Source organism: Rana temporaria, chromosome 3 (assembly GCF_905171775.1).
Source record: "Rana temporaria chromosome 3, aRanTem1.1, whole genome shotgun sequence".
Lineage (NCBI taxonomy): Eukaryota > Metazoa > Chordata > Amphibia > Anura > Ranidae > Rana > Rana temporaria.
This window is the reverse complement of record NC_053491.1, coordinates 466,333,878-466,451,803: the sequence shown is the minus strand read 5'-3', so window position 1 is coordinate 466,451,803 and position 117,926 is coordinate 466,333,878. Positions and strand designations below refer to the sequence as shown.

At 46.8% G+C, this 117,926-nt stretch overlaps 1 protein-coding gene and 1 non-coding gene across 2 annotated transcripts; both read right to left on the bottom strand.

Moving 5' to 3' along the window:
- Window positions 1–4,881: 4,881 nt before the first annotated feature.
- Window positions 4,882–4,955, bottom strand: TRNAT-AGU. Its single transcript has one exon. It is a non-coding gene; the product is annotated as a tRNA-Thr (tRNA).
- Window positions 4,956–12,526: 7,571 nt separating this feature from the next.
- LOC120933573 (very-long-chain 3-oxoacyl-CoA reductase-like) lies at window positions 12,527–101,915 on the bottom strand. Its single transcript, XM_040346844.1, has 12 exons — window positions 101,834–101,915; window positions 101,469–101,689; window positions 48,746–48,792; window positions 48,592–48,667; window positions 43,246–43,356; window positions 41,872–41,936; window positions 27,258–27,302; window positions 23,977–24,011; window positions 21,971–22,052; window positions 16,651–16,716; window positions 14,443–14,592; window positions 12,527–12,677 (listed from the first exon to the last, which is right to left on the bottom strand). The coding sequence occupies exons 1-12, from the start codon at window positions 101,842–101,844 to the stop codon at window positions 12,567–12,569; spliced, it is 1,020 nt and encodes a 339-aa protein (XP_040202778.1). The 5' UTR covers window positions 101,845–101,915; the 3' UTR covers window positions 12,527–12,566.
- Window positions 101,916–117,926: the final 16,011 nt, after the last annotated feature.

Genomic DNA, 117,926 nt, shown 5'->3' with positions numbered 1-117,926 from the left:
AAAACCTCCCTGCATGACGAGTCCCACCATCTCTGGCTCCCGATACCAGGTTTCCTCCCCCTAATACCAACAATGGGGCAAGATTCCTCCCATTGATACCAGGGCATTTTCTACTCTCACTGGTCACAGTCCGGCCCCCTAAAGTCTGAAGGACAGTAAACTGCCCCGTTTGATTGTCCACTCCTTTCCTTTTTGTTACAAGGGTTCTGGTTTCAAATAAGGTGTTGCGAAACAAATCACTGAAATGTTGCTGCAGTATAGATAACTGAATGAGTTGTCAATTTTGACATTTCGATAAAGTTCTAAAAAATAAATAAATAAAATGGTGACCATTGATGATGGGTCCCTATATTTTCCACTCACAATTTTCATGCAGGGGTGCCGTCACTGAATAGAGATTTACATACTACATGCCTGCCATGTGAGTGGATCACCTTCGGAAGTTCTTTCTGGGGTATTGGAGAACCTGAGCATTCTACCACCATCAGAAGTCACACCATACTCTATGTTCTTATTTAACCACTTGCTTACTGGGCACATAAACCCCCTTCGTTCCCAGGCGAAATCTCAGCGTCCGGCACTGCGTCGCATTAACTGACAATTGCGCGGTCGTGCGACGTGGCTCCCAAACAAAATTGGCGTCCTTTTTTCCCCACAAATAGAGCTTTCTTTTGGTGGTATTTGATCACCTCTGCGGTTTTTATTTTTTGCGCTATAAACAAAAAAAGAGCAACAATTTAAAAAAAATATATATTTTTTTTACTTGTTGCTATAATAAATATCCCAATTTTTTTTTAAAAAACTATTTTTTTTCTCAGTTAAGGCCGATACGTATTTTTCGACGTATTTTTGTAAAAAAAAAAAAAAAAATCACAATAAGCGACTGGTTTGCGCAAAAGTTATAGCGCCTACAAAATGGGGAACAGAATTATGATTTTTTTTATTATTTTTTTTTTTACTAGTAATGGCGGCGATCTGCGATTTTTATTGGGACTGGGATATTGCGGCGGACGTATCGGACACTTTTGACACAAATTTGGCGCCATTCACATTTATACGGCGATCAGTGCTATAAAAATGCACTAATTACTGTATAAATGTGACTGGCAGTGAAGGGGTTAACACTAGGGGGTGAGGAAGGGGTTAACTGTGTAGCCTGGGTGTGTTCTAACTGTGTGGGGGGAGGGGACTGACTGGGGGAGGTGACCGATGCTGTGTCCCTATGTACAAGAGACACAGATCGGTCTCCTCTCCTCTGACAGCACGTGGAGCTCTGTGTTTACACACAGAGCTCCACGTTCCTGCTGTCACCTACCGTGTCACCGACGATCGCGTGTACCCGGCGGACATCGCGGCCGCCAGGTACACGCATTGGGTCTTCGGCGATGCGTCGGGACAGTTTTTACCCGCCGCGCGCCACCCAGTGGCGCGCGCGGGTAATGCACATAAAGGCCGTTTTTAAACGGCCACTTGGCACTTGAGAGCCGCGCTGCGGACGTATTTCGTCTATAGCGCGGATCTCAAGTGGTTAACATCCAGGCTTCCCAAACTTCGCATTTGATGTGCAGTTGATAGGATATTAATTGGCTGTACAAGGTGATTACTTTTACTGCTCCCCCCCGCCTAACTTAGATTTACGCTTGCAGTGCTGCCACTCTGCGATGGATCACGTACCTCGTACGTGATCTGCGTGCCCGTGCAGGCAGGGGCTGTGATTTGTTATAGCACAAGCTGATCAGCAGGTTCCAGCCAGTGATAGACCGCCGGGACCTGCTGATCAGCTCAGTGTTTCAAAAACAGAGCTCTGTTATTATAAACAATACAGGGCTCTGTTCCCTGATGGATCTACACACATTATATATAGTTAGGTACACAACTATATAGGCCTTTGATCGCCCCTAGATGTTAACCCCTTTCCAGCCAGTGTCACAGTGTATAGTATGAGCACTGATTACTGTATCGGTGTCACTATTGATGTCAGTTAGTGTCAGAGCTTTTTTTTCTCAGAAAATAGGTGCAGGAACTCAACCACAACCCTGTTCAGATTTTACAAACAGTAGAAGGGTTTTAAAGGGGCGTTAAATACCAGGATTGCATTACATACAGAGTGCAGAGTTTAGGGGGGTTACACACAGAGTGCAGAGCTGTCACTTGTAAACACAGGGCCAGATCCAGAGAGAATTGGATCCGTGCAGCGTATCAGAGATACGCTACGCCGCCGTACCTTACCTGGCGGAATTTCGAATCCTCAACGATTTCGCGCCTTAAAGGGTCACTAAAGGAATTTTTTTTTTTAGCTAAATAGCTTCCTTTACCTTACTGCAGTCCTGGTTTCATGTCCTCATTGTTTGTTTTTGCTTTGAAGTAGCTGTAATTCTGCTGTGATCTCCACACTTCCTGGTTGCCTGGCTCCTTATAACCATGGTACTGGGAGATTTTCACGGTGGTCTAAGCTGTCATTACTGTGTGTCTAAAACTCCTCAGAACCAATCAGATTCATTTTAAAAACAAAACACTGCCCTGGATTTGTTGTTTTTGTTCTGCGAGTCTTCCCGACTCACCTCTCACCCGGAACTTCATGTATGTACCTTCAAAACCGAACGTGAAACTAGAGGCACATTATATGATAGATTAAATTCAATTTTTAATCATTTTTAAAAGGAATCAGTTAACTTTTATGTCTCTATACCCAATAAACAGTAATTTCATCAAATTTTTTTTTTCCTTTAGTGACCCTTTAACCACTTCCTTACTGGGCACGTATACCCCTTCCTGACCAGGTGAAATTTCAGCTTCTGGCACTGCGTCGCTTTAACTGACAATTGCGCGGTCGTGCGACGTGGCTCCCAAACAAAATTGGCGTCCTTTTTTCCCCACAAATAGAGCTTTCTTTTGGTGGTATTTGATCACCTCTGCGGTTTTTATTTTTTGCGCCATAAACAAAAAAAGAGCGACAATTTTTAAAAAAAGTCAATATTTTTTACTTGTTACTATAATAAATATCCCATTTTTAAAAAAAAAAAAAATATATATTTTTTCTCAGTTTAGGCCGATACGAATTATTCTACATATTTTTGGTAAAAAAAAAAAAATCGCAATAAGCGACTGGTTTGCGCAAAAGTTATAGCGCTTACAAAATAGGGGACAGAATTATTATTCATTTTTATTATACATTTTTTTTACTAGTAATGGCGGCGATCTGCGATTTTTTTATTGGGACTGCGACGTTATGGCGGACACATCGGACACTTTTGACACATTTTTGGCGCCATTCACATTTATACTGCGATCAGTGCTATAAAAATGCACCGATTACTGTATAAATGTGACTGGCAGTGAAGGGGTTAACACTAGGGGGGCATGGAAGGGGTTAAATGTATTCCCTGGGTGTGTTCTTACTGTGTGGGGGGAGGGGGGTGACTGGGGGAGGTGACCGATGCTGTGTCCCTATGTACAAGAGACACAGCATCAGTCACCTCTCTCCCTGACAGGACGTGGAGCTCTGTGTTTACACACAGAGCTCCACGTCTTGTCCCTGTAGCCGCCGATCGCGAGTGCCTGGCGGACATCGCGGCCGCCAGGCACGCGCATCGGCATCTCAGGAATGCGGCGGGCACACGCGCGCCGCCGGCGGCGCTCGCGCGCCCTCTAGTGGCCTGGAAGAGCGGAGGACGCATATATGCGTCCTGTTAGAGATTTAGAACCACCCTGCGGCCGCACATATTCGTACGGCCGTCGGGAAGTGGTTAAGATACGGCGGGGTAGTGTATTTCTGGTGGCGGAATTCAAATCGCCGATCAGGGGGCGGGTTTCATTTAAATGAAGCGCGTCCCCGCGCCAAATGAAATGCGCATGCGTCGTCCAGAAATTTCCCGCCGTGCTTTGCGTGAAATTACATCGCAACAACGTCATTTTTTGAACTTAGACGTGAGTTACGTCCATCCCTATTCACGGACGACTTACGCAAAAAAAAAAAAAATTCAAATTTCGACGCGGGAACGACGGCCATACTTAACATGGCAAGTCTATCTATACACCGAAAAATACGACGTTCGTGGATCGTCGTAAATTGCTAATTTACATACCCGACGCGGAAAACGCCACCCAGCGGACGCCGAAGTATTGCATCTTAGATCCGAAGGCGTACGAAGACGTACACCTGTCGGATCTAACCCAGAAGCCGTCGTATCTTGGTTTGAGGATTCAAAACAAAGATACGACGCGGGAATTTTGAAATTACGCCGCGTATCAATAGATACGCCGGCGTCATTTCTTTGTGGATCTAGTCCTATAACTAAGACATAGCAGAATAAATTTTGGCCTAAATCTATGAAGAAACTCTTTTTTTTTTATTGTTATTATTTTTTTGGGCAGAGAGTAAAAAATATTGTTGTTTTTTTTTTTTTTATATATATTTTTGGTCTTTTTTCATAATATAAATATAAATATATATATATATATATATATAAAAAAGCAGTGGTAATCAAATACTGCCAAAAGAAAGCTCTATTTGTGTGCAAAAGATTTGGGTACAGTGTTGCATGACTGTGCAATTACAAATGAAAGTAGCGCAGTGCAGAATAGCAAAAAATGGCCTGGTCATGAAGGGGGTAAAACATTTCCGGAGGTCAAGTGGTTAATGTTGGCCCTAAATCTGTGCAACTTGTATAATCTCATAGTTAATAGTGTCATATAGATGTGCCGCATATGTGTTCCTCCAACACCCATCAGACTGTCTCTGGCCTCCAACTCCAAATACTGGGTCTGGATTGGGTCCAGCATTCCGAGGAAGGGGGGAGGGGGGCAATGGTTGGAAATTTCCAGCATGGATTCTTTTGTTCTCTTTTAGGGTAGGCTTTTTCTGATGAAGACAAAAGAGCTAGGCACTGCTGAGATTCGAACTCAGGATCTCCTGTTTACTAGACAGGCGCTTTAACCAACTAAGCCACAGCACCACATGTGTATTGAAGGCGGCCTGCGCTCTAATCATGTACATACTGCTGATGTTTACACTCTACCAGTGATGTCTGTACAGTCACTGTATATTTGTCACTCTGTTGGATTTCAGCTCCACCCAACACTTCAGCATCTGATAGAAGACAGCTTAACCACTTCAATCCCTGAGTCATTTTTTGCATCTCTTAAAAAGCACATTTTAGGCCTGAGGATTAGCTAAACCTCCCAACGTTGTGTAGAGAAAAAAGATACCAAACGCGCCAAGCCTTAAAGTGATTGTTATTTTTAATAAAAAAAAAAGAAAAAACACAAGACTTTACAAACATGTTATACTCACCTCCTCTGTTGCACAGAGCAGCCCAGATCCTCCAGCTGCTGATTTTTAATATAAGGACACCTACCTGTCCAGGGAGCCCACGATGTTGGGCCCCCCAGTAAAAATTCAGATTGGCTGTTGGGTGATGCCGCTGCCATTCGTCGTAAGGGAAAAGGCGCTTTCTAATTGGCCCATTGGCGGAGGAAGAAGGAGGGGGGCAAACTTCCAAGGGATGGCATCGTGGCGCAGTCTCCGGGAAGGCAGGAAATGGTACCTGTCAAAAACAAGTACCTGTCCCCCCCCCCTGAAAGGTGCCAAATGTGACATCGGAGGGGGGAGGAAGAAGCAGACAAGCGTAAGTTCCACTTTTTGGGTGGAACTTTGCTTTAAAGCCTTTCTCTGGGAATACTAAGGCCCAGATTCTCAAAGGAGATTACGCCGTTGTATCTATGCGCCTGATTCTTAGAATCAGTTACGCATAGATTTCTATTAGATCTGACCGGCGTAAGTCTCTTACGCCGTCGGATCTTAACTGCATATTTACGCTGGCCGCTAGGGGCGTGTACGCTGATTTACGCCTAGAAATATGTAAATCAGCTAGATACGCGAATTCACGAACGTACGCCCGGCCGACGCAGTACAGATACGCCGTTTACGTTAGGCTTTTCCCGGCGTAAAGTTACCCCTGCTATATGAGGCGTACATGCGGCGTACCAATGTTAAGTATGGACGTCGTTCCCGCGTCGAATTTTGAATATTTTACGCTGTTTGCGTAAGTCGTCCGTGAATGGGGCTGGACGTCATTCACGTTCACATCGAAACCAATACGTCCTTGCGGCGTACTTTATAGCAATGCACACTGGGATAGTCCACGGACAGCGCATGCGCCATTCGTGAAAAACGTCAATCACGTCGGGTCACAAGTTATTTACATAAAACACGCCCCCCTGTTCCAAATTTGAATTAGGCGGGCTTACGCCGGCCTATTTACGCTACGCCACCGCAACTTACGAGCAAGTGCTTTGAGAATACAGTACTTGCCCGTCTAAGTTGCGGAGGCGTGGCGTAAATAGAATACGCTACGCCAGAACAAAGATACGCCGATCTACAAGAATCTGGCGTTATGATTTTAAATAGTTTGTTTGGACCAAGTTGTCAAAACTATTTCCTTTACTAATTCAGAGCTTTTTTTCTCAGTAAATAGGTGCAGGAACTCAACCATGACCCGTTCAGATTTCAGAAACAGTAGAAGGGTCTTAAAGGGGCATTAAATACCAGAATTGCATTACATACAGAGTGCAGAGTTCAGGGGGTTACAAAGCTGTCACTTGTAAACACAGAAACCAGACTTCAGCCAAAGGGTGTGAGCCAAAGGTGGTGGAACTGAGTTCCCCCAAGTTCCCCCTGAAAAAAAGCCCTGTACTAATTAATACAGCAGCTGTCAGAGCGCTGCATGAACTGAATGAAGCACCTGCTACAAGGAGACAAGGTGGCAACATAGGGACAATGTGCTGGCAAGGTACTCCTGCCCGTACCATGTGATCGCTGTGGCCAATCACAGCAGATGACATGACAATTGTACACAATAAAATGCTTTGTTAAGATGCTTTTCATTGTGCACTATTGTGATGAGCTCTGTGATTGGTCACAGTCATCACATGGTACAGACAGGGCCAATCACAGCCCATCTGTTCCATGTGATTAGTTTTGACCAATCAGTAAAAATGATTGCTTATAACTGTAAAATGCACAGTTATAAGCAATCATAGTGTGTAAAAAAAAAAAAGAGGAAAACAAATTCTGATAACTTCCCAAGAGTAGTACTCTGGTAACAACGGTATAGCTCTTGTCACTGTAAGAAAAAAGTAAGAAAAAAGTAAGAAAAAAATATTAAAATAAATGTAAAAAAATTATACTTTTTTTTTTTTTTTTTTTTATACATACTGTCACCATACTGTCGTATGCTGTACTACACTGGTGACAGTATGTAGAAAAATGTGCAAAAAAAATAATACAATTATTTCTTCATTTTCCAAAAAATTGTGACAAAAATTTTAAATGCATTTTTTGCTGTGAAAATGACAATGGTCCCAAAAATGTGTCAAAATTGTGCGAAGTGTCCGCCATAATGTCGCAGTCACGAAAAAAATCGCTGCCATTAGTAGTAAAAAAAAAAATAATAATTAATAAAAATGCAATAAAACTATCCCCTATTTTAAAACTAGGTGAACCTCCTGCGCTGTGTTGGATAGATGGGAAGGGGAGGGAGGTGATGGGGGGCCAGTGGGTGAAAGTGGACACTGCAGCAAACAAAGAAATTCTGTCCAATACAGACAGTGAAAGTGTTTGAAAAGGGTGTATATATGTCTGCGCTGTGAATTACACTAGTGTTGGGGGGGAGGGGAAAGGGTGGGGTATTGTGGACCTGGGAGGTGAAAAACTATACAGACAAAAAATAGAAGGGACCTACGTCGCAGTCTCTAGGTGCAGTCCTAACTGGACTGTGTTAAAAGTCTATAGTGGAAATTCTTCAGTGAAAAGCCAAATATATACATAAAAAAGAAAATGTAAAATAATAGGAAAAGTCCCGGATGAATCCAAGTAGATACAAAACATTTCCAAGTGGAGTAAATGGAATGGGTGGATGATTGAAAGTGAAAATAAAATCCAAATGTAAGTGGGTGGAAATGTGCAGTCTGAACAGATCCACAAAAGCATGCAGCCCACACCACAAGTGATCTGGTCAGCTTACCTCCCAGCTGTCACTTAAAACCAAAGACAGTTACCAATGTTCCAGATTCCTGTTGGGTAGGTATCACTCTGTATAATCTCGGTGATTGGTCATACATAAGGGAGAGAAAATATAAGGTGTAACCTGGTCCTCCTGTCACATATAATAAAAAAGGTTGTAGCCAAGGTGGGTAAGTATACACTTACACTACTTACACAACGTGTAAGAAAAGGAAGCCTATCTCCACGAGCGCCGAGCTCGTCTCTCTAACTTCTCTCCGTCTCAGCCTCTTAGTCCCTCAGTGTCCTCCAAGCCGATTACTCGTGGTGAAATGGAAGAAACCGGGGTAGGGAGAAGTGAGAGAGGGGGGGGCACATCGCGTAAATGGTACAAAAAGGAGTCAATGAAAGCACAAAAAAACGGTAAAAACTCACATGGAGCAGTGAGGAAACGATCGCAAATCCCCGAGCGCCGCGCTCGTCTGCCGTCCGTCTGGTGCTGCTCCTGATTGGTGCTCTGGTGTCCCGACGCGTGTTCGTCACATCACGTGACTTCATCCCCTATTTTGTAAACGCTATAAATTTTGCGCAAACCAACCGATAAACGCTTATTGCGATTTTTTTTTTTTTACCAAAAATATGTAGAAGAATACGTATCGGCCTAAACTGAGGAATTTTTTTTTTTTATATATATATATTTTTGGGGGATATTTATTATAGCAAAAAGTAAAAAATATTGAATTTTTTTCAAAATTGTCGCTCTATTTTTGTTTATAGCACAAAAAATAAAAACCGCAGAGGTGATCAAATACCACCAAAATAAAGCTCTATTTGTGGGAAAAAAAGGACGCCAATTTTGTTTGGGAGCCACATCGCACGACCGCGCAATTGTCAGTTAAAGCGACGCAGTGCCGAATCGCAAAACCTGGCCTGGGCCTTTAGCTGCATTTTGGTCCGGGGCTTAAGTGATTAAAAACCCCTGATAGAAAGCTCTATTTGTGTAAAAGATATATATAAAAATGTAATACCGGTACAGTGTTGCATGACAGCGCAATTGTCATTTAATGCGTGACAGCGCTGAAAATTGTCCTGGGCAGGAAGGGGGTGAAAATGTCCGGTTAAAATCCATACCAGACCCCTATCTAGGATAAGGGTCTGCTATATATATATTCGAGGGGAGGTGCCCATGTCATTGTTATGGTGTACCACAATTCATTAGAGCCTCGGTGAAGGCGGATTCCAGTTTGCGGTAAAATAACCCTCATCGGTGTCGGCCTTTGTTATTTCTTTTTGTGTAAAAAACAAATAAAATAGGAACTGGTTGGGAGTACTGATACGTCCATACTTATAAGTAGAACAACATTTGTAAGTTGATGATCAGATTACAAATTTGCTGCAATGAACCATGAACAGGCTTTATATTTGTTATAATGAATGAAAAGGAAATCTAATACCTGGGACTCAATTTACTAAACTTCACTGATCTATACTTTCCATGAGAAAACACATTTCTATGACCTCGCCTCTTATTTTTCCTACAGTTCAGTAAATAATCCCACATATATATATTCCTAAACAAATAAAATTGGTAATACTCATTTACAGCTTATTTAGGGCTAAATGTGAAATGTAGATCTAAACCCAATCACTACATTTAAAAAAAAAAAAATATTAACATGTAAATGCAATTTTATTTTTTTATTTTCAATCGTTTTTATAGATTTTTTTTAAGCAATAATGATAAGAATATCAAGTCATAAATGGAAAACCAATTACAATGTCTTTGTACATTTCCAACACACAGGGCCGATCCGCCCTATAGGCTCACTATGCAAGCCGCTTAGGGCCCCGCCAAGCTGTGAAGGGCCCCCCAAATTACTAGAGGCCCCGCCTGGTGAGAAGTCATTTTCGCCCCCTCGCCCCGCTTCCTCAACTCGCTGGCTGCATGGGAGAAGAGGTAAGAAGTCAGCTTCTCAATTTAATGTAAGGCCTCGTACACACGGACGGACTGTCCGCTGAAAACGGTCCGCCGGACCATTTTCAGTGGACATGTCCGCCCAGAGATTTCTGTCTGATGGTTGTACACACCATCAGACAGAAATCCGCGCGTACACGATACGCGGTGACGTGGCCGCGCCGTCGACCGCGGCGACGTGCGCGGCCCTGGAAGTTCAATGCTTCCACGCATGCGTCGAATCACTTCGACGCATGCGAGGGATGGCGGCCGATCGGACATGTCCGGTGAGTCTGTACAGACGACCGAACATGTCCGACGGACAGGCTTCCAGCGGACATGTTTCTTAGCATGCTAAGGAGAGAGAAGAGTGACAGAGAGATGAGCTCAAAAGTCTGCTGCTTCTCTTTTCACTGTCCAGTCACTGGCTGGGGGAGGGAAAAGACCTGAAAGGCTTGGTTTACACTTGTGTTTCGGGGGTGGTAAAAATAGGTAGTTGATCAAGCACCACACCCATTGAGCTGCAAAGGCAGTCATATAGAGGCATACACATACCACAATGCTTTGTGTTGTGGCAAAAATGACCCCCCGTGGGCCGTTGCATTTGGTGGGAAGTACACAACTTGTTCATGGGAATGGGGCCGCACCCAAACCACTAGCTTAACCACTTAAGGACCGGAAATATTTTCCCCCTTAATGACCAGGCCATTTTTGCGACACGGCACTGCGTCGCTTTAACTGACAATTGCACGATCATGCGACGCTGTACCCAAACAATGTTTATGTCCCTTTTCCCCCACAAATAGAGCTTTCTTTTGGTGGTATTTGATCACCTCTGTGATTTTTATTTCCTGCGCTATAAACAAAAATAGAGCGACAATTTGGAAAAAAAACACTATATTTTTTACTTTTTGCTATAATGAATATCTAAAAAAAAAAAATCTTCATTAGTTTAGGCCGATATTCTTCTACATATTTTTGGCAAAAAAAAAAATCCCAATAAGCGTATATTGATTGGTTTGCACAAAAGTTATAGGGCCAGATTCACAGAAAAAGTACGCCAGAGTATCTGCTGATACTCCGGCGTACTTTCAAATTTGCCGCGTCGTATCTTTATTTTGAATTCTCAAACAAAGATACGACGGCATTTGGCTAAGATCCGACAGGCTTACGGCTTCGGATCTTAGGATGCAATGCTTTGGCGCCCGCTGGGTGGAGTTTGCGTTGTTTTCCGCGTCGGGTATGCTAATTAGCTGTTTACGGCAATCCACGAAGGTATGCGCGGTCGTCGCATTCTCTTACGTCGTCGCTAGTCGGCTTTTCCCGTCGTAAAGTTGCGAATGCTATTTAGGTGGTGTAAAAATAGACAGGCCATGTTAAGGTATGGCCGTCGTTCGAGCGTCAAATTTTAATTTTTTATGCTTAAGACGTCCGGGAATAGGAAAGGACGTAACGCACGTCGCCGTTCAAAAAATTACGTTGGTGCGACGTCATTTCGCGCAAAGCACGGTGGGAAATTTCAAAACGGCGCATTCGCAGTACGTTCGGCGCGGGAACACGCCTAATTTAAGTAATACATGCCCCATTTGAATTAGGCGGGCTTGCGCCGGACGGCTTTACGCTACGCCGCCGCAAGTTTACAGGCAAGTGTTTTGTGAATCAAGCATTTGCGCTGAAAATTTGCGGCGGTGTAACGTAAATGGGATATGTTACGCCGCCGCAAATGTATGTGAATCTGGCCCATAGCGTCTACAAAATAGGATATAGATTTATACAATTTTTTATTATTTATTTTTTACTAGTAATATCGGCGAAGAGGGATTTTTAGCGGGACTGCGACATTGCGGCGGACAGATCGGACACTTTTTTGGGACCAGTGACATTTATCCAGCGATCAGAGCTAAAAATAGTCACTGATTACTGTATAAATGTCACTGGCAGGGAAGGGGTTAACACCAGGGGGCAATAAAGGGGTTAAGTGTTCCCTAGGGAGGTGTTTCTAACTGTTGGGGGGAGTGTATTGACTAGAGGAGGAGAGAGATCACCGTTCCTGATCACTAGGAACAGCAGATCTCTCTCTACTCCCCTGTCAGAACGGAGGATCTGTGAAGCGATCGCGGGTGGCCGGCGGACACGTGCATCAGCTCTGGCGTCGCGCCGCAGGACTCCTATCGCTCTTAAAGCGGCCGACGTACACCTACGGCGATTTGCGCAGCCGTGCCAACCTTCCGCTGTATAATGACGACGGCTGGTTGGCAAGAGGTTAAAACTAGGCTCATGGTTTTGGCACGCCGATAATTCACATCCGGCTCTGGGAAAAGTGTTCCACTACAAATTGCTTTTCACAGGCAAGGGTAAAAACTAGCCCTATAACAGAGACCAATCAGATCTACGCCCCTCCCAGGAGGGACTTGCTGTGTAAATCTCGGGACTGGATAGACACAAATCTCTCGGCAGGTACAACATCTCTCATAGAAGTATTTCTTCTGTGTATTTGGCGGTTTTCCTGGAGTTCCGTTTTCATTTTTTATTGCAGAACAGCATTTAAAATCTTTAAAAAAAAAATAATGTATATGTAATATTCCACTTTAATAAATGTGTAAATTGTCATCAGTCCGATTTTTTTATTTTCATAACAATGCGAAGGGTGAGACTGGCGATCCAGGCGATGATTGTGGAACTCATGACGGTCTCGGTGAGAAACAGATCCAACAGGAAGCTCTGCAAAGAGAAAGTGGGCGTGTATCAGGGATGAGATGAAGAGCACCTGTCACCTGCACACAGGAAGGACGCTGTATTGGGGCTGAATGGATAATGCAGCACTGCAGCATGGGTATGGCATGAGCAATAATCCCAACCAGTTCAACCCTTTTTTCTTTTTAAAAAACAATACCAAGATCACCACTTGCTGACACAAAATTTCCACTCGCCTGCTCGCATTTGGCGAGTGGAAATTAGCTGAGGGCGAGTGTAAAGCTGCATCGGAGGGGGTGCGGGCACCGGCGGCAGGCGGAGTTGAAAGGGAGACGATTCTCCTCCCAGCGAAGTCAGGAAACTGTGGGGAAGGGAGTGAAGAGGAAGAGGAGAGCTGGCAGAATCACACAGAGAGGGGAACTCCTTCTTTGACACAGCTTGTATCTAAAATGCCGGTCACTTTCAAACAAAGTCCCAGCTCCTATGATAGACAGCACACTGGTCCAATGCCTGGAAATTGAAGTAGTTTGATGTCTATCATAGGAGTCGGTCCCCTCAGCAGCCGGCTTTTCACATACAACCTGTGTCAGAGCGGGAGATCCTTTCTGTGATCCGGCCGGCTCTCCTTCCTGTGATCCCCGTGCAGAGATAGGCTGCATTCATGGGCACTAATGAGGCTGCATTCATGGGCACTAATAGGCTGCATTGCTGGGCACTGATAAGCGGCACTAATGAGGCTTCACTGACGGGCATTGATAGGCTGTACTGGTATGCGGCACTGATAGGCTGTACTGATGGGCACTGATGAGGCAGCATTGATGGGCACTGATAAGCTGCGTTGATGGGCACTGATGAGGCAGCATTGATGGGCACTGATAAGCTGCGTTGATGACCATTGATGGGCACTGATAGGCTGCATTGCTGGGCACTGAAAAGGTGGCACTGATGAGGCTTCACTGACGGGCAGTGATAGGCTGTACTGATGACGCGGCACTGATAGGCTGCATTGATGGGAACTGATAGGCTGCACTGATGGGCACTAATAAAGTTGTTGTTAAAAAAAATGTTTTGAAACTTAATTCTGCATACAACATTTTAACAATGTAATTTCATGAGATAATTTACAGTGGTGGAATTAGGGGCGGGCAGGGCAGGCAGGGCAGGGTAGGGCAACTCCTGGCGAGTAACTCTTAAGGCCTGGCTAATAGCTCAGTACTTAAACTTTTGAGCTGAGTATATATATATATATATTTTACATATGATCAGCAAGTGGATAACATGATGTTTCTGGTACATATTATTGCAAGGTTATTTACAAATTAACAAAAGCTATTTTTCTTTTTTATTGTTTATTTATTTTTTATTGTTTTTATTGTTTATTGACACAAAAAATTTGTGAACAAAATAAATAACTAAAAAAAATGAATGGTTATTAAAAGAAAATAAAAAATAAGGAAAATGAAAGCTAAAGGGAAAAGGGAAAGAAGGAATTAATAAGTGCTAATTAGAGAAAACCAATTGGTAATAAGTGGCCTCCCAATGAGCACCTATGTATGAGGGGGTGTTACTGTGGCTCCATCACTGACCACCTGGGGAGGGGGGAGCATACCCTAAGAATCATTTATTTATTTATTTTTTATATATTTCTATTTTAGTCACAAGAAATGGACATGGAGGAATTACTTTACACTGAATTATTGTATATTTGGTTACAAGCACCTGACTTACTATCAGGTTTCATTTTCCATTTCTTAGTAATATGGGGGAAGATAAAGAAGCCGGTGTGGTGTACCTGGATGGAGTGGGATAGGCAGCCGCTGGTACGACTGGTCAGCCCCACGGTGTTCAGAGCCTCCCGGGCGAAATCGTCAGCCGTCTTCACCAATAGGTTCGTCTTCGGCTTTTGGGTCATGTTGGTGGAGACGAGAAGCGGCATCACACACTGTAGGGACAGACTCCGGTGAGAAAAGAATCCTGATCACGTAATAGGCGGATTTCTACGAGGGAACTTCCAGAACCCTAATGGTGTCCAGAAACAGGGCTGGACTGGGACAGAAATTTGGCCCTGGACTTTATCCAGACTGGCCCACTTTGACAGGTCTCTCCTATGGCGGCCGGACAACTCCCGCACCCCCTGGCAACCCAAGCCCCCTCTCCCCCTTCACCAGCCATTAGCCGATCTACTTTATTAGAGTAGAATGGCTGGTACTGGTACTCTTATAGGCAGTACCAGGGGGGAAGCTAGACATTATTTCACCCGGGGCACAGAATCAGTTCGGTGCTCCCCCTTATGGGACAAGATTAGGCAGATGTGAGAAACTCCCAGGCCATAGCTGTTGAGTCAGCTGTCTGTCCCCTCCCCCATGCTCCTCTGTCATCCCCCCTGCTCCTCTGGTCCTCCCTCTGTTTTTTTGTTCCCCCCAGGTGAGCGCTGCGGGGAGGGAGAGACAGAGGAGCAGAGGGGGGCGGCAGGCCGCTGTCACTGAAGCCAGCCCACTGAGCCATCGGCCCACCGGGAAACCCCATGTAGACCCAATGGCCAGTCCATCCCTGCCCAGGAATGCTGGAAGTTTAACCACTTAACGCCCGCCGCACGCCTATTTACGTCCACAGAATGGCACGTACAGGCAGATGGGCGTATATATACATCCTTGCCTTCTAGCGGGTGGGGGGTCCGATCGGGACCCCCCCCCCGCTGCGTGCGGCGGGCGGCTTACCTCGGGGAGCGATCCGAGACGACGGCGCGGCTATTCGTTTATAGCCGCTCCGTCGCGATCGCTCCCCGGAGCTGAAGAACGGGGAGAGCCGTATGTAAACACGGCTTCCCCGTGCTTCACTGTGGCGGCTGCATCGATCGAGTGATCCCTTTTATAGGGAGACTCGATCGATGACGTCAGTCCTACAGCCACACCCCCCATCAGTTGTAAACACACACTAGGTGAACCCTAACTCCTACAGCGCCCCCTGTGGTTAACTCCCAAACTGCAACTGTCATTTTCACAATAAACAATGCATTTTAAATGCATTTTTTGCTGTGAAAATGACAATGGTCCCAAAAATTGGTCAAAATTGTCCGAAGTGTCCGCCATAATGTCGCAGTCACGAAAAAAATCGCTGATCGCCGCCAATAGTAGTAAAAAAATAAATAATTAATAAAAATGCAATAAAACTATCCCCTATTTTGTAAACGCTATAAATTTTGTGCAAACACTTATTGCGATTTTTTTTACCAAAAATAGGTAGAAGAATACGTATCGGCCTAAACTGAGGAAAAAAAAAATGTTATATATGTTTTTGGGGGATATTTATTATAGCAAAAAGTAAAAAATATTGCATTTTTTTCAAAATTGTCGCTCTATTTTTGTTTATAGCGCAAAAAATAAAAACCGCAGAGGTGATCAAATACCACCAAAAGAAAGCTCTATTTGTGGGGAAAAAAGGACGCCAATTTTGTTTGGGAGCCACGTCGCACAACCGCGCAATTGTCTGTTAAAGCGACGCAGTCCCGAACTGTAAAAACCCCTTGGGTCTTTAGGCAGCAATATGGTCCGGGGCTTAAGTGGTTAAATTTCAAATAGCACAAATTCAAATTTGAAAATAAAATAAAATAATAGAATAGAAAATAAAATAATAGAATAGATTAGAAAAAAATAATAGAATAAAATAGAAAACCTATAGAATATAACCATCTTCCGAAATAGAATAAATTTGAATAGAATAGAAAAGAATAGATTTTTATTAGAAAATAAAAGAATAGCAAAGAAAAGAATACAATAAAAAAAAACAATAGAATAGAAAGAATATATCCATGTTCCAAAATTCAAATAAAAACATTCGAATTCGAATGGAATTTGAAAAATGAAATGAAAGAAATGAAAAGCACCAACATTTGTGCAAACCTGTACAAGGAACACGAGAGTCCAGCTCACACGGGGTTACAGTTATTGTGATAGGCAGACTCTGAATTGGAACCCTCTAGGGGGACATTCTAGCGATTTACCTGCACAGTGACACCTTTTGGTTGGTAGTCGATGTTGAGGCTGCGGGAGAAGAAATCTACAAAGACCTGGTAAGAGACAGACAACAATATTAAACTTAGAAAGATACAATATTAATAAAGAGAATATTCCCCTATAAAACTGCCAATAGCGCGACTTTTTCTTCACTTTCACTGGTGTTCATTCTGCCTAGGCCACCTCGGCCCTTTTCAACATTTATGTCATGGTTAGGGATGAGCTTCGAGTTCGACTCGAACATTGCCTGTTTGGCGAACAACGAACAATTTGGGGTGTTCGCGGCAAATTCGAAAAGCCGCGGAACACCCTGTTAAAGTCTATGGGAGAAATCTAAAGTGCTCATTTTAAAGGCTAATATGCAAGTTATTGTCCGAAAAAGTGTTTGGGGACCCGGGTCCTGCCCCAGGAAACATGTATCAATGCAAAAAAAGGTTTTAAAAACTGCAGTTTTTTCGGGAGCAGTGAATTTAATAATGCTAAAAGTGAAACAATAAAAGTGTAATATTCCTTTAAATTTCATACCTAGGGGAGGGTGTAAAGTATGCCTGTGAAATAGCGCATGTTTTTTTCGTACTTATGCCGCGTACACACGGTCGTTTTTTGTCTTGCAAAAAAACGTAGTTTTTTCTCATGAAAAAACCCGACGTTTTTCAAACTTCATTTTAAAAAACGACGTTGCCTACACACCATCGTTTTTTCAAAGTGCTCTAGCAAAGCGCAGTTACGTTCAGCACGTACGGCGGCACTCTGTTCCATTCAAGCTCGCGTCATAACTTGCTTCTGAGCATGCGTGGGTTTAAGGGTCTGGAATGGATATTTGGGGGAACCCCATGTCACTTTTTTTTTAATTTACGGCGGGGTTCCCCCTTAATATCCATACCAGACCTGAACGGCCTGGTAATTGAATTTGGGGGGACCCCCACGCTTTTTTTTTTTTTATGAATGAATTCTCTCTGAATTGCCGGGAGCCGACAATTAATTATAGCCGCGAGTCATTTTTAAATGACTTTTTTTCCTTCAGAAATTACACTTTGTGCAGAGACAGTTCTAAGTACGGGAAACATGCGCTATTTCACAGGCATACTTTACACCCCCCCCCCAGGTACGAAATGTAAAGGAATATTTTTTTGCATTGATACATGTCCCCTAGGGCAGTACCCGGGTCCCCAAACACTTTTTAGGACAATAACTTGCATATTAGCCTTTAAAATTAGCACTTTAGATTTCAAACGTTCGAGTCCCATAGACTTTAAAGGGGAGTTCCACCCACAATTTCACTTTTTAAATATAAATACCCCTGTAATACACAAGCTTTATGTAGTCTACTAAAGTTAGTCTGTAAACTAAGATCCGTTTTGTTAGGTTGTAAGAGCATTTAGTTAGTTTATAATCTCGAAATAGACCGTGGCCATCTTAAGTGTGGGCATCATGAAGCCAGACTGTATGACTTCCTGGATTTCAGCCTTGCAGATCTCGCACATGCTCAGTGCTGCACAAGCGATGTAATAGGTTTCAGTCAGGTTTCCATAGCAACGGGAGCGTCAGAGGAAGTTGCCGCACCTTCTCTATGCAAATAGGCTATTTGCAAGGACTACTGGGATACATGATGCCTATCCCAGAAACCCTTGCAAATAGCCTTGTGACTTAATAGCCTAGGCTAATAAGGAGGAGGAAGTAATGAAGGACTACAAAATAAAGGTATTTACAAGCAACAAAATAAATTAAAGATTGTCCATTCTGAACACTATTTGGTAGATTCAGGTAGATAGGATTAAACTTGCGGCGGCGTAGCTTAGCCTTTTTAGGCTACGCCGCCGTAAATTAGCTAGGCTAGTAATGATTCTAAATCAACTTACCTGCTAATCTACGGCGGCGTAGCCTAAAACGAGCGGTCGTAAGGGCGCCTAATTCAAATTGGTTGGAGGGGGGCGTGTTGTATGGAAATGAGGCTTGACCTCGCGTTTTTTGACGTTCTTTGCTACTGCGCATGCGCCGGGCGCCTACATTTCCCAGTGCGCATTGCGGCTAAGTACGCCGTACGGGCCTATTGATTTCGACGTGGACGTAAACGACGTAACTCCCGATTCGCGGACGACTTACGCAAACGACGTAAAAAATTCGAACCTCGCGGCGGGAACGGCGGCCATACTTTAACATTGTTATTCCACCTCCCCCCCCCCCCCCCACGTCCTGCTTATCATCTCGCGGCAGTAGAGAGAAGAGATGACACATTCGTTACCACAACTCCCCCCCCTCCCCGCTTATCCTCTCGCAGCAGGAGAGAGGAGGGCCCCCCGGTTCTCTGCTCCAGAGGGGCCCTGCCTAAAGCTGTGTAAGGGGCCCCAAAATTTGTGATGGCTGCCCTGCTGACAGGTATGCTGTTAACACAAGTTTACTACCTTTGGGTGTGGACAGGCTACAGGGCGAATGTGCTCCCCATTACATACCGGTTACGCTCCTGTTGTTGCATTGCAGCATGTTAGTATAAGTCCTGCTGAAATAGAGCACAGTGGATCCCTTGGAACATGGCCGCCATGTCACTAGTCTTGGACTGCGGAAGTATGGCAGGTGAAGTATATGCTGGTTTGAATACTAGAAGGACTGCTCTTTAGTGTTCGGCAACAGAAATTCCTCTGAATATAAGGAAGTGATGTGAGCACCGCTGACCTTTACTGCCTCGCAGAAGAAGTCCCATTGGACGAAACGTACATCAGGCTAGGCACGAAGCAGAGGTGACGTCCGAACTCTTGTGGAGGGTTCTGGACAAATGTATGTTTCCATTTTGAGCCTAATTTTATCGTTTTTGTTGTAAGTACAATTTTAATAAACGTGTGTGTTTTTAAGAGAATGTTGCGCAATGAGTCTATCTTCCTCTTTCATATGATAAATGTGTGACCTGACTCTGAAGTTTCCTTAACTGAGGAATATACACCTGTGGAATCCAATTACAGTGGGGATTGAAAGTTTGGGCACCCCAGGTAAAAAATTGTATTAATGTGCATAACGAAGCCAAGGAAAGATGGAAAAATCTCCAAAAGGCATCAAATTACAGATTAGACATTCTTATAATATGTCAAAAAAGTTAGATTTTATTTCCATAATTTACACTTTCAAAATTACAGAAAACAAAAAAAATGGCATCTGCAAAAGTTTGGGCACCCTGCAGAGTTAATATCTTGTACTGCCCCCTTCGGCAAGTATCACAGCTTGTAAACGCTTTTTGTAGCCAGCCAAGAGTCTTTCAATTCTTGTTTGAGGTATCTTTGCCCATTCTTCCTTACAAAAGTCTTCCAGTTCTTTGAGACTTCTGGGCTGTCTGTCACGCACTGCTCTTTTAAGGTCTATCCATAGATTTTCAATTATGTTGAGGTCAGGAGATTGTGAAGGTCATGGCAAAACCTTCAATTTACGCCTCTTGATGTAATCCCCCGTATATTTTGAGGTGTGTTTAGGATCATTATCCATTTGTAGAAGCCATCCTCTTTTTAACTTCAGATTTTTCACAGATGGCATCAAGTTACCATCCAAAATTTGCTGAAATTTTATTGAATCCATTTTTCCTTCTACTTGTGAAATGTTCCCTGTGCCACTGGCTGCAATATAACCCCAAAGCATGATTGATCCACCCCCATGCTTAACAGTTGGACAGAGGTTCTTTTCATTCAATTCTGTGCCCTTTCTTCTCCAAACGTACCTTTGCTCATTCCGGCCAAAAAGTTCTATTTTAACCCCATCGGTCAACAGAACTTGTTTCCAAAATGCATCAGGCTTGTCTATATGTTCATTTGCAAAGTTCAAGTTTTCTTCTGATTACTCTTCCATGAAGACCATATTTGTACAAGTATCTCTTTATATTGGAATCGTGTACCACAACTCCAGTGTCTGCCAGATCTTTCTGGAGGGATCGTGCAGTCAAACGTGGGTTTTGAATTGCTTTTCTCACAATCCTGCGAGCTGTTCTGTCTGATATTTTTCTTGGTCTTCCAGATCTTGCTTTAACTTCCACTGTTACTGATGACTGCCATTTCTTAATTACATTCCGAACAGAGGATATTGACATCTGAAAACGCTTTGCTATCTTCTTATAGCCTTCTCCAGCTTTGTGAGCGTCAACTATTTTCAGTTTCAGTTTTCTAGACAACTGCTTAGAAGAACCCATGGTGCTGAATGTTGGGGCAAGGTCAGATGAGTCTGGGCATTTAAAACCTTTGAGATTGACATCACCTGGTCTTCCCAGACGATGATTGAGAACAATCCATGACACTGGCAGGTCTCAGCTTTGCAAAGGGGGGCAGTGCATGCTATAAATTCTGCAGGGTGCCCAAACTTTTGCAGACGCCATTTTTTTGTTTTTTCTGTAATCTTGAAAGTGTAAATGATGGAAATAAAATCTAACTTTTCTTGACATATTATAAGAATGTCTAATCTGTAATTCGATGCCTTTTGGAGATTTTTCCATCTTTCCTTGGCTTCGTTATGCATATTAATACAAATTTTTACCTGGGGTGCCCAAACTTTCGATCCCCACTGTAAACAGGCTGGGTAGTGGATGTGGCTGAACCGATAGTGAGGGGTGAAAGCTCACTAATGCGCAGATAGACCCTGGGGGGGTCTTAAAATAGTAAGCAGATATACTTACCTTGTCTATCCTGTGGGGAGCACTGGTTGTTTTCACAAATTGAACATTGGATCAGCACACGTTTTGAGTTCACTTTATGGATGTGGAATTGGGACATTTGGACTATTAATAATAATTTGTGGTTTTCCCTTTTTCACATTTTCATCTTTATTGCATTATATTAGGTGTTTTTGTTGCACTTTAATCATTAAGGTTATGGTTTTTGATTTTCATTACCACCAACGTTGCTGTTCGAGTTGGAGCCTTTAAAGTGAACTCGTGCTTTATTTTCAAATTCTAAAGTAAAGGTCTATGAGCTGACGCCACGAGATACCTGCTTTCACTTTTATCACCCAGGAAAGCATCTTCAATACCCCTCTGTGGCTTGGTTATAGACTTCCTTTGACTTCAAGGTTAACTTCAACCAGCACCCTTTCCTCTATCCAAGAAGGCAGGGCCCTATCAGTGGACATGGGGTGAAAGTTGGTGGAGCTAAGCCACGAAGACAGGTCAAAGTAAAAATGAGACACAAAATAAAGTTAGGCGGGCATCTTGTGGTGCTTTTACTCTTGGACATTCACTTTTGAAAATGTTTAAATTATGTAAGGTTCCGTTTAATTTGAATTTGACATTATGATCTTTCTTTTATATAAGCGTGTTTATCTGCATAAAAGTATTGTCCATACCTTGGTGGAAGAGTAGAGGGTGATTTTTGGAAAGGGACGAGTGCCGGCCTCAGAACTTATGTTTATTATGAGACCTTTCTTTCTAGGAAGAGAAAAACAAGAGTCATATAAAGAGTAGAAAGCAGAGAACAAGGAGATAGAAAGTGGAAAGAATAAAGAGAATAGAGAGAAAAGAGAATAGAGAGAGAGAGATAAGAGCACAGAGGAAAGAGCATTGGCAAAAGAAGAGAGAGAGAGATTGAAGAGAGAAGAAAAAAAGATGGAGTGCAGAGAGAAAGAAATTATAGAAATGATAGAAGAGAGAGGAGAGATGCGAGAGAGATGAAAATAGACAAGAGAGAGACTGAGAGCAGAGAGTGGACAGAAGAGAGAGGAAAAGTAAAGAGAGGAGAGGTGGGGAGAAGGCTAGAGAGACATCATCGCAGAAAGGGAGAGATGAGAGAGAAAAGAAAGATATTGGAGATGAGAGAGAGACAGAGAACAGAGCGTGGAGAGAAAAGAGCAGGGAGGAGAAAGAGGAAGAAAGGTGACCAAGCAAGGAAGAGTGAGAGATTTGAATAAAGAGAGACCAAGAGGGGGTGGATAGTAGTAAAAAGAGAGATGGAGGATTGAGAAAGGAAGAGAGTGGAGGGAGAAGAGGGGACAGAGAGAGGGAGATAGAGAGATAGGAAGAGAGGAGGAGGAGAGATAGATAGGGAGAGAGAGAGAAGGAGATAGAGAGGGGGGGGGGAAGAGTAGAGAGAGAAGAGGAGAGAGAGGAAGGAGGAGAGATTGGAGGAGAAAGAGAGGAAGAGAGAATGAGAAGAAGAGAGAGAGGAAGAGAGAGAAGTGATGGATTAGCTGAGAAGAAAAATACCTGGTGGAGACAAGAGAGATACAAAGAACAGACAAAAACAAAGTGGAGAGAAGAGTGCAAGAGTGTGGAGAGGAGGGGGTTAGAGAGAGAGAGAGAAAGGAGGAGGAGGAGGAGGAGAGAGAGATAGATAGAGAGGAGAGGAGAAGGGTGAGAGAGAGAGAGGAGGAGAAGGGCGAGAGAGAGAGGTGAAGGAAAAGGAGGAGGAGGAGAGAGGGGATGGGAGAGAGAGAAGGGGGAAGAAAGAGAGGGGGATAGAGAGAGAGAGGAGGATGAGAGAGAGGGGGGAGAGGGGAGGAGAGAGAGAGAGAAAGGAGGGGGAGAGAGGAGGAGGGAAGAGAGAGAGCATGAGAGAGGAGGAGAGAGAGAGGTAGGAGGAGGAGGAGGATATGGGGGACAGAGAGGGTGAGGGGAGAGGGAGAGCGAGAAAGAAGGGGGAGAGGGAGGAGAGAGAGGATAACTTGGCTGATACCTATAAATGAGAGAGAGGGGAGGAGAGAGAGGATAGGAGAGACAGAGAGAAGGAAGAGAGTGGGAAAAGAGAGAGAGAAGGGGAGAGGGGGGAAAGAGAAGGAGAGCGAGTGGAGAGGGAGAGAGAGAGAGGGAGGGGGAGAGAGGGAGGGGGGGAGAGAGCACAGGGGGAATAGGGAGAGAAAGAAATAAGAGGGGGAGAGAGGTAAGAGAGAAGGAGGAGAGAGAAGAGGGGAGAGAGAGAGAGAGGGGGAGGGTGAGAGAGAGAGCGCAAGAGGAGGAGAGAGAGGGGGAAGAGAGAGGGAGGAGGAGAAAGAGAGGAGGAGGGTGAGAGAGAGCAAGAGGAGGAGGAAAGAGAGAGAGAGGGAGGGGGAGAGAGAGGGGGAGAGAAAGGGGGCAAGAGAGGGGGCAAGAGAGGGGGAGAGGAGGAGGAGAGATATAGAGAGAAAGAGGAGGAGCGAGAGTGGAGAGAGAGAGATATATAGAGAGAGAAGAAGGAGGAGTAGGAGGAGGAAGAGAGAGAGAGAGAGAGGAGGAGGAGGAGGAGGAGGAGAGAGAGGAGGAGAGAGGATAACTTGGCTGATACCTATACATGACAGTAATACTGGTGTGCGACAATCAAAGGAATATACAGTATATGCAGATTAATAGCATGAGCTGTTAGTATGAAGTTATGCTTTACCTTTCCAGCATTCTTGGAAGTAGAATTCGAGTCATCTGAAAATATAACACATATAGTATTTGTAGCACCCTGCTCCCAATGAGTGGGCGCTATATGTTGAAATTATATTTGCCTGAGCAGTAGTTTGGCCCAGAAGAGAGATTTTGTCCAAATTCATGGCTCTGTTTCAATTTAGCTGGTTGCATGATTTCCCCCCCCCCCTGACAGTAGGTGTTGCTGTCACCGCTGGTCAGGGTTGGAAAGGCATGAATGCATTGGGTACCTCTTTCCCAAAAGCATCCCAGAGGGCATGGTCAACCCGATGTGCATTCTGGGAGAGGGTACTTAAGGGACAGACACCATTTTGTGGGGTTCGTCTCCCGATCCTCAGCGGAGGTTCGTCTTTCGATCCTCACCTGAGGGCCCTCCTGGCCTCAGGGATGTGTTGGCAGTTACCGCCTCGGGGCCACGTTGGCCTGAGGCCTCGCAACTGAAATGTAGGCCCAGGAGCTACTGGGGCCTACTGATCCAGGGATGATCCTGTGTCACCTTGCCTGATGGAAGGGCCCGAGCAATTGAGGACACAATTGGAGGATATATCCGTATCTTAAAGTTTACCTCACAGTGCTGCCAGAACGGCTGAAAGATCCTGGCACTGAGAGCTGAGTTTTCTTCAGAAGGTAACCTAGTCTGTGGCAGAGACTATTGAACAGGTTCTACCTTCACCTAGTCTGTGGCAGAGACTATTGAACAGGTTCTACCTTCACCTAGTCTGTGGCAGAGACTATTGAACAGGTTCTACCTTCACCTAGTCTGTGGTAGAGACTATTGAACAGGTTCTACCTTCACCTAGTCTGTGGCAGAGACTATTGAACAGGTTCTACCTTCACCTAGTCTGTGGCAGAGACTATTGAACAGGTTCTACCTTCACCTAGTCTGTGGCAGAGACTATTGAACAGGTTCTACCTTCACCTAGTCTTTGGCAGAGACTATTGAACAGGTTCCACCTTCACCTAGTCTTTGGCAGAGACTATTGAACAGGTTCTACCTTCACCTAGTCTGTGGTAGAGACTATTGAACAGGTTCTACCTTCACCTAGTCTGTGGCAGAGACTATTGAACAGGTTCTACCTTCACCTAGTCTGTGGCAGAGACTATTGAACAGGTTCTACCTTCACCTAGTCTGTGGTAGAGACTATTGAACAGGTTCTACCTTCACCTAGTCTTTGGCAGAGACTATTGAACAGGTTCTACCTTCACCTAGTCTGTGGTAGAGACTATTGAACAGGTTCTACCTTCACCTAGTCTGTGGCAGAGACTATTGAACAGGTTCTACCTTCACCTAGTCTGTGGTAGAGACTATTGAACAGGTTCTACCTTCACCTAGTCTTTGGCAGAGACTATTGAACAGGTTCTACCTTCACCTAGTCTGTGGTAGAGACTATTGAACAGGTTCTACCTTCACCTAGTCTGTGGCAGAGACTATTGAACAAGTTCTACCTTCACCTAGTCTGTGGCAGAGACTAACTTTGATCGAGCTTCGCATCGGCTGCTAGGCCAGTGAGAGTGGGCCTATCCGGTGGTCGCTGAGTCCAGCGTGGAGAGTTGTTCCTCTGGACCTAACAGAAAATCTGTGATCCGCAAGTCAGATGCCTGAATCCCCCCCTGAACCTTCATTCCTCTTTTCTGAAGTTTACTTTAATAAAAACCCTCTCTGCAGGGGGGAGAAAAAGAGATTTGGTGTTTGGTGCAGACTTTTCTTCCTTTAACCACCTCTTCAAGACCCCTGAGACGAGTACAAGGAACAGTAAGGTAACGGCAGGCCCAAATCTAAACCAGCAGCTCCTACGGGGGTAGTGCTACATAAAACTGATGTAATGAAAACTATTTTTTATAGCTCCCTTCTGTCTGTATCACCCTGCAGGAGGAGAACAGTCGCATAGCCCCTTCTGTCTGTATCACCCTGCAGGATGAGGACAGACTCATAGCTCACTTCTGTCTGTATCACCCTGCAGGAGGAGGACAGACTCATAGCCCCTTCTGTCTGTATCACCCTGCAGGAGGACAGACTCATATCCCTCTTCTGTCTTTATCACCCTGCAGGAGGAGGACAGACTCATATCTCCCTTCTGTCTGTATCACCCTGCAGGAGGAGGACAGACTCATAGCCCCCTTCTGTCTGTATCACCCTGCAGGAGGAGGACAGACTCATAGCTCCCTTCTGTCTGTATCACCCTGCAGGAGGACAGACTCATAGCTCCCTTCTGTCTGTATCACCCTGCAAGAGGACAGACTCATAGCTCCCTTCTGTCTGTATCACCCTGCAGGAGGAGCACAGACTCATAGCTCCCTTTTGCCTGTATCACCCTGCAGGAGGAGCACAGACTTATAGCTCCCTTCTGTCTGTATCACCCTGCAGGAGGACAGACTCATAGCTCCCTTCTGTCTGTATCACCCTGCAGGAGGAGGATAGACTCAAAGCTCCCTTCTGTCTGTATCACCCTGCAGGAGGGGGACATACTCATAGCTCCCTTCTGTCTGTATCACCCTGCAGGAGGACAGACTCATAGCTCCCTTCTGTCTGTATCACCCTGCAGGAGGAGGACAGACTCATAGCTCCCTTCTGTCTGTATCACCCTGCAGGAGGACAGACTCATAGCTCCCTCCTGTCTGTATCACCCTGCAGGAGGAGGACAGACTCATAGCTCCCTTCTGTCTGTATCACCCTGCAGGAGGAGGACAGACTCACAGCTCCCTTCTGTCTGTATCACCCTGCAGGAGGAGGACAGACTCATAGCCCTCTTCTGTCTGTATCACCCTGCAGGAGGAGGATAGACTCATAGCTCCCTTCTGTCTGTATCACCCTGCAGGAGGAGGACAGACTCATAGCTCCCTTCTGTCTGTATCACCCTGCAGGAGGACAGACTCATAGCTCCCTTCTGTCTGTATCACCCTGCAGGAGGAGGACAGACTCACAGCTCCCTTCTGTCTGTATCACCCTGCAGGAGGAGGACAGACTCATAGCCCTCTTCTGTCTGTATCACCCTGCAGGAGGAGGACAGACTCATAGCTCCCTTCTGTCTGTATCACCCTGCAGGAGGAGGACAGACTCATAGCTCCCTTCTGTCTGTATCACCCTGCAGGAGGAGGACAGACTCATAGCTCCCTTCTGTCTGTATCACCCTGCAGGAGGAGGACAGACTCATAACTCCCTTCTGTCTCTGCTACTAACTTTGAGACGTGCACCTATAATGCAAACAACATCATTCATATACATTACATAGAAATAAATGATGGACGTACATGTAGCATTGACATTACATTGCAATTCATCATGTCCGTAATGTCCTGTAGTAGAAAAATAAAAAATAAACGTCACAAGTTTATTTTCAAATTCACAAAATTCCTAAAAAAACATTTATAATTATACCATGATTTTCCAAAATTTCCAAAACTAATTTTTAAAAAAAGAATTATGACTAGGCAAAAATAAGCTGTACGACAGGGCCCTTGTGGTCAGTGTTATATGCTCGGAGTAAGCCAAGCCACCACCTGCCTATGTAGTTTTTCTAAAGCTATCAAAGTAATTTCTACTGCTGACTTACAGATCTGTAAGGCCTCGTACACACGACGGGACATGTCCGATGAAAACGGTCCACGGACCATTTTCATCGGACATGTCCGCTGCCGGATTTTGGTCTGATGGCTGTACACACCATCAGACCAAATTTCCCGCGGACAGCGAACGCGGTGACGTGGCCGCGCCATCGCCGCGACGCATTCACTTCGACGCATGCGAGGGCTTTCGGCCGAGCGGACATGTCCGGTGAGTCGTACAGACGACCAAACATGTCCGACGGACAGGCTTCCAGCGGACATGTTTCTTAGCTGGAAACCTGTCCGATCCGCCGGAAAATTGTCTGGTCGGCCGTACACACGACCGAACATGTCCGCGGACCAGTTTCAGCAGACATGTTCGGTCGTGTGTACGAGGCCTTTAGAGCTCAGAGACCAGTGACTATGACTAAAAGAAACAATAAAAAGGAATGTGTAAAGTAGGCTGCAAAGTAAAACTTGGGTGGTTGATGGGGAAATTGCATATTTCATATTACCTTATTAATAATGTTGCTCGCTAATGCATTTTAAGCCTCCAAATGGCTTGGTAAGGAGGACATATAAGGACATAAGCATTAGGTATGCGTCTGTCTGATTACCTGGCCATGCTGTATGAAAAGCAGGGGGGACGTGTGACGGGCTGGGGTATCACATGAAAGACAAAACAGGCACCCCATAGCCTACATTCATTTATTTTTGTTGTTATTTTTTTGATATCCTGCTATTCTAAAAAACAACCAGTAGATGGCAGAGAGGGTACCCGAACAGAGTCTATATAAGGCCACATGCATCATGTGACTAAGTGAAACTCATTTTAGTCATAAAGAAGCATGGTCATATGTCTTCCTGTTCGTGTATTTTTGTAGGTATGTACTTTAAACCATTCTCATTCTTACTAAACTGTACTAGAAAGATTCCTAAACATCTAGAGCAGATGCAGGAGAAAGTTTAAGTAGATTTTGTGCAATAGTTTTGTTGTAATTAGACTTTCAAAGCAGCATGTGTTGAGAGCAGTGAAAATAGCGAAAAACCCTAGGACTATTGTACTGTTCGGAGCAACTGTTTATTGCAAGCACTAGACTGTTATATATGGGTATATTTCAACCTGATTTATGCAAAGTTATATATATTAGAAGCACATGTTAAAATTATATTAATAGCCACATGGACAGGTTATACACTGCTTGTACATTTATGCAAGATGCGCCATCTAGTGGTCAAAAGAGAGAATTGCTTCAGGATTTATATTTATAGAGCAATGCAGTATAATTCTCATTATGACACAGCTAAAGTGTGCCATAGAGATAAGATAAGTGTCTATAACACGGAATAAAAGGAAAATGTATGTTTATTAAAATATAAATGATGTTCATTGTTGCAGCTATGTTTTAAAGTATTTCAGTCCAATCTGTACTGTTGTTATGTTGGCAATTATGAACATGTAACTATAAAAAACTGTATGTATTGTTATGTAAAAGAAAAACTCATTTTAGTCATAAAGAAGCATGGTCATATGTCTTCCTGTTCGTGTATTTTTGTAGTACCCGCCGAGATGATCACATCACATCAGTACGTCTACAATCATCGGTTCCCTTAATCTATATTTTGGGACCGGTAACATTTTGGGGGCTCGTCCGGGATTCGTTGTGTACCAGTGAGAGGGAAACGCGAGACGAGTGTGAGTCGACTGCAGAGCTACAAGGAGAGTCGCGAGTGTCGTCTGCCGTGTGAGTGCAAGTTGTCAGAGTGCAACAGAGATGGCGTCTCCTCGTCGTGCGCTGATGTGGGATATCCGGAAACAAATTCATCTGCTGAGTAAAGAACAGCTGTATAGCCTCGCTATTACGCTGGATGATGAAAGAGACGTGGACATTCCATCAGTTACTGGTGCAAGCGAAATGGAATTCGTTGAATTTATTGAAGACTACATGAGAAGTGATCAGCTGGCGAAGTTAGAAGATCAAGGCATGTCTTACCTGCTCATCATCCAAGACAAGATCGATGAACTAAAACTCAATAAGGAAAGTACACCAACGGTGAACATTGCAACCACTGCTAAAGAAATGAGTAGTGGGACTGCAAGGACTGAACAGGGATCGGAGGTGGTGAGATTAACTGATGTTGTTGCTTTATTGCCACGTAGGGAATTCAAAATGCATGGTGGTGTAATTTCAGATCATGGTTCGGACATGAGTTACAGTAGCGTGTGCCGTCAGATTGACGAGGGTCTAAGTGAAAAATTCCCTGAATCTGAAATTATACGCACAGTGTTGAGGATAATCAAACCTGGTCATTTTAAAGATATGTTGACTGACAAAGAGGATCTTACTGTTGTTGAATTGAAAAAGTTTTTGAAGTCACATATGAGAGAACGAAGTGGTACTGAGTTATTCCAGGAACTTAGTAATGCTACACAGCAAGAAAAAGAGACAGCACAACAATTTGTTTACAGGCTAGCAGGGTTAAAACAAAAAATTCTGTCTACATCACAACATGATAGGCTAGAGTTTAACTATGACAAAAAACTAGTGCAAGGCGTATTCCTTCATACACTGTATCAGGGACTAAACGAGAAAAATTCTAATGTCAGACGAGATATCAAGCCTTACGTGTCTGATTTGACAGTAACTGATGACTTTGTCATAGAGCAGGTCACCAGATCAGTTGATGAAGAAACAGAAAGGCAGAGACGCTTAAACAGTGCACCTAAGCATAAACATCTTACTGTTCATTCGTCACAGACACCAGGGAATAGTGAAAAAGAAACAGTGCAAAAGAGAGTTGAGGGAGATGCTAGAGCAAATCACACTGCACTAATGGAACTAACAACACAGGTTTCGGCTCTCACGAAGAACCTGGAGAAGATGATGAAGCAAACTCCTGTTGTTGAAAACCGAATGACTAAGCCACTAACCAATGTTCAAGTTCCAGATACAGCTCACTGCAAGCCCAGGTGTGATGATTGCATCAAACGAGAGAGTCAGAACTGCTACCATTGTTTCTACTGTGGTTGGACAGGACACAGAGCAGTTGATTGCTTGAAGAAAAGAAGGCAGTCGGGAAACGATAGACGGTCACTGGGAAAGGGACAACCAGTGACCACCTCAAATAATCTGTCCCATGCTAAGGTAAATAGGGTATTCACCCACCGGTCAACTAGAACACTCCCAAAAGAGAATGGATGCTCCAAACAACGCGTAGCACAATTAATTGGAGGAAAATGCCTATTGTCTTGTCGGATGAATGGTGTTCCGGTTGACATGTTGATGGACACAGGAGCTCAGGTCAGCATTGTCGGGAAGGCATGGTTAGAAAAGTTTCTACCCAGTGTCTCTATTAGACACATACAAGATTTACTTTGTGACGACAACTTATCCATTACAGCTGCAAATGGTTCTATCATTCCATTCATTGGATGGATTGAAGTCCTCCTGGAATTGGAAAGTAGTGGACATGGAAACTCAGCCATCCATGTGCCAATACTGGTGAGCGACTGCTGTAACGACAATCCACTTCTTGGATTTAATGTTATCGAAGAATTGATTAGAGAAAACCGTGACCGATCAAACAGCACCCAAAACCTGACTATCTTGCTAAGTGAAGCCATGAAAGTAAGACAGAGTGTAGCGAATAACATTGTCAATGCTGTCAGTCAAGCAACTGACCCAGGAGAAATATCCGATAGTCGTGTGGTCAAAGTGGGGAAGAAAGGACTCCAGATCAAAGGAGGCGAGCTTGGTGAAGTCAAATGCAGAATTAGAGCATGGCCGAAAGGAGGAATCATGCCATTTGAACCACTTCCAGAATATCCAGTTGAAGAAGGACTTGAACTATTTCCTTCAGTGGTAGATGTACCAAACGGTTTCTCTAAACTAGTGAAGATACCCATACTGAACCGTGCTGAACATGATATCTACCTTCCGCCCAGAACAGTATTGGGTACCATTTCTCCAGCAGCCGAGATTCTACCGTTTCCTTCAAATAAAGACGATGAAAAGGGAATTGACCAGAAAAGAATGTTTCATGTAAACCAGTTGAATCAAGTGGACACTGAAAATCAGCTACCCACTAACGAATTTGTTAAGTGGCACCCACCTGTCAATTTGGATAATCTCTCAGAAGAAGAACAGGAGATAGCGAGACAAATGTTATATGACGAATCAGATGTCTTTGCTCGAGATGAGGGAGACATAGGAAGCATTCCAAACCTGAAACTGAAGATAAATCTAAAAGATGAAACTCCTGTCCAGAAACGCTACAATTCGATAGCGAAACCCCTATATCAGGAAGTGAAAGAATATGTCCAAAACCTTCTTGACCAAGGTTGGGTAACGAAATCTTCTTCCGCATACTCGTCACCAGTTGTCTGTGTTCGGAAGAAGGACAGGAGCCTACGACTATGTGTGGACTTTAGGGAGTTAAACCGGAAGACTATTCCAGATAGACATCCACTACCTAGAATACAAGATCTGCTGGATAGCTTAGGAGGATTTACATGGTTCTCAATCCTGGACCAGGGTAGTGCGTATCATCAAGGCTTTGTGCACGAAGACTCCAGACACCTGACAGCTTTCAGCACCCCCTGGGGACTCCTGGAGTGGAATCGTATTCCGTTCGGATTAACTAATGCCCCAGCAGCTTTTCAGAGATGCATGGAGAATGTACTAGAGGGCATCAGAGACAAATGTTGTTCTCCATACCTGGATGACGTACTTTGCTACTCCAAAACTTTTCAGGAGCATGTCGATGATCTTAGGCAAGTGCTTAGTCGAATGCGCGAGCATGGTATCAAACTTAGACCGAAGAAGTGTGAACTCTTTAAACGACAGATTCGATACCTTGGGCGAATGGTGTCAGAAGAAGGCATAAAAATTGACCCAAATGATCTTGAAGCGGTATTGCAGTTGAAAAGGAAAGAACCAAAAACAGTTGGAGAAGTCAGAACTTTGTTAGGATTCCTGAGCTACTACAGGTCCTTCATTCAAGATTTCTCTCGACTTGCTAAACCACTGTATGAACTTTTGCAGAACACTGAGAAAGAATCTGCTACATCCATCACCAAAAACCGGCGCGGGGAACCTACAAAGAGATACGGGAATAAAACACAAGTGCCATCTAAAACACAGATCCAATGGACACCCAAACATCAAGCTGTGGTAGTCAGATTGGTGGACATGCTAACCAATCCACCAATACTAGCATACCCTGATTTTGACTTACCCTTCATCTTACACACTGATGCTTCCAATGAAGGCCTAGGTGCTGTACTGTACCAACGACAAGGAGAACACCTTCGTGTTATTGGATTTGGCTCCAGAACATTGACCCCAGCGGAACGCAATTACCATCTCCACTCTGGTAAACTTGAGTTTTTAGCTCTTAAGTGGGCAATCTGTGACAAATTCAGAGATTACCTGTATTACGCTCCAACATTCACAGTCTATACAGACAACAACCCATTGACATATGTCTTGAGTACCGCCAAACTGAATGCTGTGGGTCATCGCTGGGTTGGTGAGCTGGCCGATTTCCACTTTGATATCAAGTACAGGCCAGGTAAACAGAATGCTGACGCGGATACACTGTCCCGATTTCCGGTGGAACTCACTGAGAATCTGAGTGAGTATACAGAGCTTGTACCATTCGAGGTTGTGTCAGCTATGTGGCAAGGGAGCAAAGCTGTCAACGAAGAAGAGGCACCATGGGTGGCCTCATTGACTCTTCACTCAGAAAGTCATGTGGCAGAAGAATTTCTGAAAGGACGGACAATCTGCCCAATGACTCAGGAGAATATCAGAGCATTACAAGAAGACGATACCAACATTAGAGAAGTGGTCTGGCTTAAGGAGAACAATTGGACTCCAAACCACAAAGAAAAGGAGAGTATGACCAGTAAAACAAGACGTTTGATACACGAATGGAACAAACTCATAGTGGAGGAAGGAATCCTATATCGACACTCTGGAACCCGAAAACAGCTAATTCTACCAGAAAAGCTAAAACCATTGGTCTTAAGAAGCCTTCACGATGACATGGGTCACATTGGCACTGACAAGGTAATCCACCTAGCACGTGAACGGTTTTACTGGCCATTTATGCAAAGAGACATTGATGAATATGTGCTGAAGACGTGTAACTGCATCAAACAAAAGCGTCCAAATATCCCAGAAAGAGCACCTATGGGTGGGATTACTACCAGTTCACCCTTGGAGCTAGTATCCATTGATTACCTCCACTTGGAGAGAAGCAAAGGAGGATATGAGTATATACTCGTAATGGTAGACCATTTCACACGCTTTGCACAAGCGTATCCAACTAAGAACAATTCTGGAAAAACGGCAGCAGAAAAGATCTTTCAAGATTTCATACCACGTTTTGGATATCCAGAGAAACTCCACCATGATCAAGGAAGAGAATTTGAAAACAACTTGTTTCAGACATTGCAACGATTGGCAGGGATTTCTCATTCAAGAACTACCCCATACCATCCACAGGGTAACCCAGTGGAGAGACTGAACCGTACTTTGTTACAGATGCTTCGTACCTTAGAGGAAGAGAAAAAGTCAGATTGGAAAGAACATCTTCCACACATGGTTCATGCATACAATTGCACCAGGCATGAAGCCACTGGATACTCGCCATTCTTTCTATTGTATGGGAGATCTCCTCGTTTGCCGATTGACCTAATGTTCAATCTAAATTTGGAAAAGGAAATGGAAAGTCAACCAACATTTACTCAGAAATGGGCATCCAGAATGCAAGAAGCTTACAAGATCGCATCCGAGAATAGCCAAAAATCATCTGCCAAAGGGAAGAAGTACTATGACAAGAAGATAAAAGGAGCACCTCTCCAACCGGGTGATCTGGTCCTAGTACGAAATCTCTCTGAAAGAGGAGGACCTGGTAAACTTCGTTCATACTGGGAAGAATCAGTACACAAAGTAGTAGAAAGAATCAAAGATGGGCCTGTGTACAAAATTCAGCCTGAAAGTGGTAAAAAGACTATTCGAGTACTGCACAGAAATCTGTTACTACCAGTAAATGACCTACCCATTGAAAGACACATTCCAAGAGTACCGATGAACAAAAGACAATCAAGTAACAGGAAAGAGACTAGCATGGATCTGAACCAGGAGAAGGAAGGTTCCGATGATGAAAGATGGTATTATTCTTATGTACCGGAGACTACAGAAAGTCATGATCACGTTGTGCCTCAACAAAACTCTCAAAACGTACAGAAACCGCCATTAAGAATTTCTGCTCCAGAGTTCTATCCTACAACTACCACACTCAATCTTGAACAAGAACAAAATGATGGAACAGTAGTTGGCGACCAAGTTTGGGCTTCAGACATGGTGGAACTAGACACTGCAGAGTTACACCCATTAAGTCAAGACTTACCGGTGAGCCAAGATATGCTAATAGAGAATGATGTTGATGGAGAAGACTCAACTCCTGTAAGAAGATCTACCAGGCAAACTAAGTCTAAAGAGATCTTTACATATGATACACTAGGTCAGCCAACCTACAGACCAAGTCAGGTTCACACCGTACAAACTCCTACAATGCTAGCTACTCCCATGACATACCAGGTAGTTAACATAGCTCCGTGGTGGCAGCAAGTACCTATTTGGGTTTCTTAAATCACTCAATAGAGTTCAGAGTACAATTCAGTGTAATGTCAGGAGCCATTAACTAAAGGAGGGGAGAGTGTGACGGGCTGGGGTATCACATGAAAGACAAAACAGGCACCCCATAGCCTACATTCATTTATTTTTGTTGTTATTTTTTTGATATCCTGCTATTCTAAAAAACAACCAGTAGATGGCAGAGAGGGTACCCGAACAGAGTCTATATAAGGCCACATGCATCATGTGACTAAGTGAAACTCATTTTAGTCATAAAGAAGCATGGTCATATGTCTTCCTGTTCGTGTATTTTTGTAGGTATGTACTTTAAACCATTCTCATTCTTACTAAACTGTACTAGAAAGATTCCTAAACATCTAGAGCAGATGCAGGAGAAAGTTTAAGTAGATTTTGTGCAATAGTTTTGTTGTAATTAGACTTTCAAAGCAGCATGTGTTGAGAGCAGTGAAAATAGCGAAAAACCCTAGGACTATTGTACTGTTCGGAGCAACTGTTTATTGCAAGCACTAGACTGTTATATATGGGTATATTTCAACCTGATTTATGCAAAGTTATATATATTAGAAGCACATGTTAAAATTATATTAATAGCCACATGGACAGGTTATACACTGCTTGTACATTTATGCAAGATGCGCCATCTAGTGGTCAAAAGAGAGAATTGCTTCAGGATTTATATTTATAGAGCAATGCAGTATAATTCTCATTATGACACAGCTAAAGTGTGCCATAGAGATAAGATAAGTGTCTATAACACGGAATAAAAGGAAAATGTATGTTTATTAAAATATAAATGATGTTCATTGTTGCAGCTATGTTTTAAAGTATTTCAGTCCAATCTGTACTGTTGTTATGTTGGCAATTATGAACATGTAACTATAAAAAACTGTATGTATTGTTATGTAAAAGAAAAACTCATTTTAGTCATAAAGAAGCATGGTCATATGTCTTCCTGTTCGTGTATTTTTGTAGTACCCGCCGAGATGATCACATCACATCAGTACGTCTACAATCATCGGTTCCCTTAATCTATATTTTGGGACCGGTAACAGACGCAATGGCAAAACAGCATCTTTAGCTAAATATTCTTGTCATATTTTCTTTATTTTTTTCTGTATCTGTCATTATCTTTAATAAATGTTATACTTTTAAGTATTTGTGTGATCTCCTGTTTGCACATATCGAACACAGCCCCAAAATTGTGACAAAACAGTGGTAGGGTAGGTGCTTCAAGGTGTGAGCATTCTGCCTCAGTTTACTTCCTATACCGCCGAAGCTCTAAAACCAAGGATGCACTATCATTTAAATGAAAGGTCAAGCTCTGATCACCACCAAATTTTCCTACTGAGCAACATTGCATTACTTGTCGAAAGGGGGTGCATGAAGGAGCACAGAAGAGATCATCTTCGTTATATTGTGACCAACTAGACACTGGTATTGGAATTTGCATGCTGATCTCCCTTGGTTTTTGGAGCTCTTAAGCCGCGTACACACGATCAGTCCATACGATGAGAACGGTCTGATGGACCGTTTTCATTGGTTAACCGATGAAGCTGACTGATGGTCTGTCGTGCCTACACACCATCGGTTAAAAAAACAATTGTGTCAGAACGCGGTGACGTAAAACACAACGACGTGCTGAAAAAAACGAAGTTCAATGCTTCCAAGCATGCGTCGACTTAATTCTGAGCATGCGTGGATTTTTAACCCATCGGTTAGGAATCCATCGGTTAAATTTAAAACAATTGGCTTTTTTTTAACCGATGGTTATATAACCGATGGCGCCCACACACGATCGGTTTGGACCGATGAAAACGGTCCATCAGACCATTCTCATCGGTTTAACTGATCGTGTGTACGCGGCATTAGAGGCCACTGGAACCTGAATACACATATTGTTAAACCCCATCTGTGGCCTAAATTTTTTTTTAAACCCCTGGATGTAGAAGAGGTATAACAACAAAGCTGATCTTGCTCCAATACTTACCTCCACTCCAGCACTGTCCCTGCAGGGCCTATTGTTCATCACAGAAGATGCCCATTTAACAATTGTCCTTTAGATTTACCAAAAACATATAATGATCAAACCTAAACACTTCCAATTGGTATGCAACCAGGCAGGCCCCTCCACTACACTACATAGTAGAATAAGTTTGAAACAAATCATCCTACATAAGTTTTACTTATTACTTAATACTTTATCTGCTGTCTTCTCCTTTCTACACTCTTTGAAAAGTGCACATTGTGTTAGAAATCTTTCTCTTTCAGCAGTGGGTGGAGAGACTGCACTTGGACTGCCGATTGGAGGAAATGGACACCCCCCTCTTTCACATAGGCAGAGGTAGGAAGAAACATGAAGTTCTCTGCTTATCTCCTTATCAGCTCCCTCTCCAACACAAATTTTCAGCTGCTGTTATCTCATGTGTCTGAGAACTTGTCAGAAGTTATCATGCTGATAACAGAGGAACGAAGCACCAGAGAGACACGGAACTTAGAGCTTTGGAGAGAGATAAGTAAACACTACAGATATGCAGTATGTGTTTAGGTCAAATTTCATAAATGGGGTTTACACAAATCCATTTAGAGGTGAATGTAGAGTCCGTTTGGGTCCGTATTAAAAATGGACAGGTGGACCCAAACGGCCTAAGGCTGCATTCACACTGATGCTCCGTGGCTTATCTGCACCTCATCTGACCTCAATCTTCACTTCTTCCTCAGCATTACTGCAGGTATCGCTGGCAGCTGCTGTTCCTCAGGTGACTATGGCTGGCGGCTGCTGCTGTCTCTAGGGCAGGTATGGCTGGTGGCTGCTGCTGTCCCTAGGGTAGGTATGGCTGGCGGCTGCTGCTGTCCCTAGGGCAGGTATGGCTGGCGGCTGCTGCTGTCCCTAGTGTAGGTATGGCTGCTGCTGTCCCTGGGGCAGGTGTGGCTGCTGCTGTGCCTAGGGCAGGTATGGCTGGCAGCTGCTGCTGGCTGTCCTCCAGGGCAGGTACTGCTGGTGGATACTGCTGACTGGTACTGCTGGCTGGCACTACTGACAGGTACTGCTGGCGGGTATCCATGTGGGTACTACTGGCGAGTATGCCAGGTGGGTATTACTGGTGGGTACTACTGGTGGCTGCTTTCCCAGATCGTTGGTTCCTGGCACGCCATCCCTGAGCATCAGTGTGACAGAATTCAGCACTGGAGGAAGCATGCGGCTGCAGTAGAGAGCAGAGCTGATGCTTCCTCTTTTGCTCCTGTCACAGGCAGAGTACATTTGGTATCATTCCACCTGTCACAGGAGCCAGCGGTATACAGGAAGCATTGGCTCTGCTTCCTCTAGTGCTGGCTCTGTTCTTCACACTAATGCTTGGGTCAGGAACCTGCATTCTGGGCTTGCCGACCCGCCATCCCAGAGCAGGAGGTGGCGGGCCACATCAGAGGGTGCCACAGGCCAGCGGTTGGGCACCCCTGGCTTAGACAAATTGTTACCTTGCTGTAGTCAGGGCAATGTAGTCACCCCTACTTTTTTGACAGGGCGCACAGTGCATCCTGCAGTGCATCCAACTCCATCTGGACTCCCACAACCTCCTGGACCCACTACAATTGGGTTTCCGCCCAGGACACGGGACAGAAATGGCACTTCTCAAAATATGGGATGACGCTCTCGAAGCATCGGACGAACGAGAATCGTGTCTCGTGGTGCTGCTGGACCTAAGTGCAGCTTTCGACACAGTAGACCACAAAATTCTACTCGCTCATCTCACAGAAGTAAGTGGAGTCGCAGACTCAGATCTACTATGGTTTGCATCGTTCCTAGAAAATCGATCCCAGACAGTGAAACTACAATACCTGTCACCGAGAATGTGTTTCCAGCACAACGGCATCGAGCTGATTCTCGGCGACAGGGTGCCGACATCTCGCACTCGCTGGAATAGAAAAAGCACATTCCAGCGAGCGCGTCATAGAAGCGACGGGGATCCGACTTGGATTCCCACCAATTCTAGCCGTTTGGTATGAATCATAAGGGGGAACTCCACGCCAAATTTTAAATAAAAAAAACAGCATGGTTCCCCCCCCAGGGGCATACCAGGCCCTTAGGTCTGGTATGGGTTGTAAGGAAAACCCTTATTAAAGGGGGCTCCCAGATTCCGATAAGCCCCCCGCCTGCAGACCCCGACAACCAATGGCCAGGGTTGTCAGGAAGAGGCCCTGTCCTTATCAATATGGGGACAGGGTGCTTTGGGGTGGGGGGGCCGGAGGGCGCCCCCCTGCCCCAGAGCACTCAACCCCCCCATGTTGAGGGCATGCGGCTTGGTACGGCTCAGGAGGGGGGGCGCTCGCTCGTCCCCACTCCTTTCCCGACCGGACGGGCGGCGTGCTTTGGATACGGGTCTGGTATGGATTGTAGGGGGACCCCCACGACGTTTTTCGGCGTAGGGGGGGTTCTCCTTACAACCCATACCAGACCTAAGGGCCTGGTATGCCCCTGGGGGGGAACCCATGGCGGTTTTTTATTTAAAATTTGGCGTGGAGTTCCCCCCTTAATGATTCATACCAAACGCCGCTGTCACCTACACCACAATATCGCGGTCACCTACAGTAGGAGCCTTCACGTCAGAAGCCTGCACCGTCACATGCAGAGTCCCTCAAGGATCACCCCTGTAGCCCGTGCTCTTCAATATCTACTTCCGCCCACTCCTCACAATCATCAGCAAACAAGACCTGCTCTACCACACCTACGCGGACGATACTCAACTTTATCTTCGCTTTACCAACAAAAAAGATCAATATCACGGGTTAGAAAAATGCCTGACATTAATAGATAATTGGATGACAGAGAGCTCCCTCAAACTCAATGGATCCAAAACAGAACTTCTTTCTCCACGCAAACCGGAAGACAAATTCTAGGACGACTTTGACTTCTCCCACCATCTTTGGACAAACCATCACCCCAAGCACTAAAGTAAAAAGCCTCGGAGTTATCTTTGACTCAGACATGTCTATGGACACACAAATAGGATCGGTGGTCAGCGGATCTCACTATCTTCTCCGCTTGCTGCGTAGACTCATCCCCTTCATCCCAGAAGAAGACAAAGCAGTAGTAGTTGGAACACTAATCAATTCCAGACTCGACTACGCAAATTCCCTTTACCTAGGACTACCGAAATATCAGATTTCTCGTCTACAAGTCGTTCAGAACACTGCTGCCAGACTGGTAACGGGTAAAAAAACTTGGGAACCAATCTCTCGGTCATGAGAACCCTCCACTGGCTAGCCGTAAAGGGTCGGTTGACATTCAAGACCCTCTGCCTCACCCACAAATGCACGCAAGGAAACGCGCCGCAATACTTATGCGAGAAAATAAAAAACTTTACACCCAAAATCGGGCCCTCCGATCAACTAATCAGAACCTCCTCCACATCCCCAAGTCTCGCTACAAATCTAAAGGAGAACGAAGATTCACAGTCCAAGGACCACTGTTATGGAACGCTCTACCTACAGAAATTCGGATGGAAGAAAACCATCGGGCCTTCAGAAAAAAACTTAAGACCTATCTATTGTGAAATGTGGCTGGACGACGACATTGGATACAGAGCCTTGAGGCGATTTAGTTTGCATTTGTAGCACTATACAAGTTACTCACTCACTCATCAACATGCCTCTCTTTCTCAAGTGTTAAAGTTGGCAGGTATGGGTGGAGGTTCCATCACCTTCAGTACTGGTGACAATGGTCAACAAGACAAATAGGGAGCATGAAATTCCCCCGTGGAGACAATTTTCACAATAAAAACCTGACAGGGCTCCAAACCCTTCTCGACTCTATCCAACTCTGAAAGATATGTCATACAGTTAGTAACTCTGGGCTAGATTCAGGTAGATTAGCGGATCTTTAGATCCGCGTAATCTATCTGATTTACGATCCGTCGGCGCAAATTTGAGAGGCTAGTGCAGTATTCAGAAAGCACTTACCTCGAAACTTGCGTCGGCGGATCGTAAATCCCCTGGCGGAATTCAAATTCCGCGGCTAGGGGGGAGTGTAGTATTTAAATCAGGCGCAACCCGGCGCCGATTTAAATGCGCATGCGCCGTCCGTGAATTTTCCCGGCGTGCATTGCCCCCAATGACGGCGCTAGGACGTCATTGGTTTCGGTGTGAACGTAAATTACGTCCATCCGTATTCGCGACCGACTTACGCAAACAACGTAAAAATTCGAAACTCGGCGCGGGAACGACGGCCATACTTAACATTGGATACGCCGCATATAGCAGGGGTAACTATCCGCCGGAAAAAGCCGAACGCAAACGACGTAAAAAAAAAGCAACGGGCGGGCGTTCTGAATCGGCGGATCTCCTCATTTGCATATTCGTTGTGTATACAATTGGAAGCGCCACCTAGCGGCCGGCGGGAGATTGCAGCCTAAGATCCGACGGTGTAAGTCACTTACACCTGTCGGATCTAAGGGAGATCTATGCGGAACCTGATTCTATGAATCAGTCGCATAGATACGACCGTTGGATCTCAGAGATACAACGGCGTATCTCTATCTGAATCTCCCCCACTAACATTAAGAAAAAGTGTTTACTTAAGGTTTTTAATTCTCAAAATTATAACTGTGAAGGCTTTAAAGGCCAACATGTATAAAAAAAAAAAAAAGAATCACGCTCACCTTGCTTAAGTCATCAGAACCGATAAATTCTAATGAATCCTTGTAGGCCATACCAACATTATTTACTGAAACAGAAAAAAAAACATTCAATCTTTATCTGCATTGTAGAGCCCAGCAGTACTTTCTGATCCTGTCCCAATTGTATGCACATCTTTCCACATTAGAGATCACAGACCACTCTGATCCTGTCTTGATAATATCAAATAATAACCAATCACATATCACTACATTTAAGATCACAGATTTCTTGATCCCATGCAGATAATATCCAATCAGATCTCTCCACATTATACAGTAGATCCCAACTCTGTCTGATCCTGTCCTGATATTATCCAATCACATACACTACATTATCAAAAGTATTGGGACGCCTGCCTTTACACGCACAAATTTTAATGGCATCCCAGTCTTAGTCCGTAAGGTTCAATATTGAGTTGGCCCGCCCTTTGCAGCTATAACAGCTTCAACTCTTCTGGGAAGGCTGTCCACAAGGTTTAGGAGTGTGTCTATGGGAATGTTTGACCATTCTTCCAGAAGCGCATTTGTAAGGTCAGACACTGATGTTGGACGAGAAGCCCGCTCTAATTCATCCCAAAAGGTGTTCTATCGGGTTGAGATCAGGACTCTGTGCAGGTCAGTTAAGTTTCTCCAGCCCAAACTCACTCATCCATGTCTTTATGGACCTTGCTTTGATCCAAATCATTTGGTGGAGGGGGGATTATGGTGTGGGGTTGTTTTTCAGGGGTTGGCTTCTTATGTACAGTGAAGGGAACTCTTAAGGCGTCAGCATACCAAGACATTTTGGACAATTTTATGCTCCCAACTTTGTAGGAACAGTTTGGGGATGGCCCCTTCCTGTTTCAACATGACTGCACACCAGTGCACAAAGCAAGGTCCATAAAGACATGGATGAGTGAGTTTGGGGTGGAGGAACTTGACCAGCCTGCACAGAGTCCTGACCTCAACCCGAGAGAACACCTTTGGGATGAATAAGAGCGGAGACTGTCCTTCTCGTCCACATCAGAGGTTGACCTCACAAATGCATTTCTGGAAGTATGGTCAAACATTCCCATAGACACACTCCTAAACCTTGTGGATGGCCTTCTCAGAAGAGTTGAAGCTGGTATAGCTGCAAACAGTGGACCAACACAATATTGAACCTTAGGGAATAAGACTGGGATGCCATTAAAGTTCATGTGCCTGTAAAGGCAGGTGTCCCAATACTTTTGGTAATACAGTTTATATTCACCTTATAGATCCCACCTCTGCCTGATCCTGTTATGATAATATTCAATGACATCTCTCCACATTATAGCTTCCATCTCTGATCCCATCCTTATAGTGATATGCTGTCCTCTCATAGAATGGAATTACCCAGGATTCCAATGTCCAGGTCCTTCAAGCCCTCCTCAATATTTGGATAAATTTCAGCTCCTCCTGTAAAATCCGCCTGGATGATCTTGGTTTTGCGCCCACTCTGTTCCTCTGTGAAAGTAGAATAATAGTAGAATAAACCAGTTGTAGATCTGGGCAATTTAAAGCATAATCTAATGTATAAAATATTTAAAATAAGATATAAAAATGTGTATGCAGATGAGATTAATGAAAACCACACATCAGGCTGATCATTACACCTGTGGACATCAGTTGCTGAAATGTACATTTTTCATCATTTGCCCAGTTTGAAATGGTCACATATTCATCATGAATACACTAGTATAGATCCTTTCTTCTGGACTCTGATTGACAGCAGGCTCTCCACTGGGCAGGAAAGGGTTATATAGAAGATCCTCATATGCGCTACGCTGCCCTAAATCAGAGTGGCTCCTATGGTATCCACAAAGAACTTGCTCCCATATGTGGGCCGGCGTAACGTAAATCTGCCGGCGTAAGCCCGCGTAATTCAAAGTAGGCTTGGAGTGGGCGTGTTGTATGGTAATCTGGTATGACCCCACCTAATTGACGCTTTTTACGAATGGCGCATGCGCCGTCCGTGGACGTATGCCAGTGCGCATGCGAAAAATCACGTCGAAAATAATCAATGCTTTCGACGTGAACGTAACTTACGCAAAGCCCTATTCGCGAACGATTTACGCAAACGACGGAAAATTCGACGCTGTCCCGACGTCCGTACCTAACATTGCGTACACCCCATAGAGGCAGGGGTAACGTTACGCCGAAAAAATCCTTACGTAAACGACGTAAAAAAATGCGCCGGGCAGACGTACGTTTGAGAATCGGCGTATCTAGCTAATTTGCATACTCTACGTGGAAATCAACGGAAGCGCCACCTAGCGGCCAGCGTAAATATGCACCTAAGATCCGACGGCGTACTAAGACGTACGTCAGTCGGATCTAGCCCACATTCAGTCGTATCTTGTTTTGTGGATACAAAACAAAGATACGACGGCGCATCGTAGAACTTAAGCGGCGTATCAATAGATACGCCGCCGTAAGTTCTTTGTGGATCTGGCCCTTAGTGTTTAGGATTAAAGGGGTTAGACTTTTGCTTCTTTTCAGAAATATTAGGAAATCTTTAGAAAATACGCACATTTCTATAAATGGCTGGTTCTTAAACAGGGTTACCAGTGTCCAAGGGGTTACTTCAGCTGAGCCCAGGGGGTACATCTGATGTTTTCAGGGGATACTAGATGGCCCCATAGAGCTACTTCTATTGAACCTAAGAGGTACTGCATGGGTTCAGAAAGTAATTTTGATGACTCCTGAGTTTACTTCTCATGTGTCCAGGAGTCACTTTAGATGGGTCAATGATATACTTCTGATGGGTCCAGGAGGTACTTCTGATGGGTCAAGCAGGTACTTCTGATGGGTCCAGAAGGTACTTCTGTTGGGTCCAGAAGGTACTTCTGTTGGGTCCAGGAAGTACTTCTGAGGGGTCCAGAAGACCCTTCTGATGGTTTCAGAAGATCCTTCTGATGGGTCAAGAATGTACCTCATATAAGCCCAGGGCGTCTGATGAACCTAAGAGATACTGCTGATAGGTTCAGCATGTAATTTTGATGACTCTACTTCAGATGGGTCCAGAAGTCACTTCAGATGGGTCCAGGAGTCACTTCAGATGGGTCCAGGAGTCACTTCAGATGGGTCCAGGAGTCACTTCAGATGGGTCAAGCAGGTACTTCAGATGGGTCAAGCAGGTACTTCTGATGGGTCAAGAAGGTACTTCTGATGGGTCAAGCAGGTACTTCTGATGGAACAAGGATGTACTTCTGATGGAACTAGGATGTATGTCTGATGGGTCCAGGGGGTACTTTTGATAGGCCCAGGATAATTTTCATGGGCCCATGTATACCTCAAATAGGTCCCGAGGGTAATTGTGGGTACTTTGGATATGCCTGAAAGCTAGTCCTTGCTGAGAATTTCTCACGGCAGTGTTTTGTTTTTAGGAAATAACAATTATATAACATATATATCAATAATCGTTCCTACTTTAAAATGTAAAAAGATAATTGTTTAGTTAGGAAACAATTACACACTTATAGTACACATGCATGGGACAATTTTAAGGAACTTAAACCAACCACCATTTTTAACCAACTTTCAATCATAAAAAAAACAAAATATACCTACCACCATCAGTTTCCAACAAAATCTTGAAGCAATCTATTGGCAGATGGTTGTTTTTGGACCTCAAATTTCCTGAATTTCAGAAAAGTACCTAGGTTTATGCAGTTTAAACCACTTTCAACAAGGTTTTGATTGCTAATATGATTGAAAGTGGTTGAACACACCAAGGTGACCTGCCATTAACATATTTAATTGACCAACAAAGGGTTACATATTTAAAGCAAAAACTCTTTGGGCAGATCCACAGTGAGAGTACGCCGGCGTATCTACTGATACGCCGGCGTACTTTCAAATTTCCCGCGTCGTATCGTTAGTTTGAATCCTCAAACCAAGATATGACGGCATCTGGGTTCGATCCGACAGGCGTACGACTTCCGACGCCTTCAGATCGTTGATTCAATACTTCGGCGTCCGCTGGGTGGAGTTTGCGTTGTTTTCCGCGTCGGGTATGCAAATGAGCTTTTTCCGACGATCCACGAACGTACGCGCGGCCATCGCATTCTCTTACGCGGTCTCTAGTCTGCTTTTTCCGGCGTATAGTTAAAGCTGCTATTTTGCGGTGTATAGATAGACTTGCCATGTTAAGTATGGCCGTCGTTCCCGCGTCGAAATTTGAATTTTTTTTTTTTTTGCGTAAGTCGTCCGTGAATAGGGATGGACGTAAGTCACGTCTAAGTTAAAAAAATGACGTTGTTGCAACGTCATTTCGCGCAAAGCACGGCGGGAAATTTCGAAACAGAGCATGCGCAGTTCAATCGGCGCGGGGACGCGCTTCATTTAAATGAATCACGCCCCCTAATCGCCGATTTGAATTCCGCCGCCAGAAATACACTACGCCACCGTAACTTACGGCGCAAAATCTTCCTGGATTCGACTTAAAGCCAGGTAAGATACGGCAACGTAGCACACTACACACCAATACGACCCAAGTATACTATGGACAAAATTGTCTGAAGCCAGGCTGAAACCAATTTCTATCCAATCTATACTCGGGTCTGGTTGGTGTGTGGAGATTGGGGCTTTTTCTTTCCTCTGACTAAATGCATTGAGCCGGGATGAGCTTTTTCCAGGCCAGCCTTTTCCCTTTGTGCGAGCCACCGGAATTAGTGATGGGAACATTGGGTGGCACCTGAAGTTTTCTTAGTTTATGGTCTCTATTGCTTTCTAATTCTAATGCCGCATACACACCATCACTTTATGTGATGAAAAAAAACGACACTTTCTGTGAAGTAAAAAATGACGTTTTTGAAACTTCAATTTTCAAAGACGAAGTTGCCTACACACCATCGTTTTTCTCACAATGTTCTTGCAAAGTGAGGTTACGTTCCACCACGTTTTTTCCATTGAAGCTTGCTTCATAAGTAGCTTCTGGGCATGCGTGGATGAAAAAACGTCTTAGAAAACGACGTTTTTTGCTACACACGGTCAATTTCTGTGAAGTAAAAAGTGCACTTTTGAAAAACGACACATAAAATTGAAGCATGCTTCAATTTTTTTTGGTCGTTTTTTACAAGACATAAAACAACCTTTTCCCCCACACACAGTCAATTAAAGTGACGTTTTTAAAAACGTAATTTTTTTTCATCACATAAAGTGATGGTGTGTACGGGGCATAAGTATTTACTGGAGAGATTTTCCCTCACTTTCTATCCCAGTGACAGTTGCCCACCATGGGCAGCAAGTGGATGAAAATCCTCCTCAAAGAGGACCCAAAAACCCAGAAGAGCTTCTCACTCTTCCTACCGCGTTTCCCCAAAAATAAGACCTACCCTAAAAAGAAGACCTAGTGTTATTTTCCAGGAGAGCTGCAATAAAAGCCTTACTCCGAAAATAAACCCTGGTTTAAAATGCTTGTAAAATCCTATAATCCACTCTATTACAGTAGTATATAATGTACAATGTGTGTGTTTCTGTAATATAATTGCAGGGAAGAGAGCTCCGGTGGGTCACAGAAGCACAGAGCGGCGCTATAACGAAGGTATTTGACACAATTATATTACAGAAACACACACATTGTACATTATATACTACAGTAATAGAGTGGATTATAGGATTTTACAATCATTTTAACTCAGTTCACACTGGGGATTCCTGTAAGACAGGGAGAGAGAGAGGGGGAGAGAAGACAGCACATTACATGGTAAGACCTACCCCAAAAATAAGCCCTATTGTGTCTTTTGTTGCCAAAATTATTATAAGACCCGGGCTTATTTTCGGGGAAACACGGTAGTCAGTAGATTTCTCCAGTGGATTAAAAACAATATTTTAATTGGGGATTTCCTGTAATCATGACAGGACATTGATGAGAAACCTCTAAACAGAAGGGGCTAGATTCAGGTAGGGGCGCGCATAGTTACGGCGGCGCAGCTTATTGTATTTACGATACGCCGACGTAACTTACAGGAGCAAGTGCAGTATTCACAAAGCACTTGCTCCATAAGTTGCGGCGGCGTAGCGTAAATGGGGCCGGCGTAAGCGCGCGTAATTCAAATGTGGAAGGGGGGGCATGTTTTATGTAAATCTATGATGACCTGACGTGATTGACGTTTTGCATGCGCCGTCCGTGTACATATCCCAGTATGCATTGCTCCCAAGTACGGCGCAACGACGTATTGGTTTCGACGTGAACATAAATTACATCCAGCCCTATTCGCGAACGACTTATGCAAACGACGTAAAAAATTTAAATTTCGAAGCGGGAACGACGTCCATACTTAACATTGGCTGCGCCTCCTAATAGCAGGAGCAACGTAACGCCGGAAAAGCCTTACGCAAACGACGTAAAAAACTACTGCCGGGCGCACGTACGTTTGTGAATCTACGTAACTAGGTAATTTGCATATTCTACGCCGAAAACAACGGAAGCGCCCCTAGCAGCCAACGTAATATTGCACACAATTATACGCTGCCGCATTCAAGTTACGTCGGCGGAGGAAGCCTATTTTTTAACGTATCTGCCTTGGAGAATCGGCGTAACGATACGGAGATACGCCGCCGTAAATGCTACATGAATCTAGCCCAATGTGATTAAGATCTTCCCCTATGCTATCCCAAACACCAAATGTTACCTTTTTAATGTATTTAAGAAAACATTACTTTAAACCACAGAGATATTTGACCACTATGTCTTACCAATCTCTGCTGCAACTTTCTGAAGCTTTTCCAGAGTCCGACTAATCAGGACAACGTTGAATCCCATCTTGGCTAACTATTGACAAGAAAACACGTGTGATAGAGATAACGTATGTGAACAGAAGTACCGACTACACCAACATTATACCCGTACCTCCATAGCGTAAGACTTCCCTATTCCATCTGTAGCTCCCGTTACCACTAGGGAAGAAAAGAGAAAGGTTTATCAGTTTTTAGGTCATGTTTAGAAAGCTACAGTATGTTTACAGTCTTCCTAGGATGAACAGGTGGGACCTTTGAACCTCTTAAACAGAAATCAGGTGACCAAATATTAAACCTTTGGTCCCAAGCAGGGCCGTCTTTAAGGCAGGTCAAAAGGGGAAGCTGCCCTGGGCCCTGTCATTGTTGTGGGGCCCAAAGCACCTGCCTCATACTTGCCAACTATACCAGTTTAAATTCCCTTGTTCCTTGAAGTTTTAGTCCTGTGCTGTGTCCTGATATCTCAGTGTGAAATGCTGGTACTAATGCTGCCTAGCTCTGCCCTATTGTTGTGTACAGATAACTCATCTGCAGATCGTGGCCCGGATTCAGAAGGGAGATACGACGGCGTATCTACGGATACGCCGTCGTAACTCTGAGTGTGCGTGGTCGTAACTATGCGACTGATTCGTAGAATCAGTTACGCATAGATTTCCCTAAGATCCGACCGGCGTAAGTGTCTTACACCGTCTTAGGCTGCATATTTACGCTGACCGCTAGGTGGCGTTTCCGTATATTTACGCGAGGAATATGCTAATTAGGTAGATACGCCGATTCAGAAACGTACGTCCGGCCGGCGCATCTTTTTATGTCGTTTACGTTTGGCTTTTTCCGGCGTAAAGTTACCCCTGCTATATGAGGCGTAGCCAATGTTAAGTATGGATGTCGTTCCCGCGTCGAGTTTTGAAAATCGTTTGCGTAAGTCGTTCGTGAATAGGGCTGTACGTAAGTTAAGTTCACGTCTAAGACATTGACGATTTGTGGCGTAATTTCGAGCATGCGCACTGGGATTTTTTCGAGAACGCCGCATTCGCCGTTCGTAAAAAACATCAAATAAGCGGGGTCACCTGTAATTTAAATAAAACACGCCCACATCATCCACATTTGAATTAGGTGGGCTTACGCCGACACACATACGTTACGCCGCCGTAACTAAGGGCTTTCTGAATACGGAACTTGCGCCCTAATTTACGGCGGCGTAACATATCTGAGATACGTTACGCCACCCGGAAAAATACACCAATGTATCTGAATCCATCCCCATGTGTTTACATGTTATCAAGCGGCATTCATATGTAAATAGTGGCGGAATTCATATGTAAATAGCTGCGGCCGGCAGCATTGGTATGTAAATGATGGCAGCATTCATATGTATATCATGTACCCTGCAGTGAGGAGATGATGTGCTGTAACCTCTAGCAACCAATCAATGAGCAGTATTACTGTACAGTAATCTCTAGCAAACAATTAACAGCAGAAATCATGTGCTGTAACCTCTAGCAACTAATCAGTCAGCCGTAATGTGTGCTGTAACCTCTAGCAACCAGTCAGTAAGCAGTAATGGTATGCTGTAACCACTGGCAGCCAATCGCAATTGCTGTCTGATCTGATACAGTAAACTGACTTTAAGTCTAGCTGCTATTTATTGTATGTCTCAGAGCAGGTGGAGATTGCATTTGCATGGGGGGGGGGGGCAAGATTTTTTTTTCCCAGGGTCCAATAAATATTAAAGACAGTCCTGGACATTAACTGGAGGAGCATAGGGCAGAAAACTAAATGGCTAAAAGCCATATCCTGACTATCTAAATATCCTGACTTATTGGCTTACGATTAAAATCCATGGGTATGAATATTGCGCTGCCCACAGGGGCATTGCTAGGTGGCAAAAAGACCAGGGGCATCAGCCCGAAGTCCAGGCTGGAAAGCGTGGGGGGGGGGGGGTGTATGTGATGTACATACAGTGACGTTAGTGACCTACATACACTGACCTACCTACACTGACGGTAGTGACCTGACTTATATACACTGACCTATATACACGGACGGTATTGACCTATATACACTGACCTTTATACATACACATTACACTGTCTCTGACCTACCTCAGCTCAGCAGTGTCACAGCAGGCATTGCAGTCAGTCATTCCGGCGTCAGAGGAGAAGCCGAGGAGGGTAGTGGAGCCGAGGAGAGCAGAAGAGCCTGAGGAGAGGAGAGCCAGCCGCCTGCCTGAGCACCGAGCGAAGATGTGGCGTGGCGGCCACATTGTAATTCCCGCCTTCTGGAGCCTGCAGCGCCTATGATGGACGTCACACGTCCCGCGGCGCGGCATTGGACCAGTGGGACGTCCATCATAGGCGTTGCGCAGGCTCCAGAAGGCAGGACCTTCTGCTATGGCACTCAGCCGCACCCGGCAGGACTCGGCTCGGCGGCGCTCGGGATCAGATCATTCCTGGCGCTCCCTGCTCGGCTCAGGGCTAACAATGGAGAGCCTGCACACCTGAGACTCGGGGCTTTTCAGGGACCCATTCGGGGCTCCAACCACCCAAGCCCAGGCCCCCCGACGCCCCTGGCTGCCCACTCCCTTTCTTAAGCTATAACAACCTCCATTCTTCTGGGAAGGCTTACTACAAGATTTTAGAGTATGTCTGTGGGATTTTTTGCAAATTCAGCCCAAAAAAAAAAGTATTTCTGAGCTCAGGTAATGGAGTTGTATTAACCAATTGCCCTCTGGAAGGTTTCCCCCCTTTATGACCAGGCAATTTTATGCGATACGGAACTGCATTACTTTAACTGACTTTAACAAATAGAGATTTCTTTTGGTGGTATTTGACCGCCCCTGCGGTTTGAATTTTTTTTTTTTTTTATTTGTAACAGGGACAGGCCCCACAAGGCCCGACACGGTACAGATTAATACTGAAGATAAAACAATAGCATCGGTACAATACTTGTTACATAGTATCATATCAAATACAACAACAGGTCTAGCAACCAGACACAATATATAGGGGGGTATAAACATTACAACTTGTCCGTGGGGTGTCACATGCGCCCCTGGTTAATGCCCTGGCATCTCAATTATATCGGAGTTGCAGCGATGACAAGGAGGACCTCCTAGTAGAGGAGGGTGGATGTGTGCTAATTTGTAACGATGCTAGATGTCAGAGCCCATGTGCCCAGGCCCTTCTTTTTCTATTTATCGAGGAAGGAGAGATTGAAAACAGCAAAGAGAAAAATAGTAGTAAAAATAAATAATATAGGAAGCGGTCAGAGAATAGAGGATGAGGAGGGGAGGGGGGGTGTTAAGAGTTCATACTCCCGCATGTGGAATATCGGTGAGGCTCACCTGGGCCGCCGACATAGTAACCTGTACTTTCACCTAGAAAACTCAGGGGGGGAGGGGGAACCCCGTAGAAGAATGTGTCTTCATAAGGCAGTGGAGGGTTCTTTCCATGCTTGGCCCTCAGCGGAGAATATGAAAATGTTCCGAGAGGGCGAAGAGGAGAGGGGACAGTGGGCACCCCTGTCGCGTCCCATTAGTGATCGGGAAAGAGTCCGAAGTCATCCCGTTAGCCCTAACTTTAGCCGAAGGAGCCGCATATGTCGCTGAGATGCAACCCAACATATTACCACCCAAACCTACATGGTGTAATGTAGCAAACATAAAGGCCCAACTGACCCCATCAAACGCTTGTTCAGCGTCAGTGCCTATAAAGACACTGGGGGTGTTAGTGCGGGTGGCTGAATAGAGCAGGTTTAGGACCTTAGTGGTGTTATCCCTCGCCTCCCTCGTGGGGACGAAGCCCACTTGGTCCAAGTGTATCAGGTGTGGCAGGTGAGTTTGTAGTCTAGTGGCTATGATTTTGGTGAACAATTTAGGATCCGTGTTAAGCAGGGATATAGGTCGGTAGCTCCCGTAGTAGGTCGGGTCTTTGTCGTCTTTGGGAATGACCGCAATCTGAGCCTGTAGCGTTGTGGTATGTACTGTTCCCCCCTTGGCGAGGCGTAAAGCAGTCTGACTAAATGGTCGCCCAGTGCTGAGAATAGCGTCTTGTAGTATTGGAGGCATGTAGTCCATCACACGGTCATGCTGCGAAGGTGTCGTGTAGCGGTTGTACAGTGTTTCATAGAAGGCTTTGAATTGAAGTTTTGAGTTATTTATTGGGGCATAGTTACTTTTTGCCCGACGGAGAGTGTATGTACGGTATATAGGATGCCAACCTCTGGGAGCGTAAGGACTGCTCCAGAAGCATACCGCACTTATTGCCTGATTCGTACACCTTTTTACGAGAGATCTGAAGCACCGATTTCTCTTTAACCACTACCCGACGGCCGTACGACTTTATACGGCCGCGGGGTGGTTCTCAATCTCTAACAGGCCGTAAAAACACGGCCTGCGCGCGCATCCAGCGGCGCGCGCGCGCATCCAGCGGCGCGCGCGCGCATGCTCGCCGCATCGCTGAGATGCCGATGCGAGTGCCTGGCGGCCGTGATGTCCGCCAGGGACTCGCGATCGGCAGCTACAGGGACAAGATGTGGAGCTCTGTGTGTAAACACAGAGCTCCACGTCCTGTCAGGGGAGAGAGGAGACCGATCTGTGTCCCTTGTACATAGGGACATAGATCGGTCACCTCCCCCAGTCACCCCCCTCCACCTACAGTTAGAACACAATTTAGGGAAACACATTTAACCCCTTCCTCACCCCCTAGTGTTAACCCCTTCAATGCCAGTCACATTTATAAAGTAATTAGTGCATATTTATAGCACTGATCGCTGTATAAATGTGAATGGCGCCAAAAATGTGTCAAAAGTGTCCGATGTGTCCGCCATAACGTCGCAGTCACGAAAAAAATGCTGATCGCCGCCATTAGTAGTAAAATAAAAAATAATAAAAAATAATAATAATTCTGTCCCCTATTTTGTAAGCGCAATAACTTTTGCGCAAACCAGACGCTTCTTGCGATTTTTTTTATTTTTTTTCCCCAAAAATATGTAGAAGAATACGTATCGGCTAGACTGAGAAAAAAAATGTTTTTTTAAAAAAAATGGGCTATTTATTATAGCAACAAGTAAAAAATATTGTTTTTTTTTTCAAAATTGTCGCTCTATTTTTGTTTATAGCGCAAAAAATAAAAACCGCAGAGGCGATCAAATACCACCAAAAGAAAGCTCTATTTGTGGGGAAAAAAGGACGTCAATTTTGTTTGGGAGCCACGTCGCACGACCGCGCAATTGTCAGTTAAAGTGACGCAGTGCCACAAGCTGAAATTTCACCTGGTCAGGAAGGGGTCTATGTGCCCAGTAAGGAAGTGGTTAAAAGTTAGTAGGTCAGTGACCTGTGTGCGTAGTGTGTCAAGTTCATTTCTAATCAAGCTTATCGGGGGTTTGTTTATGTCTAGATTCCAGGGCCTGGAGTTTGTCAAGAAGGAGAGTCAAATGGGCTGTCCGTTGTTTTTTAAGTCTCGCCCCGTGATTTATGAGTCCCCCCCTGTATGACTGCCTTGTGAGCTTCCCATATAAGGCCCGCATCACTGTCAGTGTCATTGTTGGTTTGAAAGTAGTGAGATATTTCCTTTCGTCACGTCGGCTAGTACCTCAGGGTTCTGTAGAAGGCTCTTATTGAGCCTCCACGGTGTCCTTTGACCCCTATGGAGGTCGGTCAGGGCATACCGCAGTGTAACCGGGGCATGGTCTGACCAAGTGATGGACCCCAGTGAGGAGCCTTTAACTGCCTAGAGTTGGTTGTGGGGGAGCATAAAGTAATCGATACGCGAGTACGTATTATGGGGGCGAGAATAGAAGGTGTAGTCACGCTTGTCGGGGTGAAAAAGGCGCCAGACATCAACTAGCTGTGAGGCGTGAAGGGCCGAATGGACGGCCTTGCGCGTGCCTCGAGTAGTAGAGAAGCGTCCTGTGGAGGTGTCCTCCACAGGAAGCAGGGGGATATTAAGGTCTCCTCCAAGGATTAGCTAACCCTCGGAAAACTTGCGGAGGAGAGTCAGGTGCTTTTTAAGAAAAGCGTCCTACTAGTTGTTCGGGGCGTAGAGGCTCGCAATGGTCACCTTCACGCCACCGATCAGGCTCTTGAGGAATAAGAACCTCCCCATCGGGTCAGTGAGGACTGCACCAAGGGACCACAGTAGTTTAGCCGAGATTAAGTTGAGTCCCTTAGCATTTAAAGTGACAATATTAATCTCATCCATGTTCACGGGAGGTAGGGGGGGAGGCAGGGAAGACGGAGAGGGGGGGAGGGGGAGAGAAAATGACAAAATCAGTGGGAGGAGAAAAGAAATTAAAAGAGAGAAGAATAGAGAAGAGATAAAGAACCCTGGGGGTGACCAGCCCTGCAGGGGTATAAGACGCGTCTGCTGGGCTGGGAATCTAAAAAAATGGGTGATAAGCACTGTCCTAAGTGGGAGTGCGTTTAGCAAGGGCTCTTGGGAATCTCCCGGTCCCTTCCTGACCACAACGGCCTTTACTGATTGTGTGGATGTGGGCCATAAATAAATGGTTGGTGATGCATGGCAAGAAGAAAAAAAAAAAAAACAAGATGTGTGTACGTTAAGGATACTGAACTATACAGGGTGATTGGTTCAAATATGTCTCTAGAAACAACAACAGCAGAACCAAATAAAACAAAGTGCATAAGCTGTCTAACATACAAGATCCCTCTTCCCCTGAGCCCACCACCCCCCACTCCCCCCAAGGGGGCCCCAACTGTGTCCCCCCCAAGAGAAACGACCAGTACAGCCGGTGCCCATGGCTTGCCCCCCGCTTGTTCCCAAAAACCCCCCCACCCCAAACACGGCAGCGAGGCTAGGCGCCCCCCAAGCTCACCCCCCCTGACCCCACCCCCCCCCCCCCCCGGCGGTGCAATCCCTGAGCAGCTGTCTCTTGGCTCCAGTAAGATCCGCGGTGTGCCATGTCCAAGCAGTGACCCACCCCATCGAGTCCAGCAAGTCAACACCCAACATAGCAACTCACATGACCCAGAAGATATGGTTAGGTAGTCTCTGGTATCCCATAGCAGCTGGGGAGTATTCAGTCCCGTGAACCCGTCAGGGTGCGGCACCCAGCGGATCTGCAAAAGCAAAAGAGGTACATAAAGGCAATACAGTGGGCACCAAGCATTGCGGGCTCTAGTGAGTGGGGAGGTGATGCCACCTCTCAACCAACAGCATAGTTTCCCAGTATAACTGCCACAAAGTTCTCTGGGTATATCAGGGCAGTGTTCCAGGCCGGCATGCAGAATCATATCAGTATGGGCGGAGGGAGGGGGGCCGCCACCACGCAACAACACAGGGCCGCGGGCAAGCGGGCCGGGGGGAGAGGGGACAACAGCCCAGCCTCCTCTCAACGTAGCCCCCACGGGGGCAGTTCAAGGCAAAGATAACAACAAGGCCCGGTCTCTGTCACAATGGAGGCTCAAAATAAGGCCATGGGGCGGTATCGTTTCAACTCAAAGGGGGAGGCCGACAGAAACATACATGGCGCGGGGCACAGGAAGGGCAGGCGGATGGAACATATTGGCCATAGGTGGGGGGGGCGGCGGGGGGAGCAGGCCCAGCACGGGGGTCTCGGCAACAATGAGGTAAAACGGTCAGCTCATGCGAAGCCCAGGTGGAAGTCTGCTAATAAACATTTAGGACTCACGTGACCCAGTGGTGGAGGAAGCGTGGGGGCAGCCCGGGACCTCTGGGACCGTGCCGGCTGGTTGAATCTTTTGGCAGTTGGACCCGAGTGGCCGGGTGGTTTCGGTATCCTCATCAGCCAGTTAGGTACTCGGACCAGTTCCGCTCCCAGGAAAGCAAAGGAATCTGGTAGGTCTGCTGGTGTTCTCCAGGTGAAGGATACCTGTGCCGTCCGGAAGATGACCGCCAGAGGGTATCCCCAGTGGTAGGTGCAGCCGTGTCTCCTCGCGGTTTCCAGGATCGGTTTTAGCATTGCCGGCATTGCAGTGTAGCCCTAGAGAGGTCAGGGAGGATCTGTATGCATACCCCATCAAAGTCAATGTCTCCCTGGTCCCAAGTTTTGCTCAGTATGACCTCCTTTTGCGCATAACGATGTAGGCGGTACAGCACATCCAGGAGTCTGTGGAAGATGGCCGTAGCTTCAGGGATTCCCTGCAGCCTCAAGTTGTTGCAGCGGCTACGGTCCTCCATCTCCTCCAGGTGGAGCTTCATCTCCTGGGCCTCTGCCGCATAGGAGTCGCGGGCTCACTCCAGGGCCTGCACCCGGGACTCCAGAGCCATCATCGCAGCCTCAACGGAGGACACCCGGTCGGTGACGTTGTGAATCTCCGTCCGTACCTCCTGGGTGTCCCTGTTGTGCGCCTACTCTATGCGCAGTATCAGGGATTCCATAGCTGCCTTCGTCGGGAGGGCCTGCAACACGGCGCGGAGGGTCGGCGTCTAGTTGGCTCATGGCAGGGTCAGGCATATCTGAGCGAAGTGCCGCTGGCTTCCCCGTGAGGGGTCCAGGTCTGGAGAGTGTCGTTGTGGGCGACTGCAGCATGGTGGAGGTCAGCTCCTGCTACAATGGCACCCAGTGAAGGCCGTCGTGGATCCCCGAAGTAGCGGTGGATGCTGGCTTGGGAGGTTGGGTGTCGGGTCCCCCTGGTCGCTGATCGTGTCCTATATGGATTGGGGGTGTTCATGCCGTGCAGGTAAGGGTAGTCTGGTGGCCACAGTATGTTGGGTCAGGCCAGGAGCTCCTTTCCTGCCCATCTCAACTCACCTATTGCTAAGCCACGCCCCCGCGGTTTTAATTTTTTGCGCTATAAACAAAAAACATTGGGAAAAAAAACGAAATTTCTTACTTTCTGCTATAAAACACATCCAATAAAAAAAAAGGAAAAAATCAAATTTCTTATTAATTTAGGGCAATATGTATTCTGCTACATGTTTTTGGTAAAACAAATATCCCAATAAGTGTAAGCATCTACAAACTATGGGATAGATTTATGGAATTTTATTTTATTTTTTTACTAGTAATGGCGGTGATCAGCGACACTTTTTGAAGATCAGTGACACTAATAAAGTAATTAGTGCTAAAAAATATGTACTAGGAAAGGTGTTAACATCATGGGGCAATCAAAGGGTTAAACTTGTGCATAGGGAGTGCTTGCTAACTGTGTGGGAGGTGCTTTTACTAAAGGAAGGCAGAGTTCCTGCTTTGTAGGAACACAACCTCACAACCTTCCCTTCTCACAGAACGGCGATCTGCCTTGTTTTACCTAGGCAGACCACCGTTCTGCCTGTGTCCTGAATGATCTTCAGGTCCTGGCGGACACTGCATCTGCTGGACCCGAGCCCACCCTTTTTGAAGCCAATTAGAGCCCAGGCACTAATCATGTGCTTCTAGAAAAAAAAAAACTCCTATTGGAATCTGTCCACATGTAAATTAGGGGCCGGACGCATGGATTATGAGGCAGCGGCGCCCTGTATGGACAGGCCGCGCTGCCTATGACCACTTCTGAAAGCCAGAGCCATGCCCACAGCAAGTGAGGTAACACCAGGGCTCAAGTCCTGTGGGAACGCGTGGGAACGGAGTTCCTGCACTTTTTTCACAGCAGGAACTCAGTTCCCTTTGCAGGACTAGAGCAGCTGAGAGCAGCCGAGTCGCCCAAGCCAATCCTTCACTAAGCAGCGATACCCAGCTCGAGTCACTGTCAGGGGCAGGCGAACCTTGGTAATCCTTTATGTTACTGGCCGCTTCCTGTACATGGATTCATCAGGTAGTTTGCGGGTATTCCGTCACTTCCTTGATGCCGCAATGTCTCCTGGGAGCTTTTGTCATTGTTCCCAGGAGACATTGCGGAGGTCTGCCGCGAGTTATCGCGGGATTTAGAAAGAACTTGCAGTTTAGTAATTATGCATATGAGCGTATCATTTTTTTTTTGGTGGGGAGTGGATCTTGGGTGGGAGTTCCCACACTTTTTTCCCCAGGACTTGACCCCTGGGTAACACCTTCAAAAGTGATTGATCAAAGGGGATAAGTCCAGCCAAAATCCAAACCTCTATAAATGGAGCATTTATTTCATACAGAGCCTATTTGGAGGGTGACTTTTATTTCTGTTTTTACAATTTTTTTATTCTAATAGCAAAAAGTATTTTTGTAATTGTTACCTTTGTATACATTCATGCGCTGCCCCCTAGGCATATTTAAAGTGGCTGTAAAGCCACTGATCCCAATACCTGTCAGCCCCTAAGATATACTACAGTGTCTGTTTTTTTAAGCAGCTAAATACCTTTTTGACATCGTCGATGTGTGGTCATGTGACCGCCCTCTGCCCCCCCCCCCCGATTTAAGGATTACAGTGGGAGGGGCTGACGTCATTCGGGCCATCACGTGACCGTACATTTGTAATGTGAAAAAGGTATTTAGCTGCAGATTTTTAAAAAAATACAGAAACTGTGTAGTATATGTTGTTATTACTACAGAGGTTCTGGCAGGAATTTGGGTTTAGTACTTTTTCCTGTGCTTGGAATAGCGGCAGGAGGGGCATTTTTTTTTTATTAGCTCACACACTAGGAAGTGACAAGGAGAGAGGAAGGGCGGGGGAGAGGAGAGCAGCGGGATGACGGAGGCACATAACCTGATCACGGTATTATGGATCAGCAGCCAAGGGGACACAGGAACAGGCAGGATCAACCAGGTTTTTTACAGTGTAAAAAGGGACAAATTACACCGCACAAATACTATTAACATGCTTTAAAGGAACAGGATATATATATAAAAAAAACATTTTTTAGGGTTATAACTTTAATTATAAAATGAATAACTGCCTTCTGAGTACTAAGCTACTAGGATTAGTACTATAGTGTTGTTACTACTTAGAATAGAGTACTAAAAATTCATACTCCTAGAGAGATTGGTACATTGTTTTGTGTTCTGACAGGGGGGGTGGCCCCCTGACAGAACACCCCATTCAGCTCTCTCAGCCAGGCTGATAGCGCAGATCGGGAGCCAGTCGGCTGCTGGTTTTCCAGTATGCTCGTCTGACAGAAGCCTGCCAAACAGCCAGCTTCTGTCGCACCAGCTGCCTTACACAAGGGCATAATGTCGGACAGTTTTTTTTATTGAACTAGCCAATGTCGGCACGTGTGTTATGGCAATTTAGGCATTCCCCGAACATGTTAATCAAGAATTTGTGTATTTTCAAAGTCACATGAATGTGGGTCAAAGTGAAGCAGTATCATAGTTAGGATTCTGAGGAATAACCTTGGACAGCCGCACTTCGAAAAAATCTCTTGGTTGCCTTTATTGGTAAAACAGGATAAAAACACTACAAGCCACAGCAAAAATAGGACACACAGATGACGCGTTTCACACTAAAATCTAGTGCTTAGTCACTATGACTAAGCACTAGATTTTAGTGTGAAACGTGTCAGCTGTGTGTCCTATTTTCACTGTGGCTTGTAGTGTTTTTATCCTGTTTTACCAATAAAGGCAAGCAAGAGATTTTTTCGAAAGTGTGGCTGTCCAAGATTTTTCCTCATTCTTTTGCTATATGCATTGTCAGCACTCGTGGTTTCTAAAAGGAGGCTAATTACCAAGCAGACCCTCCTGGAGCTGTAACTCCCCTTCCCTATAGGAAGGATTCTGCCATTTGGTCTACAACCTCATCTTTGCTCCATCTTTGTTTTAGGTCCTTCACTGAGCAACTTATGTTTTCATCTCAGCTAAATGGTAATTTTTAAGATTTTTCGTTTTTTCATTGGTTGATTTCCCCAGTTGCATACTTATTTCTCAGCGACCCTTTTAATAAACAATAGCTCACCTATTAGCCTTAAAAAAATGTCCAGAAAAAAATAAATAGCTAGTTTTACCTCCCATACATTTAAATGGCGCTCAGCGCTAAGTTTATGGTTTGTAAACTTCCTGCTGAGTTCACCGAAGTTTGATTCATCACTAGTTCTAATCGTTCTCCAAAACTTATAAAACAAGTTTTACCTTTACCTACACTTTAATGAGGTGAAAAAAAAGAACACGTGTTCACCTAATTCAACCTCGTAAATTATGGCAGTTTTGTGGCAAGCAAAAAATACGTCCTTATATAAATCTGGCAGTTAGTAGGATTTATTAGCGTCACACGCTATGTTTTTTTAAAGATCACAATAACTCAGAATGTTGATAAAGACCTGGAATTATTATTTCCGATGAGTGTAGTGTGTTCCTGCAAGTGCACTGTGGAGTTAATGATTCATGAGTAATTCTACACTACCTGGACTTTAACCCATAAGAATCTCCTAAATTCATCTGGGTTGGGTTGTCATTCTAGAAGTGGCATCTCTCGGGTGAATGTGGGTCAAACAGTATAATAGAAAGGATTCTGCAATTTGGTCTACAACCTCACCTTTGCTTCATCTTTGTTTTAAGTCCTTCACTGGGTAACTGTTTTTCATCCATGAGAAGATACAATGAAGAGGGAATATGATCACTTTGTATAAATACATACAAAATATCATAGAGGACATCTGTGTACTCAGTAGACTGGGTGCACGTGCCATGACCTAGCAATGCCCAGATGAATGCTAAAAGGTCTATCAAAAATGTATAAAAGGTCCATTTATGCCCACGTGCCTGGTGTCGCTCCTGGGTGAATGTGGATCACAGTGAAGCAATGTCATAATGCCATGTTATGTGAAATAAGGAGCTGCTCTGCCATTGGCCACTTTCCTCTAATTCCACGTCGCCCTGAATGCCGGGTTCGCTGGTGTGTACTGTCGTAAATCTATTGGAACGCATCGCACTTGCGTTTGGAACGCATTGCGCATGCGCAGTTGGCCGTCACGTGACTTCAGCATTCTTCGATAGGCAGCAGAATGTGACAATACACCGTCCTAGCTCGGTGGGCGGGGCCACGGGCCATTTTGGCGCCACTACCCCGACCACGATTCACGGGTCTATGGACGCATCGGCCCACCCCTCTACCCTGGGATCCACTACGGGGGAGGCTCAGCAAGGGAGACACACCGGCATGGCCGCTGGGACCTCTACATGCAGGGCCAGCGGTTCCACGGGTGGGCATGGCCTATCGGAAAGGCGGAGAGCCAAAATGGCGGTGATCGGGTGGAATGTGGCAGCCACAGTGGCACACCAGGCGGCTCGCATGGTTCGGTGACAAGGGGCGGAGCTTCGGAGGCGGGTCGGCCTGCACAGCAGAGGGAATCCACGGCCTCCAGGTCCTCATCGCCTGGGGGGCTGACGGCACCACCGATCCCGGTCCGGGAGGACAGGTCTAAGGGCGAACTGTCGGAGGAGGAGTCGTTCCAGCATTACAATGACCCAAATCAGACGGTCAAGGCAACAAAGGAGTGGCTCAAGATGAAGCACCTTAACCACTTCTAGCACGGCCTATAGCAAATTTGACGGCCAACAAGTGGTTCTGTTATCCTGACTGGACGTCCAGCAGGATAACATGCCAGTGCGTGTCTGTGGGGGTGCGAGCACGGTGATCCCGAGTGCAGCGCGTCAGTCTGACACGCCGCATCTCCGATCGTGGGTAGGAAGCCTCTGACAGAGGCTTCTTACAACGTGATCAGCTGTGACCAATCATTGCGTGAACCAGGAAGTGCCAGTAAATGGCATTCCTCAGTTTGCGCTGACTAGGAGAGCCGGTCGGCGGCTCTTCCTGTAAGGGGGGGGTCTTTGCTGATAATCAGCACATTGATTATCAGCACAGCCACCTCAGATGTGCCACAACACCTTCTAAAATGTGCCCATAAGCTGCCAGTCAATGCCCCATAAAAACACAGATCACAGTGCCAATTAGTGCCCATATCAGTGTTAATCAGTGCCCAGCAGTAAAACCTGTCAGTACCTCATCATCAGTGTTTCCCATCAGTTCCACCAGTCAGTGCCCATCACAGCCGCCTGTCAGTGCCCATCACAGCCACCTACCAGTACCCATCACAGCCACCTACCAGTACCCATCACAGCCACCTACCAGTGCCCATCACAGCCACCTACCAGTGCTGCATATCAGTGTCGCCTATTGGTGCCCATCAGTGCTGCATATCAGTGTCGCCTATCAGTGCTCATCAATTCTACATATTAGTGCCTCCTCATCAGTGCCACCTTATCAGTGCTGCCTCATCAGTGCCCATCAGTGAAGGAAAAAAACAAATTTTATAACCGAAACGAAGAAAAACTTTAGTTCTTTTTTAGAAAAAAATAAAAACTGCAGCGGTGATCAAATACCACCAAAAGAAAGATCTATTTGTGGGAACAAAATTATAAAAATGTTGCTTGGGTACAGCGTAACATTACCGCACAATTGTCATTCAAAGTGCGAGAGAGCTGAAAGCTGAAAATTGTTCTGGGTGGGAAGTGCCTGGTATTGAAGTGGTTAAGGTCCAGGAGTGGCCTAGCCAGTCTCCAGACCTTAATCCCATAGAAAATATGTGGAGGGAGCTGAAGGTTCGAGTTACCAAACATCAGCCTCGAAACTTTAATGACTTGGAGAAGATCTGCAAAGAGGTGCGGGACAAAATCCCTCCTGAGATGTGCAAACCTGGTGGCCAACTACAAGAAACGTCTGACCTCTGTGATTGCCAACAAGGGTTTTGCCACAAATGTCTTGTGAAGGGGCCAAATTCTTATTTAACCCATTAAAATGCAAATCAATTTATTACTTTTTTGAAATGTGTTTTTCTTGATACTTTTGTTGGTATTCTGTCTCTGATGCCGCGTACACACGGTCGTTTTTCGGCATGAAAAAAACCCGACATTTTTAAAAACGTCATTTAAAATCATCGTGTGTGGGCTTCACATCGTTTTTCGGCTTCTGAATTCGAACATGCTGCATTTTTTTATGTCGTTTTTTTAAAATGTTGTTTTTTGGGGTTGAACAAAAATGATCGTGTGTGGGCCAAAACGACGCTTTAAACCCGCGCATGCCCAGAAGCGTGTTATGAGACGGGAGCGCTCGTTCTGGTAAAACTACCGTTCGTAATGGAGTAAGCACATTCATCACGCTGTAACAGACAGAAAAGCGCAAATCGCCTTTTACTAACACGGAATCAGTTAAAACAGGGGTCCTCAAACTACGGCCCGCGGGCCACATGCGGCCCGCGGAGGACTTTAAACCGGCCCGCCGTCCCTGACAGGCAATGCCGGCCGGTTACACAGCAATCCCGCTGTGTCACGGAGATCTCCGTGACACAGCGTTAACAGTTCCGGCGCGCTGTGTTAAATGTCCCGCCCTCCTCTTCCTAGAAGACTAGCTTGTGTGATAGAGCCAGTGTGCTGTCTGTCACACAAGCTGGTCTAGGAGGAGGAGGAGGGCGGGACATTTAACAGCGTGCCAGAACTGTTACAGTGGGGGAGCATCGTGACAGCCAGACTGACACAGCACAAAACAGTAAGGAGGCTGTGAGGGGCTTACATGGGGGGGGCTGGCTTGCGATTGTGAGGGGAGCTGAAGTTTATTTTTTAATGATGATGATGATGATGGGGGGGGGGGTGGATTGTGAGGGGAGCTCAAGATTATTTTAATGATGATGATGATGATGGGGGGGGGGGTGGATTGTGAGGGGAGCTAAAGATTATTTTAATGATGATGATGATGATGGGGGGGGGGGTGGATGTGATTGTGAGGGGAGCTAAAGATTATTTTAATGATGATGATGATGATGGGGGGGGGGGGGGTGGCTGGATTGTGAGGGGAGCTAAAGATTATTTTAATGATGATGATGATGATGGGGGGGGGGTGGCTGGATTGTGAGGGGAGCTAAAGATTATTTTAATAAGGATGATGATGGTGGGGGGTGGCTGGCTTGCGATTGTGAGGGGAGCTTAAGATTATTTTAATAATGATGATGATGGGGGTGGTGGGGCTGGCTTGCGATGGTGAGGGGAGCTAAAGATTTTTTAATGATGATGGTGGGGCTGGCTTGCGATGGTGAGGGGAGCTGATGGGTTTTTAATGATGATGATGATGACGGTGGGCGGGGCCTGGCTTACGATGGTGAGGGGAGCGGATGATTTTTTAATGATGATGAAGGGGGGGGGCTGGCTTACGATAATGATGGTGGTGGGGGGGGGGGTTAAACCAGGGGTCCTCAAACTACGGCCCGCGTGATTTTTTAATGATGATGGTGGAGCTAATGATTTTGTAATCATGATGATGATGGAGCTAATGATTTTTTAATGATGATGATGATGATGGGGGGGGGGGGTGGATTGTGAGGGGAGCTCAAGATTATTTTAATGATGATGATGATGATGGGGGGGGGGGGGTGGATTGTGAGGGGAGCTCAAGATTATTTTAATGATGATGATGATGATGGGGGGGGGGGGTGGATTGTGAGGGGAGCTAAAGATTATTTTAATGATGATGATGATGATGGGGGGGGGGGGGTGGCTGGATTGTGAGGGGAGCTAAAGATTATTTTAATGATGATGATGATGATGGGGGGGGTGGCTGGATTGTGAGGGGAGCTAAAGATTATTTTAATAAGGATGATGATGGTGGGGGGTGGCTGGCTTGCGATTGTGAGGGGAGCTTAAGATTATTTTAATAATGATGATGATGGGGGTGGTGGGGCTGGCTTGCGATGGTGAGGGGAGCTAAAGATTTTTTAATGATGATGGTGGGGCTGGCTTGCGATGGTGAGGGGAGCTGATGGGTTTTTAATGATGATGATGATGACGGTGGGCGGGGCCTGGCTTACGATGGTGAGGGGAGCGGATGATTTTTTAATGATGATGAAGGGGGGGGGCTATATTGTGAGAGGAGCTAAAGATTATTTTATTGATGATGATGATGATGGTGGGGGGGGGGGGGTGGCTGGATTGTGAGGGGCGCTAAAGATTATTTTAATAAGGATGATGATGGTGGCTGGATTGTGAGGGGAGCTAAAGATTATTTTAATAAGGATGATGATGGTGGGGGGGGGGCTGGCTTGCGATTGTGAGGGGAGCTTAAGATTATTTTAATAATGATGATGATGGGGGTGGTGGGGCTGGCTTGCGATGGTGAGGGGAGCTAAAGATTTTTTAATGATGATGGTGGGGCTGGCTTGCGATGGTGAGGGGAGCTGATGGGTTTTTAATGATGATGATGATGACGGTGGGCGGGGCCTGGCTTACGATGGTGAGGGGAGCGGATGATTTTTTAATGATGATGAAGGGGGGGGGGCTGGCTTACGATAATGATGGTGGTGGGGGGGGGGGTTAAACCAGGGGTCCTCAAACTACGGCCCGCGTGATTTTTTAATGATGATGGTGGAGCTAATGATTTTGTAATCATGATGATGATGGAGCTAATGATTTTTTAATGATGATGATGATGATGGGGGGGGGGGGGTGGATTGTGAGGGGAGCTCAAGATTATTTTAATGATGATGATGATGATGGGGGGGGGGGTGGATTGTGAGGGGAGCTAAAGATTATTTTAATGATGATGATGATGATGGGGGGGGGGGGGGGATTGTGAGGGGAGCTAAAGATTATTTTAATGATGATGATGATGATGGGGGGGGTGGCTGGATTGTGAGGGGAGCTAAAGATTATTTTAATGATGATGATGATGATGGGGGGGGGGTGGCTGGATTGTGAGGGGAGCTAAAGATTATTTTAATGATGATGATGATGATGGGGGGGGGGGTGGATTGTGAGGGGAGCTAAAGATTATTTTAATGATGATGATGATGATGGGGGGGGGTGGCTGGATTGTGAGGGGAGCTAAAGATTATTTTAATGATGATGATGATGATGGGGGGGGGGGTGGCTGGATTGTGAGGGGAGCTAAAGATTATTTTAATGATGATGATGATGATGGGGGGGGGGGGTGGATTGTGAGGGGAGCTAAAGATTATTTTAATGATGATGATGATGATGGGGGGGGGGGGGTGGATTGTGAGGGGAGCTCAAGATTATTTTAATGATGATGATGATGATGGGGGGGGGGTGGATTGTGAGGGGAGCTAAAGATTATTTTAATGATGATGATGATGATGGGGGGGGGGTGGATTGTGAGGGGAGCTAAAGATTATTTTAATAATGATGATGATGGGGGTGGTGGGGCTGGCTTGCGATGGTGAGGGGAGCTAAAGATTTTTTAATGATGATGGTGGGGCTGGCTTGCGATGGTGAGGGGAGCTGATGGGTTTTTAATGATGATGATGATGACGGTGGGCGGGGCCTGGCTTACGATGGTGAGGGGAGCGGATGATTTTTTAATGATGATGAAGGGGGGGGGCTGGCTTACGATAATGATGGTGGTGGGGGGGGGGGGTTAAACCAGGGGTCCTCAAACTACGGCCCGCGTGATTTTTTAATGATGATGGTGGAGCTAATGATTTTTTAATGATGATGATGATGGTGGGGCTGATGATTTTGTAATGATGATGATGGGGGGGGGGGGCTGATGATGATGATGATGGTGAGGGGGGCTGATGGTGATGTAATTAATGATGGTGGGGCTGATGATGATGATGATGATGGTGGGGGGGGGGGCTGATGATGTAATGATGATTGGAGAGCTTGCAATGTTCTTGATCGGCTTGCAATTAATGATTGTGGGGGGGGGGGGGTTGCAATGAGGGGCTTACAATGATGATGGCGAGGGGGGCTTGCAATGAGGGGATGATGATGATGATGGTGAGGTGGGGGGGCTTGCAATGATCATGATCGGTTTGCAATTAATGATTGTGAGGGGGGGCTTATAATGATGAAGGGGGAGGGTTGCATTTGTTCCCATTTTGTTTTTTTTCACTTCAAAATAACATATGTGCAGTGTGCATAGGAAATTGTTCATAGTTTTTTTTATAGTCCGGCCCTCTAACGGTCTGAGGGACAGTGAACCGGCCCCCTGTTTAAAAAGTTTGAGGACCCCTGAGTTAAAAGCAGCCCAAAGGCGAATGGAACTTCCCCTTCAGAGTGCCGTCGTACGTGTTGTACGTCACCGCGCTTTGTTCATCATTTTTCAAAAACGATGGTGTGTGGGCAATGTCGTTTTTAATGATGAAGTTGGAAAAACTTCGTTTTTTGGACATGCTGAAAAATGTCATTTTTTTTTTCATGCCGAAAAACGACCGTGTGTACGCGGCATCACTGTTAAAATAAACCTACCATTAAAATGGTAGACTGATCATTTCGTTGTCGGTGGGCAAACGTACAAAATCAGCAGGGGGTTAAATACTTTTTTCCCCTCACTGTATGTATAGTACCCTGCAGGCCCCTATCACCATTCATGATCTGCCTGCACTGCATAGAAAAGCACAGACACAGTGGTAGATTCAGGTAGATTGGCTTAATTTTCTGCGGGCGTAGCGTATCTCAGATACGCTACGCCGCTGTAACTTAGTGAGGCAGGTTCTGTATTCACCAAGAACCTGCGCCCTAAGTTACGGCGGCATTGCGTAAATCTGCCGGCGTAAGCGCGCCTAATTCAAATTGTGAAGAGGTGGGCGTGTTTTATGTAAATAAAACATGACCCCACGTAAATGACGTTTTTGACTAACTGCGCATGCGCCGTCCGTGAAAGTAACCCAGTGCGCATGCTCCAAATTAACCCGCAAAAAGCCAATGCTTTCGACGTGAACGTAAATTACGCCCAGCCCTATTCGCGAACGACTTAAAGCGGATGTGCCACTAAAAACATGTATTAAAAGCCAGCAGCTACAAATACTGCAGCTGCTGACTTTTAATATAAGGACACTTACCTGTCCTGGAGTCCAGCGGTGATCGCAGCAGATGACGAGCGATCGCTCGTCACCCTGCTGCTCCCCCCTCCATCCACGGTGAGGGAACCAGGAAGTGAAGCGCTCCGGCTTCACTGCCCGGTTCCCTACGGCGCATGCGCGAGTCGCGCTGCGCCCGCCGATTGGCTCCCGCTGTGTGCTGGGAGCCGAGTGTTCCCAGCATACAACGGGGGACGGACGGAAGGTAAGGAAAAAACCCGTATCGTAGGGCCGGAAGTGGGTGCAGATACCTGTCTGTAGACAGGTATCTGCACCCCCCTCCCCCCTGAAAGGTGTCAAATGTGACACCGGAGGGGGGGAGGGTTCCGATCAGCGGGACTCCACTTTAGAGTGGAGATCCGCTTTAAGCAAACGACGTAATCAACGTAAAATTCGACGCTGGCCCGACGTCCATACTTAAAGTGGAGGTTCACCCTATAAAACATTTCTAACACTGCATCCAGCCCAGTTGTGCATATAAAATGACACTGACCCTTTTTTTTATTTTTTCCGTAGATAGCGTTTAGCCGTGGAATTCACCGCGGCTTCCGGGTAGGTAATCCCGCGGGAGTGGGCGTTCCTATTGACATGCCAATTGATTGACATGCTAAACGACGGCGCAAACAGCGCGTCACAACTTCCCGAAGGAAGCTCGGGTCAGCTCGGCTCTATTCGGCGCCGGTGCGCAGGCGCCGAATAGAGCCGAGCCGACCTTCCTTCGGGAAGTTGTGACGCGCTGTGCGCGCCGTCGTTTAGCATGTCAATCAATTGGCATGTCAATAGGAACGCCCACTCTCGCGGGATTCCCTACCCGGAAGCCGCGGTGAATTCCTCAGCTAAACGCTATCTACGGAAAAGGAAAAAAAAGGTCAGTGTCATTTTTTATGCACAACTGGGCTGGATGTAGTGTTAGAAATGTTTTATAGGGTGAACCTCCACTTTAACATAGGATACACCTCATATAGCAGGGGTAACTTTACGCCGGAAAAAGCCTAACGTAAACGACGTAAAAGAATGCGCCGGCCAGACGTTTCTGAATCGGCGTATCTACCTAATTTGCATATTCCTCGCGTAAATCTACGGAAGCGCCACCTAGCGGCCAGAGTAAATATGCAGCCTAAGATACGACGGTGTAAGAGACTTACGCCGGTCGGATCTTAGGGAAATCTATGCGTAACTGATTCTATGAATCAGTCGCATAGATACGACCCTGCACACTCAGAGTTACGACGGCGTATCCGGAGATACGCCGTCGTAACTCCTATCTGAATCCGGGCCACAGTGTTTGAATCCAAACGGTTTTATTTTAAAATGTAATTTTCACGTTGATTGGGGGAGGGGGGGGGGAATAGAGAAGCAAAATATAAGCAGATTAACCACTTGCCGCCCGCCAATGACATATTGACGTCGGCAAAGTGGTTGTAGAATCCTGACTGGACGTCATATGACGTCCTCAGGATTCGCGGCGATCGTTGTTGCAGGGTGTCAGTCTGACACCCCGCAACACCGATCTCGGTAAAGAGTCTCTCACGGAGACTCTTTACCACGTGATCAGCCGTGTCCAACCACAGCTGATCACGATGTAAACAGGAAGAGCCGTTGATGGCTCTTCCTCACTCGCATCTGACAGACGTGAGTAAAGGAGAACCGATCGGCGGCTCTCCTGACAGGGGGGGTTCGCGCTGATTGTTTATCAGCGCAGCCCCCCCTCGGATCGCCACATGTACCACCAGGGAAGCCCACCCTGGACCACCAGGGAAGCAGGGGGCAAAAAAAAGTCTGTAAAAAATAAAAAGGCTGACAAAAAAAATAAAAAGGCTGGAAATAAAAAAAAGATGCCAATCAGTGCCCACAAATGGGCACTGACTGGCAACATAAGTAAATCAGTGCCGCCCCACAGTGTCCATCAGTGCCGCCCCACAGTGCCCATCTGTGCCGCCTATGAGTGCCCAGTGCCACCCATGAGTGCCCATCAGTGCCGCCTATGTGTGCCCATCAGTGCCGCCTATGTGTGCCCATCAGTACCGCCTATGTGTGCCCATCAGTGCCGCCTATGAGTGCAAAGCAGTGCCGCATACCAGCGCCGCCAATCAGTGCCACCTCATCTGTGCCCGTCAGTACTACCTCATCAATGTCCATCAGTGCCATCTCATCTGTGCCCATCAGTGCCGCCATATCAGTGCCCATAATTGAAAGAGAAAACTTACTTATTTACAAAGAAATTACAGAAAAAAATAAAAACGTTATTTTTTTTCAAAATGTTCAGTCTTTTTTTAGTTGTTGCGCAAAAAAAAAAATCGCAGAGGTGATCAAATACCACCAAAAGAAAGCTCTATTTGTGGGGAAAAAAGGACGCCAATTTTGTTTGGGTACAGTGTAGCATGACCGCGCAATTGCCAAAGTGCGACAGTGCTGAAAGCTGAAAATTGGCTTGGGCAGGAAGGTGCGTAAGTGCCCTGTATGGAAGTGGTTAAACTTCAGTTTGTTATAAAAGACAAGGCGCCACTCTTTGCACCTGGAGGAAAAGAGGTTTTAATTATGCATTCTTTACAGTAGAAGCTAAGGAATTGTGAAATAGACTTCCATGGGAGCTCAGCCAAGCCAACTCACTTATTAATATTTATAAGAAATAACTCCCTGCGTTGTTAATCCAGGGAGTATCAGATTGCCTCTGGGGATTAGGAAGGGTTTTTTCTTCCATACTTTATAATGGTTCCTTTGCCTTTTTTCTGCATCATCTGCAGGTTTACGTGTTCTGCATATGGAGGTTTTCTATTTATGTATCTTTGTCTCTTGGTTGAACTCTATGGACCATGTGTCTTTTTATCTATCTAACTATGTAGAATGCATCAAAGTCCAAAGATCAGCCTGGTGTAGCACCCTCAGTGTTACAGAGTAGATACATTTAGTTTGGCTTCCCTATAGGCAGGAAAGCTCGGGTTAAAGTGATAGTCAAAGGTTCATGTTTTAACTGCTTGCCGACCGCCCACCGTCATATTACGGCGGCAAGTCGGCTCCCCTGCGCGAGAGCCTGTAGTATAACGTCGGCTCTCGCGCAGGCCACTAGGGGAGCGCCGCCCGCTCGCCCCCGACTCCCGTGCCCAGCGGGCGTGATCGCCGCCGGGCACATTCGCTCGCTCGTTACAGAGCGGGGACCGGGAGCTGTGTGTGTAAACACACAGCTCCGGCCCTGTCAGGGGGGGAAATGCTGATCCTCTGTTCATACAATGTATGAACACCGATCTGTCATTTCCCCTAGTGAGGCCACCCCCCCCCTACAGTTAGAACACACCCAGGGAACATACTTAACCCCCTTCCCCGCCCCCTAGTGTTAACCCCTTCACTGCCAGTGGCATTTTTATAGTAACCAATGCATTTTTATAGCACTGATCGCTATAAAAATGCCAATGGTGTCAAAAGTGTCCGAAGTGTCCGCCATAATGTCGCAGTACCGAAAAAAAAAATCGATGATCGCCGCCATTACTAGTAAAAAAAAATATTAATAAAAATGCCATAAAAATACCCCCTATTTTGTAAACGCTATAACTTTTGCACAAACCAATCAATAAACGCGTATTGCGATTTTTTTAACGAAAAATATGTAGAAGAATACGTATCGGCCTAAACTGAGGAATTTTTTTTTTTTTTAAATATATTTTTGGGGGATATTTATTATAGCAAAAAGTAAAAAATATTCATTTTTTTTCAAAATTGTCGCTCTATTTTTGTTTATAGCGCAAAAACTAAAAACCGCAGAGGTGATCAAATAATACCAAAAGAAAGCTCTATTTGTGGGAAAAAAAGGACGCCAATTTTGTTTGGAAGCCACGTCGCACGACCGCGCAATTTTCAGTTAAAGCGACGCAGTGCCGAATCGCAAAAAGGGGCCTGGTCCTTTACCTGCATTTTGGTCCGGGTCTTAAGTGGTTAAGCAGCTAAAGTCTCTGTGCTGAGAACAAGCACACTGTGCACTCCCAGCACAAACACAGCTCCCAGTCTCAAGTAATCATCAGGAACCAGCGGGACTGGGCACCTGATCATGTGACCGCTGTGACAGCCAATCATAGTGCTCACGTGACCAGGTGGTCCTTCCCACCCACGGCATCAACACCCAGCTAAAGGGTCTGAGTGGGAAGGAGTGAAAAATAATGGGAATTGTTTATGTTATATAGTGCGTTTGAAAACTAAATACCATTCAGTAAGGCTAGATCCACACTACAGCACTCTCTGAAAAGCGATCCACGGTGGATCGCATTTCAGCAATCGGCTGCAACTTGCAGAAGGCCATCCCGCAGCCTCATAATTGTGTTTTTTTTTGTGCTGAACACAAATTTTGAATAGGGCTAACGTTGCCTGTGTAGGCAACGTCAAAAACGACGTTGCCTACACACCATCGTTTTTTCACAATGCTCTAGCAAAGCGCGGTTACGTTCACCACTCTTTTCCATTGAAGCTTGCTTCATTACTTGCTTCTGAGCATGCGCGGGTTTAAAAACGTTGTTTTAAAAAACGACGTTTTGAAAAACGACACAAAAAATTGAAGCATGCTTCAATTTTTTTTTGTCGTTTTTCACAAGACATAAAACGACGTTTTCCCCCACACACGGTCATTTTAATTGACGTTTTTCAAAACGTCGTTTTTTTACATCACATAAAGTGATGGTGTGTACGCGGCATTATTATATTGCAGCTTACCAATTCTTAGGTGTGATGGCTGCATTTGTTTTGTTTTCTTAGTCTTTCTTTCCTTTATTTTTGACCTGGTGATCTCGCTAGTAAGTCTGTTGTTTTTAAACAGAACAAGCTCTATTGCAAATGTAGCAGTCTGGAGTGTTGAGACAAACCATTTACCACTGTCAGTGATGCTTATAATGATAACTGCTTATAAAGTATGAGCTGGAGTTTAGTTTCAATTTGATAGTGGGCCAGGTTCATAAAGAAGATACGACGGCGTATTTCCTGATACGCCGTCGTATCTCCGAATCCGGCCGGTCGTATCTATGCGACTGATTCATAGAATCAGGTTCCGCATAGATCTCCCTAAGATCCGACACGTGTAAATGACTTACACCGTCGGATCTTAGGCTGCAATTCTAGGCCGGCCGCTAGGTGGCGATTCCATTGCGGTCGGCGTAGAATATGCAAATGAGTCGTTACGCCGATTCACGAACGTACGCTTGCCCGTCGCAGTAAATTTACGCCGTTTGCGTACGAGATATGCGGCGTAAAGATAAACATGCCCCCTAGGTGGCTTAGCCAATGTTAAGTATGGCCGTCGTTCCCACGTCGAAATTTGAAATTTAACGTTGTTTGCGTAAGTCGTCCGTGAATGGCGCTGGACGCCATTTACGTTCACGTCAAAACCAATGACGTCCTTGCGACGTCATTTAGCGCAATGCACGTCGGGAAATTTTAGGGACGGAGCATGCGCAGTACGTTCGGCACGGGAACGCGCCTAATTTAAATGATCCACACCCCATTTGAATTAGGTGGGCTTGGGCCGGGCGGATTTACGCTACGCCGCCGCAACTTTACAGGCAAGTGCTTTGTGAATCAAGCACTTGCCCGTAAAACTTGCGGCGGTGTAACGTAAATGTGATACGTTACGCCGCCGCTTATTTACGCTATTCTACCTGAATCTGGCCCAGTGTATCTAAACCTGCTTGTAGAGTTGGGCCGAACACCCCCGAGTATGTACCCCATACTCATTCACATGGGGGGGCAGGATCTTGGGGGCCCCCTTGGTAAAGGGGGCTTTCAGATTCCAATAAGCTAGGTTGAGGCAAAGAGGCCATTGTCGGCATTAAGATGGGGACAAGGGCTTTGGTGGGGGTGGTTTAAATTTTGGCATGGCATTTTGGCATGGGGTTCCTCTTAAAATTCAGACCCAAAGGGCCGCCTGGTATGGATTGGACTCAAGTTTTTAGATTGCCAGCAAAGTTTTCTTTTTAGTCAGCTGGGAACGCTGATAGCTGTTGGCCGGTCCACTCCTTAACTGCGGGCGAACATCCCACCAAGCGCCCCAAAAATGTGGGTGTTTGCCAAACACACGAACAGGCGATGCTCGCCCAGCACTACCTGCTTGTACATCTAACACCCCCTCCCCCCAGGCTGACAATGCTACTGTCTGCTGTGACTCCTGTGCTCCTTAATCCAAAGTGGGGGGCACAGTTATACAAGAGGTGTGATACTGGCCTGATCACCAGTTGAAAACAGAAGGGAAAAAACATTAAAAAAAGAAACAAACTCAGCCACCACATGTGATGATTGGTAAACTGCAATACAGTATAATACATTTTTGGATTTGGGATTATTCCTACTTTAAGGGCATGGTGGTGAGACTCGTACACACTATCAGATTTCCATGGGACAAATCCGTGAATTTTTTTCGAAGGGACGTTGGCCGTGAACTTGTTCTGCATACAGACAGCAGAACTTTTTCAGCCAACATACCCGAAACTACGTGTTTTTTCAGCTCTTAACGCCACCCTTTGGGCAACTTCTGCTAATGTTGTCTGATGGTCAGCATTGGTTCGGAGCATGCGTGTTTGTATGTTGGATTTTAGTCCGACGGACTTGTGTAGACATGATCGGATAAACCGACGGAACACATTTGTTGTCGGACAATTTGAGAGCATGGCCATCCAACATTTGTTGTCGGAATTTCCGACAACAATTGTCCGATGGAGCGTACAGACAGTCGAATTATCCGACAAAACACGTCCATCGGACAATTGTTGTCGGAATATCCCATCGTGTGTATGGGCCTTAAGAGACCTGGACTTCTTTTTTTTTTTTTTGGAAAATCTTTTTTTATTTTATTTGCAACAACACATAGACATACCAAACGTACAATAGCACAGCCAACATCTGGCATAAATCCCAGCAGGGACCCGCGCAGGGGTCAAAAGGTAGCAGTACAGAACCAAGAAATGTCAGCGAATTAGCGACTAAAAAAAAAAAAAAAAAACCAATCATCAATAAGGCAGGCCAGCTCATGCTCCAGGGGCAGGATGATAGTGGACAGGTCCACCTAAGTCGTTATGCCAACAGGGGACGGCTCAGCAAGGCCTCAGGCATCGCCACCAGAAATCATAGGAGCCACCTAATCTGCTGCCGCAGTGGAGGGCACGGCCAACCATTTAGACCAGACTCTGTCGTATTTTTTCGGACAGCCTCTGTGTGTATAAGTATCCCTGTATAAAGGAATCACATTATTAACCAGTGTTTTCCACAGGCCCAATGAGGGAGGGGCCCTACGCTTCCAGCACAGGACGATGGACTTCCTGGCATAGAACAGCAGGAGACCCAACAGGGTTCTCTCAGCCACCCTGGGAACCAGGTCCTCCACCAGCCCCAGCAGGCATATTCTCGGGGATGAATCAATAGAGATGCCTAACAATTCATTCACCTCCAGAATGATTTGTCACCAAAAGACTGTTATGACCGGGCAGGACCAGAAAATATGAATGTATTCCCTTTGAGCATGGTCACACCGCCAGCACTCCGGGGAGAGGGAAGACCTCATCCGGTGCACCCGTGCGGGAGTGAGGTATGCTCTGTGGACGATCTTGTATTGAATGAGGCGATCTCTCAGGGAGACCAGTATTTTAAACGGGAAGTCCCATATATCCACCCAGTCCTCAGAGTCTAACTCCGGGACATCCCGGCCCCACTGCTGACGGAGCTTGGACAACTCAGGGGAAGAGACCCGTAGGAGATGAGCATACAACACAGAGGCGGGTTTGTTAGTACAGTCGAAGCGTAAAATCCGCTCCAAGTCAGACTGCACCAACTGCTTCCCGCCTGGTGGAAACTGGGCCTTGAAAGCATGGGACAACTGAAGATATCTGAATCCATGTGAGGGCGGAGCATAGTTTTTAGCCATTAAATGATCAAAGGAGAAAATCGAGAGGTCAGAGGTGATATCTGAGAGAATTTTAATATGATACTTGGTCCACACCACCGGGTCTGGGATGTTAAGAAAATGATTCAAGGTGGGGTTGTTCCAGAGTGGGGCGTTCGGGGATACTGCCGTCGCGGGATAAGCTTCGCAGGCTAGGCCCTCCCTCCAGGCTCTAAGGGTGGTGCACATAGAGGGGGTCAGGTTGTACGGAGCCCTCGGACCCCGCAATAGGAGGTTAGATAAAGCCTCCGCAGACCCCACCACCGCTGCCTCAGTGGCCCAGGCAGGGTTGGATTTGTCTGGGACAAGCCACCAGAATGCAGTGACCAACTGAGCCGCAAGAAAATATTTGTGGCAGTCCGGGAATGCTAATCCCCCCTGCGAACAAGGTCGCATGAGAGTGGTTAACTTGAAGCGGGGAGGGCGTGGGCCCCATAAAAAAGAGGAGAAAGTTGATTTAGGTGGGAAAAAAACGACTTGGGGATCCATTGAGGGGAGTTACGGAACAGATACGTAAATTTGGGAAGGATTTTCATTTTTATCAAATTGATACGCCCCAACAGGGATAGAGGAAGGTTCTCCCATGCTTTCAGCTTGGTCCGGACTGAGTCGACTACGGGGGTCAAGTTCAGTGGAAGAAAATCAGCCACATTCCTCGAGACCCGTACCCCTAGATATGTAAATTCGTCTACCCACTGTAGCTGAAGAGAAGCCGAAGCCCCCCCCCCTAGCGTTTTCATCAACAGCCAGCAATTGTGACTTCGACCAATTAACTCTAAGTCCTGTCACCTCTGAAAAGCGTTCCAGGACCTGCAATGCCCCTTGTAGAGAAGGGCCGGCATCATTTAGAAACAGGAGGAGGTCATCTGCGTACAGGGCCACCCTCTCCTCCAGCCAGGCCAGACGAAGCCCCTTAATGTGTGGCGAAACACGCAGTGCCTCAGCCACTGGCTCCATGGCAATGGCAAAAAGGGCCGGAGAGAGAGGACAGACCTGCCGAGTACCCCTAGCAAGCTTAAACACAGGAGATAGCCGACCCCCTAAACGAATGGCAGCTGTCGGCGAACGATAAATAGTCTGCAACCATCCTATAAACACCAGGGGGAAACCCATCCGCCTTAGAGTCTCCCACAGGAAAGGCCACTCTATGGAGTCGAATGCCTTCTCAATATCGAGAGAGGCAACTACTCTGGTACCCTGGTTGTCATGCTGTGCATGAAGATTAGTGAACAGTCTACGCAAGTTGATATCAGTGGATTTGTGGGCCATGAAACCGGTCTGATCCGAGTCTATGAGGGAGGGAAGTAAAGTGCTGAGTCTAGCAGTGAGGAGCTTAGTTAGAATCTTAAGGTCGTTATTAAGAAGCGCTATGGGTCTATAGGAGGCACACAACTTCGGATCTTTACCCGACTTGGGAATGAGAATAACATGCGCGTGCGCCATGGAGGGTGGGAGAGAACCCTGCTCCAGGCAGTGAGAAAACAAGGCGGCCAGTCGGGGGGCCAACATGCCTGCATGTGCTATATAAAAATCAACCGGAAGACCATCAGGACCAGGAGCCTTGCCAGTGGACAGGGAATTAATCACAGCAAGAACCTCCTCAGCAGTTATTGGGGCAACTAGATGTGATCTCTCCGAGTCGGAGAGCCAACCGAGGGCTATTGGATCTAGGAGGAGCTTCATCCCCTCCGGGTCTAAACCGGTGGGCAAAGTGGTGCTGTATAAGGATTGGTAAAAATCACGGAACGCCCCCAGAATGGCCTCAGGAGAAGAGATGTCCTCACCCGTGGGAGAGGTGAGCTCAGGAATCACTGTACTCGGGGTGTCATGATGGGACATCATCGCCAACAGTCTGCCATTCCTGTCCCCCTGTTCAAAAAAATTTTGCTTCGTACGAAACAATTCCAGTCTAGTAGTCTCCGTTACCTGAAGGTGAAGGCTACGCTTAGACGCCTGCAGCGCGTCGAAGTTTGAGGCGGAGGGATCCGATCCAAAGCGGGCGGAAGCCAACTCCACCCCATCCTCCAAAGCCACCACGGCAGCAGCCTGCTGCACCCTCACCGCCTTGATGGCCGAGATGTAATGGCCCCTGGTAAATGCCTTGAAGGCATCCCAGACTATCTCAGGAGAGGATGACCCTGCATTAGAGTCCCAGTAAGCACGTAGGGCCGAAGGGGCCTGTTCCGCTATATCAGGTTGAGAAATCCACTGCGCACCAAGCCGCCACATAGAGCTACTACGGGATGAGGTGGTACGCAGGGTAATCCGCAGGGGGCTGTGGTCAGAGAGGCCGCTGGACAGATAAGAGGCATCTAAAACGTCCGACAGCAGGGAGGGGTTAGCAAAAGCATAATCGATTCTGGAGGCGGTTTTGTAGGAGGTAGAAAAACATGAAAAGGATTTAGTGGAAGGGAATTTCCACCTCCAGACCTCCGTCACACCCGCAGATAGTGCCCAGTTAGGCAACTCCCCGGTGAAGGATTTAGGTGGCGCGGGTCTATCCAAATCAGGGGACAGGATGGCATTAAAGTCACCCAGTAGTAAAAGTTTTGCAGGACAGTAGGGGGTGATCCTCTCCAGTATAGTATACAGAACCTCAGGCTTAAAGGGTGGTGGCACATATATACCAGCAAGAACATACCTCTGTTGCCAGAGCGTGAGCACCAAAATTACAAACTTACCCTGTGGGTCCGTGTGGACCGCCTCAACGACACATGGGAGAGACTTGTTTATCAAGATGGAAACTCCCCTCGCATATGTGGAGTAGGAGGCATGAAAGGCCTTCTGTACCCAGGGTCTTTTTAGAGCCATGAGCTTACTGCCCACCAGGTGTGTTTCCTGCAGGACCAGGATAGCTGGATTGTATTGTTTGACATATTGAAAAAGAAGCGCCCTCTTAAACTTAGAATTGAGGCCACGCACATTCCAGGAGACCACGGAAAAGGAATCCTGATCACGTGACGCCATAGGGGCTTCGGTCAGAATAATTAGAGGAGAATAGTAGTCGTTGAGCAGGTGACACCCGGTGAGCAGCAGTGGAGCATGAGCCATTGTACGTGCAACACAAAACACACATATAAACTGTCAAAGTAACAAAACCATAACTTCCCAAGCACCAGGTGCTTATCCTACCAATCCCCCCTACCCCCCAGAACATCATGGAGGTCAGGAAGCGGTCTTTACCCCAAAAAAAACAAAAACACAGAGCCTGCACAGCTAACCCTGAAAATTAGGCCACAATACAGACTTCAGCAGTTCTAAACCAATCAACAGCTTCAGCTCACGAGAGGGTATCTTCGAACTGGTATGGGAGTCTCGTGAGAGATAGTGGGAGTTCTCCTGGGGGGTAGGCTGGTGCAAGCCGGTGACGATTCGTCGTGCTGCACCAAGTATCCCGGAGCGGCTCACAGCCCAGGTGGTCGAAGACCGTAGGCACGGTAGCGGGTGTGATACCCCTCTCGGCGCGCGGGGTCTGGTGTGCAGTCTGCAAGATACGTAGAAACACCAGGCCTCCCGCAGCATGCAAACCAACTAAACTGTGGGGGTTCAACGCTAGTCTCTTAACGACGTATCGGTCAAGGTGAGGGTGCTCCGGTACTTACAGGAAGCGTCAACAGGATACAACAGGCAAGGATGTAGGAAGTTCATGCATCCGATGAGGCATAGGGATGGGTCCTCAACGCAAGGTGGTCAGCCAATCATCAGCAGCCGCTGGGTTGTCAAAGAATCGAACCGCTCCATTGTGTTGGACTCTCAGACGGCTGGGGTACAGCATGCTATATTTTATGTTCTTGTCCCTGAGTCGTCTGCGAACATCATTGAAGGTCTTCCTCCTCCGCTGCAAATCGGCCGAGAAATCAGGAAAGAGATGAATGGAGGCGTTGCCGTAATTAAGAGTGGGATGTTTGCGGGCTTCGGAGAGAATCTTGTCCCTGTCCCGATAATTGAGGAAGCGGACTAGGAAGGGCCTAGGGGGATTCCCCGGGATGGCGCGGCCGGTGGGCACCCGATGAGCCCTCTCAACCACGTATGTAGGAGGGACATCTGTGAGGTCCAGGAGATTTTTGAAGAATTCCTCCGCAAATTCAGCTGGGTGCTCCCCCTCCTCCCTCTCAGGCAACCCCAGGACTCTAACATTGTTGCGCCTGAGTCGGTTCTCAGCATCATCGGATTTTGCAACAAGGGACTGCACCGTGCGCTGCAGCTCGGCAATGGAGGAGGCATGGGTGGCTGTAAGATCTTCGGTAGCAGATATTCTGGTCTCAGTATCCGCCATTCTCCCCCATATTTTGTCAAGGTCGTTCCTGATGAGATTGCACTCCTCCGCAAGGTGATCGATGCGCACCAGCAGTGAGGTCTTACTCTGCTCGATCGCGGCAAGGATCGTGGCCGTATTATCCTGTGAGGGCTGGGTCGGCCCCTCCACCACTGGAACTCCCCCGGGTCCATCTCCAAATTTGTCAACAGGGCCCGGAACCGTTCGACCAGCAAGGGGTCTGGCTGCGAGGGCGAGGGGTGCGGCCCCTGGGGCGAGGAGCCGGTCCCTGTGGCCCCAGAGTTCTTCTTCTTCCCCTTTCTGGAAGGGGGGGGACATCTGGCGGGACTCTAACAGGGGTCCCCAACGCTGGAGCACCTCCCGCCAAGAGCAGTGTCCAGAAGGCAGCGGGGGGGGGGGGGGTGATAGGCCGCAAGTGCACTGGGTGGGGGGTCCAAGGGATCACAGTCCAGGGAGGCAGGTGTTATTGTAGAGGCCCCCAGCCCCCTTGGAGCAGTTCAGACTGGGCAGTGAGGTGAGAGATCAGGGAGGCTCACAGCAGGAGGGGATCCAGGCCTGGAGATGGCAGAGACACCAGGTCCCAGGTAATCACCACCGGCCCACCCAGGCAGACATAGCAGGGCTCAGCAGGGAGGTGGATGGGCGGTGGGCAGGTGGAAGCAGGAGGACCCGCGGCCGCCAGTAAGGGCCGAGCGCGGTACACCTCGGCGGGGCAGCCGCTCAGGAAACAGCGTTGGCACAGGAGGCTTCACATGCGGTACTAGGCTGCGGCCGCCGCAGGCGCCCCCAGCGGCTCGGCAGATCACCGGGACACGCCGGACAGGTGAGGGGACACACAGGAGGATGGGGATCAGTCCCAGGGGCAGAGGATGGCAGCTCACCACACGGATTGGCGGGGATCCGAGCGCAACGTCCGGGCCCAGAGCAGCAAGATGGCGGCGGCTGGAGGCTGAGCAGTCCCCCCTCTCCCGGGCATCCACCGCAGAATCTTCGCCCAATTTCGGCACAGGGCTCACCAGGAGACAAGGAGTGACAATCAGGCAGGGTTTAAAGGCTGAAATCCAACCATAAAAGCATGGATGGCAGAGGATTGTTTTCAGGATACCCGGAGCTCCTCACAAGCACGTCTGCTCCTAATCACATCCGGACACGCCCCCAGACCTGGACTTCTTAGATCAATCACATTCACTTGTGTATAAGTTGTTATCACCTCCCTAATAAAAATGACTTTGACTAATACATGGAAACCCTGAATCCTATACATCTACTCTCGTATGGTACCTAAAATAAATTATTATCCACTATCATTGCACTCATGCAAAATTCCTCCATGCTTGGCAAAATGTGATCCATTACACTGGACGTCTGCCACCTCTCTAAAGGCCCGTAGACACGATCGGATATTCCGACAACAATTGTCCGATGGACGTGTTTTATCGGATACTCCGACCGTCTGTATGCTCCATCGGACGATTGTTGTCGGAATTTATGACAACAAATGTTGTCTGTGCATGCTCTCAAATTGTCAGACAACAAATGTGTCCCGATGAATTATCCGATTGTGTGGACACAAATCCGTCCGACTAAAATCCAAGGTACATACACGCATGCGCCGAACCAATGCAAACAATTAGACAACATTACCAGAAGTTGCCCAAAGGGTGGCGGTAAAGAGCTGAAAAACAACATCGTTTTGTGAATGCCATCTGTATGCTGAACAAGTTCTTGGCCAACACCCTTCAGACAAAAATCCACGGATTTGTCCGATCGTGTGTACAAGGCTTAATACAAAAGAACCCAAAATGTATTCTATTCATTTTTATTGCCCTCAAGCTAAATTTCTCCATACTTGGCAAGATGGGATCCATTACACCTCTTCGTGTATGGACTTCTCTCCCCTCTCTTATATAAACAAACCCAAAATTAATTCTATACGTTATTATTGCCCTCAAGAAAACTTCCTTCATACTTGGCAAGATGGAATTCATTACATCTCTTCATGTATGGACTTCTGCCACCTCTCTAGAGAACCTGAATGACCCCATCCTGGATCCATTACACCCACTTGTGTATGTACTGTTATCACATCCCTGATAAAATTCATCCTGACTTGGAAACCATGGGCCAGATTCACAAAGAGATACGACGGTGTATCTACAGAAACACCGTCGTATCTCTAAGTTACACTGGTCCTATCTATGTGCCTGATTCATAGAATCAGATACGCATAGATATGGCTAATATCCGACAGTGTTACACTGTCGGATCTTATTTTCAATTTGAAAATGGCGCCGGGGGCGTTCCCGCTGATTTACGTTGAATAATATGTAAATCAGCGAGATATGCAAATTCACGAACGTACGCGGACCCGACGCAGTGTTCTTACGTCGTTTCCGTATCGGCTTTCCCGGCGTATACTTACCCCTGCTTCGATGAGGCGCAGCCAATGTTAAGTATAGCCGGCGTTCCCGCGTCGAATTTGAATTTTTTAACGTCGTTTGCGTAAGTCGTTTTCGAATACGGACGGACGTCGTTTACGTAAGCGTCGAAACCACTGACGTCCTAGCGACGTCAGTGGGAGCAATGCACGCCGGGAAATTTCGCGGACGGCGCATGCGCATTTAAATCGGCGCGGGAACGCGCCTGATTTAAATAGTACACTCCCCCTAGCCGCGGAGTTTGAATTCCGCCGGGGGATTTGCGATCCGCCGCCGCAAGTTTGGAGGTAAGTGGTTTGTGAATTACCCACTTGCCTCCCAAACTTGCGGGAGCGGATCTTAAATCAGGTAGATCGAGCGGATCTAAAGATCCGCTGATCTACGTGAATCTGGCCCCAAAAATCTAAAAAAAAAAAGGGGGACCCAAAATGAACTAGTACCCATTATTATTACACATACTCAAAATTCCTCCATGCTCGACACCAGTGGATCTGTTACATCCACCCACGTATGAACTTCTGCCACCTCTCTACGGGACATAGACTTCCTGGATGTGTTACACCAACTCACATTAACTATTATCACCAACCTTATAAATAGGGACTCAAAATTATCTATCAACCATTATTATTATTGCACTCTGGCAAAATTCCTCTGGACTTGGAAACCCTGAATCCATTACTCCTGCCAACATATAAACCTCTGCTACCTCTCTAAGAGAACTGGATGACCCCTCCTGGGACAATTACACCCACTCATGTATGAACTGTTATCACCTGATGAATTGACCCCATACTTGGAAACCCTAGATCCATTCCACCTACCCACGTATAGACTTCTGCCACCCCGATTAATAAAAAGGAACCCAAAGTTAACTATTATCCATTATTACCGCACTCCAGCAAAATTCCTCAATACTTGGCAACCCTTTATCTACCCACGTATGAACTTGTGTCATCTCTCTAAGGCAGCGGTCATCAACCCTGTCCTCAGGGCCCACTAACAGGCCAGGTTTTATGTATTACCTTGGGGAGATGCAGACTAGAATACTGCAATCACTGAGCAGCAAATGATATCACCTGTCATGTATTTCAGTTATCTTGCAAACCTGGCCTGTTAGTGGGCCCTGAGGACAGGGTTGATGACCACTGCTCTAATGCCGCGTACACACGATCATTTTTCGGCATGAAAAAAAACTTAGTTAAGGGGACGTCATGCGGACGTGACGTGCGTGAGGGTGGGAGGTGCCGGAGCGCTCCCTGGCTTGTTGCAGCGAGTGGCGGCGTGACCCGAAGAGACCCGAAGATCCGACTATACCAGCCTCGGACCGGACAAAATATCAGCATGAGAGGCTGACTTCCCCCGATGGCTGAGCCGACAGCGTGAACGGACGAATGCCGCGGAACCGCGAGATCTCCCAACCCGGAGCTGGATACTGACAGGCTGAAGAGTAACCGCGCTAAAGCTGAATCTGCGCCGCAGGGAGAGACAGCTCAACAAGGAAAGAAACTATGCGGCGACAGCAGCAGGCGGATTAGAAAAGCACCGGGCACCGGGTTGGGTGAGACGCTCAGTGAGCCGAGCAGGGTCGGGCGCCGTACCGCTGCACCCCTACCCCCCTCCTTATCTTTGGGGGATATTCCCCCCCCTATCTGGTATGCATGAGCTGAGAATCAGTGCTTAGCCCAGCTGGAAAAGAAGTACCAGTGTATGAAGTCTCTTCCCTTTTTTTTTACCTTTCTTTTGTGTCCGGATGGGAGCATCTGGAGGCTAGTAAGAAAGGAGAGGAAGGGAAGGGGGGAGCTGAGCTATTCACATGAGCAGGAGTTTCATTGCACTTTGCCCCTACAACATATGAATGCTACAACACAATGATTACTAATTGAGGACATAAATGAGCCGACCAGATCAAAAGAAACTAATAGCTCTGCATATATTGATCCCTAGTGTCTCTAAGATAAGTGACTGTAATTAGTAGAGCATAGAGGTGGGCCGAACGGAGTGTAGGAGGATAACCTGTGCGCGTAGCAGGGACCCCCTTACGGTGGAGAGGAAAACTCTGGCATGCCCAACTATATATAGCATATAAATGTACAACTGGACTATATCCAGCTATATCCAGCTGCAGAGTCTCGACGGGGCCAAACAGCGGGGAGAGTTCAATTGAAGTAAAGAGGATGAGAATGACTGACTATAAAATGAAATTAAAATATATTATCAACCTGGTGTAAAAAGAAGTAAATGCGGAATATCTGAGAGATATATACTGGAATTAACTCATGATCAACTCATTGCTTCATCTGTAGTGACTCTCTTGTACTGCTGTCCGCCACAGATATACTAAGACACTGGCCCACTGTTACAACTAATGGAATCTCACGGAGTATCCCTATTGGCTTAGACCGGTCGGCAGAGATAAATAGGGGAACAGTGTAGGGGTGGATTTAAACTATAATCCCCCCCCCCCCCCTTTATTGAGAACTCCCTCATTCGAGAGCCGTTAGGCTGATTTAACGTCATTTCAGCGGCCTGGGTGTTGCTGTAATAGCGTGTGGAGGAAAGACCCCTACTGTTGAATAGTGGCCACAGATGTACTATAATTTGGGATATTATCGGTACAAAATATATACGCCTGTGCCATTACAGGAATACATATGATAAACTGGGCCGGCGCAATACAGGAAATATCCTTGGTAAAACACTGTAGGTATTCCCCAGTAAAAAGACAACCAGGACGTACTAGAACAACTTAATTCAAAAGAAGTAAATGGGTCTTTAATCCGAGTGTTGGAGGAGGGAAGAGGAGAGGAAAGGGAAAGGGGAAAGAGGACAGGATCACTCGGAACAACGGGTCGACCCCCCCCCTCCCCCCCCCACGGCCCCTTTTTGTCTTTTTCTTTTTTTTTCCTTTTTTCTTTTCTCTGTTTCAAACTGGGGAAGAGAATCAGACCCACCAATAAAATGAATAGATCAACGAGAGGAGGTACTACAAAACCAATTAAGAACAACTCAGGGAATAGCTCCATACAACAATACATGACTCAAGAAGGGGATAGCAAAAGCCCAGGCCTCGCAAAAAAATCTGAAAAAAAGAAGATTGATACAAAAAAAGGTGCAGGAACAGGTAGCGCCGAGAGTTCTAGAGGTGAAACGACACTTGAAAGTGAGCAAGAGCAATATAATGTAGGGGAGCTAGCCCAAGATACACATCCCCCCACGAAGGCAGAGATGAATGCAATGCTGTTGAGGATGGAAAATGCCATGGAAAACATCATCAAGACAGAAATTAACAAAGTAAGAGTAGACCTAGGAGGGCTCCGCGATCGAGTGGTCGAGACGGAAAGGAGAATAGAAGAGCAGGACCAGGAAATTAACTCCCTGAAAAAACAAGTAAAAGCCCTGACTGAAAATCAGAGACTGGCGGCATATAGGATTGAGGACCAGGAGAACCGTAATAGACGACAGAATCTTAGAATTAGAGGGGTAGTAGAAGAAAAAGACGAAGATCTCAGAGACATTACGAACTTGCTATTTAACCCCCTGCTAGTAAGATCAGTAGAATCTAAGCCACTTAAGATCGAGAGAGTGCATCGGGTGGGAAACCCCCAACAGATAGGAAGATACGGTCCAAGGGATGTGATTGTACGTTTTAGAAATTATGCGGATAAAGCAGAAATCTGGGGAAGCCTCAGGGGAAAACCCCCCCTGAGATATAGAGACACTGAGCTACAAATTTTCTCTGATCTGTCTAAAGAAACGTTGGCCAGGAGAAGACATTTGAAACCCCTTTTGGAGCTTATGAGGGCACAAAACATAAAGTACCAATGGGGATTTCCGGCGTGCCTCATAGGCATTAAAGGGGGTAAAACAGCACGTTTAAGGCACCCGGAGGAACTGTATGATTTTTGCTCCAAAATGGACTTAACGATACCAGAACTCCCAGAATGGGTAGATTAGTTGGGCACTGCACGACACGAGATTAGGGTTTGAGGTAGGGAGGGGGTCTGGGGGAGTCAGGGGAGTGCCCTGAGCATCACCACGATTGAGGAGTCAAGGATGAGGGTGAGAAATCCCCCATCAGAGGCTCCCAGGCCAAGTGTGGGCCGGGGTTGGGGAGGGTGGGAGGGGGGGTTGGGGCACTGGGTGGGGGAGGGGGGCGAGGGGGGGAGGGGGGAAAAAGGGAGGGGGACCATCTGAACGACTCCACAGAAAAATTCTCTGAACTCTTTAGAAAAAATAAAAAAAATAAAAAGGGGGGGCGAGAGATATTTCTATAAATGACGGAAATTAAGTTTCTCTCTTACAATGTAAGAGGATTAAATTTGTATATCAAGAGACACAAAATACTAGGTGAACTAAAGCAGTATAAAGCGGATATAGTATATCTCCAAGAGACTCATATCACCCTAGAGTCAAATATTAAGCTATACTCACCTGACTACCCTGTATGGTACTATGGGGACACAGTGTCATCACGATCCCGTGGGGTAGCAATAGGTTTTGCAGAAGGAATAGGTTTTACTCTTGTAGATAGGCAGACTGACCCCGAGGGCAGGTATCTATTCCTGAAAATAAAACTGGGAGGGGAAGTTTTCACTTTGGCGAATGTCTACGCCCCTAACGCTAACTCAGTCAAATATATCAGCAAGATATTTAGAAAATTGAAAGAGTTTGAAGAAGGACAGGTTGTGATGATGGGCGATTTTAATTTCTGTATGAACCCAAGCCTAGATAGTACGTCCCATGTCTTGGGAGATAAACGGGAGCACCTCGCGTCACTTAAAAAACAAATGACGCAGAATCAAATGGTGGATGTATGGCGAATTTGCAACCCCAAAATCCGCGACTATACGTTTTTTTCCTCAGTACATGGGACGTACTCGAGGATCGACTACATCCTCGTGAGCCACAGACTACTGGAGAGGGTGGTGGAGACAAGCTGTGAGATCATGACGATCTCCGACCATGCCCCCATAACCATGAAAATAAGAATAGCCATACAAAAAGCCAGTCCCCCAGAGTGGAGACTGGATGAAGGTCTGTTGGAGGACGAGGAGGTAGCCGAGAAAGTACGAAAAGAGCTGGAATTCTATTTCCAGGAGAACGATAAGGAAGATATTTCGAAAGCCTTACTCTGGGACGCCCACAAAGCCTTCATAAGAGGAACTTTCATTAGAGAAGGGGCAAAGAAAAACAAAATAAGAACGAGTAAACTTAAAATTTTAAGGGAGGAAATACACAGGCTAGAACAGGAACACAAATCGCAGGGGAAGAGGGAAACACTTCAAGAGTTAATTATAGTAAGAGATGAGTATAGAGCGCTCGTTGAACAAGAAACCAAGAAATTCATAGATAGAACAGCAAGAGCAAGATATGTTTGGGGAAATAAACCTAGCAAAAACCTGGCCAGAATGGTAAAAAAAAAGAAGACTAGGAACTTCATCGAAAAAATTAGGGCTGAGAATGGGGATCTTGTATATGCGACAAATAAAATAGCAGACTCCTTTAGAAGTTATTATAGAGATCTATATGGTGTTCAACATAAAATCAGGGACTTGGGGGAAAAAAATGATAAGATACGGGAAGTATTAAAGCAAGCTAATTTACCGAAGATAGAAGAGCACGAAAGATTAAAAATGGAGGAATGCATAACTGAGCAGGAGATCAGGGAGGCCCTAAAAAACTCCCCTAAAGGAAAAAGTCCGGGGCCAGATGGCTTTACGACTGCATATATACAAAAGTTTAGTAACATCCTAGTACCCAGAATGTGTCAATACTTCAATGGTCTGGGGTTAGAATATGAGATGAGCAGAGAGGCGCTAACAGCAACGATAACGGTCATAAAAAAAGAGGGGAAGGACAATACGATTTGCTCAGGTTTTCGACCTATCTCACTCTTAAATGCGGATACCAAATTGTATGCGAAAATATTGGCTACACGAATGAAGGGAGTAATGACTGACATGGTCCACCCAGACCAGGTTGGATTTATTCCTGGAAGGGAGGGTAAAGATAACGGGGTCAGGGCACTTCTCCTTATCCAACAGCTGAGGGAAAGCGGGACCCCCGGTCTGCTCCTGTCTGTAGATGCTGAGAAAGCGTTTGACAGAGTAGACTGGGGGTTCCTTATACAAACATTAGAAGTTATAGGACTAGGCCCAAGGATGATAAGGTGGATCAAAGCTCTTTACCATTGCCCATGGGCTAGGATAAAAATTAACGGATCCCTATCAGCACCTTTTGAGATGAGAAATGGGACTAGGCAGGGTTGTCCCCTGTCCCCCCTTCTCTTTGTATTAACGTTAGAACCCCTATTGGCGATGGTCCGACAAAATCAAGAAATTTATGGAGTGGAAGTAGGAGAAGAGGAGCATAAACTGTCGGCTTTTGCCGATGATGTACTGTTTTTTATAAGCAGCCCGAGAGTTTCCCTCCCAAACTTAATAGCTACCTTAAGACAATATGGTGAGGTCTCTAATTTTAAAATGAATACAGCAAAGACGGAGATCCTGAACATCAATATTAACAAAGAGGAAGAACAATACTTGAGGAAAAAATTTAGCTTCTCCTGGCAGAAAGAGATAAATTATTTGGGCATTAAATTGGCGAATACTCTAAAAAAAATTTACAGAATAAACTATATCCCACTGCTGGATGAAATAAAAAAGGAAATAAAAAATATCTATAATAGACCAATCTCGTGGTTTGGAAGGATTAGTGTTGCAAAAATGATTTTAGTTCCCAAAATCATATACAAATTTCAAATGGTCCCAATTTATCTCCCCCCAACATACGTTAAAATACTCAATTCCCTTATCATGAATTACATTTGGAATAACAAAAAACATAGGATCTCGGCTCAAACCTTAAAACGGGCCAAGGACAAGGGGGGTTTAGCGGTACCAGATGTCAGATTGTACTACAACGCTTCGGTTCTCTCAAGGGTTATAGAATGGGCTAAAGAGTCACAGGATAAAAGATGGATAAGTATTGAATGTTCACTAGCTCGGGCACAGTTGGGAAGATTGATTTGGAACCCACCACAATTTAGATCTATACACACGTTAGCACATGCAATAACACATAATGCTTTGAAGATATGGGATAGACTACACAAACAATTAAAAACAAAATTCAACTCACCCTTTATAGATCTAAAAGAAAACAAATATTTTGCACCAGGGACAAGGGAAGTAGGTGGTAATTGGTTAAGAAATAGAATTCAGTTAAAAGACATAACACTACAAGGCAAAATTATGACATTTCACGAAATTAAACACAAAAATGAGTTCAGGACGCTTGACGAGTGGAGGTACTTGCAGTTGTCATCATTCGTTAAGCGTCTTATACACCCTATACGGTCACGGGAGGAGTACACCATATTAGAACAATTGTGTAGCATCGAAAGCTCAAAAGGGAACATTTCTAAAATATATAAATATCTGCAAAAAATGGATGAGTCGGATACGTTAAACTACATTCAAAAATGGGAAAGAGACTTAAATGTCCCCAGGGGAAAAACAACTATAGGAAGAATCCTAAATCTAACTCATACCTCGGCGGTGGATGTAAGAACCGCGGAAATGAATTATAAATGTCTGACGGGTTGGTACGCTACTCCAGAGAAAACTGGCAAATTTAGAGAAGGAGAGTCAGAGGACTGCTGGAGAGGATGTGGGTATAGGGGAACAATGGCGCATCTGTGGTGGAACTGCCCAAAGATAAAAATCTACTGGAAAAAAATCCTTACCCTGATAAAAACCATAACAAAAAAAGAAGTAGAAGACAACCCATGGGTGGTCCTTTTCCATGGGGGGGAGGTGCCACTCAAAGAGTATAAAGCTTCACTGATCCCTCACTTGTTGAATGCAGCGAAACGCCTGATTCCGCTGAAATGGAGGGAGCCGGAAAGTCCCCAAATGTGGGAGTGGATCGACATGGTCGAGGATACCCATAGGAGGGAGAAATTAAAAATTGGTACAGATAAAAATAAGCAGGAGGGTAATGGTATTTGGGCATCTTGGTTAGAATTTAAAAAATCTAGGAGTTTCGCAACAAATATGAAAGAAGACTAGGGGCAGGAAAATAGTTGGACTAGGGGGAATGAGCATTTGGTGGAGTCGTGAGATGGTCGGGGGGGTGGGGGGAGGTGGGGGTGGGGGGGAGTTTACACTTTGTATTTTTTCAGAGATGAAAAGTTTATCGGATATTTCTGTCTCTGTGTTAAATGTCTAAGTCCCATGTAGATGGGGAAAGATAATGGTACTTTAAAAAAAAAAAAAAAAAAGAGAAATAAAGATACAAAAAGCAGAATAACATTTATAAAAACATGTACGAAACCACAAATGATGCAAAACCGGGAGAGAGACAGAATTATGAATAAAATCATGAGCAGGTCTCTTGCTGTGGTTAGTCTGAAGTGGAAAAAAAAAAAAAAAAAAAAAAAAAAAAAAAAAAAAAAAACTTAGTTTTTCAGCATGTCCGAAAAACTAAGTTTTTCCAACTTCATCATTAAAAACGACGTTGCCCACACACCATCGTTTTTAAAAAAAGATGAAAAAAGCGCGGTGACGTACAACACGTACAACGGCACTCTAAAGGGGATGTTCTATTCGCCTTTGGGCGATTCCGTGTTAGTAAAAGACGATTCGCGCTTTTCTGTCTGTTACAGCGTGATGAATGTGCTTCCTCCATTATGAACGGTAGTTTTACCTGAACGAACGCTCCCGTCTCATAACTTGCTTCTGAGCATGCGCGGGTTTAAAACGTCGTTTTAGCCCACACACGATCATTTTTTACAACCCGAAAAACAACATTTTTCACAAGCCGAAAAACGATGTGAAGCCCACACACGATCATTTTAAATGACGTTTTTAAAAACATCGTTTTTTTTTTCATGCCGAAAAATTATCGTGTGTACGCGGCATCAGGGACCTAGACTTCCTGGGATTGATTATACTCCCTCATATGCACTGTTATCTCCTCCATGATAAAAAAAGGGACCCCTAAACTCACTATTACTATTCCACTCATGCAAAATTCCTCCATACTTGGCAACCCTGGATCCATTACATGTATGGCCTTCTGTCACCTCTCTATGGGACCCAGGGGTGTATTTAGGTTTTGTGCTGCCCTAGGCCAGGTGAAACTCGCGCACCCCCTACTTTATATATGACGCACCCCTTCCTTTTTAAGACTCGTCCTGTCATTTTCATGGGATGAGGACAGAGGGATAGGGTGGGATTAGCACAGGGGGACAGGGTGGGATGAGAAGAGGGGGACAGGGTGGGATGAGGACAGGGTGGGATGAGGACAGGGGGACAGGGTGGGATGAGGACAGGGGGACAGGGTGGGATGAGCACAGGGGGACAGGGTGGGATGAGCACAGGGGGACAGGGTGGGATGAGCACAGGGTGGGATGAGCACAGGGGGTCAGGGTGGGATGAGCACAGGGGGACAGGGTGGGATGAGCACAGGGGGACAGGGTGGGATGAGCACAGGGGGACAGGGTGGGATGAGTACAGGGGGACAGGGTGGGATGAGCACAGGGGGACAGGGTGGGATGAGGACAGGGGGACAGGGTGGGATGAGCACGGGGGGACAGGGTGGGATGAGCACAGGATGGGATGAGCACAGGGGGACAGGGTGGGATGAGTACAGGGGGACAGGGTGGGATGAGCACAGGGGGACAGGGTGGGATGAGCACAGGGGGCTTTTTCGCCGCCCCCGCAAAGTGCCGCCCTAGGCCTGGGCCTTGTCGGCATAGGCCATAATACATCTCTGATGGGACCTGGACTTTTTGGATTGATTACGCGTATGAACTGTTATCTCCTCCATACTTGTATACCCTGTATCCATTACGCCTAATCAAGTATAGACTTCTGTTACCTCTCTAATAAAAAGGGACCCAGAGTTAACTATTTTTCATTATTATTTCACTCATGCAAACTTTCTCCATGCCAGAAACCCTTTATCTACCCACATACAAACTTCTGCAACCTTTATAAGGGGCCTAGGCTTCCTGGATGGATTACACTCGCTCATATGAAATGTTATCAACTCCCTGATTAAAAGGGATCTGAAATGAATTATTATCCATTGTTATCGAACTCAAGCAAAATTCCTTCATAGTTGGAAACCCTGGATCCATTACACTCTGTGTTCACTAAGCAGCGTCTTTGAATTCTATCTTCTTTTTGTAGAACTACAAACCTCAGCTGTCTTATAAGGTTTAACTGAGGAGAAATTCTGGGCAGGGCTGCTGTTAGAAATCACAGGGCCCCCGTACAGCCTACCTGACAGGGTCCCCCCTCCTTTTTTTTTTTTTACATTTTATAATTGTCGAGGGGTCTTTGGTGAAATATCAGAGGTTTAAACAGACCCCTGATATCTTCATTTGAGACAGAAAAAGGGTTTGAGGACAGAGATTCCCCAGTCCCTTTCTCTGCAGCCTCAACATCATGGGGGAGACAGGTCAATTTTAGGTGTTCAAGTCATAGACAAGATCAGAGTATCTAGTAGGGAAGGGGATGCCTTCCGTTTGCTATGTCAGAGGGAGATGTACTGGATTTTTTTTTACAAACACGTATTCCCATGGGTTTGAATTTTGAATGGGACGTGAGCCATTTCTATGAAAAGGTTTCTGTCCTGTGCACCTTCTTCCGACATTTTTGAGGTCTCTGGTTTTGGGATCTTTTGAGGTCTTGTGAGGTTTTTTGAGGTCCTTTGGTATTGAGTCTCTTTATATTTTTGGAGAGTATTAAGTCCAGTTCAGTGTAGCGAATTTTTACAACTGTATATTTTTCCATGTTTTGATCGCTGGCTGTTTATATACATTGGGCTAGATTCAGGTAGGGGCGCACAATCTAACGGCGGCGCAGCGTATCGTATTTACGATACGCCGCTGCAACTTACAGAAGCAAGTGCAGTATTCACAAAGCACTTGCTCCGTAAGTTGCGGCGACGTAGCGTAAATGGGGCCGGCATAAGTGCGCGTAATTCAAATGTGTAAGGGGGGCGTGTTTTATGTGTGTTGGCATGCGCCGTCCGTGTACATATCCCAGTGTGCATTCCTCCAAATGATGTCGCAAGGACGTCATTGGTTTCGACTTGAACGTAAATTACGTCCAGCCCTATTCGCAAACGACTTACGCAAACGACGTAAAAAAATCGAAGCGGGAACGACGTCCATACTTAACATTGATTGCGCCTCATAGAAGCAGGCACAACGTTAGGCCGAAAAAGCCTTACGCAAACGACGTAAAAAATGAACGCCGGGCGCACGTACGTTTGTGAATCGGCGTATCTAGGTAATTTGCATACTCTCTGCCGAAAACGACGGAAGCGCCACCTAGCGGCCAGCGTGAGAATGCACCCTAAGATACGACGGCGTAAGAGACTTATGCCAGTCGTATCTTAGGCTAATGTCGGCGTATCTTGCTTTCTGAATACAGAAAGAAGATACGCCGGCGCAGCTTTGAATTTACGTGGCGTATCTATGGATACGCCGGCGTAAATCGTTTCTGAATCTAGCCCAGTGAGTGTAGCTTTGTCATACACACTTGTATAATATTTTACAGCTGGGGTCCAACAACATTGTGGTTGCAACGCACACATGAGTCAAATATATGCGTTTATTATGAAATTTAATATTAATGTGACATACTCTGTGTGTGTGTTTTTTTCTCCTCTTTCTTTTTTTGTCGGAGGTGTCTTATTTCCTTTTTTCCTCTTTTTTTGGGGTTGTGTCTTTCTGTTTCTTTATTATTCGTTTTTGTTTTTTATTTTACCATCAGTTTCTTTATTATTCGTTTTTGTTTTTTATTTTACTATCAGTATATGACAGTTTATATTCAGTTATGGCAGCTATATATGTTTATTATTTCATCACCATTATTTTACTGTCATATTGTATACATATCCTCTATTTAGATATTGGGTACTAATCTGATTGACCTTTTTTGGTATATTATTTATTTAGCTCCATAGGTGTGCGCAGCCTATTGCATTAGGGTGTGCACCCCCAAAGCTCAAACATATTTGCATGTGTCTGCATGTGCATATACAGTATACTGATGGTGTCAGCAGAGCAGTGGACAGTGTCAGAAGTTTTTATTTGTATTATATTTTATTATTTTAGGAGCCACATTAGGGACTTTGGTGAAATATCAGGGGTCTATTTCTCTGCTGCACGTTTAACGCAGTATATTTCTGTGCATTACTGCACGTTGAATGCAGTATATTTCTGTGCGTTACTGCATGTTTAACGCAGTATATTTCAGTGTGTTATGTGCCATTTAATGCTGTATTTTTCTGTGCATTAGTGCACATTTAACGCCGTATATTTTGGTGCAATCTGCGCCACACAGGATGATTAGGGTGTGCCCAGGCACACCTGGCACACCCTGTGCGCACACCTATGTTTAGCACCCTGGGGTTTAGTCAGGGATAGTCCTCACAAATTTACTTGCCAGGAGTAGTTACCCCAGTCAATTGTTAGAGATCCATTGATTTCTCCAAGTTTGGCCTGGTTGTACTTTTCTCTTCTACCACTAGGTGGCTGGGCAATTGGTGGTATTAGATATGAGAAGGATAACTCAATGTCAGCTTATGGATATATGGGGTGTCTCGGCCAATGGGCAGGGGTTTTCTTGAATCCCTTGGCCTGCTAGGAGAACCTATATATTCGGGTGGAGTCAGGTGATCTATGTTCTGTGACACCTGGACGGGTGTCGTGTGTCCTGGGCAGCTAGGCTGGAGATTGGGCCTATTTTGGGGGCATCTGGCTGCTAGGCTGTGTGAGGACCTATCCAGAAGTAGGAGAGCAGCTCAGTGTTGGGATTGCGGCTTACAGTCTCACCCCATACTCCTCTCCATTTAGGAAATGGCTCGCAGCTTCTCCCCAGCCAATGAGAACGGAAGGGTGTGGACTGTGGAAGGCAAAGTGGAAGCCTAATACTGGAGTGTGGCTGTGGGGCCCTAGGGCAGAACGAAGCTGGACTTTGTGGAGGATATGATAATATGATAATATGACAGGGAAGCTGCACGGGCCCCCTGAAGCTAGGGGCGGGGTTTGCGATTGTGACCCCTGCAACCCCTTATGCTACGCCCATGTTCAGTCTGTAGCAGAGGTTTGGAGGGCAATAAATCGAAACTACTAAGACAGACAAGCAAATTCTTCTTACTACACAGAGGGAATCTGTGACTAGTTTCAGGTCTGACTTTAGCCCTTCAATGCTGTAAATGTCATAGATTAACCACTTGCTTACTGGGCACATAAACCCCCTTCGTTCCCAGGCGAAATCTCAGCGTCCGGCACTGCGTCGCTTTAACTGACAATTGCGCGGTCGTGCGACGTGGCTCCCAAACAAAATTGGCGTCCTTTTTTTCCCACAAATAGAGCTTTCTTTTGGTGGTATTTGATCACCTCTGCGGTTTTTATTTTTTGCGCTATAAACAAAAAAAGAGCAACAATTTAAAAAAAATATATATTTTTTTTACTTGTTGCTATAATAAATATCCCAATTTTTTTTTTAAAAAACTATTTTTTTTCTCAGTTAAGGCCGATACGTATTTTTCGACGTATTTTTGTAAAAAAAAAAAAAAAAATCGCAATAAGCGACTGGTTTGCGCAAAAGTTATAGCGCCTACAAAATGGGGAACAGAATTATGATTTTTTTTATTATTTTTTTTTTTACTAGTAATGGCGGCGATCTGCGATTTTTATTGGGACTGGGATATTGCGGCGGACGTATCGGACACTTTTGACACAAATTTGGCGCCATTCACATTTATACAGCGATCAGTGCTATAAAAATGCACTAATTACTGTATAAATGTGACTGGCAGTGAAGGGGTTAACACTAGGGGGTGAGGATGGGGTTAACTGTGTAGCCTGGGTGTGTTATAACTGTGTGGGGGGAGGGGGGTGACTGGGGGAGGGGACCGATGCTGTGTCTCTATGTACAAGAGACACAGATCGGTCTCCTCTCTCCCTGACAGGACGTGGAGCTCTGTGTTTACACACAGAGCTCCACGTCCCTGCTGTCACCTGCCGTGTTACCGACGATCGCGTGTACCCGGCGGACATCGCGGCCGCCAGGTACACGCATCGGGTCTTCGGCGATGCGTCGGGACAGTTTTTACCCGCTGCGCGCCACCCAGTGGCGCGCGCGGGTAATGCACATAAAAGGCCGTGTTTAAACGGCCACTTGGCACTTGAGAGCCGCGCTGCGGACGTATTTCGTCTATAGCGCGGATCTCAAGTGGTTAAACACACCTCCCAACTTTTTGAGATGGGAACGAGGGACACCTTTTAGCACATTTTTGTAGGCCTCGGACAAACCCCCTGCCACACCCCCTTAAAGGAGAATTATTTAAAAAAATGATTAGATAAACCTACAAGTTCATTTTTTTTTTTACCACTACTATTCCTTTACATTGGCTTTGAAATTTACAAATGCAGCAATTTAGAAATTGGATGGAAGGTTTAGCACAAGGAAACTCGTTTTGAAAGATAACCGGTTGCCGACCGCCGCATGTACATGTACGTCCACAGAATGGCACGTACAGGCATATGGGCGTCCAGGTACGTCCCTGCCTTTCCGCGGGTCGGGGGTCCGATCGGGACCCCCCCCCGGTACATGCGGCGGTCGGTAACCCGCGGGGAGTGATCCGGGACGACGGCGCGGCTATTCGTTTATAGCCGCTCCGTCGCGATCGCTCCCCGGAGCTGAAGAACGGGGAGAGCCGTATGTAAACACGGCTTCCCCGTGCTTCACTGTGGCGGCTGCATTGATCGAGTGATCCCTTTTATAGGGAGACTCGATTGATGACGTCAGTCCTACAGCCACACCCCCCTGCAGTTGTAAACACACACTAGGTGAAGCCTAACTCCTACAGCGCCCTCTGTGGTTAACTCCCAAACTGCAACTGTCATTTTCACAATAAACAATGCAATTTAAATGCATTTTTTGCTGTGAAAATGACAATGGTCCCAAAAATGTGTCAAAATTGTCCGAAGTGTCCGCCATAATGTCACAGTCACGAAAAAAAATCGCTGATCGCCGCCATTAGTAGTAAAAAAAAAAATTAATAAAAATGCAATAAAACTATCCCCTATTTTGTAAACGCTATAAATTTTGCGCAAACCAATCGATAAACGCTTATTGCATTTTTTTTTACCAAAAATAGGTAGAAGAATACGTATCGGCCTAAACTGAGGAAAAAAATGTTTTATATATGTTTTTGGGGGATATTTATTATAGCAAAAAGTAAAAAATATTGCATTTTTTTCAAAATTGTCGCTCTATTTTTGTCTATAGCGCAAAAAATAAAACTCGCAGAGGTGATCAAATACCACCAAAAGAAAGCTCTATTTGTGGGGAAAAAAGGACGCCAATTTTGTTTGGGAGCCACGTCGCACGAGCGCGCAATTGTCTGTTAAAGCGACGCAGTGCCGAATCGCAAAACCTGGCCTGGGCATTTAGCAACAAAATGGTCCGGGGCTTAAGTGGTTAAAGGAGAATTATTTAAAAAAATGATTTGGTAAACCTACAAGTTTTTTTTACCACTACTATTCCTTTATATTGGCTTTAAAATTTACAAATGCAGCCATTTAGAAATTGGATGGAAGGTTTAGCACTGGGAAAAACGTTTTGATAGATAACAAGTGCATTTTATATGCAAATATATAGATTAGACCAAAATGAGAGACAAATGAGGAGGAAAGAGGGACTTTGTTCCAAAACAAGGACAGTCCCTGGAAAACAGGGACAGTTGGAGGCTTTGCATTACCATCCTCCCTAATGGGGCCTCCCTTCCTACTCAGGGCCAGGGATGTATCTTGGCCTAGGCCGACAAGGCCTAGGGCGGCACTTTGCGGGGGGCGGCACGGGCACCAAAGCCGCCCCCCGCACGAAAAAAAAGACCCCCGATCCATCCTTTTATTTAATCGGCTCCCGCAGCCGCCTTCCGGCTCCCTCATAAATTTAGGCCCCGGCGCGGCGGCCTGTAGCGTGGCACTTGCGCTAGCAACATACATGGGGCATACTTGGCCAGGGGGAGGGAGCGACTGATGCCCCCATTAAACGGCCGGTGATTGGCCAGACCGGGTGCATGTCATACCAGGGTGTATCTGCACATGGTAAGGGCAACAATTTAGACAGGAGCCAACTGGATTGATTGATGTAAGTATGGAGCGAATGGTGCGTGAGTGTGCTAATGTACAGAGAGGAAGAGGCGGAGCTCTAACAGGAAAAGGTGGAGCCTAAAGTGAAAGGGGTGTGATTTACAGATGATAGGGCGTGTCTTAAACAGGAAGGGGTGGGTCATATTTAAATTAGGGGGGCGCATGAGTTTAGTCAGGCCTAGGGCAGCACAAAACCTAAATACACCTCTGCTCAGGGCCCCATAATGTAGTAACGGCATGGACTGCTATGACTATTGTTACACCCCTGGTATTTGGACAGGGCTCAGTGCCCAGATTAGTGGAATGAATTCTCTTTCTCTGAGCTGTGATATAATACAAGCCCCAAGCCTCTGTCACACTGCTGAGCCGAGAACATTTCCCATTAAACTCCAGGGACAGTCCAATGTTTCCAGAAATGTTGCCATGGACCAGACCAGAGCAATGATCAGAGATTTCCATTTGATGCGAATGTCTCACAGGACGTATAACTGTCAGCAGACTGCGAGTCAGGAATCATATTTGGTAGGTGTTTATCACAGGGAAGGATCCAGCATGTGAGAGGAATGTGGGACAGAAATATTTGGCATCAATTCAAATTTATCGGCTTTAATCAAACCGTGTGATAGGAGCGCCATGCTGTGTAGGTGACAATGGAAAACAACAAATGATCATTCTCAGGGACATTTCTTACAGGTCAAGCAGCTTGAGATTTACCATGGATCTAAAAGTATGTGTGTATGTGTGTGTGTCTGTGTGTGTGTCTGTGCACAGAGATCCCAATGTATCGTTGTTTGTGCACAGAGATCCCAATGTATCGTTTGTGCACAGAGATCCCAATGTATCGTTGTTTGTGCACAGAGATCCCAATGTATCGTTGTTTGTTATAGAGATCCCAATGTATCGTTATCTGTGCACAGAGATCCCAATGTATCGTTGTTTGTGCACAGAGATCCCAATGTATCGTTGTTTGTGCACAGAGATCCCAATGTATTGTTGTTTGTGCACAGAGATCCCAATGTATCGTTATCTGTGCACAGAGATCCCAATGTATCATTATCTGTGCACAGAGATCCCAATGTATCGTTGTTTGTTACAGAGATCCCAATGTATCGTTATCTGTGCACAGAGATCCCAATGTATCGTTGTTTGTTACAGAGATCCCAATGTATCGTTATCTGTGCACAGAGATCCCAATGTATCGTTGTTTGTTACAGAGATCCCAATGTATCGTTGTTTGTTACAGAGATCCCAATGTATCGTTGTTTGTTACAGAGATCCCAATGTATCGTTATCTGTGCACAGAGATCCCAATGTATCGTTGTTTGTTACAGAGATCCCAATGTATCGTTATCTGTGCACAGAGACCCCAATGTATCGTTGTTTGTTACAGAGATCCCAATGTATCGTTATCTGTGCACAGAGATCCCAATGTATCGTTGTTTGTAACAGAGATCCCAATGTATCGTTGTTTGTTACAGAGATCCCAATGTATCGTTATCTGTGCACAGAGATCCCAATGTATCGTTATCTGTGCACAGAGATCCCAATGTATCGTTGTCTGTGCACAGAGATCCCAATGTATCATTGTCTGTGCACAGAGATCACAATGTATTATTATCTGTGCACAGAGATCCCAATGTATCGTTGTCTGTGCACAGAGATCACAATGTATTATTATCTGTGCACAGAGATCCCAATATATCGTTGTCTGTGCACAGAGATCCCAATGTATCGTTGTCTGTGCACAGAGATCACAATGTATTATTATCTGTGTACAGAGATCACAATGTATCATTGTCTGTGCACAGAGATCCCAATGTATCATTGTCTGTGCACAGAGATCCCAATGTATCGTTGTTTGTGCACAGAGATCCCAATGTATCGTTATCTGTGCACAGAGATCCCTATAGTTACATAGTTAGTCAGGTTGAAAAAAGACACAAGTCCATCCAGTTCAATCCCTATGTATCGTTGTTTGTTACAGAGATCCCAATGTATCGTTATCTGTGCACAGAGATCCCAATGTATCGTTATCTGTGCACAGAGATCCCAATGTATCGTTGTCTGTGCACAGAGATCCCAAAGTATTATTATCTGTGCACAGAGATCCCAATGTATCGTTGTCTGTGCACAGAGATCACAATGTATCATTGTCTGTGCACAGAGATCCCAATGTATCGTTGTTTGTGCACAGAGATCCCAATGTATCGTTATCTGTGCACAGAGATAACAATGTATCGTTGTCTGTGCACAGAGATCACAATGTATCATTATCTGTGCACAGAGATCCCAATATATCATTTTACAGTGTGTGTACATACAGCTATGAAGGGACACTTACCTGCCCATCCTCCATACTTCTTAAGGTCCTTCCTCCACCATCGGGACAGGATGTGGACTCGGAACCCCATCAGCAGCTTGAAGGTGTGTTTGAGAAGCAGGTACCCCAGAGCCAGGAACCCCAGCAGGGTCGTTCCCTGGTAGAGCACAGAGTCCGACATGTCAGCTCTTCTCTGTCTCTGTCTCTGTCTCTGTACAGCAGGTGAATGTGACTGTCCCCTCCTACAAATAATAAAGTCAGATTACCGTCTACACCCATCAGATTTATGTCACTCTGCATATGTCACACCCATATATCATCACATCACTAATATGCATAGTATTCTGATATAATACACACATAAATACTGTATATATAGTACTGACCTGAAGCTCATCTACCAATGATAACTTCAAACCTTCCTGCCAGAGTCCTTCTCATTCGTAGATAGGCTTCGGCTTCATATACTGTACAGTATGTCCCGTTTGGTTCCTCGGTCATGGGAAGCAGTCAATTGGTTAATCCCCGGTCTTTCAGGAACCTTACATAAATACTGAACTCTGCACTCCAGCTGTGGAATCTGTGCTCCAGCCCCCACCATCCTCTCATAGTGTAGGGTTGTCCCGATACCACTTTTTTAGGGCCGAGTACAAGTACCGATACCTTTTTTTCAAGTACCGAATACCGATACTTTTTTTTAAATGTGTCCCCAAATGCAGCCATGTCCCCCCACAAATGCAGCCATGTCCCCCCACAGATGCAGCCATGTCCCCCCCATATGCAGCCATGTCCCGCCATATGCAGCCATGTCTCCCCCATATCCAGCCATGTCCCCCCATATCCAGCCATGTCCCCCCATATCCAGCCATGTCCCCCCATATCCAGCCATGTCCCCCCCATATGCAGCCATGTCCCCCCCATATGCAGCCATGTTCCCCCATATGCAACCATGTCCCCCCCATATCCAGCCACGTCCCCCCCCATATGCAGCCATGTCCCCCCATATGCAACCATGTCCCCCCCATATCCAGCCATGTCCCCCCCCCATATGCAGCCATGTCCCCCCCCCATATGCAGCCATGTCCCCCCATATGCAGCCATGTCCCCCCATATGCAGCCATGTCCTCCCCATATGCAGCCATGTCCCCCCCATTTGCAGCCATGTCCCGCCATATGCAGCCATGTCCCCCCATATGCAGCCATGTCCCCCCCATATGCAGCCATGTCCCCCCATATGCAACCATGTCCCCCCCATATGCAGCCATGTCCCCCCCATATGCAGCCATGTCCCCACAAATGCAGCCATGTCCCCCCACAGATGAAGCCATGTCCCCCCCATATATCCAGCCATGTCCCCCCATATCCAGCCATGTCCCCCCCATATCCAGCCATGTCCCCCCCATATGCAGCCATGTCCCACCCCCATATGCAGCCATGTCCATATGCAGCCATGTCCCCCCCATATGCAGCCATGTCCCCCCCATATGCAGCCATGTCCCCCCATATGCAACCATGTCCCCCCATATGCAACCATGTCCCCCCCATATCCAGCCATGTCCCCCCCCCATATGCAGCCATGTCCCCCCCATATGCAGCCATGTCCCCCCCATATGCAGCCATGTCCCCACAAATGCAGCCATGTCCCCCCACAGATGAAGCCATGTCCCCCCATATATCCAGCCATGTCCCCCCATATCCAGCCATGTCCCCCCCATATCCAGCCATGTCCCCCCCATATGCAGCCATGTCCCCCCATATGCAGCCATGTCCCCCCATATGCAGCCATGTCCCCCCCATATATCCAGCCATGTCCCCCCATATCCAGCCATGTCCCCCCCATATCCAGCCATGTCCCCCCATATCCCCCCATATGCAGCCATGTCCCCCCATATGCAGCCATGTCCCGCCATATGCAGCCATGTCCCCCCCATATCCAGCCATGTCCCCCCCATATGCAGCCATGTCCCCCCCCATATCCAGCCATGTCCCCCCCATATGCAGCCATGTCCCCCCCATATGCAGCCATGTCCCTCCCATATATGCAGCCATGTCCCCCTTAACTACATGCTGCCGCGCCGCCGCTTGGTTAATACGAGCGGGGAACATTACAGCTTTCATTTGAATAGCTGTAGTGTTTCACGCCTCGCTGCGTATAGACACTCCCCCTTGCTCGGGATTGGACAGTTCACCCGAGCAAGGGGTAGTGTCTATACGCGGCGGGAAACACTACAGCTATTCAAATGAAAGCTGTAATGTTCACCGCCCGTATTAACCAAGCGGCGGCGGCGGCAGCGGGGATGCGGCGGGATGCGGCGTAGCGGCGGGATGTGGCGTAGCGGCAGGGGGGGGGCCGAGTATTCGGCCAGGCATCGGGGGCATTTGCGGGAGTACAAGTACTCCCGCAAATACTCGGAATCGGTCCCGATACTGATACTAGTATCGGTATCGGGACAACCCTATGGTATACTTTTGGACATTGGCCTAGAATTTGACAACATAACCGCCTGTGCGAGGACCCGATCTTATCCCCTCAAGCCTCGTACACGCGATCGGATTTTCCAACGGGATTTCCTGACAGACAGGTTTAGGAGATATTTGCCCAAAAGAATGCACCAATGTCTAGACAACGGCGCAGGCGCACTGAGCGTGCCAGGTTTTGAATGGAATCTGCCGGTCCCGCCCGCAAGAGCGGGAGTGACGTCATCACCGATCCAGCCAGTCACCGCACCGGAGTGGCGATACCCGGAAAGCACTCGGAGGAGACATGGCGGAGGAGGGGAACGAGGAACACTTCGATCTCAGGTAAGTCATTCATAATGAGCTAGTATGCTATGCATACTAGCTCATTATGCCTTTCTCTTGCAGGGTTTTTTTTTTTAGGAACATTTCTAGAGGGTTTACTTCCTCTTTAATCTGTACATATTGGCCCGGATTCAGATACGAGTTACGACAGCGTATCTCCGGATACGCCGTCGTAACTCTGAGTGTGCCGGGTCGTATCTATGCGACTGATTCGTAGAAGCAGTTACGCATAGATTTCCCTAAGATCCGACTGGCGTCGTATCTTAGGCTGCATATTTACGCTGGCCGCTAGGTGGCGCTTCCGTAGATTTACGCAAGGAATATGCTAATTAGGTAGATACGCCGATTCAGAAACGTACGTCCGCCCGGGGCGTTTTTTTTCGTCGTTTAAGTTCGGCTTTTTCCGACGTAAAGTTACCCCTGCTATATGAGGGGTATCCTATGTTAAGTATGGACATCGTTCCCGCGTCAACATTTTGAAATTTTACATCGTTTGCGTAAGTCGTTCACGAATAGGGCTGTACGTAAGTTACGTTCACGTCTAAAGCAATGACGATTTGCGGCGTAATTTCGAGCATGCGCACTGGGATTCTTTCACGAACGGCGCATGCGCCGTTCGTAAAAAACGTCAAATACGTGGGGTCACTATTAATTTAAATAAAACACGCCCACATCATTCACATTTGAATTCCGCGGGCTTACGCCGACACATTTACACTACGCCGCCGTAACTTAGGGCGCAAGTCCTTTCTGAATACGGAACTTGCGCCCTAAGTTACGGCGGCGTAATGTATCTGTGATACGTTACGCCCGCCGATAGATACGAAAAAAAAGGATTTTTGTACTCACCGTAAAATCCATTTCTCTGAGTTCATAGACGGACACAGCCTTCATTGACCTTAGGGTTATGCTTCTTCCTACCAGGAGATTTAGGCAGAATTCTACAGCACTTAAGGTGTTAAAAACTTTCCTTCATGCTGCTCCTCCCAGGGGGTGTGGCTCCCCCAGGCATAACCCACACCCTGCTTTAGCAGCCTCAGTTCGTAACAAGCAGTACAAACAAAGGAGGGGTGGGTGCTGTGTCCGTCTATGAACTCAGAGAAATGGATTTTACGGTGAGTACAAAAATCCTTTTTTCTCTTTCGTTCATAGACGGACACAGCCTTCATTGACCTTAGGGACGTCCCCAAGCAGTGTCAAAAAAATTCGAGGGGTGGGAAAAATAACACAGCAAAAACAGGTTACACCCCAAACAAAAACCGGAGTTACTCAACGGAGGAACTCCAACCTTAAACTGCCGCCTGTAACACCCTGCGGCCAATGGAGGCATCCGAAGATGCACTCACATCCACCATATAAAACTTTGAAAAAGCGTGGACCGACGACCAGGTCGCAGCCTTACACACCAGTAACACAGAGGCTTGGTGTCGGAAGCCCAAGAGGCCCCGATCGCCCTGGTCGAATGCGCCGTGACCCGAAAGGGAGGCGCCCGCCCCTTCAGGGCGTAGGCCTGAAGCACAATCCGTCGGATCCACCTGGAAATGGTGGCCGACGAAACTGCCAGGCCCTTACTGGGACCGGACACAGACACGAACAGCGAGTCCGACATCCGGAACGGAGCTGTCGCCGACAAGTAAACTCGAAGGGCCCGAACCACATCCAAAGAATGTAAAGTGGCCTCCTTCGGGTTCTTCGGCTGAGGACACAAGGATGGAAGAACAATGTCCACATCCAAGTGAAAAGCCGAAACGACCTTAGGGAGAAAAACGGCTGCGGCCGCAGCACCACCTCATCCTTACGGATGACCAAGCAGGGAGCCTTGCAAGACAAGGCCACCAGAACAGACAGACACCCGTCTGATCGAGGTAATTGCTACCAGAAATAAAATCACCTTTTGTGACAATAAAACAAAAAACCTCCCGAATGTCCTCAAAGGGAGCATCCCGAAGCACTGAAAAGACTAAATTCAAGTCCCATGGGGGTAATGGAGGGCGCACCGGAGGGGCCACCTGCCAGACCCCCTGACCCAACGCACGCACCCAGGAGTGCTATGCCAAGGGTCGCTGCAAGTAAAAAACAGCCAGAGCAGAAATCTGGCTCCTAACCGTACGTAAGGCGAGAGCCTGAACCACTCCCTGCTGCAAAGGCAGCAGAATCCTGTACACAACGCATGTACGAGAGTGCCAGTTCATCTCCCCACACACAGAGAAGTAGGCCTTCCATGTATGAGGAAAAAACCTACGTGAGGTAGACCTCCGTGCAGGCAGCACGGTAGAGACCACCGAGCCCAATAGGCCTCGGTCCTTAAGCCCCTGGCTCTCAACAGCCACGCCGCTAAGGCCGGTGGCTGTGAAACAGGGTGGAAGATTGGACCCTGTAACAGAAAATCAATTCCCAGGGGAAGACGCTAGGGGGCGTCTGCCAGCAGACGCACCTGGTCCGCGTACCAGAAGCGACGCGGCCAATCTGGGGCAATCAGGACCGATAGAATCCCTACAGCTTCTACTCTGCGCAGCAGGCGAGGAAGAAGCTTCCGAGGAGGGAAGGTGTAAAGTAGGCGACAGCGACCCCAAGGAGCCACCAACGCGCCTGACGCGTCCGCCCACGGGTCCTTAAACCTGGCCACGAACCGTGGCACCTACCGATATAGAGACGGGACGCTAGAAGGTCCACGTCCGGAGTGCCCCACTTTCGGCACAGACCCCGAAACACCTGCGGGTGGAGAGACCACTCTCCTTGGCCCAGTGCAGTTCGACTTAGGTAGTCGGCTAGCCAATTCCGTATTCAAGGAATTTACCCGGCCGATAGAGCCGGAACGGACCCTTCGGCCCACCGAAAGGATGCGCGCGACCCCCGTCGCTGCAACAGAACTCTGTGTGCCTCCCTGATGATCAACCTACGCCACGGACGTGGTGTTATCGGACAGGATCCTGACCGGTCGGCCCTGTAGATCCAGGGACCACCTGGTAAGGCAAAGCTTGATTGCTCGGAGCTCCAGAACGTTGATCAGTAGGCAGGACTCCACCTGAGTCCAGTGCCCCTGGGCTGACTGGGTGCCCCAAGCGCCCCTCCCCAACCGGAGAGGCTGGCATCCGTCATGACCACTGTCCAGTGGCCTGCAGAAAAATGACTTTCCGGCCCGAAGCACCGGAAACGCCAGCCACCATACCAGGGGAGACATGATCAGATGACTCAACTGAATCTGGTAATCCAGAGATGACGGAAGCTAGTCCCATCGTGACAGCAGTTCCCTCCGTAGTACCCTGGCGTGGAATTGGGCATACGGAACCGCCTCGAAAGAGGCTACCAACTGACCCAGAACCTTCCTGCAGAATCACAGAGATGACCGCTTCTGGGTCGGCAACTGCTGCACAGCAGATAGCAGAGTCTGAAGTTTTTCCGCTAGGAGAAAAACACTCCCGCCCCGGAGGAATCCAGGACCAGTCTCAGGTATCCCTGAGACGGAATCAACCCTGATTTCAGGACAATCCAGAAACCAGCCGAACACTCGGAGAGCCTGACACGTGATAGACACGGCTCCACCAATGCAGAGCTCGAAGAAGCTCGTAGGAGAATGTCGTCCAGACATCCCATGATAACAAACCCCCGCTGTCACAGCCGGGCCAGTATCGGTACGAGCACCTTGGCGAAAACCCGCCGAATGGGAAGGACACCATTGAAAATGGTCCCCCCCGACCGCAAAGCACAGAATCTCTGGTGGTTTGAGGATATGCAGGTACACGTTCATGACATCCAAGGATGCCAGAAAAACCTGGCAAAACAAAACGAGGGACTTGAGGCCCAGGATCGACCGGGCCCCATCCTCCATGGGGACACAAACAGAATGGAGTAAAACCCAGAGACCGTTCCAACGAGGGAACTGGCACAATCACTCCCCTGACCAGAAGATCCTGGACAGCCCCTGACGGAGTCAACCGGCGAACCGGAGGAGGCCAGAAGCCGGAGGGAAAAAACCTGTTTGGCAGACAAGAGAGAAACTCAATCTTGTACCCCAAGGAAAACACTTCGCAATGCGAAGCCAGTCTCCCACCCGAGACACGGGCGGGAGCAGACCTTCAGGCGGAAGCAGGTATGTCCGCAGACTTGTTAGGCATGCGGTATCCGGTGCGCTGCTACCCCGCAGCGGGGATTCAAGCACCATGTAGACCTACCCCCACCGCACAGGGCGAGCGAAAAAACGCTCGGAGGTAGGCAAGGAGGGTCCTTGCACAGGGCGAGGTCCCTAGCCCTTCCCAAACCGTGGGAACAGCATGCGCTTACCACCTGTGGCATCCTCAAAGATGCCAGTCAGGGAAGACCCAAAAGGACCGTTCACCCTTAACGGTGATCACCAAGGCCACCTTAGAGGTCCTTCTTCCAGCTCCTGCAGCAGGAGCTTCGCCCTTTTAGTCGGGGCCTGCCAGGGCCCCGGCCAGAGCCGGCCTCACCGACCGAACCCACCACTGTGAATAGGGAGCGGGCCACGGCCTCCACTCTCCTATCAGCGGGATCCTGAAATGCAGGAGCCCCTTCCACAGGCAATGTGGTGGCCTTGCGCAGTCTGGACACAGGGGGGTCCACTGGCGGAGGAGAGACCTACTTTTAAAGCCCCCCTCAAGGGGGTAACGGGTTGCAAAGTTTTTTGACAAACTTTTTGCGGTGCATCCCATTCCTTGTATAACATATAGTCCAAATAAGGAACACAAGGAAACACTTCAGCGATGCGTGGTAGTCTGCTGGTACTGACACGGAGGTGTCTCCGCCACATCCTCAATTTTTAGAGCCTCACGCACCGCAGAAACAAGAGCTCCAACAAATTCTTGCCAGCAACTGACTGCAGCAGAGTCATCCTCACTATCCATAAGGGTTAAACCCGCAGCCTCTGACATAACAGAACCAGAAAAAAACAGCGATTCTGTGTCATCCCCAGAAGCAGGCTTCAGGGAGGGGGCGCTTTTTTACCCCCCATCCGGGCACTAGCTGCTTCAAACCTGGCAAGAAACCCAGGACAGCCAACATAACAGATGTGGCAGGGGGAGGGGCGGTAAGGGTTAACTCAGGCATAGCTTGAGTTCCATAGTGTCAGCGCTGAGTCACCCACCCTGCAAGGCAGGACAAAAAAACCCCACTGGTCACCTCCTTGCTGCTATTGCAGAGCATGGGGGGCCCCCGGTATTCACCACCCCACCCAGCTGCAGAGGGAGCTGAAAAACCTCAGGTGTGCTCTGATGTGCTGACTGTGATGTGTATTCACCTCATGGAAGATTCACAGCACTAAAACTGTAACAGCACTAAAACTGACCAGAGGCTGTGCCGAGTCATCTCAGGGAAGAATCACATCGTTACCAAGGAGATTTCCAAGACGGCCGCTGTCTGAGGTAAAAATTACCTCATAGAACACAGCAGCACTGACTGCTTTGTCTGTTACCTCAGAAAAGAATCACAGCGTTACCAAGGAGATTTCCAAGACGGCCGCTGTCTGAGGTAAAAATTACCTCATAGAACACAGCAGCACTGACTGCTTTGTCTGTTACCTCAGAAAAGAATCACAGCGTTACCAAGGAGATTTCCAAGACGGCCGCTGTCTGAGGTAAAAATTACCTCATAGAACACAGCAGCCCTGACTGCTTTGTCTGTTACCTCAGAAAAGAATCACAGCGTTACCAAGGAGATTTCCAAGACGGCCGCTGTCTGAGGTAAAAATTACCTCATAGAACACAGAAGCACACAGCAGCACCCCCCAGAGTAACAACACAGTCCCCCTAACAACACACGGGCCCCGGTGGTAACAAAGAAAACCCAGGAGGCCCCCCTTCACAGCCACTACCCAGTCAGGGGAAGGAGGGAGAGGAAGGGGAGAGAGGAAAGCAGGGCGGACCCTCAGTCGACCTCCCCAGGGAAACCACCAGCCAGACCACTTACCTGAGTAAGGGGCCACTACTTACCTGTCCTGCGACTACCCGGCTGGAGGTATCCCAGACAGAACCAACGTCCGTAAACGGCATGGCTGTCGGCCAGACACACTGTGACAAAGCCATAGAGACCGGTCATATGTGTGCCCTAGAACCAAAGTTCCCCGGCCGCCCCTGGAGCAATGGGGCCTGTCGTGGACGTCCCAAAGCTGAGCTGAGGGCCGGCACACGCTCGAAGGCCGAACATGGGGGGACTACAAGAGTCGAGGACCCAGCCTGTCACCCAGTCGGCTGTTGATAGAAGAATCGCAGGATTCAAAAATGCAGGAACAAAATAATAAAAAAAGCGAGAAAAATCGCCAGAAAAAAACTCCAGAGTCCAGGAACTCCAGAGATAGCCTGACCTCCTGTCGTTAGGCAGAAAACAAACTGAGGCTGCTAAAGCAGGGTGTGGGTTATGCCTGGGGGAGCCACACCCCCTGGGAGGAGCAGCATGAAGGAAAGTTTTTAACACCTTAAGTGCTGTAGAATTCTGCCTAAATCTCCTGGTAGGAAGAAGCATAACCCTAAGGTCAATGAAGGCTGTGTCCGTCTATGAACGAAAGAGAAAGTATCTGAATCTGGGCCTCTGTTACCTATTGCTTTTGTTGTTTGCATAGTGTTCATGACTGTTTTCTTTAAACTGTTTCAACCAAGTCCTGGGTACTTCCACAGGTCCTGGCTGACTAATGTTAACCTGAATTTTACTTTTCTTCAAGTAAACTACAAGAACTGTGTTGTGTATTCCTGCTGAGTTATTCCATTAATCACATTGCTAGGTGTGCCAGAGGGGCTGGGACAGTTCATTGGGGTTGAAAGGCAGAGTAACTGACTGAACAAACAAAAGCTGCTCCCTCTGGGGTTTGCTACACTTTAATTTGTGCTCTTAACCACTTCCCACCCGACCACTGCACATATACGGCCGGGTGGACGCTTACTCCTTCTGAGTGGACGTTCAGAAACGTCCCTCAGAAGGAGGGGGTTCCCGCGCAGCGGCGCAATCCAGATGCACTCGTGTCACCCGGACACGGTGCATCATAGATCGGCAGGAGGGCTCTGTGAGTGGCCCTCCTGATCACATGACGGCCGTGTCCAATCACAGCCGTCATGTCATGTAAACAAAGAGCTGGTTGCTAGGTGATCGGCTCTCCTCACACAGAAGTCGTCGGTGAGGAGAGGAGGGTGGACCGCTGCAGCTGGCTGGAGATCAGTGAGGATGAGCTGTTTTTTCAGCTTTTTACTCACTGATCTCCAGTCTAGTGTCCCACACAGTGTAAAACACAGAAAGCAAACAAACATGTCCCCAAAACACATGTCACCACACATGTCCCCACATAGTAAAAACACCTGCCTCCCACATATGTAAAATCACATGTCCCAATGATCATTTGCACACATATGTCCGTGATCACCTGCGCACATCTGTACATGATCATTTGCGCACATATGTCTGTAATCACACAAACCAATTATTTTCCACTTCCGGACCGCCTCCTGCACATATATTTTGGCAGAATGGCACGGCTGGGCACATGTACGTACAGGTACGTCCTGTACTAGTACCCAGCCGTGGGTCGCGGGCGCGCGCCTGCGGCGCGCTCCCGCGACCCGGTCCGAAGCTCCAGGACCGCGGATCCAATCGCCGCTGGAGTGCGGCGATCAGTCCCCGGAGCTGAAGAACGGGGAGAGCCGTGTGTAAACACGGCTTCCCCGTGCTTCACTGTGGCGGCAGCATCGATCGTGTGATCCCTTTTATAGGGAGACTCGATCGATGACGACAGACCTACAGCCACACCCCCCTACAGTTGTAAACACACACTAGGTGAAACAAAACTCCTTCAGCGCCCCCTGTGGTTAACTCCCAAACTGCAACTGTCATTTTCACAATAAAGAATGCATTTTAAATGCATTTTTTGCTGTGAAAATGACAATGGTCCCAAAAATGTGTCAAAATTGTCCGAAGTGTCCACCATAATGTCGCAGTCACGAAAAAAATCGCTGATCGCCACCATAAGTAGTAAAAAAAAAAAAAATTATAAAAATGCAATAAAACTATCCCCTATTTTGTAAACGCTATAAATTTTGCGCAAACCAACCGATAAACGCTTATTGCGATTTTTTTTACCAAAAATAGGTAGAAGAATACGTATCGGCCTAAACTGAGGAAAAAAATGTTTTTTTATAGATTTTCGGGGGATATTTATTATAGCAAAAAGTATAAAATATTGAATTTTTTTCAAAATTGTCGCTCTATTTTTGTTTATAGCGCAAAAAATAAAAACCGCAGAGGTGATCAAATACCACCAAAAGAAAGCTATATTTGTGGGGAAAAAAGGACGCCAATTTTGTTTGGGAGCCACATCGCAGTGCCGAATTGTAAAAACCCCTTGGGTCATTTAGCAGCATATTGGTCCGGTCCTTAACCACTTAAGGACCGGACCAATATGCTGCCTAAAGACCCATGGTGTTTTTACAGTTCGGGACTGCGTCGCTTTAACAGACAATTGCGCGGTCGTGCGACGTGGCTCCCAAACAAAATTGGCGTCCTTTTTTCCCCACAAATAGAGCTTTCTTTTGGTGGTATTTGATCACCTCTTTTTTTTTTTTTTTTTTTGCGCTATAAACAAAAATAGAGCGACAATTTTTTACTTTTTGCTATAATAAATATCCCCCAAAAACATATATAAAAAACATTTTTTCCCTCAGTTTAGGCCGATACGTATTCTTCTACCTATTTTTGGTAAAAAAAATCGCAATAAGCGTTTATCGATTGGTTTGCGCAAAATTTATAGCGTTTACAAAATAGGGGATAGTTTTATTGCATTTTTATAAAAAAAATTTTTTTTACTACTAATGGCGGCGATCAGCAATTTTTGCGACATTATGGCGGACACTTCGGACAATTTTGACACATTTTTGGGACCATTATCATTTTCACAGCAAAAAATGCATTTAAATTGCATTGTTTATTGTGAAATGACAGTTGCAGTTTGGGAGTTAACCACAGGGGGCGCTGTAGGAGTTAGGGTTCACCTAGTGTGTGTTTACATCTGTAGGGGGGTGTGGCTGTAGGACTGACGTCATCGATCGAGTCTCCCTATAAAAGGGATCACTCGATCGATGCAGCGCCATAGTGAAGCACGGGGAAGCCATGTTTACATACGGCTCTCCCTGTTCGTTCTTCAGCTCCGGGGAGCGATCGCGATGGAGCGGCTATAAACAAATAGCCGCGCCGTCGTCCCGGATTGCTCCCCGAGGGAATCCGCCCCCGACCCACGTCTAGGCAGGCACGTACAGGTACGTTGATGTGCCTGTCCGTGCCATTCTGCCGACGTATATCTACATGCGGCGGTCGGGAAGTGGTTAAGTGGTTAAACACTTAACGTAGTAGAATACATTTTGGCTTAAATTTATGACAAAATTTGATTTTATTGGATTTTTTTTTAAATAGAAAGACGGAAATATTTTTTATCCCAAATTTCCGGAGTTTTTTTGCTTATATCGCAAAAAATAAAAACGTAGTCATGAATAAATACCACCAAAAGCATGCTCACAATGACGTCGGGACAACTGCCTAAGATACGTTGGATTACTGCCTACAGCGTGAACGTAACCTACGCCTAGTCATATTCACGTCCTATGTAAAATACGTCGGCTTGTGTCCCCTGGTGCAGCCCTTTGCATGGATGCTGCTGAGTTACACCTCCTTTATGGGGCATAACTTTACGCCGGACGTATGACTTTACGCGCACTGCGTCGGACAGACGTACGTTCGTGATTCGGTGTATCTCCCTCATTTGCATATGTGAATAGAAAATCAATGAGAGCGCCAAATACGTCCAGCGTAAATATGCGCCCACTCTACGCCGGCGTAGGCAAGTTATGTCGGTCGGATGAAGCCTGTTTTTAGGCGTATCTTAGTTTGTGGGCCCGGCGCACAAACTAAGTTTGTGGGCCCGGCGCACCTACAGGTAAGCCTATAAAAAGGCTTACCTGTAGGTATAAAGAATATCTCCTAAACCTGTGCGGTTTAGGATATAATCCCCTCGCAATGCGCCGCTGATTGCAGCGGCGCATGCGCAGGGGGGATCCTCGGCTAAAGGGTCGGCAGCCGCCGGACCTTGCCGGAATGAAATCTCCCGCGCATGCGCGAGAGTGACGACATCGCCGCTCCAGCCAATCACAGCCCTGGAGCGGCGATACCCGGAAGACACGCCAGGCAAGATGACATCTCCCTCGGCGTGGACCAGGTAAGTTCTCTACACCTCGTTTTATGGTTAGTATTTCATAATGAGCTAATATGCGGTGCACCCCAGATATCCCCCCAGCACTCTGACCCCTCTACATCCCATATATCCCCCCAGCACTCTGACCCCTCTACACCCCAGATATCCCACCAGCACTCTGACCCCTCTACACCCCAGATATCCCCCCAGCACTCTGACCCCTCTACATCCCAGATATCCCCCCAGCACTCTGACCCCTCTACACCCCAGATATCCCCCCAGCACTCTGACCCCTCTACATCCCAGATATCCCCCCAGCACTCTGACCCCTCTACACCCCAGATATCCCACCAGCACTCTGACCCCTCTACACCCCATATATCCCCCCAGCACTCTGACCCCTCTACACCCCAGATATCCCACCAGCACTCTGACCCCTCTACACCCCAGATATCTCCCCAGCACTCTGACCCCTCTACACCCCAGATATCCCCCCAGCACTCTGACCCCTCTACACCCCAGATATCCCACCAGCACTCTGACCCCTCTACACCCCATATATCCCCCCAGCACTCTGACCCCTCTACACCCCAGATATCCCCCCAGCACTCTGACCCCTCTACACCCCAGATATCCCCCCAGCACTCTGACCCCTCTACACCCCAGATATCCCCCCAGCACTCTGACCCCTCTACACCCCAGATATCCCCCCAGCACTCTGACCCCTCTACATCCCAGATATCCCCCCAGCACTCTGACCCCTCTACACCCCAGATATCTCCCCAGCACTCTGACCCCTCTACACCCCAGATATCCCCCCAGCACTCTGACCCCTCTACACCCCAGATATCTCCCCAGCACTCTGACCCCTCTACACCCCAGATATCCCCCCAGCACTCTGACCCCTCTACACCCCAGATATCCCCCCAGCACTCTGACCCCTCTACACCCCAGATATCCCCCCAGCACTCTGACCCCTCTACACCCCAGATATCCCCCCAGCACTCTGACCACTCTACACCCCAGATATCCCCTCCCAGCACTCTGACCCCTTCTACATCCCAGATATCCCCCCAGCACTCTGACCCCCTCTATACCCCAGATATCCCCTCCCAGCACTCTGACCCCTCTACACCCCAGATATCCCCCCAGCACTCTGACCCCTTCTACATCCCAGATATCCCCCCAGCACTCTGACCCCCTCTATACCCCAGATATCCCCTCCCAGCACTCTGACCTCTCTACACCCCAGATATCCCCCAGCAATCCGACCCTCTACACCCCAGATATCCCCCCCAGCACTCTGACCCCTCTACACCCCAGATATCCCCCCAGCACTCTGACCCCTCTACACCCCAGATATCCCCCCAGCACTCTGACCCCTCTACACCCTAGATATCCCCCCAGCACTCTGACCCCTCAACATCCCAGATATCCCCCCAGCACTCTGATCCCTCTACACCCCAGATATCTCCCCAGCACTCTGACCCCTCTACACCCCAGATATCCCCCCAGCACTCTGACCCCTCTACATCCCAGATATCCCCCCAGCACTCTGACCACTCTACACCCCAGATATCCCCCCAGCACTCTGACCCCTCTACACCCCAGATATCCCCCCCAGCACTCTGGCCCCTCTACACTCCAGATATCCCCCCAGCACTCTGACCACTCTACACCCCAGAGATCCTCCCAGCACTCTGACCCCTCTACACCCCAGATATCCCCCCAGCACTCTGACCCCTCTACACCCCAGATATCCCCCAGCATTCTGACCTCTCTACACCCCAGCTATCCCCCCAGCACTCTGACCCCTCTATACCCCAGATATCCCCCCAGCACTCTGACCCCTCTACACCCCAGATATCCCCCCATCAGTCTGACCCCTCTACACCCCAGATATCCCCCCAGCACTCTGACCCCTCTATACCCCAGATATCCCCGCAGCACTCTGACCCCTCTACACCCTAGATATCCCCCCAGTACTCTGACCCCTCTACACCCCAGATATCCCCCCAGCACTCTGACCCCTCTACACCCCAGATATCCCCCCAGCACTCTGACCCCTCTACACCCCAGATATCCCCCCAGCACTCTGACCCCTCTACACCCCAGATATTCCTCCCAGCACTCTGACCCCTCTACACCCCAGATATCCCCCCAGCACTCTGACCCCTCTACACCCCATATATCCCCCCCAGCACTCTGACCCCTCTACACCCCAGATATCCCCCAGCACTCTGACCCCTCTATATCCCAGATATCCCCCCAGCACTCTGACCCCTCTACACCCCAAATATCCCCCCAGCACTCTGACCCCTCTACACCCCAGATATCCCCCCAGCTCTCTGACCCCTCTACACCCTAGATATCCCCCCAACACTCTGACCCCTTTAAACACAAGATATCCCCCAGCACTCTGACTCCCAATTTCGGGGCAGCATGGGTTCAAGGACCAGCTGCTTTGGGGAAAGTGCAGGGGCCCCCCATGCAGCTGGGGCCCCTGGGCAGTGCCCAGGTGTGCCCTCTCATTAAGACAGCCCTGTGCTAATTGTCAAATCTGAGATTGAGGTGTGTGTTGTCATTTGAGAGCCACTGATTTGAATCTTCAATATCCCTAAGATTGGTTTGGATTTGATCATGGTACAATTATGGGACGAGCATTTGCGCACCATTGGTTCGTAAGGTGTTTCTCAATCCAACAGAACCAAATTTGATACAAAATATTTTAGCAAATAGCCAAAATTTTGCATATGCAGCACCAGGAGATCACCTTCAACCAGTTCCAAGGGTAGGATGTAGGATGTCCTCCTGACAATCATCACACTTCACTAGGAGGATACTGTATAAAAGCCTTTGGGAAGGTCCCTAAAACTAGGATGCAAGACTCTCCTGACAATCATCCCTGCTCACTGGGGATAAGAAATAAAAAGCCTTTGTGAAGGTCCCCAAAAGTAAGACATAGGATGGCTTTCTGACAATAATTCTTGCTCATTAGTTGGATATAACTGGATATATTACTGCTCAAAAACGCCACTGTCCAAAACTGCTGATAACAGTCTATGGCCCGAATTCACAAAGCACTTACGCCGACGTATAACAAGTTACGCCGACGTAAGTGCAAATGTGCGCCGTCGTATCTCTGCGCCAGACCCACAAACAAATATGCGCCTAAAGCCAGGCTACACCCCGCCGATGTATCTTGCTTACGCCGGCGTAGGGTGGGCGCACATTTAGGCTGGGTGCATGGTGCCGCTCCCATTGATTAGCCATTCAAACATGCAAATGAGGGAAATACGGCGATTCATGAACCTGTGTGCGCCTGACGTAGGCTACGCGAGGTGCGCGTAAGTTGTACGTCCGGTGTAAAGTTATTCCCATAAAGGAGGCAGAACCCAGCAGCAGACATGCAAAGGTCTGCACCAGGGAACACAAGCCGGCGTATTTTACGTTGGATGTGTGTCTGGCTGGGCGTAGGTTACGTTCACGCCGTACGAAGT

Coding starts and splice junctions, on each gene's coding strand:
- LOC120933573 (XM_040346844.1), bottom strand. Junction 48,793..101,468: donor GAAGTATGGAGGATGGGCAG/GTAAGTGTCCCT, acceptor TTTCTTCCCTAG/TGGTAACGGGAGCTACAGAT. Junction 22,053..23,976: donor CTTCCAAGAATGCTGGAAAG/GTAAAGCATAAC, acceptor TTCTCTTCCTAG/AAAGAAAGGTCTCATAATAA.